This window comes from Columba livia, chromosome 1 (genome assembly GCF_036013475.1).
Source record: "Columba livia isolate bColLiv1 breed racing homer chromosome 1, bColLiv1.pat.W.v2, whole genome shotgun sequence".
NCBI lineage: Eukaryota > Metazoa > Chordata > Aves > Columbiformes > Columbidae > Columba > Columba livia.
This window is the reverse complement of record NC_088602.1, coordinates 121,933,500-122,055,395: the sequence shown is the minus strand read 5'-3', so window position 1 is coordinate 122,055,395 and position 121,896 is coordinate 121,933,500. Positions and strand designations below refer to the sequence as shown.

Here is a 121,896-nt window from a genome sequence, read left to right as displayed (position 1 = left end):
CTTGCAGGCTCCTAAATAGAATTTATTTTCTACTGGCAATTGAAGGCTCCAGATTTAGATACAGCATAAAATCAACTCAAGTAAGATCACAAAACAGGACTAGGAAAAGCTGCACTGACAGACTTGTTGGTGCAGATGAAAATGCCTAACACATCTCTGCTTGGTTTGATATTGTTTGAATAATTATTACTAAGATTCACAATTTATTTTTTGTGCATTTTCATCCAGTATCATTCAGCTAAAGGTATGGAGCTAATTACCAAAAACAATGCCATACTTTTCAGTAGAGTGTTATCATGCTGAGATTCGGCCACTCTCCAGCTTTTGCATTTTACTAGCTGTCATCACCTTAAGAGTTTAGCATAACTTCTACATATCTTTTTAGCACTTCATTAGAACATAACTGTCCTTAACCAAATTCACAACAACTGGCCAGATCATTCATGTCTTCCTACACCAAGCAGGTTCTTCTAAGTTTCCCCAGTATTCCAGAGCTCTACACCACCAGCAGCATGAAATCCAGTAGCATAGCTTTGGAACAACACTAAAAATGCAGGCTAGCTTAATGTCAAACTTAATTATTTTGATGACATTGGTAAGACATGTTATATGTGTAAGCAGCAACAAAGCATTAGCTTTGCTATTGGAAAGCAACATGTTTCTAAAGGCCAAACCCAGTCTTCCAGTTCTCTAGACAAAAGCCCCCAGGGCCACCTTCACACCAGGCAACTGAGCAGTTAAGAACAACCAAGGCCTTTTTTTCTCTTTTTTCCTGGAGCTTTAGCTCTCCCAGTTAGTAATCTCTGATGTGACTTAAGTTGCCAAAACAATTTTGTCTGCTCTGTTACTACAGTAATCACATGCAGAGCCTTCAAACAACAGGGTGGTTCAGAGTAACTTCAGATCTGTGGCACCAAAGTAGTAACTATAGTGTATTTTAAGCACCTGTCTACACAACAATACAGCATTCTGCAGCCAAATTTGTGTCACTCAGAGAAGGAAACAGCAGTAACACTGCCAGAAAGCAGGAAACATTAAGAACTCTGAAGGTGAAAACCTCCTCCTACTCTTCATGAACTCAATACATTTGATCATTTTGTGACCAAACAACAGTAGTCCTTTAATAATCTCATTAAATGTTTCCCTTCTTTTAATTAGTACATTTTCCTAGTCTCCCTTTGTATTACATCCACAAATATTTTGTATGTATGCCAAATAGTACATCTTATTTTTCCTATAATTAGACTGGCTTGTAGAATTGAAATATTCTTGAGCAGAGGACAATTTACATTTATCAAAGCTAGAGACGTGAATTAATACTCTTCCCCTCCATTCCTACCTCCCTCAACGATGATTTTGTTTGTTCACTTAGGTGCTGGATTTTCACAAAGTACCATATGCCCCCTGTTAAATTCAACAAGTTTTGAAAAGGTATTTCCTTTCAGCATCCAACACCACAGGTATTCAAAAGTGGTGCTGTTAGGAAAAAAACCCACATTCTCCACATGTACGAACAGAGAGTAAGAAACAAATCGTCAAGAAAGTGAATGCATTTTCTATACCTTACGCAATCTTAAATCTAAACATATGAAAAGTTTCTATTTTAATGTTTTTATTCAAATCAAAATACAAATACAAACACTTGAAAATGTACAAAAATAAAAAAGGACATTTTCTACATCTTAAAAAAGCAGATCAAACTTACTTCTGTATGTGCAATCCTTTCTGTGGGAAATCCTGATCAGCAGATATTTTTCTGTTCTCTTCAGAGCGTTCTATGCCAAATTCCCTCCCCCCAAAGTCCAGCCACACTTAAGACTACAAAAAACATTTAAGAAAAATCTAACACACTAAATGTCCCTGAACAGATCACAAAGAAACCATTTCTAACAGGTACGCATGATAATATATTTCCCTAATGACTTTAGGGCAAACTTTGTGCTGATGGGTAGTGTGCAATTCCAGCTTTCTGTAGTTTGTTGCCATATAACTTGAGCAACGGAATTGAATGACTTCTTTTTTTAAGCTATTTTTACAAATTTAAAACAGCAATTATAGCTTTGTTGATACCATTCTTCCTTCCTCCCTTTTTCCCTCCAAAGTTTCAACTCTCCTAATAATAATAATGTATCTGCAAATAATAAAGCAGTAGAAGAGGTCTGAAACCAAAATAATTGTTTTTTGACACAATCTGCCAACACAATAAGAACCAAAATGATCACCTGCTGAATATCACATCATACTAATGCATGTAGTGGAAGCATTATCACAATAACACAGTTTTGAAACACCCTATAATATATATCCAAATATTTTTTGTATGAAGTTTTGCTTAGTCATATTGATCAAATGATCTCAAGCAGTACAGTTCCTTTCAATATTCTGTCATTCTATTTGGCCAAGACACTTTTCATGTTCTGACAGCAGATGTTTTTGGAGCTGTAGTAGTGTGAGGACAGGTGAGGCAGCATTTGTGGAAAGAGGTAACTGCTTAAACTGATATTATTGGAAAATATATTTTTGGGGCACACAAGCCCTTCTTTAGGTCTCAAATACAGCAGGAGGCTTTCAAGTTGAAAACAGTTGCTCAGTTTACATGAATGTGCTCAGTCCCTTAGAAAAAGCAAGTTGACACGGGTTCAAAGAAAGCTCCTGAGAAACAGGTTCTCTCCAGATTTTTCTTTGCCATTGCTTCAGCTGTCAACTTTATCCACATAACACAAACATGCTCAGCAAGAGAACAGTTAACATCTACTTGCAGAGTGTCCAGAACACGGGCACCTAAGCCATAATCTTCTAGCTGGTACCTGTAACAAACTGAAAATATTGACCTAGCCCTATTGTGGATGGTGATCTCATTAACTTTTACTATGACGAAGATGAATGCAGGTTTTATAATGGCATCCTGCCTGCAGCACACTTGACTACACCAGCTTCCAATTCTATTGCTTCTACGACTATGGCTCTTCCCTCTGAAAAATCCAACCATCGGCAGAGGAAACGCTAGTATCACAGAAGTTTAATTTTCTCACAATAGCTAGTTCAGTATGACACAGCCATTCTTCTCAACATTCTGTCTTCAGATCATCTGACTGAAAATTATTGTTGTGTATTATGTATAGAATACATCCAAGTCTTTTAAGTTTCTCCAGCAAATTTTAGTCAGTGTCTTATTTCCTGCCACCTTAAAATATTTTAAGATTGTCCTGTGAGTTCATTTCAGCACTAATACATTATACACTCCTTTTTTTTTTTTTACTTGCTAAATATTTATTTTTTAATCCAAAGGAAAACTCATTTTTCTAAAAAGATCCTGAGAGCATTTTTCAACCATTACCACATACTCCTTAAATTTCACGTGGGATGCTGTTAGCACTGACAACGCATCAGGACATTCTCCAGTTACTTCACATGACTGGTTACGATTAACAGGACAGGGCTGAAAACTACTTGAAGTCTACTGAGGCTTTCCTTTTCTTGCTAAGACACGAGGACACATTGTAGACAGTTTTATTGCAAACTGAGAAGAAATCAAAGAATGTGAAACATATTTATTACCAAGCAAGACACACTCTGCAACACTTAACATGGGAAATTGGCAAATTACTAAATTGCAATTTGTAGGTAAGACATAGCTATACATTAAGACACTTCCAGGAAGTTTTGTCTGTCTAGTCATCTACTTCCTATAACTAAGTTTCATACAGACCTTCTGTGAAACTACAACCAGCAAGAATATCAACTAACATCCAGGATCAATACGAAACAAAAAGTTTCTGATGTAAGGGAATTGTTTCACTTTTAACAAGGTGAGAAGACACAACATACGTTATGAAACAGCAAGTCAATATTTGAGAGGTAGCCTAGTTGCTCGTTTGACTGGGAGAGGTAGAGCTGGTTGAGAAATCAATAGCTAAGGCCAGTCAAAATGATAATTATCCCAAGTTTTCTAAGATGCAAAAAAATGACTCTCAGCTTGAGACTGCTTATGTCACCAGGGATTCAGTTGCCTTGCTCACATTTATTCACTTTTATGTAGGCGAGTTTATTGTAAAATATCCATTCAGGGACAAAATGCTCCCAGAAATAACCAGGGAAACAGTTTAACTACATTTTGCCATGTGTCAACCAATTCATCTAATTCATACATCTTATGACTATGAAGGTTAATAAAGCTAAATGGCTCTGCTCTTTTGGCAGGTTGGTATAACTACAAAAACGAGTGCATACCAAAGGCTAGAAAGCAAGTTAAGTCTTGAATTACATAGGGTTTACCTATATAAAATTCTCCATGCAATTTCTTCCCACAGGAAAAAAGACCAATTGTTTTAGAGATAAAAGCCAATGAGACATATTGGTTATACAGTCAACAGGTATTAAACCCCATATATCTTGAAGGTGAGACATCTGGGTATAGATTCATACATAATGCTCCCTTGGATTGATGTAGACTCTTCCAGGTCCTGAGTTTTGTGGGTATCTGCTGCTCCAGTTTTTGTAGTATGTTTGCTGATAAGCAGGATACATATGCTGAAGACCCTCTTGTTCCTGTGGCTCTTCAACATCACAAATAAGTTGTCTTCCATTCATAGCTTTCTAAACACACACAAGAAGTAATCAGTTCCATAGTTCATGTACAGAACCACTAATTCCTATTCTTGTTAAATCTTTAAGCAAAGTAAAAGGTGCATGATCTCTCAAACAGTCAGATGTATTGAGAAACATGAACTTAAAAGTTCCAATTACTAGCAAACAAACGACAGAAGTGCTAGTAACTACTCAGAGTTAATCTCGAACTTTTGTTTCAAAGGAAGTTAGATTTTAAGGCCGAACAAATCTAAAAAGCAAAATACAAACTATGAAGAAGTCCGTTAGCACTCCTGTGTTTTGTTATTTTATTCAACTAGAACTTCAAAGCTCTAGTGTTTATGTATTTAAATTAGTCAGCAAAACTAACTAGGAAATACAGCATATTAAAATGAGACTGACTCTTTCCACTTCACAGACAGCAAACCCGCATACTCATCAATTATTAACTAGGATGGACAAATACTTTCCTCTTAAGGAAAAACATCCTTCTAAGCTCATTTAAAGGAACAAGATGAAATCAAAGCTTCAAACAGGAATTCAAGATATCTTATTATTTACCATGTGCTGCAAGTTTCCAGCATCTTTCTCTCTGTACTGGTTTTGCAAAGCAAAATGTTCTTTCTGAAAGAATAAAAGTTACAGTGGACACAAGTCAAAATTCAACACTGCAGAACATGTTTGGTTTATACAAAAATGCCAGTCACCACAAAATACACTCTACCTTGTGAAGTGTCTTAAGTGACTACCATTTAGAACACTTCTCACAAGCTAGTCTCTGGCAGAAAGAATATGCTGTTGTCAATTTAGTAAGTGTTGTTTACATATATTTAATTTGTACTTTATTTAAGCACAGGCATGTTTGAGAACAACTAAAAAGCTTTTTTTTAATTTTAAGATAACATTGATTTTTAGATAAGCCACGGGTTAAAACAAACGCAAAATCCAAAATCAGTTCAAAAGTTTTCACGACTATCATATGGATAAATGCTGAGTCTGATACTGCGCAAAAGTATGTAACCAAAAAGGAATTTAATTGTAGACTACTGAGAGTAAAAGGGAGTACATTTCTGTTGTTTAATTCTATCAAACTAAGAAAAGTACTTCCTAGTGAAAAATCAAAAACTTCTAATGAGACTACACAAAACAAAGGCAACACTTTTCAGCAAAATTAAACTCATTTACAACTTGTCTCAAAGTTCGTTTTGCTAACTAATTTTCCAACTAAGAGTCCACACTGCCTAGACATTTTACTACCACCTTTTTCTGTGAAGCCTAAAAACTTGTTTCTGAAAGCATATCTCTCCAAAATATTACTTCAGAGGTCTAGCAAGGCCTAATAGCTAGTTGTACATCAGAAACTAATTATCATTCTATTCATAGGTCAAGACAATAGCTGATAGCAAGTAACATCCCCCCAAATGTGCATCTCATGAACACCCTATATCTGAACGGCAACTGTAGGTCTGCTCCTACTGTTCAGCACAGCTTGCTAATAAAAACATAGCCATGTACAGCAGTAAATTCTTCTGCAATTCAGATAAGAGTCCATTGCTCAATTCATTAATCCCGTGAGCTGTTTGAAACCTTGGCTGTGCTAAAACAGGGAGAAAAAAAAGACAATTGGATGGGTCCTGCTCCCCGACTCCCCCTCCTACTTACACAAGTAGCCCTGGAGTAGCTTTGTTCTGCAGTTATTTGTCCTTCTGTGGTTCCTAAAGAACAGTCTCACCACCAAAATCAATGTACAGTGTGTTTCAAAAAGATGGAAACAATTTCAAAGCACTACATTTCACAATGGCAACGTGTCACAATTACATAAAAATTTACAGTTTAATGGGTTATCAAGTGGTAATCATTTGAAACTCTATGCCCCGCCCTTGCAAGTGGTAAGAGTTTCATTCATAGGCTAACAAAAAAACTAACTTATTTACAAAACCATTAATTAAAATGCAACTTGTCATTTTGTATAGGTTTATATACTTACCTCTAATGTGATTATATCTGGGAGACAAATTTCTACCCATTTCAGGAAGAAATGCTTCCTTGTCCTTTTTCTGGGCTCCATCTAATGAATACACTGCACATGCTACAGACAGCACACTTGAACGCCTACTTTCAAAGCCCAAGGAACTCAGTTCTTTGTTAGGCATTTACAGTTTTAAACTCTATCAGAAGTTGCACTTTCTTCTTTTCAACCTTAGTTCTACAAAAGAAACACTGTACTGTAACTATGCATCTCTCCAGATGAAGGTATTTTTTCCAGGGAAGATTTAGCACAACTAAAAACACTTCCTCATGAGCAGAAAACCTTTCTACAATTAAGTCAGCTCGCTCTCAGAGGGGTCAGTTTTGATCTGAACCACTTCCCGCCTTTGTGGCAAGTAACACTTCACTAAAAGGCACGTAAACTCAATATTTTTACAGTTACACTAGTGCCTAATGGCACTATAGGGAGAAAACAGAAGAACAACTATAAATTATTTGTCCCATTCTAGGCATTCAGAAAACTGAGACATTACAGATTAGGAATTCTCCCTCCCTCCTGTTCTGTAACAAAGAAGTTTGAATAAGTAGGAGTTTAAAACCTCATTCAAGACAAACATAGTTTTCCTGAATATTAAATGCAATGTCTGAAAACACCTACTGGTTAAATCTGAAACATAAACAGAGGTCTGCATATATTATTACTGCAGTAGATTGATACATTTATGAAATTATCAAGAACCAGTATCTTTCTCACAAACATTTCAGAAATAACACTGTGATTTCTGTTTGCTTTGAGTTTAATAAGGTGATTCTTATCCATTTGCCCAGTTCCACCAGTCAGCTCACTTATCCCTTTCACACCTCAAATGGCTTTCAGAACCATACCAGAAATACATCCATGTTCTGTTTCAAATATATTGGCAAAATCTTTGGGGAATAATTATGTTTCTAAAAATCAGTTTAGCTTTCAACAATACACCTACATGAGCACTAGCTTTCTTTTTAAAAATTAATATTACACCACAAGTTTTACATTAGAGCTAAGCAATATATTGATTATGATGTCAGTTACTCTACAAAAGATTCAAAACCATCCCTTCCTTTCCAAAGTTTTTTGTCACCATTATGATGGATTAACTTTGTTACTGAAACAATTAAACATGCAGTTAATCACCACCTGAGCTAATGGATGGCAAACTCTAATCATAACAAGCAATGCTATCTGAGAATTATGACTTAGGGTAACAGCTTACACTATGGTATCATCACTCCTAATTAAGTTCTTCCCTCTATGCCACACTTAGCTACTAGTTTAGGGGCATGATAGGGTACAGCAATTGCTTTTGCACAATTGCACATTTGTTTCATAATCACTGCTTTTCCCAACAGCTCCACAGTGGCAGCAACACCACCAATCTCAAGTAATGTTTCATTCTTTTTTCTTCCTTCCCCTTCACATTTTACTTTTCCACATTCATTTCTACCAACAGCAGACACAGATAGGATTTAAATAAACACTGGAAACCAGAATGGGAAATTCCAGTGGGTGTATTTATTCAATTAAAACTAGAGACAAGGGAAATAATCTCGCATGGCATGAAAGCACAACAGCCTTGCTAGAAACGGGAGCTGGACCTTTTCCTGCCACGAAGCAAGTGATAGAACCAAATCGTCAGGTTCTGTCAAAGAAAGCTGGTGCTGAGTTACGGTGTTCCTATGCAGTATATCTGGGGTGTTGTGCTTTGATACTTACAAGAGTTTGCATTGTCTTACCTTTACATTTTATAGAATCATAGAATTGTTTAGGCTGGAAATGAGTCGACATGACACTAGGTTTAGAAGTACTGTCAGTGATCCAGAATTATAATAATCTAGTAAACGGTGTTATATGATTTTAACTGTGCTAATACAATTTCACCATCTTCTTTCTCATGTTCAATATGAATACAAATATTACCTTTAAAGAGCTTTAGTGTTTGATAGGGTTGCTTGGCTAAATATGTGAGGTGTTCTTAAAAGTTGCAAGTCTAAAGTCAGTCTTCTCATGGCTAGAATTACCTACAGGGATGCAATTTCCCTTCTCTACTTTTATTTCTGTTGCTACAAAAAAGCCTTATTAATTTCTGAATGTTTTAAGAACTCTGAACATTCATGCATTGCATTATACCAAGCAACATTTTTTCCTCTTTCCTTCAGAAGCACCTGTCAACCACCCACAACTTGAGTTATTTCACAGTGTCAAAGACTCCATTTCAGTTGTGTTTCTAGGCAAGTAAATAAGTTCTACTTCTTAGTGACATTTTATTTGAAACATAGTGAAATTAACTGTAATGATTCAAAGGATTGCTTGAACTTGCGCACTTCTTTCCCACTGCTTTTATAAATATTATGCAACAGACAAATTCCTCTTCAAGCCACTGGAATTCTTCCATTGTTCCACTTCCTCTTGATCCTCCTGAAAACTCAGTTGCCAAGTAGAAATCCCTCTCTCACCAAGGACATGGCCTTCAGGCTGCTCGCTGCTCTTTCACATTGCATGCAAGAAATAGTTCTGAGTAACAGAATGGTATTTCCATTACAAAAGCAGTAACTCTGCTAAAAAAGCTGATAAAGATTAACCTAGAGCAAATAAAATCTTGACACTACCATTTTTTCTTTGTTCCACTTCATATTCCTACATTTGGACTTCTGTCTCACTCTTTTAGGGCCATAAGTGAACTGGTTCTTATCAATTCTCAAGTGATTCATATGAATACATAAATAGCTATCTGCAAATACCAGTACAGAGAAATTAAGTATTCAGTTACACAGTGCTTTTACATACACGTAGCTTATTATTAATGTTAGCACATTAAGGCTTCCAAGTCTGAAGGAGTAACTACGAAAGACTTTGTCTGGGCAGTATTATCAAATCTCTACAACGACCCTCTTCATTTTAATACCAACACCCATCTACTCAGATATGGGTAAAATCTAGTTAACTCTTGACTGCTGGGACACAAACAGCAGAATTTCAGCTTATTCACTTGCATGTCAATACTTCACAAGATTCAAAAAAAGCTACTGCACATGATTTCAACAATAACTCTACAGATGACTGAAAAAATTGCACATTACATAAAACAGCTTGCCAGAATCAGTTCAAACTGAATCAATCCACTTTCAATCCTCAGTTTTTGTGAGTACGCAGAAGACACCATTTAATTCACTCTCTTTTAACTTTACTTTGCACCTTCATGCAACCCTATCATTTCCACTCAGGTTAAATCTGATCATCTATTGCTGCTGACAGTGCAGTGACACTTCATCTGCAGTTCTTTTCAGTGTAACCAGAAGCTTGCATCCGAACTATCTAGAGGTTCACCAGCGTGCTTCTCATTTGTGACTAGACAATGCAGTTCAAACAGCATTTGGAACATAAACTATGCGGCTAGAACAGACTTTCAGTCAGACGTGACTAAACATCGTGACGGGCTACTAACTTGCCTCTTTTACCTCTTTACGGCGATTCAAGTATTGGTTTATTACACCCAAACAATGTAACCAATGACTTCTTGGCTAAAGCTGACACTTATTTCTATTAGATAAAGCAGAAGTTCTTGCCTCAGGCATAACAGAGTACCTGTTGATTATAAGTAGTATCAGCTAGGAAGACTCAGCCTCCAGCTCTTCTCAGTTTTGGAGTTCCACAGAAAAGAAAAAGAAAAGGCACCCTAACAATGTTATGCCAATATCTATTACTTTAAAACAAAGCATAGTTAACATCTAGCCTCAAAAAGAACTAGATTTCTCTCCTCCCTTTCCAAAAACAACTTAAAACTGTACTTATCCAGCTTGAGGGAAATGTATTCAATTCAGTCTGTTTAGGGCCCTTTCTCTATTTACAAAATATATTTAGGCAAAGCATTTTACTATATGATCAAAGACTACAGTCAGCTTCAGCTTTTCTTAGTTTTTAAGTATTCACTAACAGAAGGCACAGTAATCAAAACCAAGAAAGAATTCAAAGACAGCAGACAGTTCAGAAGAAGAAAAGAATAAGTTATACTTCATGAGTAGGTCTGTAAAGGATAGATAATTGCATTTCCTTTTGTTGTCATTTTGCCACGTAGCAGCACTACAGATGAACATATAACACAATAGTCCATATCTTCTGATTCTGTAAGATAATCCTTTATGATAATACTTAAAGCATATGAATGTATTAGCGGAAGTATGATTCATCAATACTGCACTTGTTGAGTATTGTAGTGACAGAAGAAAGAGCTACTACACAGCACAAGATGCCCAACATGAGCACAGAAAAACATCGACTTTTTTTGTCATCTTAGGCATTCTACCACCTTCAAGATCAGAAGACAAAAAACTATTATGTTTTTTACCAAATAAATGTTTTATGCCTTCATAATGATATAATCATCAGGTTGCTACTAAAAGCAGCAATGGATCTCAGAAAAGTTTATTGCTTTATTCAGCAACAACACTAGCAAATATTACTCAACATAATATTTGTGATATACAATATTTTTTTCCATGTATTACTTTCACGAGAAAGAGGAAAGCTTTTATTGGTAACTCATATTTGGTGAGCTTTAATAACCAGCAATCACATGAAGAAAATCTATAGCAATATTTTTCAGTGTTACTAAGAACTTAATGAAAATCCATCTTAAAGGTGTGCGATTTTTTTTTTCCTAAGGCATCCCTCTATTAGAAAAAAGGCTTCTATAGGTCCTTAAAACTGCAAAGGTACCCCAGACTACTGGAAAAACAGTATTTGTTATAAACAAGTGACTACCTGAATTATCTCAGTCTTATAATTCAGCACATCAATGGTTAGAATAACATTATTTATACAAAGTAATGAAGACGGAACAAAAATTCCATTAAGAATAATTACAATATAATTCTTGTTAACACTAGCAAGCGATTAAAGTTTTCTTCAGTGTAAGCAGAAATCTAAAAATCAGACTGATTTAATATAGATCAAAAAAGTATCACACTTCATGGGCTACAGTCAGGATCTACAGTTTTCATGAACAGACTGGTTTATTATATGAAGTGCAATAATCAACACTGTTAACTGAAGCAGTCTCACATGAACAGGTCCCTCTGTGTTGCCCGGTGAAGCCTCCTGAATTGACCTGGAGTTTCACAAGCAGCCCAATCCAGTGCAGAGACATGTGGCACCTAAGAAGGGCAGTTCCTTATCCTTTCTTGCTCCCTGCTTATTTTAACTGTCTCATTTGCTAGAATTAGCTTTCCAGTTTATCGTCTCTATGATCCTGTTATATCAGACTACACCCAGAAAAACACTAAATACTGGTGAAGAACTCTACTGCCTATTGCTGTTTCTTTTGGACAGCTTTACTTCAGATCACATGAAGCTATCCCTGAGAGCAGATGAAAAATACAAGTAATTGTCACAGAATTAGTACAGTGTCTTTTGTTGCTGATAAATTCAAGGAAGAATATGAAATTAGAAGTTGCATAATTGTAAGCATTTAAGAGTGATCTAGTGATCTTCACTGGGAATCATAAACATACTGTGGTAAATTAGCCACACCAAAGCCCGAAATCCGATGTATCCCCAACACTCAAACCTTAAACAGCTTAAAAGAATGGCAGTTTTTACTAATAAGAATGAAGGTGATGATGCTGATGTAACTTGTTAAGTTACCAAGTATATTTGTTCACCCATATGAAGATTGTTTTATAAAGCTATGTGTATTCTCATAATCACCACAGAATTTCAACTACAGCTTTTTCTACTTCAAAAGGATCAGAGTCTGCCAAACACTATTAGAGATACAAAAAGGATCTATCTACCAGTATCCTGACCTTTAGCATGAGTTTAACAATAAGGATATAAAATTCAGATGGTTGTGAACCAACAATCAAAAGACTCCATACATTACCAGGAAAGCAAAATCAGATTAAATTAACATGATAATGGAAGTTAACACTTTTCCTACCTAAGATACGTATATAACCACTTACTCACCTGAAGCATAACTTCTTTCTGTGGTACAGAGCATGCTCTTTCATCACATGAGGATGGTTTCTGAGTGGGTGGAAGATCAATCCTATAGTAAAGAATGAAATATGACATGCCATATTTGTGAAGTCCAATTGAATGGTCAGTTAGATACTATTTACTTTAGCTGCCAAATCATCTGACACTCAACATTCAGGGACACAAACCTGTCAGCAAACAATGACAAATAATACAGAACATTGTAATGTTAACAGATCCACTACTGGCAATAATTCAGCCACACACTTTTTGTAGAAAAGCACCATCTATAATTCGTTATTCATTCTGTAAGGTGTTAAGCAGACTGAACTCCCATGCCACACACACTCCAGTTAAGCAGAATTAGGCACTACTGGTATCTATTATCATTTCTAGGTTATGAGATAAAGCTTGAGCAACATTTTCTACTACAGCCTTTCTCTGAAAAGCCTTTGAGAAAGCCTTACAATCAGCTACTACATGTAAGACTTCTCTACTGTCACCTTCTCAGTGAAAGCAAAAGGCTATAAAAATAATTAAAATGTTTAACACTATCCATATAGATTTGCTCCAGCTAAAGAATGTAACAGAAACAAGAAAGCAGTATTTCTAACCATGTTAGAAAGTACTCAGCTGCTAGCTCAAGAGATCTAAATGCTGAAACTTACTTTATGCTAGATGCTGGAAGTTATTTTGTTCTAGTCCTCATTAAGTATATACAGACATGACAGACATTTTCATTTCTCATTCAGTTTAAGTGCAAACTGTATACAGCATGTGCAGAAAGACTTCTATTTACAGATATTCAAAGCCATTGTCACTTTTAATGCACATTCCAAACAGGGTCTAGACATCGTCCACTTTAACTGACAGAATCTTTTCAAACTTAGTTTTTGTTTGCTTGTTTTCATTTGACCATACTGGATGCTTACCGCGTGTCTGCACCAGAGATGTGAAGAAACAACCAGTGTTCCAGAAAGCACATTAAGTCGGTCATTTCTAAGCACACATCTGTTGGTGCTTGCTTCATTTTACACAAATCAGGATACATTTTTGTGGACTTTCACTTCTGCAAAGCACGGTCAATTTGCTCTGATGTTATACCTACAACTATGATAAACTTGCAGTCTGTGTATCAGGCAAGATGGACCTCTCCCCTGCCTTCCAGTTTGATCAATGAGCAATTCTCTTTAAACAAAGAAACAAACAACTTTTGAAGTGATAAAAAATTGTATTAGTTTTCAAGTCATTCTTTCTTAGTTTCCTTTTTTTTTTTTTTTTTTTTGAAGAAATGCATGTGATTTTACATTTTTCTATCCTGAAAATACAGCCCTGAAATTATACCAGCTGAACAGCTGCTAAGGAAACTCATTTAAATTCCTGCATAGAACAAACATTTTCTGCACATTACTTTTGATTAAAAAAAATTCAACGCATACTCACACTTTATCAAGATAGGATGGCCTTTTTTTCCTTGGGGTCAGCAGCACTGTCACAAAGATGGTAATGATAAAAAGAGCAAGGACTGCTCCAATCACAGCCCCTGCTACAGCAACAGAAGATGTCTGCTTAAATGGCACATCTGCAATGTGATAGCACAGATTACATCTTTAAGAAGTTCGCATACTTTCAGTACTCAGATACACTATTTTAGCGTTGCTCTGAGAAATGTGCCTTCTTCCCATGACCAAACAAAGCTTTGTCCTTTGCCAGCACTCTTGCAGTCTTGGCTTCAGTCAACCAGTTAAAAAACTGGTTGAATTAAGAAAGCTCACAAACCATTAATATGATTTCAAAAATTTCCTCGACTACTCTTAGTAAATACCAGCTGCATGTTTTTATTTTTGTTTTCAAGGCAAGATGAAGTCACAGAACACATGCTTTGCACTTACATGAGCCACTGAGATGTTAATTCAAAAAGCTAGACAACTATGGCTTTATTGGCAATTTTTCTTTAAAGCCACTGAAGTCTGCAGAAAGGAAAAAGGGAAACATAAAATCAGGGGAAAAAAATATACCACTAGGAGTAATGAACGTGCAAACACACTAATATTTTGCTCACACTTACAAAAGCAACCCCTAAGACCATCTAGCTCTAGACTTCATGCTTCAACCTATGAGAAAGTTATTTTTATAACTAAAATTTTAATAGGGGTGGAGAATCTTAAAAGCATTTTTCTTTTGACCTTAGCACTCTCAAATCCAAAGTTTAATTATTCTCACACTGAATTAACACCCTTGTCAGTCTTTAAAGTTCACCTACTTCACTATGCTAGAAATTCAGTAAGTTTTACATCTCATAAAACTGTGATACCTGCTGTCATATTGTAAGTCAACATCATCAACCTCAGTGTTTTAAACTTGCAACAACAGGCTTCTCAAAAAGTTGCACAGTTGGAATAATTCACATGAACTTCACTAAAACTTTTACCTGTAAAATATAGGTATCACAAAGATACGACGCTCTGATCTACACTAATTGCTGGATCAGTGACATAACAGCAGATCAGTTTAAAATTAACACAGATCTATAGCCATACCACATTCCTAATGCAGTTTACTTCAGCTATTTTCCTCCAGAAATAATCATATACGGTGTTTCTCCAAATACCACACAGCTATCCTCTATTTAAACTCTTACCAGAGGGTATTTTAGGAGCCTTTTCAGCTACGTATTCTATTCACTAGTCAAAAAAACCCCAAACAATTATCCAACCTGTTTTATCAATTACTCATAGTTTTAATGCTGTTCTGCTCATATGCCGCTTAACTGGACAAAGACAATTTTTTCATCATTTGTAATTTTAAAACAATCAATTTCCAATAAGATAAAGGTTTTCTGTCCTCTCACTGCATATGAAAGACCTGACAGCAACACTCCCTTAGGACCAATCATGCAGTTGTGTTTGAGTAACAGGAAAAATACATACTGAACAAAACTGAAATAAATGTTTTTGTTGTGTTAAAGCTGAGGAATAAAGTCACAGGTTAACAAAACTTGCAGGAAGCTAACCCACTCCAGAAGGTAAATGTAACAATACCACCTTCACAATCATTGTTCCATTTTACAAAACAGCTTTCCCGACATAACTTCCATTTGTCTGTCCGATACCAGTCTTTATACCTAAGAAGCATAATTCCCATTTCTCCTGAAGAATGGGCACATGAATCAGTGGAAGGCTCACTTAACCACTGCATTTTAATTGACTTAGGTTTAGTTTACACCAGGTGCCCCCTTGTTTCAGTGAGAAAGTTAGAGGTAACTAATATACACTACTAGACCCAGAATTCACGAAGACACTTTAGTCTGGTGATTATGACTTTGACCAGAAGAGTTTCTTGACAGTTTCACACTGTACTAATTTTACAGTGCCTTTTTTTTTTTTCCTCCTGGTAAATTCTGTTATAATGTTAAAACATCAAAGTACTATATTTTCAATGAAAAGTTCAGCCACTGAATCCCACTTGGGATTGGATGACAATAGCCACTCATTTACTTCCAAACACCAGGGAAAAAAAAGCAATATCGCACAAAATGTAGCAACATACAGGAAACTGAACTGTGTGCAGTTACCACAGGGCTCACTTAATTTGCTTTTTTTGAGTTGCTTTGGGGAACAAGTAGGCACAGAAACTATTAGTCTAAGAAGATGAATGACCAGAAACTCAAACTACCATGCCAAACTCAAAAGCCAGAGAATGCTTAAGATGCAGGGTGCCAGCTACACAGCATTTTGGTCAGAAAGATGGAAATTGATTCACGCCGAGAAATATGGTTAAAGCAGAGCTACAGCAACTGAAAATAAAAAATGTTGGGTTTTTTGTTTGTTTGTTGTTGTTGTTTTGTGTGTGTGTTTTGTTTTGTTTGTTTTTTGTTTTTTGTTTTTTTTTTTGATAAATGTGAATCCTAGAGAGGGTATCAGCTGTACTTAAAGCGAAACTGTTTGGACAGCAACTATCCATATTTAACATTCTCAAGGTTCATACTTCTAAAAATAGTTTCTAAAGGCACTAATTTTATAAGCTTAAGGTCTCCAAGGGGAAATGCTAAAAAGCCCATCTTGAACAGCTTAAAGTATTAAACCTCTTCCACCCAGCCTCTTTTTCATCTGCAATTTTAAGAATATATATCAAACATTTTAGAACACTACCTGTGTTCCAGAACGTAACAAAAAGTTTATTCACACAACAGCCATTTGTACTTACAATCAATTCTTTATACAGCAGACATAACGTACAAAACATTGCAACACACGTAAGTCCTATCCCTATTATCAACTTCAACTCCAAAGCATTTCAACTTCTTAACCCATAGGAATTAAATATATATATATTTAAAAAAAAATCAAAACAAAAAATCCACAGAGACAAAAGCAAAATATCCCATGTGGAAAACAGGTTTATGGTTCATGTTTATTTCCAAGTAACACCATCTTTTAAAGATGATATATAAAGTAGTTTTTATTTGAAGAGAGGTATGATGTCTTTATTCCAGAAATAATTTGGACAAGAACCTTCTGCTAGAAATGTAACTCCTTCCCTTGTGTTTGCACTCAAACTACAGATATACACAATATCATTTGCTATTGTTATTGAGACTTTGGTCAACCATGTACCACTACTCCATCGATCCAAATGTGAACTTAAGTTGTTTAGGGATGTTTTGCCATCTGAACTTCAAATAAAGCTGTTGTCTTAATCTTTTTTTAAAGACATGCAGTCATATGCAATCACAGTGTATTGTCTACAATGTTCAATGCAACTATTTTTGTGAAGCTCTAAATGTTGTAAGCTACTAAAGACCATGAAGATGGAAAAGACCTCCCAGCATGAACACTCATGAAACAGCTGTAATTGTGCAGCCCATTTAATTTCAAAATTAGCAGAGATTTTTCCCTTTTCAGGTTTCAAATACTAATAGCCTTATCAGCTTCATTTTCTCCAGCTAAACACTTAAAAATGGCACTTCAAAAGATCTACTATTCTAATCATGAATTTATCATTGCTCTGTATTTCATCTAAAGTTATTTCATTCCTTCCTACATAACCAGCAGAACTAGTCTGGTGAACCTGCCCAAGACAAAGTAGAACTACTCCAGATGTCAAATGAGATGTCCCACATACAATGTCATTATAAATAACATCTTAAATCTTTTATTTGCAGGGAAAACAAATCCACTGCAGTACAGAGACTCCACCATTTACCTAAACTCCTATTTCATAGATTCTGTAGTTGCACCATTGGAGAGTGTGTTTTCACTATACGAAGTAGCAATGCAAGTGTTCACTTCCCTGTTAATAATCTGAAATTCTAGTTACCCTCTTCAAAGCAAGCATTGTAACTTATTCAGAAGCAGCGTAAAACCGCTGTTTTAACTTCTGGTCATAAAAACTCTGGCAGATGCTTTGACACCTCTTAATGTGCTTCATGTTTATTGGCACCTGGGAAAACAAGCAAATTCGCACTGGCCTCCAGCTTAGAAATCTGTTGGAATCTTCCTAGTTGTGTCCAATTCTCCAGCTTTCAAATTCAATGGTAAGATTCTCACAAAGCCTCAGAAACAGGTCTCTAAAATTGTACCTTGTGTACTTGCAAAAAGTCTCGTATTCATTAATAAGTTTTGACATCTTGCCAATTACAGGCCTAACAAAATATCTTACTGTATGCATATATATATATATACACACACACTAGCATAAGCTTTAGAAATCGACGACTATAAAAAATAATTTTTCATCTCAAAGACAAGCCTTTGGCCTGTTTAAACAGTTACTCCTCAAAATCTTGTTCATAAGTTACTTTCAGTGCAATGACTTCTTTTAAGTACATAGTTACAAGAAGGCTCATTAAAATGCTAAGAGGTATTCATTTTTGTGCAGAAAACCCTTAAAATAAAGCTTTGATTCTGCTGTAACTCATTTTACTTGGTAAAGTATTTGCTATACAGAAGCATTAAGTTTACCATGGATGGTATCAAGATCGGAGTAATTAAGTTAATCTGCAAAGTAAATGCCCCCAAAGATTATATTTGATCATTGTCTTAGGTAAACTCCATTTTAAATCAGAGAGCCGAGACAGCCACTATTTGTTCTTCAACAATGTAGAATGGCAACTTTAATTTAGTCTTTTTTACCTCTGACATAGACCAATATAAGCACTCTGCAGTAAAACTCAAATCTTAAACAGTAGTACAGCATTGGGAAAGAAAGCAGCTCAAATACATTTTCCCCAGACTCAATAGTTCCATTTGTCAGGTCACAATATAAAAACCTTCAAAAAAAATCAGTTTCAAAAAGTTTATTCCTCCTCTTGTGTAAGTATAAACAATCCGAAAGTGATCAGCCAATGAAATGAACTGTAGGTACATGTTTAGTTTTCAGTGGTTACTACACATACCACTCCCTCCGAGATATTACCGAGCCATCTATGTGAGAAACAAAGTCTTCTTCATTGTCATCATAACATTCACCACCCATATACTTCATTCCCAATGTTCCACTGTCATAGTAATCCATCGGTCTTTCGTAACGCTCCTGGTACCTGTTAATATTGTCTATATTGTTCCACTCTGGTTTTTCAGGGTCTTCTAAATAATCTTTAGATATTAAGCTGTTCATTGGATGCTTTATTTCTTTTTTTATACTGTCAGGGTAAGAATCCATATCATCTGACTGAAGAACATCTACTTGAGACTCTTTTTGCATATCTGACGGTGGAATGTAGTTCTTAGCAAAGTAGTCACCACGGAACGTCCGTCTTCTCCTATAGCAGATAATTCCAACCAGAACACTGACAAGTATGAGGAAGAGTGCCCCACCCACCGCACTACCGATGACGGTACCCCAAGTGTCTTCCTGCATTGCTGGCAAGGTTGATGTTGGGAAATCTATTATTCTAGGTTCTGTTGCTAAACCTGTGATGCCATCAGTCGAAGGATGCCAGGGAACCGTGGGCAGTCGAGTGGTAGTAGTAGGAGGATCTAATGGAAAGAGCAAAGAAGTAGACAAGACACAGAAAAGGCACAGAATGTCAATGCAAGCTAAATCAGTTAAGGGTTTATAAGAAAGCAAAGTTGATGGGTATGTTCTACAAGAATAGTTTTTCATTCTCAAGTTCATTGTGCTACAGAAAGTCGTCTTGCACTTTCCACAGGCTTTGAACTAGCTTCATCACATGTGGTTCTGAGCTATGCTGCAGCAGGATAGGAAGTATGAGGAGAAAATTAAAATATAACAATCTTTAAGTAGACATCTTGCTTGACCTCCTTAAAGTAAGGAGATGCAGCTTTCCTGCTCAGGTCTTCACAGTTCATTTCTTACTTCCCCTATGGAAGAATGCTGTCTATTAGGAAAAACCCAAGCAGTCCACTATATCTTACCAGCTAGCAGTTAGGAATATTGGATCAAATTAACTGGTTATGCCACAGAGTCAATTATTCCACACGAAATTCCCAGTTTGGAAATTATTCTGGACACTGAGTATAAGAATGAAAAACTATAAGTTGTGTGCTCAGTCAGCAACACGTGAACTACTGCTTTTTAAGCTATTCTCTGGAAAAAACATTTGTTGCATTAATACAACTTACTCAGCTTCACCTTGGGATTAGTAAAAGAAGCATAGTTAAAACTAATTTGTATTAATCTCAAAATAACACTTGACCAAGGAGCTTTCAGAATTTTAAAATTGAAAAAAAAACCCTGTAACATTTGAAGTACAAATTACTTCTATGACTTCCTCCTAAAAGCAATTTGATCCCTCATGCACAAATAAATTTCCATATTTATTCCTCAATATAAAATATCAACTTTTTAAATTTAAATTCTAAATTTAATGTTAGGTTATGCAAGTAAAAAAGAAAGATTGTCAGACACCAAGCTTCTCCAGCACTCAGCTTTTTCATTTGTTCTTTAGGTCTACTGGAGATATATGCATCTGTATTGAAGACACGGTTGCAAGTGACAGGCTGATGACACTGAGAAAGCTTCCTGAGATTATGCCCGTCAATGGCAATGTCACATGCAACTCTAGCTTCTACTTCTGGGCCACACTGAATAAAACCGGCTTTTTGCCTTGGCCAATGCAAGGTAATCTTAAAATCACTAAAGTAACAAACACTGAACATGTTGTTATAGCTTGAATCTTTTAGAGAGAATATTATATTGATGGTCAAGTAGATTATGTTATTATTTAGTTAAATTCCCATCAGCAAGATTCATGGAACTACTACCACCACCATACTATGGAGGCATCCCACATTTACCACCACAAAAAGTAAAAGATAGAACTGCAGACTTGTCAAGCTACCAGTTATTTGACAAATCATAACTTTAAAGACCCATAAATGTGATTCTTAATCTTACTACTCAGATGGCCATACAATTATCTCATACTAGATAAAATTGCCATATTTGTCATGATCACTAAAATATGGAAATATGTACTTCAGACTGCACCTTGCTGCTGAATGCAACATTTTAAGCTTGACATAATAAGTAAAGTTTTATACAGATTTACAAAACACATGATTATATTACTTGGCTATGTAAAAGTGGTGATTTGTTAGGGAGCTATACATAAATGAAATTAATTTGACAGAAGACAGGAAACTGAACAAGGAAGATGCACTACCAAAATGAACAGGAGATATTTGGATTATGATTTTAGTAAAAACTGATTTTAAATGAGTTTAATAATTTAACAAAGAAATAGAGATTAAAGAATTCAAGATTACCAGTGTTCCCATGTCCCACAAATCCATAGGTCAAGAAGTTAAACTCAAACCCCTCTTCCTTTAAAATGTATTTGCAATATTTGCTAGCTTAAAATACAATTTCAGACAGTACCAGCACTATCTTCTTCCAGGCTATATATATATGTGTATATATATATATATATGTGTGTATATATATGTGTGTATATATATATATGTATTTTTTTTTAAACCGCTTTTGTAATTGTTCATCTATTAAACTTTGATATTGAGGTCTTAATTCTAATCCTCCATACCCACAATATAGAATACACATTAATGAGTACATAGTATTTGCATTCTGGCAAGTTTAACCATCACACGTGTGAAATTAAGTTGCAAATACACTATTATTAATATATTAAAATACCAGTGTTTTATGAAAAGCTTTTCCTTCAAAACCTGTTTCATCCACCAGCTGTCAGCTTGTCCAGCTGCATTATCTACAAGCACTACTTAACATATTAATCTTAAATTCATTACAAATGTAGAATGTATTCAGCATTTGCTTATATGTATTCCTAGAACACATAACCGTGAACACTTGTACTGTCTATTTGCGTCAGTACCTTTTATTGTTGAAGAATGACAAAATTAAAATCATCCTTCCTGTTTATAAGGTCAATTACAACTAAGACCGTGTGAAGTTAACTTTTGGTCAACCAAAGCTTTCTGAATGTAAAATTAGATTTTTAACTTCCTGAACGAAGGAAGTTTCCCAAATAGAAAACAATATTAAGATCAGGAATGCCAGAGTTCCTTACCTCTACTCCATAACATTTAGCATTTGAGATGTGATTTGCAAGCAATCTCCAAGTTCAAAAGATGCCACTCCTCTGTTGCTTTGAAAGACTATATTCTTTCATACTAACAAACTGTTTACTTATAGCATTTCATGTCATCACCAATATGTTTCTTCGAGTTCTTAATACTTTCCACAAAACATTAAGCTCAATTTGATTTTAAGTTAATTGTTTCAAGTAACACTTAACTTAAAAGCATCAATTTCCTACTAATTATTTTCTTTTAACATTTTACTTATGACCCAATGTTTAAGATCTCCCTTTCACTGACGGTGGCTTGTGTTGTTGCACAAACCACAACAACATACCAAAGTATCCATCCAGGCCAGGGAGCTTAAAGTGGCCAAAATTCTGAAAAAAATTTGGTTTTAGGTTAAATAACTCTTGATATCTGGTTTTGTCCCTTACTATGTTCAGGGTCTGTTCAAATCCTAATTACATATACCCTGTACTAATTATTAGGACAAGGAAACCTCTCCCCCCCAATTTCTTTTACTATTACATAGCTACCACCCTCATTAGAACAGGATAGGAGACAACTGAAGAAAGCAAAAACCTATTTTCTGGTATGAAATAAACTCATCAGCTGCCTCCATACATAAAAAGATGTCAAGTTCTCCTGTTTTGTTTCAAAGCCTTTGACAGTTTTCTAACAAGACAAGCAAGATCTGCTCTTTATTTCAAATGAACCTCTAATAATACCCTCTCAAACAAAGTACCACGGTCCTCGTACCATATTCTTATTTTCCCCTCTATTACTTATTTTCCATATATTTCCCATGAAAGTCAGTACCAACTTTCAGCAGCTTCAGTCTGATATTTTTACTTTTCTCATAAATTACAATTCTTGACACAGTTTACCCAGCTCTTGCAATACAAACAACTTATTGTGGTCCCGTGAGTTTCTACAATTGAGTAGAAACATGCAACTACATGATATGACTCATTTCCCCAAACACTACATCCCACCCCTCAATCCCCCTGCAGTACATTCTCGTTCAAATGTCCAGACCCCACCTTTGCTTCCACAGGAATTTAAAGCTAACAAGAAGTCCAGTGTCAAAGATGAATGGGCAAACAGATGGATGGATCACCCTTAGAACAAGACCATTAGCTTCAAAATCTTAGGTTAAGTCCTAACTTGGTATGAACAAACACACCATTTTAAAAATCAACTGGAGAGTACAATATTTTCAAACTACATACCATTTTGAATTTAGCCTATTATGAAATATTTCAGGGGTAAGGTGATGAGGTCTGTAATAAGGACGAAGCAAATTCAATAGAGGCACAAATCTCCTTTGGCTAAAATTTGTCAAGCATTACAGAAACCAAGTTTTGGCAAGGAAGATGCCTTGGCTAGTTTTGTATTAATACAGACAGTCAAAGTCTGTCTAATTCAAAACACATGAAGTCTAGTTCTCCCCATTTAAAAAACAAAATACAAACCTCACATTAGTCAAGATCCAGACTTCAACTCCCACATTGCTTTCTCTGCCTTCTACAAGACAGGAACCTGCTACCCCTTATCATCCAAACATGAGTTGGCTTGGCCCAAATTACAATCTCTCTGTCTTTGCAGTTCTCATCTCATAGAGTAGAAAGTGTCTGCCTGTATATGTATTATATGTATGTTTGCACAGACATATTTACCTCTATTTCTTAACATGCTGTTATTTCTAAATTTCCCTTACATGGTAAATACCTAAAAATTAAAGTACTTGATAACTCTACATAGTTTGGTATTATAAAAACAGCCCACCCTTTCAACTGGTGAAAAGCTTATGTTGCAGCTCCCTTATAACAGCAGGGAAAGTGGCCTTTCCATGAAAAAAGTCTTTCTGAATTTCTGAGATTAAACGATTTTGAAATTTAACATTGTTTCACCAACCATTTCTACTCTAAAGGTCAAGTAGTGGCTAAAGACACTGTGTAATCCTCTCCCTACAAAGCATCCTGTGTGCACAGGTTCCACATTGGAGTTAAGCATTTTATTTAGGATTATCTTCAGTTTGTTCCCATTTTGGCAGCATGATAGATAAGAAGATTGGTTTCAGCCTGAAGCAACCAATAATTTCTTTGATCGGAATCAATGATTCATCTTCAAAGTTCAGTGTACTTTCGTGGTTTCTAGCTGGGATTTGTGTGCACAAGTAGAACATTTCAGCATTTATTTGGGACATGAGAAAAACTTATCATTAACACAACCTCAAGCTTGCAAGGAATATTCGGGAACAATGTTGAAAGTTCAAAGCCCACTATATCAGCATGCAAGCTAGCAGTTAGGATATCCTGGGACCCTCCTTTCTATACAGCTGAAAAAAAAAGTAATTTATCAAAATATCTTCTAATATATACTTTGGAAAATACAAGAGTACTTGTATTCACAATTCTCTCTCAGAAGAGAGGCCTATACGTATATATATGACGAACCAAAACAAAACTCCTCATCAGCCTCTGTTTTGTTACCCCTGACAATAGCAACTCTACGAGAAGGTGATTCTGCACTTACAAGTCACATCTTCTAGAACTGCTACGATTGCTGGCTAAAAAAAGGCTGGCTTTACTTTTAACAAAAAACAGAGTCTTCCAAAGGCAATCATTTGAAAAGATGACAGAAGAAGCAAGAATGTTCCTATCTGAATGCAAGTCTCTCACACCACCTTTCTTTCTTGCAAATGGAGAAATGGGAAGCCTCAGCAAACAGTATAAAGGCAAGGGAACACAGAGCCAAGAAAATAAAGCCCAATCTCCTGTGTAAAAAAAGAGTAAATCTATACTAAAGATTAAGTGCTCTACATATCAAGCTGACAGCTTGTTTTGGAAAATCTGCTGCTCTTAGAGTAAGCCAGGAACTTCAACAACACTTGATCACCACCCAAGTCCATAAGGAGCAGGACTTGCTTTTGCTGGACAACACAAGCCGAGTTTAACTTTACATCACTGAAAAGTAGGAAGCAGTGAAGATATCTGTACCATAACCCCAATATTTTAAGAAGTCTCTATATAAAGCTATATCATTTCCTAAAAAATGACTCTGCCTTTTATTCCCTGTCAACTACTTCCATTTCCCAACCCCAGCTGAGGAGTATTAACATAAAGGTTAGGAAGACAATAGAATTTATTAAAAATACAGTTTTATTTTTAACAATGCATGTTAGGACTAACAGCATTTTTTTGCTCATCTTACATCCCAGTGCTACACATTTCTACTTAATAGTTATTCTTTTCTAGCAGTTAAAAAGCTTGACAACTACCAGCATCATGACTGTTCAGAAACATTAACTTCATAAATCCTCTTTGACAGCTTCATAATTAAAATTTGAAAGATGGCGTGATCATACAGCTTTGTTAGCTTCAAAGTTTCCATTTATATTTTTGCCAAGTTTTATACAATGGAAAACAGCTAAGATAGAAAAATAAGCTAATTAAGTGACTGGTCTATAGTACAGCAGTGCCATGTCCACCATTACTAGAAAATATTTACTCAGTTAAGTCAAATATTAAGGTGGTAAGCAGTTTGACTTGAAGTTTACTACTTCAGTCTTATTTTCTGTACTCCTGACATCAGTCTTTATGTTCCCTCTGTAGAGTAACCTGAATTACTATTATTTACAATCAACAGTTTTCCTGTTTCATAGTCACTTATCCATCCTGCATCCTTTTAAGTTTATTTCAGCTATTTAAAGAACCAGTCACACTGAAAACTTATTCTTAGTTACAACAAAATAATACCAATTTCTGAAATTTCTTAATACCAATTTCTGAAAAAAAATACGGGTGCTATGCTTTATGAATGTCTCACCTCTCTCATACTAATCAAGTCTCCTATATACTAAAAGTTAATATACAGTGCTTTTAATCAGTTTGGCATAATCTTCTCTAAGGCATGTAGAGCAGAGTGCTGAATGCTTGGTCTTGCATCACTGTTAAAGTTACATGTATGACTTGCCTGAGCATTAGTTGTAGTGATACAGCTTCAGACTTCTTTTAAGTTGTTTAAAAAAGACCTGTGTTTTCTTAGATGTTGATCATACTACACATGCACAGATTAACAAGAAGTTTTTAAAAACTGAATTTAAATGTCAGCTAAAGTATTTGTTTTGAATGGTATGCATAACTTGTAAAACCATGACCCTCTATGATCTCTAACTAGCTGAGGTTCAGTTTTGACGCTCCCTAAAAACAGTCAATTTCAACCATTTGCAATAAAATTACCAAAGCAAAACAAAGCTGCTGAACAACGCTGAAAACCAGCACACACCTCAACAGTATCCATCAGTCCACACCAAAGATCAACTACTGCAAGCTTAACCATCTCTGCAGTAAGCTAGTTTATGTTGCATTTCCCATAGACTAGAATATAAGCCATCACTACAGCTTGCCTAGCACATATTTCTATTATGCTTTTTTAAAAAATTGATTCATCTTAAGAAACATCATTATGATTTCATAGTTGGCCCCTTTTTAGTCTGTTAGTCACAAACATAATTTAAATGATAGTCTTATATTTCCATACATGACAGTCATGGTAGAAAGCGTAAAGTTCTACTTACAGCAGATCATATTCACAGATCTGACAACTCGAACACTGGGGGACTTGAAAAAACTTCCCTTCTCTTTACAGTTAGAATAGGACTGAGAACAGAGCTAAAAACTGTACTGTTATTTTCTGAGCAAGTATATTTGAATATTACATTACAGGAGGCTATTTCATCCAATCTAATGATTTTTTTTAATATTTTTTTTTACTTGATACTTCTTACAATGTAACAGTCCTAGTAACTGTTTTGAGACACAGCCATGAGTTCTTCTCCATAAAGGAAGCATTAGAACCAAGCATCTAAAAGGAACTTCTTACAGAAGTGACTTTCATACTAATTTGCAGCACTTCAGTTTTTCAATAGATATGATTTTATATAAGTTGTTTACAAATAATTCCACTGTCTCAAACTATTTAGAAGTTTCCAGTTAACTAGCTCATTAACTAGTCAGTAATTAGAACTTACTAGTCTTCCAGAATAGCCTGCAGTGTAGTTATGTCAGTCTGACTGAAACACTATTCTTTCTTCTGGAGATGTGGGTAACTATAAAATATGAATTTTGATATATGTGGCTTCAAACATCCTGTAACTTCAGTTTTAGTCTTAAGTTTACATTCTTATCTCAACCCTTAAGTGTTCATATTTAGTTTTAAGTTCTTATGAAGAAGGCATCTATGTTTGTATCCTGTGACTGGGTAACATGTACTCCAACACTTAATTCACATTGTGGAATAACTCATGTCAAGAAATTACTGAAGAGCAGTAACACCATAGAACAGAATGAAGATTTAATTTTCATGTCTGTATTTTAAGAAATTATAATATATTAGCACTTACTGATCAAGCAAGGCATTAGATACTTTAGTTAATGCATTATGAAAATCTGGAGCACTTTTTCATACTTGTACACCACTACTCACATTGACCATAGGTCATGTTGTTCTTTCACAAAGAATGTGCCACAGTAAAACATTAACTACATTGTATTAATAGATACTAGAATGTTTTCCAATAGCACTGGTGCTAAAAACACACACAAATTTGCCATATTATATAGAGTAGATCAGCAAAAGTTCTGTGTGAGATAACTTCATGATTACTGGGTATCTGCATCCAGAAAAAAGGAGACCACGCTTAACTGAAATACAATGCACAGACTTGGAACATAATGATAACTTAAAGCAGAGAATCTTTTACTTTTTTAAATGTAGTTGTTTCCCTCACAGTAACATCTGTTTTTTCAACATATTACAGATAAAGCACTGCTTATTGCAGACATTATGTCTTGCCAAATGCAGATTAACACTGTAAAACAGCAAAGTTCACCTACCAAGACAAATAGTCTCAGAAACACCATAGGAACTAACTTAGCCTTAAGAATTTCCACTGTATGTTGCCATTATTAAGTATCAGCTTAATGCCAAGTCTTACTGTACCTCTCAAGTCCATGCTTCAAATAGCTTTTCACGCAATTAAAAGGCGTAAGTATTTTATGCATCAACTGACTATTCAGTTTGCCATTTCAACGACTGAAAGAAAATCCAAGTTAATACACTGTCTTTGCTGAGAAGACTTACCCAATATGTAGATGGTCTTCTGATCACTTTTCTGACCAAGGGCATTAGTCACCTTACAGATGTAAGTCCCAGTGTAGTTGTAAGTCAATGGGTTACTGAACTGTAGGGTGTTGTTGACAGATAGCAATCCTTCAGGCCACTGTCCATCCAACCTAAAAGAAAAATCATATTTCAACCGTGAATCTTTGACTAAAGTCTAAATATAACCAGTTTAAAATCATATCTGTAATAGTCTAGGGAGTGACCTTTTCACTGTGCCCTGACATTGTCAGTGGGCTTTTACTGGATATCCTCAGTGTCCACCTGAACATTTAGTTTCTGTGCCAACTCCTTTACATGTCACATCTGCTGGCACTAAGAAGTTGTCTACAAATGCACATCAACACAACTAAGAAAACATTATCTCCAAAGAACCTGGAGGAACAATCCAACTCAAGCTCTGAAAACTAACAGTCAAACTAAGAAGCACTTAGACTGTTGTCATGATTATCTGCCTGTTCTCTTGCATCCAGCTGAGCTGTCACAATAAGTATTTCTGCCAGTACACAATTTATAGGAGAATTTGACTGGGATTTCTGAGCAAAAATTCAAGCAGTTTCTTCCCTCTCAACTTGTCCCTTCTCATCCCCACCACTTCTCCATCTAAAGCACCGAAAACAAATTTGGTGCTTGGTGATACATTCAGGGAAACAACTGGTTAAATAAATGGTTTCCAACTAACTGTTTTTTCCAAATTTATCACTTCCCTGCAGCACTTCGCATGTGACTGCAGTATCAACTGTGTAAGCACCGAGCAAGGGCCCTGGAACTACTTTAACAGAGCTGCCCATTAAACAGCTGTGTAATTTCATGCCATTGCATCCCATTTTGCTTTTATCTAATAATCTAGTAACAACTAAGCAAGACTAAGTCAACATTCAAACATGTGATGACAAGGTCTCAGTACCTTGGAAGTATTTTGCAAGTATGATTTTAAAAGTAGTATCAAACATAAAGCCACCCCTGACACTTTAAAATAGGCACTCCAATGAAAAAAAACCTCCAATTTAACACTAAATGTGACCTACAACAAGTGTAGGTTCAAGACAACATCACTTTGCTGACAATGATTATTGCCCAGAATTGCTTCAGCATATAAAGTTTAAAAGCGATTAAGCATGCATTTCATAATTCATAGTACCAAAAGTATTACAAAAACACATAAAATACTTGATTTGTTTGAAAGCTCTATTTCAAAAGTCCTCATACACAAAACATTTTAAAATATTATTGACCATTGAAATATTACTATTCTAGCAAATACAATGTTACCTTTGCTTCCAAGAGGTGAAGTTTTTGGTATAGTAGTTCTAGAAGCTTTTTAATTTGAAACCAGTAAGAAAGCACACAATTTCAATATAGCTCGTTTTCACTTCATTAAACTGTCCTCCTTTTGCGCAGAACTTTTTTCCCCTTGAAGTTCTTAATTCATTAATATTACAGCTTCTTGTTGCTCAAACAAAAAGTACACTACTTTAATTCCAGAAAGTTAAGCTTTTCTAGTAAAAGTTGGTTCAGCTTTAACCTTAGGAAGTTTAAGTGACCTCTGAAGATGGAAGTTCTTTAAATGTATTTAAATATGTATATTTCTTCTGGAATTGGAAAGAAGTTGTATTGATTAGTTCTTACATACATCTCAAATTCAAATGAGAGAACTGAGAACTCAGTTCATCTGAAGAAACAAGCGATGCTCTTGTTGAAAGCCCAGCATGCTTTTATCTAAACACAGGAATTGTGCATTGAAATTTCTCATCACACCAATTTTGAGCTAAGCATTGGATGGAAGCCTACTGTAGCACATATGGAAAGCACACATTTACTGAACCTACTTGAGAGTAGCCATGCCATCCTGACTAGAGTTAGTCACAATACTGACTTAAGGTCTCAATGGCTGCTTTTAGGATTGAGACAGGTACTCAGGAACTGACCAGGAAAGGTGCCTTCCTGGATTTGATTCTCACTAACAGAGAGGGTCTCATGGGAGAAGTGGCAACTGGTGGCTCCCTTGGCCACAGTGACCATGAAGTAGCGAGGTTCAAAATCTTTCCTAATAGGAGGAAAACTGCCAGCAAGACCTTAACACTAGATATGAGGAGAGCAGACTTCAGTCTGCTCAGAGAGCTACTTAGTAAGATTCCCTGGGAAAAAGCTTTTGAAGGTGTTAGGGTCCATCTGCTGTTGGTTGTTAAGTGCCACCTACTAAAAACACAGGACCAGGCAACTCCGAAATGTTGAAAATCTAGCAGACGAGGCAAAAAGCCAGCTCAGTTGAGCAGGGATCTTCTTGAAATACAGGGGAAAACAGAAATTACATGGTCATCTGAAGCAAGGTTGGGCAACATGGGAAGACTACAGAGATGCTGCTTGCCATTGTAAGGAGGAAACTTGTGCTGCCAAAGCTCAAGTAGACTCAAGTAGAATTGAAGCTGGCCAGTACTGTGAAGGACAATAGAAAAGGCTTTTTCAAGCATATTAATGGCAAAAGGCAAACTAGAAATAACATTGGCGCTTTACTAAATGAGCACAACCACCTTATTAACAGGGATACAGACAAAGCTGAGATGTTTAATGCTTTCTTTGCCTCAGTCTTCAACACCAAAGATGGACTTGGGGGCCCTCATAGCCCTGGGTAAGGAAAACATGGCTGCATGAACAATAAACTTCCAATAAATCCAGATCTTGTACAGAATTTGCTGCTCAAGCTAGATCCCTACAAGTCGGTGGAGCCTGATGGGATTCATCCAAGGGTACTTAGAGCTGGCCGATGTCATAGCAAGACCTCTCTCTGTGATTTTTCAACACTCCCAGGAACCTGCAGAGTTTCCAGATGACTAGAAGCTGGCAAACGTTGTCTCAATCCACAAGAAGGGCAACAGGGATGACCCTAGCAACTACAGGCCTATCAGCCTCACTTCAATGCCTGGCAAAATCATGGAGAAGATTGTCCTGGGAGTTATTGAAGAACATCTGAATGACAATGCAGTCACTGATCCCAGCCAGCATGGGTTCATGAGGGGAAAGTCGTGCTTAACAACCTTAATTACTTTCTATGACCGGGTTACCCACCTAGTTGACCAAGAGAAGCGAGATGATGCAATCTTCTTGGATTTCAGTAAAGCCTTTAATACTGGCTCTCACAGTATCCCCAAGATGTCTAGCATACAGCTGGATAAACACATAATGCAGTGGGTGAGCAATTGGCTGATGGACTGGGCTCAAAAGGTTCTAGTAAATGGGGTTATGTCAGGCTGGCGACCAGTCACTAGCAGGTTCTGCAGGGACCCGCCTTAGGGCCAGCGGTCCTCATTGTCTCTATAAATGACTTAGACTCAGGCCTTCAGGGAATATTAAGTAAGTTTACCAATGACTCAAAATTGGCAGGAGCTGCTGACACTCTCCCATGGGTAGAAAGGCCTTGCAGAGGGATCTGGACAAATTAGAGAACTGGGCAATCACCATTCACTTGAAGTTCCACACGACCAAGTAGAGATTTTGCACCTGGGACACAGTAACTCTGGCTGTACATACAGACTACAGAACAAGAGGCTGAAGAGCAGCCCCACAGAGAGGGATCTGGGGGTTCTGGTCGACGGCAAGTTGCACATGAGCCAACAGTGTGCCCTGGCAGCCAAGAGGGCCACCCGTGTCCTGGGTGTACCAAGCACAGCATTGCCAGCCAGGTGGGGGAGGTGATTGTCCCGCTCTGCTCTGCACTGGTGCAGCCTCACCTGGAGCACTGTGTGCAGTTCTGGACAACACAGGATAAAAAGAGTATAAAGCTACTGGAGAGTGTCCAGAAGAGGCTATGAAATTGGTGAAGTGTTTGGAGGAGAAGGCATATGAGGAACAGCTGAAGTCACTTGGTTTGTTCAGCCTGGAGAAAAGGAGACTGAGGGGAGACCTCATGGGGCTACAGCTTCCTCACAAGGGGAGGAGGGGCAGGCCGCCAATTTCTTCTCTGTGGTGACCAATGACAGAACCTGAAAGACTGGCAGGAAGGTGTGCCAGGGGGGGTTTAGGTTGGACATGAGGAAAAGGTTCTTCATCCAAAAGGGTGGTGGAGCACTGGAACAGGCTCCCCAGGGAGGTGTCACAGCCCCAAGCCTGACAGTGTTCAAGAAGAGACTGGACAGCACTCTCAGACACATGGTGTGAACTGTGGGGCTGTCCTGTGCGGGGACAGCAGCTAGACTCAATGATCCTTGTGGGTCCCTTTCAATTCAGGACATTCTATGATTCTATGAGTTATAGTAATGTTTTATTTTTCTGTCAAACTGCTATTGAACAATTCCAAATCAATAGCACATTTTCAAACCACATTATGACTACTGTTACTATACACTAAATTATATCTACCATTGAGAAGGTAAGAAAATGGATTACAGCTTCACATCAGTATATATTCCTGTCATTTTATCAACAGAAGCACTATAATATAGCTATGTATAAATTTACACTGTCCTTAGGGAAGTTATTTCCTTTGTTTCTACAGGCAACAAATAAATTTAAAATACCTAGGTTTATTTTTTTTTCCCCTCTTCACAGGACAGATTTTGATCTATGTTTGTTTTTATTGTCTTCCTCTGTCTCTTGCCCAAAGTACACACAGGGCTCCAAAAAGCAAAGAAGAAAATTTCAGAGCAGGGTCCACCCAATCCATACATTCATGAAATACAGCTGTTATGTAAGGATTTTTATTTATATATATATGTGTATATATATATTTTTTTTTTCTTTCACAAGACACTTATGTTCAAGACCTAGTTTCTATCACTACGCAAAACACCACATTTATGTGTCCTGGTAACTGCTTGAGCACTTTTGAAAAAGATGACAAATCTCATAACTCAATAAGCAGTTTTTGCCATCTCAACTCTAATTTCCAGATTTTAAGATGTACATACACAAAAGCCTGTTCAAGTGTTTACATTCTACTTCAAGTAAAAATAGGACTAATGAAATAATAGTTGGATCCATACTAGATTTATTGGGCTCTGCTCTATATGCTTAATAAAGTAGACTATACTGTATTTATTGTAGTAACTACAAAACATTTTATTCTGAGAGCAATGATACCCTGTTCAGGCCTGTAAATTTATAAGATATCCACTTACCCATATTCATACACACACCTCTTGTATCCTCCTTTTATCAGCCTTTAAAAGGCTAAATAATACCATTACAAACCAATACAAGTTATACTTCTTGTTTTCAAAACAGGCTTTTACTGGAAACTTAGAGATTATACCACTTCACTCATGCAGCAAGCCCCTTTTTATGAATATTTACCTGGTCCACATAAATTCCATAGGTAATGGATTTGCATCAGCATTACATCTGAGCTGAACGTTCTCTCTTCCAATGAACCAGTTTCCATCATAGCCAGTTATGGAAACTTCTGGGGCATCTGACAAAAAAAGATTTAACCTTTTAAAAATAACAATATTTTCTCTAAACATGAATTGTGTGTAATGGTCAGCTCACTGGAGCAGAGGGTGGATTTTGGTTTTCTGTTTCACATAAAAACCACTACTAACAAAATACATACAAAACGCCAATATAGTTCCAAGCTACAACATAATATGCAGCAGTAAATCAGATCGGGAACAGTAAGTTGTTTTAATTGGTGCAACTACCCCCTGTGTGTTTTCAGCAAACATAAAGCACTTTGGGGAAGTGAGAGGACTTCTGAAAAAACATGATTAGTTTCTTCTGAACTGAGGAATGGTAACTTAGAGCTACTTTTCACTAACAACATACAGCAAAGGATCAGAAGCAGCATTTTGAGAAGCCAGGTAACAAGGAAATCAGCAAAAAGTTCTCAGATGCCAGTTAAAAAGGTTAAAAGTTATCCACCGGCTTCATAATGTGGAATTATGCTGTTGTGCCTCTACAAAGCAAGGAAGCCACTTCAGATAAGCCAGAGAGTCCCAGCTGAAACATTCAGAAAACAGAGAACAGAAGAACCAGTATGACTGGTATAAGCTCCTGCAGCAGAGATGAAGGAATAGTTACAAAAGCTGTATGCATAACGGAAGACTAAAAGTAGACTAGACAACACAGACATAAAATCTCTGCTTCTCACTTGCTGCTGTGTTGCTTACAATTTTGTCATAAGTTCTGAAAAATACCTTAGCACTAATTTCAGCCAAAAGTAAGTTTAAGATGAGCTTGCCCCCTCATTTCACTTTAAATATGGAACTTCATTCTCTTATTCACTGTTTGATACACTAATGGGAACAAATAATTTTTACTTCTGTTTCTGTTATCAATGGCACTGCAATCTACAACTTCATTTCAACATTAAAAAATATACAAGTACTAATCATTATTTTATGCCCAAATGAGTGATTCTTTACCAAACAGAACAAAAACAAACCCAGAAGACTTTTTGGTCAAACCAAAATAGCAAAGTTTCCTTTTTCCAGCCATTAAATTTCTTCTATGACTTAGGAACTTTAAAGCAGAACACAACTGAAACAGGACACCAAAAAAAACCTTGAAAATAGCTTGTTTTGGTCCCATATGTGTTGTCTAACAAAAAATGGATCATGTGTCCAAAAGTATTTGTCTTCACTGGTTTTAGCTAAGCAGCGTTGTTAAGCCATATCACTTGGTATTCACGTGTTTTAAAGCAATAAACTTATTCAACAAGCCTGGTACTGGTCTGAATTAGATGAACAACCTGAAGTTGAACAACAATATTAGGAACTTATATATCATGTTCTTGTTTCCTTATGCAAATCATAGTGAAAAAAGCTTAGTGAGCAATCTGAAAATAACTTACTGACCTCCTTATCACTTACTTTCAACTTGTCATCTCAAACATGAACCTTCATTAAAATTTTAATATTGCTGAAATTGTAAAGCAATATAAACAGTTTACAGATCAACTGACTCTGCTCTTTTATCTGTAATCCTTTCAACATTAAACATGAATAATAATGTTTACCCATGAGTCAATATCCAAAACAAACAGTAGAAACATCATGGTATCCCAGCTTTGTGACTAGTTTTGTTTTAATTTGGTTTTTTTTGTTTGTTTTGTTGTTGTTGTTTTGTTTTTTTTTTTTTCATACAGTTACTCTAGGTTTCTATTCCTGCCTGATATACCTCTTACTACATGCTTTTCTATACAGCTTTAATCTTCCTTTTTTTCCTGAAGCATTAAGTGCTCATATCCTTCCTGTGAAAGGTATACACCAATAAAGAGGGTGGTCATAAGATATGTGCCAAGTAGTAACTACCTTACAGAATACTCACACTGTATGTCCAATACATGAGTGTATCTCATCTCCTTTTCCAAAGCAGGGTGCCTCACAATACAAGTTATACGTCTTCCTCTTGCAAAGCGTGTAGGGACAATCATATACTGACTGACAACTGTCACTGTTTCATTTGGAAACAAAGTAGAGCTGGATTCCATTTCACCAAGACCTCCTTCCCATTCAATCTCTGCAGCAGGTTTTCCAGTGGCTGCTGTACAAGTCGCTGCTACTGTCCTATTTGCACCGTCTATTAGAGGGCCTGGTCCTTTCGTTAAGCTCACAATAGGTTCAACTAGGAAAGGAAAAAAAAAAAAACATTAAAACAAGAAATACTCTATGTCTCTTGTACAAAGCAACAGCTTTAAAGACAAGATCTAATCCATTTGCAAAATGCCATGCTAATCAGATATCCTAGAAATAAGACCATGTCATATGTCAAAGATGATAGCTCTGCAAAGCTCCAGCCTGCTGATACTACTTTGTCCACTCTTTAAAGTTAAATGTTGCTCATGCACTACATTTAATGCATTAACAGGGAATTCCAATGTGTTAGGTTCAAAATGCCAACTACAGCGCTCTAATCGCAGTGTCTGACAGACAGCATAAGATATTAAGTTAAAAATGTACCGTGATTTTCAAAAAAAAGTTAAGATTCTGCTGCACTTCTAAGCATTAGACTTTAAAGTACTAATCTGTATTGTTAGTTTGTGCCACTCCAAAGCTATTTAATTCAGTGTTGATAAGTATAATATAAATTGATTCCATGCTGAAAAGGACAGTTAACCTCTAAAAAACTATTTTTATTACACATACACATACTTTATATTAAAAAAAAAAATCTAACATGCACACAAATACAGTCATATAAAATTTGTGTATGCTTGATATACAAATATTTTTTTCTCTAGATAAATAAAATTCTGTCTACATAGATTCTTGTGAGTAAATCTCAATAGAAGTAAAAAGTTTGAACTCAGTACTATGTCCAGAACTCAAGAAATCTGCAAGTGGAAGGATCTGACCTCCTGCTCATGTCTGAAGAGGGTGGTTTGTTATTTGCTCAATTACACTAAAAGGAAAGGTAACTATACTAAACAGATAACCTGATAGAAATGCACTTTCTCTTCTACGCTTACAAGTGCTTAAAGAATATACCGCGTTACCAAACTGAGGGTTGGTTGTTTGGACAGATACTGAGAGTGAATTATTTTCTACTTAGTTTCTCTGATCACCTACCCTCTGTGATTTGTTAGTGACCCTACTGTAAATAAACCTCTTCTAGATCTCTAACATAGCTTCTTTCAAAATTTTATTCCCTGCTCTCCAACTCTAGCAACAACTAGAGCTTTCTGCAATGAGTTTGGATATTTGAACTGATGTACCTATGAAGCATTCCATCATCTGAAAAAAAAAAGCCTTTAAACCTAGTAAAGAGAACTTGACATTATATAGCTTTGTTATTTGACCCACAATTTGGTTTCCCTGATTTAACTAACATTACTGCCTTGTTCCACCCAAATCACTAGTAGTAACCTTTTCAATAGCTTCTGTAGTATGACTGAAATGCAGAAGTAAACACCCAACTTGACATTTAGTGTCTTACAAGCATAAAGATACTAATTTGTGCTGTATCCCCTTCCAGATTTCCACCATAGTGAAATCAGTTAAATTAGAAGCTATCACTAGGTTTTCATGCCAGAATTTACAGACTCAAATTGTTTCAGCTGTAAATAGTTTCATATATTCTACTCCTTTGAATCTTCCTCAAAAAAAAAGTACACAACCCCAGAATTTTTCCTCTACCCTTTTGTGACAGGATACATAAGTCAACAAGAAGTCTTAACTAAGGTAGCACAGATCTCTGTACCCAAAGCAGCCTACTGAGTACGCTGCTTTACTTTCTTTTTTTAAAAAGAAAAAAATGGCTTCCAGTATTAAGTGACAGTAGCCAGAGCACAGAATATAGATTCCAAAAAGCCTAGCTTCTCTTAAGATTATCATTATTATGAAAAAGCATACTTCGCTTTCTAAAGTGATATCTGAAATTTGCGAGACTGGCTGGTTTCAGAGCCTTGCGTACTTCTTAGTTTTACAGTTGTCAGAAAAACACAAAGCTGAATTATTCAAAACTACTTGACTTCATAAAATATACTTAGAATAAATCCAATGTGTTTTGGTGCTTTTTTTTTTTTATACTTCACTAATGGTTAGGCTTCTGCTGTCACATCTTCCTATAAATCATGATTCCTGGACTACACACCAACTATAACAAATAGCTGCATGCTGAAAAGTAGAAAGCAACTGCTGGTGAGATACTCAGCTCCATAGTCTATCCTTCAGAATTACTTTGTCCCAGCAACTGCAGCAAAACCAGCAGAATTCCAGTTACTCTTTCTACAGCCTTTCTATTAACAGCTGTTTCACTCATGGATTGAGATAGATACCTTGAGAATGAATCCCTAATTACAAGGGGCCACTGGCATCTTATCTCTCACATTGGGCAACAGTTCCTGTTTTCAACTTGGCAAAAAGATTACACTAAGTGTGGGTTAGTAGGGCTTTTCGTGGGTTTTTGGCTGGCTTTTTTAAGTATAACTTCTATATACACTGACTCACAGAAGCCCTCTTTTGTCCCAGGACCACTCAGTGTACCACATGAACCATACTGAAGTGTTAGAGAAGCTGCTCTACCCGTTCAGTAGAAACATTATGCTCTATTCAGGTCAAATGGAAAAGAAGGTGGCAATAATGCTTAGTTTGGGAAAGGAAGCCACCAAACCCACAAAGATCCAAAAGCAGAAAGAACCTGCTTCCATAGTGTAAGAGTTCAAGGGCAGTGGCAGTTTTCCCCATCCCCTTTAAATAATCAGAGTAGGTAACCTCTGTCTATTCAGTCCATGTATCCAAAGGTCAGTTCACATGGATTATCTCATACATATATTTTAGGAGAAGAATAATTACACGAACTCAAAGCAATATTACAGCATGAATTATATTTGAGTCATAAGAAATGGTGGATGAAGTATGGAAGCTGGACATGCAGCTGTTTAGGAAGTCTCAACTAGCTTGCACATGTGTGCTATCCCTTTTACTGACTGACGATCATTAACTAATCTAACCCTGTGTAAGCTAGCTTCCCCTTACATTCACGTGGACAACCAGAGATGTTTTATTGTGCAAGTCCTTACACTTCTTTACAGAAAAAAAACCCAAAGCATCCAGAAAAGAGCAAGTCTTAAATCCTACTGCATTAATTTTCCAGGGCTCAAAGTTTCTTCTTGGATTTAAGTACTTCATAAGCCTTTTTCAACTGCTTCTGTTAGTTTTAAAACTAATTTTCTTCTGTCACTGTGCACAGGAGGTCTGGATGAAATTGGCATGATTACAACAAAAACAGTATTATTTCCTCTTAACATTAAATTCACTAATTCCTTGGCAACAGCACAACCCTAGGAATTGTCAGGCCGTCTTCCATCACAACTGACATTCACTGGAATAACTTCTTTCCAAAACAGTATTTCTACTTCTTATTTTCTCTCCCCACAAAACCAGACACCTTATACTTCTGTGTAACTTATCATGCTCACTAATTAATTATTTGACTTCGGGTGGTGTTTTTTGTTTAAGACCAGTAAGTTTACTGATTTTTCTCTCTACTTGATACTTTTTCTTGGCCTAGAGTATTGTGTGGTAAATGTCATCAACTAGCACCTTGCAAACACCATTCATTACTTTACCAGAACTGAGAGGATCCATTTGCCATACTGTCTGACATAGATCTTCCCTTAAATGCTTATTGTAAGAATTTATTCATTAGTGTGTCTGGGATCTATTCATGGTGACAGACCTACATCTACCTTTGAAATTCTCTGAGACTGGAACGGATCAGCTCAGGCCAGTAAAGCTGAAAGTTATTCAGTTACATGCATATTCTGAAAACCATTACTTGCCCAGTATTTTCACTGTTTAAGTCTAGATGTCAGTGTAGCAACAAGTTTTCAAGAGGACAGAAAACACTCTGCTGGAGCCAAAGAACACAAAAGTCCAGAGGGTTGGCTACCCAGCTGTACGTGCAAGCTAAGCAGCTTGCAAATAGTAGCTGAGTTTTGAATTCTGAGGTTTGATACCAAGTCACTGAGAGGCTTAAACTGTCAGCAACCATTTACACCATCAACTATGAAAAAACTATGATCAGGGCCACTGTTGGCCTGACAAATACTACTTTACCTATTCCAACTGTAATTTTTGATTTTATATATATATATATATATATATATCTCTTATCAAGCAAGTTGCTGTCCTTCTACATTTTCAAACGTAGAATAATAAACTCACAGGCCATCCATTTGCTTTTCAAGTTGTTCCTCATGTTCTCCATAAACCTAAAATCTAAAGGGCAAAATGGACATAACTACTAAAATGATCTGAAAAAAAATCTTAGAAACAGGGACTGACGAGAAAGCATGAGGGGAAAAAAAATAAGAACCTTCCACTGTATGTTGACAAAGCACAATAGCTGAAACTTAAAGTCAAAAGATTACTACACAGCCACAGACATAATCACTTGTAGTACAGCCAGAATACAAGGTAAAAAGAGAGAGCCATAAGGCCATATGCTTTGTTTATCACACAGAATTTCTTCTGGCCACGTGAATTGTTTTGAATTGGATTAAGCCACTTGCTCTGATGGATTTATTTTACCCCATCTTGTAGTGAAAACCAGTTTACATACTGTGCACTACAGCCATCTGATTAATCTCATATAGCATCCTACTATCGTGAAAAGCAGAGATGAAAGAAATGAAAAAGAAAATCCTAAAAAGCTTTTTCTTTTTCCTTACAAAAATAGTCATTGAGGACCACCTCAACTGCAGAAAATATCACTTGACTACTTGCCATGGATAAAGAAGTTAACTTATAGTATTAAACCTTCTTATAATGTAAGGAGAGGGAAGTCAATAGGATTTCAAGTTTCATGATAGAATCACCATTTTACCCCATACTGTACTACCACCTAAGTCTACCTCTGCTTCAATACTAGTCCTTTATGACAGCAATACTGAAACCTAAACAAGATATACAAAATTAGTTTATGTGACAAAACTGAGTTCATATAAGCTTCGCATTATAGCTATCCACAACCAGTCAAGGGCTTAAATTGACTTTTCGCATAATTCCCAGTAGTAGTCTAGGTCATTTTGCTTTACATTTACACTGTACAGAGGACAGTTTACATTGCCAGCCCTAAGCAGTTACATTAACTTATCATATTAACGGCAAATTTATGAGGGGATTTAGGCAAGGTAGCAGCTAAAACTGTGTTTGGCAGCTTCTCAGCACACACATAGACAGAAGTCCCTAGTAACAGCATTGCCAGTTTTAAGTTCTAAAGCACTTTCCAGATGTTTTCATTAGCACCATGCCTAAATACAAACTGCTTATTTACTTTTAATATCTGGACAAACAAAGAGCAAGTTCTCAAGAAGCAAGACCCAAAAGTAGTCTCCTCAATCAAACTAGTAATACCACCAAGACACCTGTTAAAGACTTGCAAATACATTTTTTTTGTATTTTCATTGCATTAGAAAGTAAAATAAAATGTATTAATAAGTTTACAGAATTTCACTAACAAGTTTGATATTAATTTGACCTCCTTTCATTAAGGAGTTGACTTACCCAGTACTGTTACAGTTGTTGATGACTGTGTATTTCCAAGCGGGAATGTAACTGCCTTGCAAATATATTCTCCTGCATCAGAAAAGCTTACATTTCTTAAGACGATTGTTGCATCAGTAAGTGAATAGTTTTTAAATGACACCCTTCCTTGGTATTCTCCTTGAACAGATATTCCATATTCAGGATGATGAACAGCAATAGTCTGTGAACTTTTACCATGTATCTTCTCCCAAGAAACTTGTGTTATTGTTTCATTTACATCAATTATGCATTTCAGAGCAACCTTCTTCCCCCAAACTGCTGTCACATGTGGATCAACAACTGGTCCAGCTAAGGCACCTAAAAACAAAGCAATCATTAGTTGGTACACAAGGAGGTTATGCCTCGAAGTCGTCACATTAAACCTTCTCCAGTAATTAGCTTGCCTTTTTCAAAGAGAATTCCCTGTACTTTCTTGTGAATAACCATATTCTAGCTGATTCACAGCAGTGTGGCAGCATTACAAAAGCATGCTTTAAGCAGAAACATCAAAGCTAAGTTTAGATCAAACATTCTTCAGAGAATACTACCACTAACACACAACTTTATACAAAAATGACCTAATAATTGCGTAACTGGTGTATCAATTTTCTATGAATTTAATGAGATATGAGCATTGCATGTATTCAGATTTACTGAAAAAAAAACAGTAATTGAACACGGCACTTCAGCAATCATTACAGATCCAGAGCATCAGGTAAAAAGTTAAATTATTGCACTTATTTCGACTTTCAGAAGTATAATACTCACAAGTAAGATAATTTAAGGGGAAATGCATAAGTGAAATGTCTACCACTTACCATGCTAGTAACTACTTAAAAAGAAAAGGAACAATTAACAAAAAAACCCCAAACAAAATTCCCACAACCGCAAAGCCCACCACAAACCACTCCATCTTCACAGTTACAGCCAATGTCAGAAAACAATTTCAGCTTCCTTATCCTAGTTTCCAATAAAGGATATGTAATACCGTACATAAGAAATCTTTCTGCTACACTGTAGTGCAGTGTCTTCACACTAGATCTTCCCTCTGCATTAGAGTATATATGCAAGAGTAGGTATTCACTTCAGAGTAGGTGTTCACTTCAAATTCAGTGTATTTCTATTTAACACTTAAAGTAACTTCAACAGTACCAACTGCATTCTGAGCTTAGCATTTTATATGACCCTCCTTTCAAGAAAGGAAAGGAAATCCACCAGGACAAAGTAGTTCATTAATCTGCAGGTTGACAATTTCTTTGGCCAAACAGATGCTCCAGCAACTTCAATCATTCCTTCTCTTGGAATAAACTAACACAATGAAAAAGAATCAAAGCCTTATTCTACACTGTATTTCTTAATACTGTGCCTTAGTTTTAACAGTCATTTAAACTGCTCTGATTTTCTCTTCAGTTATCAAATCAGTATTCAAGCTGTTACTGAGAAAGTTCACCCATGAAACAAGATTCAAGCCTAAATTTTAGTAGTCCCATTTTCATAAGCATGAAAATGTCATTCAGCTTGAGACATTAGCTGCCTTTTCAGCCAACAAGTTCCCACAAAAGAGAAACCATGTGTTCAGGAAAAAAATTCTCTTTATGCCTTTATGTATTAATCCATTGCTGAAAGCTTTCCACTTCCCATCAACTGATTTGTCAGTGTTCAAACCATAACTAAGTCAATGAAGTCACCTAAACAAGTGATTTAAAGATTAAGCTATGGATTTCTTCAGTATAAAACTACTGACTAAAGCCAATAATATGAAACCATTAAGTTGTACAAATAAATCTAACTAAGCCAGAATGTTACACCAAGATCGTTGATATGCCAGTCACTAAGAGAGACTTGTGAAGGGGTAACAAAACAGCCAGAAAACTCAAAAATGGATTAAGTTTCACATAGAGACTATCTACCATGACTAACCCACAAGCAGTGAAAGAACATTTCACCTAGTCGTCTTATGCCTCTTAAATTAATACATAATGTTGAGACAGACATTAGAAAAAAAGCAACTATTTGAACAGAATTCTCCTCCAAATTTTGTCTCCACTTGCCATTGCTATACTTAAGCATAAGGTGGAACGTTCCTTAGAAAGTATTGAACTATTTATTGCCTTCTACCTTCTATCTAAATAAGGCTCACAAGTTATATTTCTGCAATGTATTTCAGAATGTAAAGAACATACATAACCTGTAACATCACTTAAGTAAAAAAGAAACTTTTGTTCAGAAATGAGCAATCTGCAATATTTAAATCTACCGAATCTTAACCTGTACTGAACCTTAACATAAAGATCATCTGTATATAACTCCAACAAATTTAGTACAGGAAAGCCCTACAAGTGAAGATCTTGGACCTCCGGAAAGGTAAAGACATGATTCTAGATAGAGGAACACACAAGCTGGTTTTTGCTTTTTTTTTTTTTTTTGACAACTATACTTCAAATAATTAGAGAAGGACCGTTGAACTGTAACGAATCCTACATTTACACAGTCCTAAAATTACATTTGGCCCTTTGAAGGCAATGTCGAGGCTGGTGAAAATGAGTTTGACACCCCTGGAGTAGAAACTTTAGCTACATCTAAAAAGTCAATACTGCAGTTGAGGGAGGTGATTGTCCCACTCTGCTCTGCACTGGTGCGGCCTCACCTGGAGCACTGTGTGCAGTTCTGGGCCACACAGAATAAAAAGGACAGAAAGCTACTGGAGAGTGTCCAGAAGAGGGACATGAAGTTGGTGAAGGGTTTGGAGGGGAAGCCATATGAGAAACAGCTGAAGTCACTTGGTTTGTTTAGCCTGGAGAAGAGGAGACTGAGGGGAGACCTCATGGGGCTACAGCTTCCTCACAAGGGGAGGAGGGGCAGGCGCCAATTTCTTCTCTCTAGTGACCAGTGACAGAACCTGAGAGAATGGCAGAAAGATGTGCCAGGGGGGGTTTAGGTTGGACATGAGGAAAAGGTTCTTCCCCCAGAGGGTGGTGGAGCACTGGAACAGGCTCCCCAGGGAGGTGTCACGGCCCCAAGCCTGACAGTGTTCAAGAAGAGACTGGACAACGCCCTCAGACACATGGTGTGACCTGTGGGGTTGTCCTGTGCAGGGACAGGAGTTGGACTCAATGATCCTTGTGGGTCCCTTCTAATTCAGGACATTCTACGATTCTACTCAACTAACAGTTATCCTTTTTTGAAGATGTGAAAACAAAACATTCTTCCCCGCCAAAGAACACTTCAAACAGCTCATTTGTGCCGTGAGAATATCATGTTCTCACATGAAGTCCATTAATATTTCAGAAGTCAAACTTCTTTAGTGCTGCTACTTTCAGGATCCACAGACTGAACTGAGCAGGCCTCATATATACTTATACGCACACACTCGCAGCTATAGAACATTCAGTTACATCTTATTGTTGACCACCTCCAATAAAGGAAGTAGAGCCGGTAGATCATTACACCAAATTTTAGGCATTTCTCATCTTCCAATACACATTCAGACTCCCAAAAAAAAAAAAATTCATCTAAGCTAATTATTTAACTTGAACTATATAGTTTACGTAACAGTATACATACTCCAGCATGTTTAGAGTTCTTAAAACAGTTTAAAGCCCAAGTGAGAGCAACCACATCTTTAATTTGCATAGCATCTTTGGATTTAATCTTCAGCCAGTTATTATTTTACTAACTTCTTTTAGTTGCTGAGAAATCAAATTAACAGGAAAGTGAATTACTATGCTGATAGGCAGGGCTTTCCACGACTCGGGACTCTAAGACAGGTATTTCCTTTGACATAGATACTTACACTCAAGAGTCAAAGATTGTACTTAATGAGTGCTTAATGAGCATAATGACTAGCAGCTACATGTGTACTCCAAACCAAAGTTTTAGAGGTTTACAATGCACAAGATTCTGAAGAACAAGACATTTGAAGGCCACATTATTTATCTCCTTGACCGATCAAAGGTACTGATGCATAAGACACATTTACTGTTTTAATAAAGCCTAGCTCTCCTCCTCTTGAAATCCGACCATCTTCACTTGCACAACACTGAAGTCCTTGCTTATCATCATTCTCAGTACCCCTTAAGGAAACAATCTGTATTCACTTACTAATCAAGTTCTTATTTTATAACTTCAAGGCAAAAAACAGCATCATGAAGTTTTCTTATATTTTTCTTTAGATTTGATACAGCTTTTGTGGATCTTTTCCCCCTTTTGTTTTTGTTTACTTGTAAGACACAAAAAAATAGCTTATGTCTTCTCTCTTATTTCCTCAATCATGTGTGACCTGACAGGTCATATGTTCCAGCATGTCTGAAACATGGAATGAGGTACTTGTATAACCCACTTACTGAAGGCAATAACAGATGAGTTTTACTGGTGGGTTACAATAATCACTTGAATATCATACTGCAGTATGGAAACCAGTCCCATTAATTTCAAAGCTTTGACCCAACTGTCTAATTCAGCCTGTAGAAAATGTTTCAGTAGTCTTAGTCTACCACTCAGCCACACTTCCTCCTTTAACGAAACACTTCATACTACTGTTAAGATCACACATGCAACAGACAGGGGATTTACCTTGTTTTGATCAGCAAGAGGTTGTCCAAGTACTGTTTCATATGCAGCAAGGTACTGCCATCTCCAATACCTTTAGATGTTTCAGTTTTAGCAAAGTCCCTATGCACTAACTGATTTTTTGATCAGTGATCCAATCCATGCTCTTAATACTTCACATCTGAGACTATCACAAAACTACCTTGTGTCTAAAGCTAACAGGAGTAGGTGGATACTACTGCTAGTTGATCTACTTGACACACCTATTTTCTAATCTATTTCCATACATGCTAATAAGACTCTCAAATGATTTCACAGATAACCCTGTTAACTGCATGCAGACACTGACAGTCCAAATCTCCGCTTCTCAAACTGTGACATCTCCTCTCTGTCTCTAATTTTAACAACTTGAGAGGACTTATGAAAAAACAGTAATTTACTATTCATGGCTCCACACATACCAGGAGATTGCCCTGCCTCAACTTAAAATCTTATGATGAAATAATTTCAAAGCTGAGCAATGGATTTTCTCATTTGAGAGTGCAGAGAGGGAAAGTATAAGCTTCTTGTTCTACTATTTCTAGTAAAACACCTTCCAGAGGAACTTGGTTTTGGCCCTTTGAATTCGGACAGTTGTGACACCCCCAGCTTCCTCCCCCAAATGAGCTGCAGTATCTCTTCATTTTCCCACTCATCCTTCTCATCACCACAGACCAGATTTCAAGGCCCAGTACTACAAATGTATCTCAGTCTGAATTGTGCAAGCTGTTGTTTTATTTCAGATCGACACTAGATTTGATCTTTTTTCCAAAAACTAAGTTTTTATGAGGTTTACATTGGAGAGCTGGTGAACACAGTTTCAGACCATTGCAAGAATCTTACTCAGAACAGGAAGACACTTACCATTCTCACTTAACTTGCCAAAAACAGGTTGAAGAAGAAAAACAAAATCCCTAAAACTCACTTCTAGTATCAAAAAACCACAGAACTAGGAGCTATCAAATACTGACCATGTTCACAGAACCTGTTCACTTGTAAACCATAAGTGAGCTTCTCTAACTGAAAAAAGATACCAAGGAAATACAGGATCTTGAAAATATAATGACCTTATTAATATAACAAAATACTCATGCTATGAAATAAGAGTAGTCTCCACACTTCCAGCCTTTTTACTTGTTGTAATAAACAGTAGATTTAGATATTTTCTATATGGAACAGCCATGTATGAGTCTCATCACAAAAGCAATCTATTTTGTTACCTGATATAGAACTGTGGCCTGCTTAACAGCATACCACTGGCAACACAGAGAGACCACAGTGACAATTTCTAGCCACTTATTTTGCCCTAGCTGTCAACTGTTTCCACAAGACAATAAACCCAAACTGCAGAAGAGCAGAAAACGTGAAGTTTTTCCCTACGTCAGCAAGTTATTCAGCTCATGGGTATATCTGGCCTTAGCACACACTAGCACAGGGAACTAAGAAGAGTTCCAATCAAGAGTGGAGCAGAACAACAAGAACATCCCATTGTGGTGACAGCAATTTGCTATGTCAGCACAACTTCCCAAGAAACAGTCTTAAGGTCAGGCTAAGCATTATTGTTAGGTCAGTTTAATTTTAGCCAACATCAGAAAGCTTAGACTCATTCTTCCAGCACTCCCTCTCCTGCATCAGCACCCAGTACCTAAAAGTGCCCTGTCCACAAAAACTCACTTGTTTTCTTCTTGATTTAGCCTTCTATATTGGTGCATTCCCTGCCCAGTCAATCACAAGTGGCAATGCAGAGACAACAAGAGCAAAACCACACAATCTAGTGGCATTTTAAGATTTGTTTAGCTAAGGAATCAAATCACTTAAGGACACTGCAGAAAGCAAGCCTGAAACCTCAACTTGAGGCTTTATAAAAATATATGCTTAAATTACTGGGAAGAAGTCAGTGGGTGTCTTTTGAGTACCAGAGCATGATCAAATTACTGTGTCAAAAAAAAGATCAGAACCAAGGAGTGGAAGAAATTCAGGATTAAGTAGTACAAAATGCTTCAACACTAGCTTTCAGTTAGAATTATTAAGTAAGCACTTAGGAAAAAAAAAAGCACATACATCAAACAAACAGTATTACAACCTAGCAATGATCTTACCTAAGAAGGATCTGCTTTATCACAGTCTTCACTTGAAGTGGAGTGCTAGTTTACCAATAAAGTTGAGGGGGGAAGTTGCGCTGGTAACAGAAACAGGCAGGTTGGCTTCTGTAAACATTACATTTACTAGACTCGGCTCAAGTGCCCTTTTTTATATGACAATCATGGGCATTTTTGTGCTTGGTTTGTTTTGTTGTTTTTGTTTGTTTGATTTAGTTTTTTTGGGGGGGTGGTTTTGTCTTCTTTTTAAGCAAACCAGCGGTATATTATTTCTATCTTAGAAGAACAGTTCTTAAAACCTTGTAGGATTTTATTACAACAGTATAACAGGCATACAAAAGCCTACCAGAAGGCAAAAACATTTTGGTAAAATGAGGTGTAGCAATTGAATGGTTTGAAGCCAAGACTACTGAAATCCTCTTGGCCTTTCTCTGCAATTCACAGCTGTCTCAGGCTGCTTTTTCATGTTATTAATGTTCAAGGGAACCAATCTTTTGACTCCAGAGGTCAATTTTGCCTGATACTAAAAGGAAAATAGCAACATTATGACAACTGTTTAAATAGTGACATATTCCTATGTTTCCCCCATTATACTGATGTATCAGTACTGTCATGCACATTCACCACTTGGAAATGTACCTATTAACTTCTGAATGTTCTATACCTAGAAACAGACCAAAACTAGGCTAAAAACTTAACTTGATCTAACATGAAAACCGATCTCATTTAGGTGACTGTGGTCTACACGCTTGCAAAAGCTATAGTAAGGGAAGCATCATTTCTAGTTGAATACTGTAAAAGAAAAAAATAAATTCAAGAAACTTAGTAGTTAAAGATACTGGCCACAGGAACTAGTTGAGTTTGCAAATACATGAAAAAAATATCTTGATTTCCGTACTGTCTCAATCAAGATTAAAGTGTTGCTGAAGGGTTTTGGGTTTTACTCAAAACATCATGCTCAAGATAGATAAACTTTCAAAGTTGTATCATAGGATGTTCTGCAGAATGTACTTTGAACCTCCACCTGCTGTTTATACATATCATACCATTTCTACCAAGAGGCTGTTCAAAGGCCAGGTAACACAATACTGGACGAAATACTCTCATCCTAATACAAATGGGCCAAGGTGATAAAGTATGCAAACCTCTACGGCGCCACAACAAACACTACCAGCAAGATTGACATTTTCATTACAGAAATCAAGGAAACAGATTAGAAAGGGGTACTTTACTCCAGTGTAGTACAAAGCCTAAGAAAAAAAGGTAGTTAAACTCAGAGTTTAACATTCACATAGCTTGAGCCCAACTCATACAGTCATGAGTTGGAGCTTCAAAAAAGCTCCACACCTCTGCACTTAAGTCTGTCATGGTTGTGACCCACTATTCTTACAATGCTGTTCTCTTCACATTAACTGGTGCTTCTGCTCTAGTTTCACTACATCCACATAGGGTACACACTTTGCCCCTGCACAGTCCGTTTCCTACCACACTGCACACAGACCTTCAGTATTATAAGCAGCAGGAAACCAACTACGATCCAAGACACTAAAGGAAAGTTTAAAAAAGGTTAGGCGCATAATTCAAATTGACTTCTGAAGGACACTCTTAGAAATCCAATTTTATAAGGTTAAAGCTTTAAATCTAACTAGCCACAAAGAATGCTTACAAAGTCCCATGAACTTTAAAGTTTTATCTGGAATTTCAACCTAAACCATACTAGCATCAGTGTCTGTTTTACATGCTCTTATATTATAATCTTCTATGTTTGTTAACACACTGCAAATTAAGACATTTGTGTTTATCCTGAAACTAAGCATTCAGATGTTTACAAGACATGTTGAACTAATAAGTGAGGCAAGCTACAAGGCAGCTGCAAGTTCTTCCATAATGAAAATTCCAACCTCTGTTTAACCAGACAAACCTCTAAATCGCTCTCCCTTGAAAAGGAAACAAACAAAACTACGAGGTGCTCTTTTTCCAAACAATAGGTCAGCCTCAAAATCAGGACTAGAGGAAAACATCTTTTTCTTAGTCCCACTCCCTCAAAAAACTAGTAGTAAGAGTAAACAAGTGGTTCAAGACAGATTCATAGAAATATACAGCACTCCCTCTCCCTCAACACCATAAAATGCTTCACTTTCCCATTTAAATAAAATTAATTCCCCAAGTACCAGAGCAATAGGTATAAATATACTAATGGAAAAATCAAAAGAGATCAAAAAAGCAGTTATTCATCTAACTCAAACATTTGATTGATAAGTTTGTTAAAGAGTCCAACTATCTTCACAATTTTTTGAAACACAAAAGATAAGTCAATATTTCTGACAAACTGATCTAGATGAAAAGGTTAAAGTTCTCCTATGTGGCATCCAGTTTAAACACATAACCAAAATATGTAACAGATATAGTGGGAGGTCAAAACGGGCATTGCACTTCTGCTCTATTTCTCAATGGGGCTGCCAACTAACAGTGTTAGATACAGAAAAACAAGTGAAGTTCCACATAACAAATCTTTCCCAGTCTGAAAAAAAAGCTTCAAATTCTAATGGGTGCAAGTTACAGTAGTAGTCAGCAGGAACAAGTACCAGATACAGAATGTTACTTAACTGGTTAGAGAGCAAAGACTATCCAGAAAGTTACAGCAAGTATAAAGTGATTATGTCCTGAAAACTGAAAGTGTCATTCTAGAACACGCTACTACAGAGGCAAACACCCTGCTCTAGCCAACATCAGTGAAGCTCCATCTGGAGTTGTTCAGCTTGAACATAATATTTCAGATATTAGCCACCTAGAGTCTGAAAGCAAAGAAATGGTGCTCAAAGGCCTTGAAAACATGACCTACAAAGAAGAAATCATTGTTCTCAAAGAAGGCAACCCAATAAAGATCCTGAAGTACTCATACTGCAAAAAGAGAATGCCTGCACTGCTGAGTATGCCTGTGCAGATTAAGAAGGAGAAACTGAAGCAACAAAAAGAACATCACAAAACCAAGCAACAACAAAACTTGCTGAAGAAAATATTTAATGCTACAGAAACTGAATTCCTCAAATGAACATGCTAGCCAAAAGAGTAAACCTCCACAACCTGTAGAAAGGTTTGATGTTTAGTTATATAAAAAAAGACACAGCCAAACTAACCTCAACTGATCCTGCACTAGGGTAGAGGCATGATTAGTCTGAGGATTTTGATGGTCTAATTACTATAAGATTATTAACAGGCATTTTTAGTAAAGTAATAATCTGGTCTTTCTTCATATTCTTGTTACCTGATATGACAACTGCTGATGGACTCAATTACAAGCTCTCAGGAGCTTATTTGCAACTATCCATTCCATACACTTATACCACTTGCTCTCTCAGGACCATTTGATTCACCCAGACCTCACTACTCTGAGAAGATTTCAGATTACATTGCTTTTAAAAGTCTTCTCATTCCAGTCCTCTTAACTAGCAACCTGTTGATTCACATTTTTTCTACCTGTATTTCAAGACTACCCTCACTTCCTTTGCAAATCAAAGAACTAACAGTTATACATTAAGAAATTACCAAAAACCAAAAGAAGAATTTAATTCATAAAACATCTAGAATGACAAATTCATTTTATTTTTAATGCTCAGCTAGTAGCACCTAAAATTTTTGAAACCAAAAGTTCTGTGCTCAAGAGCAGCAGTGCTTTTAGCTAGCACATATGTACTTACTAAGATAGAGTGATTTCAACTACTTTTTTCATCCTCAGGTCTACTGCTTTTGATTTTAACTTGAATGTTATATTCAACCTCATAATTAAATAGCTGATTTCTCAAATGTTTTTCATCACTTGCTGCTTCTACTTGTGTCCTATCCAGTTACTCTTTTGAGTAAAGGTTTTCTTCAGAGGGGCAGCAGCTAACCAGTCTTCTCTATTACTTATTTCTTGAACTCTGATCCACAAGCAGATATTTCGCTTCTGTTGTGTATTTTAGAAGCTTTTAACTCTTCAAAGCTGCATATATGAATCCATATAAAACCTCTGTTAGCACCGGTTTGTCCTCAACTGGGTCACTGTGACATTCTCAAATCACTTCAAAACTAGTTATCTATCTTAATGACAAAACTGGGAAAAATAAGAGACAGCCTTCAGCTTTGAGAAAAGTAACTAATTTTAAGTATGTTCATTAATAAGTTACGTTATAGCCTGAGGTTAAGACTTAAGTTCAGCATTGCTTGCTTAAAAATTATTTTTAAAGCTCCATTTCTTCACTTATTTGTAGGGCTGTGAATTCAAGGTGATGATAGAAATTCTACTCAGGAGATCCAGAGTAACACCTAATCACTCAGTTTTAGTCAGCTTCAGCTTTTCTGCTTTCTGTAAATCAAGTACATAGAACTTCATTTGCACTTAAGTCAGTCCCACCACCTACTACCAATTGCCTTTAATGATATCAAGAGGCAATTAGACACATGACACAAAAATTGCCACTTTCTGGACATCGGTTCATTCTTAAAAGGTTTTCATTCTAGTATGCTCTTCAGAGTCAAGTCCAGAAGCTTCAAAACTAGCATTACTACACTTCAAGTTCAACACAGATGCCAACATAATATGACAGAGAACATGTTTCAAAACAATATACTACCTAGTTCATACTTTGTGTGTGCAGCTGCCTTCGTGCAAGACCTCTGGCAAAGACAGCCTCTCTTTCCTCTTAAGAGTGCAAAACTGAGAGGATAACACAGCTTCCAGTCCACAGCCCAAACTTTTAGAGATAAACTTGAGATATTCAAACTGCTATAAGTCACCATTATTCTACAACATTCAGAACTAGATGCGAGATGCTCAGCTGTGCCACTGAAGGAGGTAAGGCTTACTGTAAGATAGTTCCTTCAGGTGGGAACAGCATTTAAGTCAAAGACACACCTGACTTGAGCAGGATTGCTCATACAATTCACTGTATAGATGAAAAGAAGGCATAGAAAGATTGATATTTGAATGCAAAATAAATGTGTGCCCTGAACCATTTACATAAGTTACTGCAGACTGGGGCAGGGGGAGTTTAATCACTAATACCACCTCTGTAGCCTTATCTCTCAATATCTCCTTGATAAAATGCTTCAAAGAGGGAAGACACTGATCACGATGGCAGCTCTAGATTGAGATTCCTTCCCTGCACTCCACATATAGTTCCCCATCACCTGGAAACCTAACAGCATAGCTTGTCACACTAAGGCTCTCACCAAGAAAAAAAAATTACTAAGAGCAGTCATTTTTTAGATTTGTTTGTTTGCTTTTAAGATCAAGGGACTAAAACTGAACAGACTATTTGAAGAACAGGTAAGCAACCAACTTACGTGTTGGCACAGCATGTTCTGTTTTGTTCCCTTACTTCAACACATTATTTGCCTACCACACCATTTTAAAGATAACTAACACAGGAAATAATCAGTCATGGAACTCCTTCCAAGTATAGAAATCATCAGCTCAGAGGTGATTATAGAGGTATATACATATAGTTTACTCCACCCTCCACAAAGGAAGGCTCATGGGTATCACTGAACATCTATCTATGCTTTAGCTTGTTTCATTATGAAATCACTCAGTTTCATAAGGTCTTCCATAATTTTGTGTAAATCATCTTTATTCCAACTTGTTATGAACAGCAAGAAGTTATGTTCAATCAGGGTAATTCAAACTCCAGGAAGCACAAGAGACAAGATTCTGCTATCCTGCAGCACCACCCAAAAACATAGCTTACATGATATGAATTCTCCCCAGAAAAAGATACTAGCAAGACCACAGTGACTGCTAACTGAAGGTTTGGGCAGATAAATGCTCTGCCATACTTCCTTCCAGACTCCAAACCTCACCACTCTTTATCTGGAAAATCAATTTAGCACTATTTAATGCTACCACAATACCTGTCAGCATTTTTTTTTTTTTTTTGAGTGTAAGAGAAAAATCAGGGGTGGCGTTTGGACACTAAATATCACAGAAGTCTGAAGAGTTACTGCCTATCACTCCTGTTTCATTTCAAAATCTAGTAGTTAGCAGTGACATTGCAGCATAGCCTATATCACCCAGCCACAAACTTGCAAAAACATGGGTTGATATTCCAGGAGACACACACCAAGTACAACAAACAACTTGCATTCCAAGTTGTTTCAGCACTATCATATAATAAACTTGCAGTTACATAGACTAACAGAAATACAAGGCAACTGCAATCAAAATCCAAAAATGCAATATGAAGTGATCAGTATAGGATTTTTGTCATTGCTGTTTGCTGTCTTTTATTAGAAGGTAGAAAGCCCGTACTCTGCCACACAGCAATAGATACATACACAGCCATACTAATCACAGGTGTAAATGCAATGTGTATCTTGGTAGTTTACCTAGAAAGCTCATGTCTGTCCCAGAGTATAAGTTATTAGCAGCAAGACATTCTTCACTTAATCATTCTGACTTCTTCTGTCAGACCCAGGCAACACTATTTATTAGTGCTAGCTCTTAGAGAAAATGCATTCACAGAAAGCCTGTGATGTCTCCAAAGTGTTCAACAGGTCACCTCTGACACAGGTATAAGCGGTATTCATAATTTCTAACCAAGACACCTACCAATTACCGCAAACAAGTGAACTCCTAAGCATAGATTTCTTCATAATGCATTTCTCATGGAAAAACAAGCTCTAATACTGATTTAGAGAATGAGTTAAGAGGCATGGGATCTATAGAAGCCGCTCAATCCTACTCAAAGTAGGTCCAATTGTATCAGGCTGCTTGGAGACTGACCCAGTCAAGTTTTCAATATCATCACAGAATAAGATTCATTCCTCTACCACTTCGGGCACCTGCTCCAGTGTATGATCTCCCTCAGAAAAGTACTTTTTCCTTAAATTTATTCTGAATTTCCCACACTTCAGCTTGTTCCCATTCCTGCTTGTGCTGCATCTCTGAAGATGGACTTGCTTCACCTTCTTGACATGCTCCTATGAGGCAGCAGTAAAGGCTCCATCCCCTCTGCAGGCTGATCAACCCAGGCTCTTGCAGCCTCTCCTCATACACCCTGTGCTCCAGCCCCTAATCAACATGGTAGGTCACCACTAGGCTCACCCTGGTATCTGTGTGTCCCTCCAGTACTGGGGAGTCCCAAACTGGACACAATGTTCCAGTGCCAAAAAGAGGTGAAGGATCCCTTCCCTCTACCTGCTGTCATGCTTAACGCAGCCTGGGATTTGAGGCTCGGTGAGGATTCCCTGTTCTTCCATGCTGACCTTCTGCCAGACCCACTGGACTTCCTGCACATTGCAGGGGACATTTATTGTAGTTTGACAAGGTTTCTCTTGAAGATTAGTCAGCTGTCCTCAGCATATTTGCCCATCAGAACAGCTTCCCCATGAGAACATTACAAGCAGATTCCCGAGTAAGATAAAATCTTTCTCCTACAGTCCAGGGTTATGATTCTAGTATCAGTCTTGACCACTTTTCTCAGTATTTCAAACTCCAGTCTCAAAGTTACTTCAGCCAACAAGGCCACTACCTGTTGTATCATCAGGCTGTTCTTCGTTTATGCATAACAGACCAAGTAAAGAATTTTTTCTAGTCAGTCCATGATCAACTGCATCAGCAAGTTATCTTTAACATACCCCAGATACCTCCTGGATGGTTTGTGTCCAGCCCTACTGCTCTCCCAGCTGATGCCAGAGTGGCTGAAATCTCCCATGAACACCACAGCCTGCAATCATGAGGCTTCTTCCAGATGCCTAAAGAAGGCTTTAAAGAAGGCATCTACTTTTTAATCAGGCCACCAGTAGCAGCTGCTTAATGGTGTCAACTGTTTTGGTCTGTCCTCTTAGAATTACCCATAAGCTTAACTGGCTTGTCACCTGCTCAGTGGCAAAGCTCCATACATTCTATACACTCTTCTATCAAGCACTACCTTTCTCAACTTCCTGAATGGCATGGATCCAACTAATTGCACTACTCCAGTCATGCAAGATATCCAACCACACTGCCAGCATCCCAGTGAGGTGATAAGTCTGCAGTTGTGCACAGTCCTCATTTGTACTGCCTTCACAAAGGGAGGGGGGAAAAAAACCTCTCCCATCATGTTACCCTCAGGCACTTCTTTATTGCTCTTCATGTCTTCTTTTCAGAAGAGAGAAAATATGAGGACAGCTCAACATACCTACTTTATAGCCTTCCTACTGGAAAGAAAACTCCCATCTTGCTTTGTCAGATAGATTCTGACTCTCAGTAGATCTTGTTCCTCAAAGACAGCTCAGTGCTCAGTGAAGTCAAAAGTCCTACCTCCAACAACGGCAAGATGTATTCACTCCTACCCAAGTCTTTCACACCCGCTGGAATATGCACCCAGGTTGAGAACTTGCAGTCATGTCCTTTGCCTTTGCTCTCAGAGTTCTTCAGTCACTCTTGATAATACTCAGGGTTACCCTTGGCAGAATCATGGGTGACCACATGGATATATGCAAAACATAGCAGTCGAAAGACCAGACTTAGTCTCTCCATAACATCCTGGATCCAATGGCCCCAAAAGGGGGTGGGGGGGCAGAATCTAAGGACACCAAATCAATCAGGAGACAGGTGTCTCCAAACCTCACAAGAAAGTCCCTCTAAAAACTATCACACTCCTTTTCTTTCTAACAACACTACGTCTTCCACACAAAACAAGACACTATTAAGATGCACAGAACTAGGCACAAACATGAAGAAACGACTAAGCAATATTTATGTCCTCTGATAACTAAAAGTGCTAAGACTACAATTTTAGGTACTCCCCTAGCAGTACAAATAGGAACTAGTAGCCAATAAGTTAAAAAGCTTTCTTAAATAGAAATAATTTTTTAAAAACATTTTCACAACATCTCCCTGTTGATACCTTTTTGAAAGACAGTAAAGGTACCACTGTGCTGATATGCGTTGCAGATACTGCTGAATGCATGACCTATAGAATTAGCAAACCAAAATGTGACCCTGCATGTTACCAAAAGCAATAGCTGACTGAGGTTATCTTCATAAGCAAGTCTTTCTGCCATTCGGTCGATTAGGTTATTACATAAAGGTCCAGAAATTAAAAATAATTTTTTTTTTCCTCAGTTTCATTTAAAGTAGCAAGTATTTCAGTGCCTGGCAAAGCTATAAACCTACACTGCAACTAAGGTAATCTTACAGCAGAGAACTTCAAGCCAATAATATTGTATTGAAGTATTAATAGCTGGCTGATCTGTAACTGCAAGTCTTGGTAATTGCAAATTAATACCTGATCCTTCAGGCACTTCCCAGTATTGACATAAGCAAACTGCAAAAGTTTGCCAGAATCTACATATTAACTGTTAGACTGCATGGCACACTTGTTGGAATGACAGTCAACTCAGTTGGCTATGAGAAGCAATAAAGATCTAAATCAAGAATTGGCGTATTTCCATGCCTATATTTATAAGCATGTAAGTACTACATCAGTACTTAACAGTTTTGTGTACTTTCTGTTCTTCCTGTACTACACTGCACTTCTCAGAGACCATTTCTCCATGTACTACTAACAATAGCTTAAGTTTGCCTTTGTCTATGGACTCTAAACAACCACCAATTTCTGGATTTCACAATTTGGTTAACTTTATGTTCAAACAGAAGGTCTAATAAAAAGTGATCATGCTTAAGTTTTCTAGAACTAAGCCATATTTTACCTACTCAAAAGTAGAGGTAGGAGGAAGAAAGACGACTTGAACTGTTCAGTCAATAACGACAGAGTACACAGATTGCTCTCCTTTGTCTTAGGCAAGTTCGTTCATTCAGTATAAACACAAGATAGTTTAGCCAATCAACAAAAAAAAAACCCCAAACTACTTTTAACACAGAGTACCAGCAATGCTGGCTGGTATTGACAAGCTGAAATGATGGCCATTTAAAGCTGTGTCATATAGAGAAGGAGTGTCTAGGAAATTCTTATTAAACTTAAGAAAGAAGTTTGAAGCACAAATAACATCTCCTGAGGGTAACAAAAACGAAACAAACAACCAACGAACCACAACACACTACACAGGACATTTCAGCCATTTTGGGAGAACAAAAGCAATGGAAAAAACTTGTACATTAACATGTTTAATTGTCTTTAATGGGATATTACTTTTACAGAGAAGGATTAAAGCAAAAAAAAAAATAAAAAAGAAGCCAAGCAGAAATGGACATTGCCCCAGCTTTAAATGGAGAAAGGAACATGGCACATTCAGACAAACTGCCTGCGGCATTTAGTGTTTTCAGTGTGCACAGTCCTTACAGGAAGTTTGAGGATAAAAAAAAATTCTCTACAAGTAAAAATTCTGAATTTCTTAAAATAAGCACCCAGATAACAGAATATTTTCTTCTTTTTTTTCCTCATAGTTTTTTGTGTGTGTGTGTGGTTTTTTTGTTTGGGTTTGTGTTTTTTTTTTTTGTTTTGTTTTTTTTTTTTTTTTTTTTTTTTTTTTTTTTCCAGGCAGGGTGTGTGAAATTTATTTCAAGGAAGGACCTAAACTTCTGTTAAGCATACAGCAACAGTTGTATTCAGCATTCCCTGCCCCCACAATTGTACCTCCTGCACTGAAATTAGAAAACCACTAAAAACTGGTCAGGAACACTGACACATGATGTCCTAGATGAAGGAAGAAGACTATCAATCCCTAGGAAAGTCCCTATTCCCTTAAGTAATTCACTGCTCTAGTGTTGTCTTCCTACGTATCACCTACTCTAGAAAGAACAGAGGTCTTTAGGAGGAGAGGGGAGGTTGTACTTTGCACTACATAAAGTTGCAAAGTTTCCTAAATTCAGGAAGACAGCTAAACACTGGCTTCACATTTTCAATTATTTGTAAAGTTCTAATGTTATCTGGAGATTCTAAAAATTTCATGCCCAAATCTCAGCTGCCCATGACACGATCTAATGTGTTACCAGCTACATTACAAAGTCATGTGGATGTCTGCTGCCCCCTGCATTGCTGACACTGCTGCCTTTTTTTTTTTTTTTAGCTCTTAAGGCCATGCTCAACTTAGACCATCAACCCTTACCTTCCTCATGTTGCCTGAACGTCTGATACTGCAGCTAGCCGGCAAGTGAATGTTACACACAGCTCATTGTGAAAAGCTTTCCAATTACATTAGTGTTGGCCTTTGTAAATTCTTATTTTCATCGCAGATATTTCCTAGGTATCATTTTTCCCACTGAGGAAAAAAACCATCAACCCTTAAAACTGTCACTGTACTCTAATATCCCATTTTAAAAAAACCCAACATGATATTGTAGGCAGTCAGGACAAATTATTATACTTAGGATCTTGGAAAATATTTTGGCAAACTTTACACTAGAAAAATTTTATGGCCAAAGTATCTTGATTTCACAACAGAATCCAAAAGATCTTGAAATCACTGAACAGCAGCTGTAGTCTTGTTTTCTTTGCACAGGAAACAACTGTAATACCAGGAAGTCCTTTTTTAACATAGACAGGTACAGACTATTGGAATTTATTCACTGATGTTGAATTGATGGTACCAGAATGACCATCTAATAACAGAAGCATCTGTTATTAAGTGCAAAATTATTGTAATTTGTGGGAGCTACCATCATATAGCAATACAACATCTAGGTCAGGGTTGTCAAACTCATTTTCACTGGAAGCACATCAGCCTCACAGTTGCCTTCAAAGGGCCAAATGTAATTTTTGGACTGTATAAACGTAACTATGCAACCGAGAGAGGCGGATGTGGCCCCGGGTGAAAATAAGTTTGACTACCAGCTATTCCAGCAAGTTAACCCTTTTTGTCCAGGAACTGCATTAGGACAGTAAGCCTTGGTAGCCAATAGCCAAGCATGTTAATGCTGTATAACAGCTGTTCTATTTACTGCCAAACTACATTTTCAGTTTTTGTCACACTGCCACTCAGCTCTGTGCTATAAGGGACTGGTTTTATCAGCTACTTATTGAAGTAACAGAAGACATGGAATCACATCTTTAAGAGATTCTCTAGAAGTTATTACACTAGGAGTTAACAATGGGATCTAATTTTAAAGTAAGCTTTAGCAGTCTGCTTCCTTCAGAGAAAAATCTTGTTTCAGACTTTTAAAATTTTAATCTTAATAGAAAAAGACTTCCAACCACTTCTTTTCTTCCAGGGATCACAGCTATAGTATACTAGCTCCTGTCTACCCATGCACAAAATGAGGTTCATTTAGACTGAAAGGGACTTCTGGAGGTTGTCCGATCTGATCCCCAACTGAAAACAGAGCCAACTTTGAAGTCAGATCAGGTTGCTGAGGGTCATACCATAGCCAGGTTCTGAATATTTTCAAGGACAGAGATTCTACCACCTATTTCAGTGCTTCATTCTCCATGTAGGAAAACATACTGCCAAGACATTGTTAGAATTTCTCTTGTAGCTTGCGTCTGTTGCCTCTTACCCTTTCCCTGTGCATATCTAAGGAGAACCTGTCTTCATTTTCTCACCTCCTATTAAACAGTCATAGCCAGCAATTAGGATCCCCCATTTTAGACTTTTCCCAAAGCTGAACAAATTAACTTCTTAGCCCCTGACTCCCTATCTTACTGGCCTTCCGCAGACACCTCAGTATCTGCCTTGTACTCGGGAGCACAAAACTGGGCACAGTACTCCAGATGTAGTCTCACAGGCTCCAAATAGAAGAGAATAATTGCTTCCTTCAACTGTCTGACCATTGCCAGTATGCTCCTTTTACACTACAAAGGCACATACTAAACCCACAAGGGCCCCTATGTTCCCTCCTGTAAAGCTGCTTTTCACCAGTTAGGACCACAACTGCACTGCTGCATGGGGTCACTCTGTCCCAGAAAGACTTGGCATCTGCTTTTGTTTTTTCATGAGGTTTGTGCCAGTTACTTCTCCAGCCTGCAGATGTCCCACTCAATTAGCCCTAGTCTCCAGCATATCAATTGCCCCTCACAATCTGGTAGCATCCACAAACTTGCTGGAAGTGGAAGAAGGGACAGAATGCAGACATACCGGCCCTGGACCGATCCTTAAAGGCATGCCACCAGGAACAAGTGTCCAGGTGGACTTCATACAGCTGCTCAGAAACTTCAGAGTCCAGTAGTACACAGAAGTTTCCACCTACTTAATAATCCACTAATCTAAACCATATCTCACCAATTTGGCTACAAGGACATTTTAGGAAACCTTGCTAAAAGACTCTCAAGGTTCATAGCACTCTTCTTCTGTCCACAGTCTTGTCCTATGTACTTACAGCATTCAATTCAGGACCTCTTTTCAGAGCAGTCTCAAATTGTGTAGACAACTCCTTTTCTTCACTTCAGTTTTCACCTTATTTGCAGCCACATCAATTTATCACACGTAAGTCACGCCCTCTTGAATCCTGTCAAACACAACTGTAGAGTAGCTCTCTCAAACTATACCACCAAGGGAGCTTTCACTGACAGTTCCCTAGAATCCCATAGTCCTCAGCAAGGCAGAACACTCCCAGCAGAATTTTTAAAAGACCTTACATGAAGCTTACACAAAAGTATTCATCAAAAACAGATTTATATTCTGATTTGTCAGCAGGTAACATCAGTTATTAAATGTTCACGTAAAAAGCCTTACTATTTTACAGCCATTAAACTTAACAGTTGTCTCATACACATAGAATCACAGAATGGTTTAGGTTGAAAGGGACCTTGAAGATTGTCTAGTTCCAATCCCGTGCCATATAAGCTACATGCAAAAGCTTGAACTATGGCAGCACAAACTGCTGAAACACAACTACACAGAACTCTGCATACTTCTTCCTATACAGGATATTCCAGATAAATGCATATATTGCACTTGCCAGTTACCAGAGGAAGACGACTTTGTTCTACCTCAGTCACCAATAACACACTGAAACTTTCAACAAGATGCATTTAAACTTCCAAAGTAGTGATTAATGGTGCGGTCACAACCATCACATTCTCATGGTTGATTTCTTTAGATCTACAGTGCCTCTTTAAATGTTAAAGTACCTTAAAGAAGTCATAACATTCTGTTTCAAGAAAGTTTACCTTTTGAAGTCAAGAGTGCATCGAAGTGTTTAAAGCACAGAAGCAGCATCACTGGAGAAGGGCCAATCAGTGAGTTTTATAATGCAAATACTATCAATCTTTATAAATACATTCAAAAATGCAATTAAGCTTAACAGCTCTTCATTTTTGGTTCTCTGACCTCTAGTAATCATCTTCAGCAGAGTTGACCAAATACATTTTTATTGTGGCAAGGGCAAACAGGTGATGTAGGAGAAATTAAAGAAGGAATTTTGGGAAAACATACTGCAAGTTAATACAAGTCAAAAGTTTCGTCCCCTCAAACCTCTGTTATTATGAACAATTTCCTTGCATTTGATGTAATTTAACTTATGCTTGACTAAAATGGCCATTGTTCTACCAGATTATGTACACTGAAAAAAAGGCAAGTAAAGCTAGTTATGCAACTTGAACATAATCTCAACTTTTTCACATTCTGTCTCCAGCATCTCTTCATCCAATAGGCTGCTCTTAAGTGCACTTGTCCGAGCAATAATTAGTTTTCAGCTTAACCATATGTAGCATGGGTGGTATTGCAGGTAAAAAAGAAGCAACAGAAGTAGGCAAAGAACGCTCACACGAAACAGGATTAAGAAAAAGTCAAATGCTAATTTGTAATCTTCTAACTCAAAGGCTAGTGAAAATAACAGATGCAAAAGTAACTAATACAGTAATCAAGTTATCTTAGTTTATTTCTTCCCCTGATCTGCAGGCACATCAACTATGGAGACCTGTTTGAATAACCTTTATTCATCTCTCAGTGAGTATGTTTTTTTTGGCAGGAGATTGCCATTTCAATTATTTCAAATTCTGCATGTGCCACTGCATTACAGTGATAGCACTAGCACCTTCTAAGTATTTATAACAACAGTCACTTAAGGAAAACATTCTCTTGTGTTCAAACTAATCCCAAGAAGATATTCTACTAAAGGCAAGTTGAAAAACTGTCATGTTATAGCAGCTTTGACTAATAGGAGAAAATAATGATCCCTATAGACATATAAAGGTATCTTAAATGACAGATAATGAAAATCTGATATAGGAGGGGGGACAGAGAGGGGAAATCGGCAAGAGCCATCTACTGCTGCAGGTAATCGTAGTATACCAGATCAACTCAAGACAAGACACACTTGACTAGCATTCAAGTTGACAATACGAACTCATGCTTTTTTAAAGTATTATAACATTAAAACTGTTTTTACTTCTGCACACTAATTGAAAAAACAACTTAAAAGAAGCAAAAATACTGAACAGAAGAAGGCAGTAGTGATAAAATAAGATAGTCTGGAAGCTCACTACTTTCCACTACCTGAACAGTGACTTTCTTGACAACATGCTGATGTTAAACTTTACCTACTAATTTCCCCACACTTTGGAAAACACAGGTAAAAGGACAGAGATTAAGTTTCAAGACTTTGAAAGGTTTTTATTATTGCTGCTGATTTTATTCTATTGTTAACTCATGGACAGAAAAAACAATTTGAGTTCACATTTGAAAGAGTACCAAGTCTAAAAGTTAATTACCTTAAAAGAATTAAGATAAAAATAATGCTTGCAGTATTCATCTAGTGGGTAACTAAAACCAGTTTGGTTGGTTGGTGTTTTTACTACGTTGTTCTGTGCCTTGAAGCTCTTCCCCATGAGCCTGTATACTAAGTTGTGCAGTAAGCAACCACCAGTCTAGCTTTTCTAGAACCACAGCAAGTATTGGCTGTGAGCCCCCTCAAGAGTTGCATTCAAACATAACTAGACCTCATTTTAACCCACTACTTTACAACTTCACTGTCTTTTCACATTCAGGGGAGTAAGACAAGTTCTCATATAACAGCTTTTTCATCTCTCCTCATTTTATGGATGGAAAAACAAAACTAATTTTCCCTGACATCATCTTTACTGCACATTTTGCCATTTAATTGCTTCTCATCTATTTCCTTGTATTTTATCCACATTCAGTCATTCCCATCTTTTCTTCCTTGGTCATTCTTGGGATTTCTTCCCATACTTCCATGACACACTTTTCTATGCGATCCATCTGCTTTCTAACCAGGAATTGCGAACACTGTTAATGACCTCTTTACCTCTAACAAAAAAGCTTGATTAACCTATCTCATGCCTACTCCAATCATTCATCATCTTCTCCATCCTCTCAATATAAATATATGACTGCATTTCAAATAGCTATGACACGTGAGGCACTGAATGTAACCATCCTACAAACAGGTACTTTTCAAAAATCTTGGTTTAAACAGCCTAATCCTAAAAACCAACCAAACACCACACACAAAACTGCACGTACAAACATAAAACATTTCAGGATAGAACATACCTTTAAAGATCATAAAACAAACAACAAACACCAACAACACATGGCATAACAAATATTAATTAATTGCACCTATAGCTATTCATCACTAAGAAAATCTGGCCATTCAGTTAGTATTCAGTTGTCAGGTCCCTAAGAAAATACCTCACAGGAATGCCTGCACCAGTGTCTGTATACCAGTCAATATAGCAGTCATCAGGATAAAAAAAAAGTTCAAATAATCCTGATTCAATACAACATATTCATTTGAAGTTGGAAACAAGAAGCCCAAGTACAAACACAAACAGTGCGAGAGCAAATAAATCTGTCACCACACAGCTCACCTTGAAGAGGCAACGTACCAGGACTCCAGAGCAAGCAGACAACACAAGCCATCTCAGCACTCTCACTTCTTTGCAGACTTACCTAATCAATCTGCAGCCACACAGAGATAAAGAGCTCTGGACAAAGTTGCATTCAACCACAGGACTGCAGGTCAATCTGCCTCCACAGGAACAACTGGTGCAACACAGGTGGGAAAGTAACACTCTTCAAGTTTATTGCTTTTCAACAGACAACTGAATCAACACTAAGAAAGGGACATTTACTAACAGCACTGCAAGTAGCTGGCACTTTGCAAAATTACCTTCTACTAGTTTGTATCCCAGGATTTGTATTTCTCTTACCCAACTTCCATTGCCTACTTACTTTCTAAAAACTGAGATTTAGACTGTTAATTCTAGAGCTTCTAACTCAATTTTTCTTTGAGCTCCACAAATGCTACTTATTAGCCCCACACACTGCTTACTGAAGCAACACATAGCAAATTTCTTTTCCCGTTTCACAGCAGATGCATTTACATCTGTGCTTTTGCATACCTTAAAAGCTCTAACACCAGCACCTGAAGGGTTATCAGCTGGCACAGCTGCTCTTTAAAGGCACATATTTTGCTGCTCTTTCTACAGAGCAGTCGTTCATTTCTCAATATCCTCCTGGGAGCAATACTACATAAAGGTGATAGGAGAGAGAACAACCTAGATTTGACCATGATTCCAAACAAGATACTCAACTCCGTAATGTTAAAAGAAATATAAATCCTGCTAGAGCCTCATTTTGTTCAATATCAAGCAATCTTCATATTCCATGACATAAAATTAAGGAGGCAAGAGAGAAACACATTGTTTAAATCAATAAGCTCTTAAACCTTTATGTAGCACGAGTGGCTAAACAACCATCACAATTCTTCTATAATACTCAAAACATTCAGATCTTAACTCAAATAACATTACACTTCCATATAGATGGGAGTCCTTGCACAGTAGAAGCCAAAAATGTTAGTTGGCATCCTCACTTTTCATTCATCCTAAAAATTATAATTACTGTAACCTGCTTTCACCCTGTCCATACAAGTTTTATAACTATCTCTTTCAGAGCAATGCCAGCTTGCACTATTTCCATGTAGTGCTACAGATAAATTGAAACTATCTTGTATAATTTAAACAGCAGTCAAGGATTATAAACCTATACTATATATATTCTTAAAACATTAGCATCTACATTTTGTTGTTTTCTCTTTATTTTTCACAGTTTAACAGTGATCTTGAACACGACCAGACACAGCACAATGAAGAAGAGCTAAGAGAAGTTCCAAACCAGCACACCACATATTGAGTTATCCTGAAGTACAGGCTTGCTGGACTTCTGGGTGCTTGCGTTGGTTGGTTTGTTTTGTTTTGAGTTTTTTTGGTACTGTTTTGTGGGTTTGTTTTTGTTTATTTGCAACCTCATTTTTGTTTATATGGTACTCTGTATACTTGTGTTATCCAAACCTTTATTATCCAACCCATCTAGTTCCACCAGAGTCTGGAGTTGCTGTTATTTCAGATTCCACATGCATTTGTTCTTTTTCTTCCCCCCCCCCCCCCTTTTTTTTTGTGTTAGAGTGTTGGAGGTTTTTTGGAAATATTTGTCTGAGGAATTACAGATCAAATAACTCATCATTTCCAGCTGCCAGTCAAAATGACTGCATAAAAACTGATCTGATTTTACAGTGAAGTTATTCTACATTTTTTTTTGTAGTGCTGTTTTCAATTCTTCCTTCTGCTAGATTTATCAGAAATGACCAACCAGTCGGAAGAATGGTCACCAACAATAGTCAGAAATTTTGAGATCCATCAACATCTAATCATGCTCGAAATATATTTATGAGCACTCTTAACAACCACCATAATTTTTCCCCTCACACTCATGAGTGACAGAGATAATTAAAACAATTGTAGGAAATTTCAGGGGTGAATAGTGTACTGTAAAAACTAAGATATTGACAAAAAAAAATCATCTTCCCCTGCTCTTTATCTCACAGTATGAAAGTCATCAGTAGTTTTTTTAAGTTCCCCCTTCTATCCATAGATTATACTTGAAAATTTTGTGCTTGAAAAAGAACATTATTTCAATACAACATTCCCACTTTTGGCAAATGTTCTGAAGTGCTATCAGTGAAGTTCACATATGCCAAAAGGAATCTAGGAAGACTGACATCTGAACTACACTCACCAAGTCTAAAATAGTACGCCAGCTCATGACACAGCACATCCATGCTCTTAACTTCATTGTTACTATTATCTTCATACTTACATGTAAAAATAGCTTGGCAGGGTTAGGCCAAGTCTTCAACTTCACATTTTTAATCAGAAAAGAGTAGGGAGACGAAAAACATTGCTAGTGCAATAAGTTTGCCAACACTATGAAAACCAAGACTTCAAGCCTTAAGGTTTTGAAATGCGGCACCTTCTTAATACTGAAGAAGTCAATTTACCACAAAAAAAGACCAATGCTGTCTAATAAGTGTGTGTTTGTCATCAACTAAGAACTCCAAAGTTTCATGTGTGAGAAATTAAACTGTTGGATGTATTTTAAAGAGGAAGAAAAACACTTTTAAAAACAGTCAGCCAAGCAGATCTAGAGAACATAAAATAAGGCAACAGATCTTGTTTCAGTTTTTCAACAGAAACTTTGTTTAATAGCTGATGATCTATTAAAAAAATAAGAAAGATGGCAATTTAGAGACTTGATCCTGTAGTCTCTATGCAACACAGAAAAATTTCTGCACAAGCAACTCAACTTTTAGACCACTTCACAAACATATTTCATCTTCTCTAAAGAAGCACCCTCGTAATCTCTGGCTAACAAGAGAATCACCTAGTCTCGCAGAACTCTTATGCTGTAACAAGTACTGCAGTCGTTATTCAGCTTGATTAGGACCACATCTGTCCTCTCAATTAAATTTATGTGAACACATTAGCTCTCAGCAAATTAAAACAGTAACAGATTCACCATCAGAACAAATAATAACTGTGAACTACTCTTCCTTCTCCAAAATACACCCTTCTGTCTTTCCTATAGTTGCTTTTTTTGGGGACAGATATACACAATTTCACAGGGTGCTCTTAGAAGAAATGCCTGTCTTTAAGCTTAAATTAGTAATAATCATCTTTTCTGAAAGCTACATCATTGCCAGAGGGGGGAGACTATTACATGCAAGAGCACAATCTTACAGCAGCAGTGCCTCAACTCCCTCCCTGAAAAAGCACTTCTCAGATACTATACAATGGCTTTATGATGGCATAGCTTGCAAGTTCCTCAGTATTTTTATCACACGAACCTCCAGAGACTACCTCCTCTAACGTGTTCCTCTTTCCTTCAAGGGAAAGGACACGGTGTAGCCTATAATAAAACACCCTTGCCAACTACTCATTACTGCACTGGGAATACAACAGCAGGATGATGGTTTTCGATGTGCTCTTGCCCAAGTCCACTTTTTTTTTTTCTCCCCCTCATCTTTCACTGCCGTGAAGATGACACTATACACGCTACACTGCATGCAGTAAAGAAGAACAAAAATATCCTGCTCTGATTTCGTTTCCAACTGCTACGTTGCTTTCTTGTTTTCCACAGAAAAAAGCAGGGGGGGTGGGGGCAGCATTTTCCTACGAGCGGTCACATCAAACCACACGGGGGGCGCACACCGCAGTGCCCCAGCAGCAGCTGCCCGAGATGAGGGTAATGCAGAATACACACATACATTTTCACAACAAGAAACAAGCGATCTAAAACCATAAGCAAACAGTAACTAGTACCGATTTCACCCTAATTAAGAGCAAACAACGAAAGAAGCCAGCAACACCAGAAGCAAAGAGCGAATTTTTCCTCCGCCGAAGTACACCCGGAAAAGATGAAGACCCACCGCTCTGTCCTTCCCACAGGCTGGAGGGAAGAGCAGCCGTAAAACTCCGCGAACAAGAGAAATTCTGCCGTTCAGGACGGGAATTACGGCGGAAAAACTGCCGCCCGCCAGGGCGGGGGAGAGAGGGGGGATGTACCAGCCCCACCACCGGATCAGCAGCGGACAAACTTGCCCCGGCGCCCCGCCCCGGGCTGCGGCCGCCCCAGCCAGCCGACCGCCGAAAAAACTTCGCGGAGAGGCGCTAGGCGGGGCGGCTCCCGTCCCGGGGACCTGCATTCGTAACGGTCCCCGCCGCGGCAAGTGAAGCTAACGGGCCGGCCAGCACAACGGCCCTGCGGGCACCCGCTTCGACCGGCCGCGGCCTCGAAGCGAGTGCGAATCCCGGCGGCGGCTCTAGCAGCGGGGGGGGGCGGTTCTCGGGGAGAAGGCGGAGGAAAGAGCCCGAGGGTCTCCCGGGGTCTGTGGAGGCTCCGGCTCCGAGCCCTCCTCGCCTCCCTCTTCCATAGTCGCTCTCGGGGGAAGCTCCCGTGAACCCGGCCACGTCCCCCCGGCCATGCCCATGCGAAAGGCGGCCGGCAGGCAACCGCCGCCCTGCCGGGCGCGCACACAAAGTTTCCCCCAACTCGGCCGAATCCCCCGGCGCTGCCGGGGCTCGGGTTTCTCTCCTCCCTCCACCCGCCCCCTCGCCCTGCCCCGGCCGCCAACAGGAAAAAGTTTCACTTACTGCAGCAGAAACGAGAGAAAACCAGCCCCAGCAGCCCCAGCCCTGGCCCGAGAGACACCGCCGAGCGGAGCCGCCGCTGCCGCCGCCGCCGCTGCTGCCACCACCACCGGGGGGAAGCACGGCCGCCGGCCGCTGGAAAAAGTTCTCGGCAGGCGGGAGGAGGCGGCGAAGGGGAGAAACCAGCAGCAGCCTCCGCAGCGGCTTCGGCCTCTGCCATGCTCCGGGCTCAGCTCCCAGTCGCCGCCGCTACGACACCCGCCCGCTCACTCTCTTCCCAACCAGCCGCCGCCTCCCCGCAACGGGTGCGTGTGTCACTGAGCAAGCAGGCGCTGCGCGCCGCTCCCCGCCCTCCTCAGAGCGGGCCACACCACCCCGCCGCGGGGAGGGGGGGGCGGGGATGAAGGTGTGTGCCGCGCGCGTCTATCTCGACCCCTATCCCCCCACTTTTCCACCCGCCTGGGGACAAGTCGCCTCGACCCCGCCTTTCCCGGCCCGCTCTGTGGACTCGCAGACGTGCCCGCGCACCGGGGGGTTCCCCTTGGTAACGCAGGCGGCGCGGGCAGCTGTTGGGAGGGGGGTACCAGAGTATCCTCCCCCGGGGGGCTGTTGGTACGTCCCGCCCCGCCCCCTCGGCCGCCCCGCCCGCCACCGCCCCGAGCGTGGTCGGGGGCACCGCGCGCCCCGGTTGACTCACCGCCCGGCCTCAGCTCCCGCCCTCTCTCGCCCGCCTCTCCCGCCGCCCCCGGCAGCCACCCGGTCTCCTCCGCCCCTCCCGGCCCGTTTCGCCCCTGCGGAGAAGGGAAGCTCCGACACGAGTCCACCCAGCCGCTGTCCGGCACACGCGGGCCCGGCTGAGGCAGCGGGAAGCCAGCGAGAGAGGGGAGCTATGCGGCCGAGGGATCCCGCGCTGCCGGGCCGAGCGGCGGCTGCTCCGCGGCCTGGGGACCGGTCAGCAGCGCATGTCCCGGGCGGGGTCCCCCGGAGGACGGCGGGGGACTGGTCGCAGCCAGCTCCGCCGGGCGTGGTGACGGACGTTCCCGTTCGCCCGGCCGCCGGGGGTCCGGTCAGGGCGGTTCTGGGCTCCCTTGGAGAAGGCGGCCGGCGCAGCTCTCTCCTCTGTACGACCGACCGTTCCTCCTCCACGGAGGCGCCTGCCCGCTGCGGGATCGGGGCGCCGCGGATCCCGGGTGGGGCAGCGGGCGCTCGGCTTTATCCCCGTGGGTTTGCCAACACTAAACTTTCCCGCCGCCGTCCCCTCGCCCGTTACTCTGCCGTTGGCAACCCCCTCGTGAGAGGCACGTAATACGCTACCTGGTCACCCCCCGGGGTGCCGGGCAGGGGCACCCGTGCCCACAGCACCTCCCTGCACGGCTGGCGTCGGCACCTCGGCAGCTCAGAGGGAGCATCGAGTGCACGGGTGCGAAAAGATGCGGACCCCATCCTGAACCCATAAGAGACGGCTGTACCCGAAGTCAAGACTGTGGCAGAACGAGGTGGGGGGGCTGAAGGCATCAGGGAGCAGTGTGAGCCCTCCGGAGAAATCGCCAAATATGGCCCTGTGCAGCCCTCGCAGAGGGGTCTGGGGGGGGCCGGGGGCAGCAGGGAGGGTTTCTGTCATGCTAGCGCCTGCAGGGATTCTTGGCTGTGGCACAGCACATACCTTTGCTCTGGGTAAGGCTGTCATGGATGAGGGCAGAGCTGCTCCGGAGGGAGCCATGGTGCCCCAGCCACAGGCAGAGACCAGTGCTGTAAGTGAGGTGACAGGGCAAAGCGCCCACTCTGGAGGTGAGTAGGGGATTCGTGCCTTTGCCCATGGTCCCAGGAGTCCAGCTAAGGGCTGTCTTGGAAATAAAGCAGACTGTAATCAGGTCACAAAATTAAAGGCAACTCTTCTAGGAAATACAGTTTCTTAGCTGGATCTTGGCACTGATCTGAACGTTGGTGACGGGGGCATAATGCCAATGGATGTATCCCCAAATCAGATTTTCGACAGCAAAATACAGAAGCCCGAAAGAATTGGGTTGAGAATCTTGCTTCATTACAATCTAGGTGTGCTTTTTCATTTCAAATGCACTATCCTTGCAAAACTTCAAGGAAAACATTGGATAGCTGCATATGCCATACCTACTGCTGAGACATCTACTGGTAGCAGGTTCCATATAAGCCCTACATTTTCCCCAGTACAGTGTAATATGTGATAATTAATGGTGGACATGAACAGCAGTTTCTTTCAAAGCTATGCATGGTTAGGTTTATCAGATGCTCACAATAGTATGTTCATCCAGTCTTCAGCTACACTGAATGTTTGCCAATTAACTGGCCTCATTAATTTGTAACTGCGAAACAAAACAGAATTCAGGCAAAGAGATACTAGAGGCAAACTGCTAGCTGTGATGAATGTTAGACATTCATCAACATTTTGCTATGCAAACCAATGTAATGGAGAGGACTTTCAAGTTTTGTGAAATCAATGTAAATCCGTAAATCTAATCTTCAGCCAGTGCAAAACTGTTCTCATGCCAATTTGCTCTGGGATTAGGACTCAGGGTTGCTCAGGTGGTACACAGGGTCTTGTCTGAAAGTGCGTAAACAGATTTGTGTGACAGTTTGTTTAAAGAGAAAAAAAGAGGTTTTCCCACTCTGCTGATACTTTTGAAGCTTGGCCCTTTGTTGTTAGACTCTTTGCTGTTTTGATTCTGTGGAAACCAGTATATTTCACCATGCCAACAATCCTAGGTAAATGTAATACTGAATTAATCATTAGAGTCCAATTTTTATTTATGCTAAGAGCCTTTTTACATGGGAAAATTGATAAGCGTAATTGTAGCAGAATAATTTATACTGGTATGGCTTTGCTGATGTTACATTCCAGGTAGATGTTGTAATTGGGTGTAATTATTGCATTTCCCTGTATAGATGAGTCCTGTATAGATAAATCCCCTTTTATGGTTAATAGTCAAAGCAAATTACATCTCATAATTACATTTACACCAAGTTTAAAGCACTCTTAGGATGCACAAGAAATATAATGGGGCCATAGTGTAATTGAAAGTGCAACCCTTAAAATCCTATTTGTAACAACTATAATCAAATTGTCATCTGCTATAATATTTTCATTTCTTCTCATTCCAAAACAACAAAAGGCATTAAGTCTGTTTAAAATAAAATATTTTGAAGGTCTAGCACCAAAATGTGTGCATCGATTCATGCAGGCTAAGGAAGCAAATGCAGTTTGTCACATTTAAACAGAACTGTGCCCAGTCTGTAGGTAACATCTTCCAGTGCCAGATTCAGCACTGTTGTAATCAGGCATCCTGGGGAATTTGTGATACAAAAGGAAATTTGACTTCATGATATCAAGGCTAAATTTGGCTCCCCAATGCTTAGAACACTCCTGAAGGCATGATGCTCCAAACAATTAGTCTTGCATAATATTGTATAAATGCATATAGGACACACTGGCTCAGTTCTTGTCAATCCTTTGCTATTTTTTTCCATAAAAATATGGTTTTCCACAGTTGGCAGCAGTCCTGTTCAAAAGCATTTTTGAGCTGTGGAAAGACAAAAGACTGTACTTCATTTCCAGTCCATATTTCCCTCTCTTTCTGGCCATTGTCCACCTACCTGCCCTTCCCCCCGTCATGAAAAAGAAAGCCCTTACCCTTAATTTAGACTGGGGTGTTTGGCAAGCATTTATTTCTCCCCTCTTAACCCTTTTCATCATTTGAAAACAAAGTCCTGAAGCAGTGTGAAATTAACTTATATGCATAACATTTGAAGTGACGGCGCAAATTCCTGCTGGAATGAAGGGCTATTCACTTCAGTGGGAATCGGCAAATAGATTTGTGGCAGAACAATGTGCTTTTCTGAAAACTCTCGCTTCCATTCGAATGGATGGGACGGGGCCTCCCTGGCAATGCTTGCGCACCACCACCCGTTATGACCCTTTAAAATAAAACCACACCGAAACAACCCCAAACAGAACTTGCCTTTTTTTTTTCATGTGCTTCCAGCTGGATGAGATATTTGGCTTGTTATTACACAGAGTTTCTGCGATTCATTAACAGGTGGTTGTGTTTCTTCATCAATCCTTCAGCCAAAGTCAGAACAGTTGTGTCTGTGGTTATGCCTCAACAAAACAACCGCCAGAGTTGCTATTTTCTGTGCTGTGCGAAGAAAGGTGCCTGTCCAATTCTTTTTATAGAAGTCCACGCAAAAGCATCCCTGTAGGCCGTGCAGCATGCGAGACTGACAGTGGTTCCAGCAGGCCTGGGGACTCTGGGCTGCATATTTATGTGCCTGTGTCTCCTGACCCAGTGGTGGCCTCAGTGCTCTGGTTGTCCTTGAATGGGTTTGGGAAGGGCTCAGGCAACAGCCCAAAATGCACAGAGTTTGGCTTATTGTGGGTAAATTTTGTTTGCAGTAGTGCTGGATACACTTAGAAATTTTGGGGGGAAGGATGCTCTATAACTGTGACTTTTATTAAGAATTTACTAAGATTAAGAATATGTTGTAAAGTTGGATTAGTCATCTCATAGAAAAATCTATCATAATATTTTGATTGAAATCATAAGCAAGCTTAGCCAAGAATAACATACATGCAGTCACATGGTATATGATATTTTTAAAACCCATTTGCCCAGTACTTTGCTTATTAAAGATGACATACTTAAATCTTGTTTCAGTCAAAGACTATCCCTTTAAGGAGAAGTCTGAGTGACTGACTCCCTCTTCATTGCAAAGTACAATTGGAAAACGGATTCTCTTGTACTCAGAGTGGCCCTGCTCTCACACATTTGTGCAAGAACTTTAATGTATCTCAGAAAAGTCCCAAAGCTTGTGCTTTTTTCACGAAGGAGTAATGCAGTTATTGCCAATAATCGCCCTAAACACATTTCATACCCATGGTTACAAGTCCATATCATCCAGTCTATTACACAATGCACCCATGATTCCTGTTGTCTCAGCCAAGAGGTTTAAGACTCACAGCCAGCTGAGTAAATTCCTCATATGCGTTTCTGACAGACAAAAAATAATAGATGAGGAAATGGCATGGTTTCCAATTAGGTCTCTCTGCTTGCCACTTACCTTATTGAAAAGAAGGACAAAAAATGTAAGGATTCCTCTCGGAAGAATATCTGCAAGTTGGACAATGCTTCCTCTGTTTTCTTTCTGCTCTGCTTCCCTTTACTGTATTGCTCTCCTTCCATAAGCCCATTTTCTTGCCTTTCTCTCTTCTGTAACTATTAATGTATACTTATATTGAATTGTGATATATTATACCAATAAATACAAAACACCCTTGATTCATATGTGTCTGTATGGACAAATGCACAGTTTGTTTGTTTTGTTCTAAAACTACCACATTTCTTTCTAGACACAAGCATCAGTATAGTTAAGATGAGCAAAAAGCACAGTAATGTGAGAGAGAGAAAAGTGAAGGGAATGGCAGGAGAGAGAGGAGAAGAGGGAAAGAGGAGAGGAGAGGAGAGGAGAGGAGAGGAGAGGAGGGGAGGGGAGGGGAGGGGAGGGGAGGGGAGGGGAGGGGAGGGGAGGGGAGGGGAGGGGAGGGGAGGGGAGGGGAGGGGAGAGGAGCGGAGAGGAGAGGAGCGGAGAGGAGAGGAGAGGAGAGGAGAGGGGAGGGGAGGGGAGGGGAGGGGAGGGGAGGGGAGGGGAGGGGAGGGGCTGTTACCTTGACGTTTCAGAAGCAGTAGCATTGTGGTACAGTTAGAATGAGAGAATGAAACCCAAAGAACCATACCCTGATCTGTAGCTGGTGTAGGTAGCAGAGGGAGGATGCTAAACCTCACTTTTCATCTCCTTTCCCCCGGGGCTGCTTTCTAGTCAAAACTATTAGCCAGAAGCCGACGGTGCTGCCAATCTGCTTGGGTGCCAATTGGACATCCCTATACTGCAGTTCTGCTTCCCTGCCCATGACAGTGGTCTCTCTAGTGGCCAAAATGACACCCCCAGGCACACCTCCATGGTCTGGCTGATTTCCCTGCACAAGGGAGAGCCGCTGACCTGCCTCTTCATCCAGCCCCCACATGGAACAGTGGTGGAGGAGGGATAATTACCCAAGATAGTCCTGGTTCAGCTCTGTAAGAGGATTCTTGCTATCCCAGTAGATGTTTCTCTCATGACTAAAAAAAACTGAAATGAATCTGCTTTTCTACAGGATCAAAAAGAAGAAAGATGACTTCTGGGAAAAAAAAAATAATATATATATGTATATATATCCCAATAAGGTCACAATTTTATAGTGTATACCTACATTTCACAATGATATTTTCATTGTCCTGATTCACTGACATGGTCCCAGCCCCAGCATGAGGTTAGTTCTTGATTCAAGGAAAAATGAGTTTTAACATTCATTTTAATGGGAACCTTTGTTCATTTTTAGTATCAGCTCTGTTACACTAGCTTCACTTAGTTATGGGAGAAGAAGCAGGTTTAGAATTCCCTGGAGAAACTTGCTGTTTTTAATTCTCAGACTTATTCTCTTCATCTTCTTAAGTGTTCCTCCCTTAGCCCTTTCATTTTCCTTGAAAGCGCTTATTCTTGTCCTTAGAGATGAGCACATCTTGGTGAGATTTTAACTACTATAAATGGTGTAATCTTGTTACGTTGCTTTTCTTCTTTCCCACTTCCTTTTCCTCTGTGGCTTGATTGTTAAAAGCAGAAGGTTTTCCATGGTGTGATGAGTGGAGTACACAATCCCAAAGGTTGTGCCTGCCTGTGTCCTAGGGATACAGCTTGGATTTGCAATATATGAAAGATGCATCAAAGTAAAATCACAAGGTAACTGCAGTAACATGCTGTATTTCTGCTGCTTGCATCCATGTTTTGTACTTGAAACCATGTTAACTTCTGGCAATTAAAAAACCAGCGTAAGATTGAAACATGCCATGGTGAACCATGGAATGGAGAAGGAAAATCGCCTTATTATACCTGGAGGTTTCCGCTGTATGAAGCCTGCATACATTGCAGTTTATATTATGTGATTTTTTAATATCTATAAAAATTAGTATCGACATGAAACTAAATGAAGGTTTCAGTCTCTGAATGATTTTTTGAGCACATACAGATAATTTTAAAACTTTGTGTGGCAAAGAGGAATGCACATTCATTTTAGACAGCTATTTTTACACTTTTACATGTATAATTGAATTCAGAATTTGATTTTCTACTTTCAGCCTAAAAATGGTAGTCCAGAATGCACCTACACACTTTTGATACTTCGAAAAAAAAAAAAACGTAAACTGAAGAATTCTTATTAAATTTTAAAAACAAACACAAAGAGTGCTTCATTTCCATACAGCTTTATAATAGATACCATTAGAAGCATACAGAAAATCTTTAAAGCTCAGCTTTCACCTGAGCATTCATTGGTCTGTCCTAGGGAGTGTCATTGCACGAAGGGAAGTACACCGGTGCACATGGAAAGCGATATTGAGGTTGAAGTCCTCATCTACATAAATACCTTGCATCACTTCAGCTATTCCCATATACAAGAGAAAGCTGCATTTATAAAGAAATTAATACCCTTTTATCTGTGAAGAAAAGGAGCACTTTCATTGATAGTGACTACATTTAAATTGCAATTATGTAACTCCTTTACCTAGAAATCACCTCATGATCAAAATTGTTACATAACAAGGGAAAAATCTGTGTAGATTAAGGGCACATGAATAGTGGATTTTTTTTTCTTTGGTCATCCAGCCAATATATGGGAAAAATGTCATTTCATTTGTGCCAACAATAAAAGAGTTTGATTTTTGGCTTTTATAAACCTTACTGACCCCTTCAAGTTAGGTCAGTTTCTAAACAAAGGCATCATTTAAATGTGAAGTACGAACATTTCATTTTGGAAATATTTACTGTTTCATTGTTTTGGCCTTCCAGAAGGAGATATTCTGCCATTTGCTGGAAACTGTCCCAAATTCACAAATGTTTCCAGATTCTGCAAAAATGATGTTTGGAATAATATTGTTTTTGTCAGGGGAGGGGTCAGGGGCAAGGGTATACTTACACCTTATTTAAAAGTTCACAAGGCCTGAGAATTTTTTTTCCCCTTAATTTACAGTAATCCACTCAGAAAGGATTAAGTAATCCAAAACAGGCCACCCTGACACAGAAATACAAAAGTCCTTTTTTCAGTCTACACAAAATGAATCAGCTTGAAGGAATATCTTAAGTGAGGTGTACAATACTGAAACACCGGACGTTCTTCTAATGTCATCCTTTAGCAGACACAATCAAGGAAGCATATGGGCTTAGCTGGTATCTTTAAGTATGAGAAGAACCTAATTAAAAGGAAGAAAACTTGCTCTAAGTTACATGTACGTGTGAATACCCTGAGAAACAAAGGCTGTAAAACGTATTTCACCTGACCAAAAACTCACACCTGCTAATGCCTTGTAAAATTAGTCGCATCCTTAATGCTATCCTTCAACAGCATTTTCCAAGGCCTAATTATTTATTTAATTATCTAATTTTTGTCAGCTCATTTACATCCAAGTACATTCAACAGCATGTCATGTGGGATCAATTCTTCAACAGCGATTTTATTATAGTTTCTATATAATGTTACTTTCGTATACCCACCCTGTTCCCACCCCTGAGCATATGGTGTCTCTTTTTTTAATACATCTGAAGTAAAGTACCAGCATTAAATATGAATCTCTTGGCTTTTGACGGTTGCCAATCCTAGAGTTGTTTACAAATGGTTTTGATATCAATTTAATTACCACAAGTGCTTTGTTAACATCTGCCCTGCAGCAAATCATCATTTTTATTTACTGATTTATTCATGAATCTATATTTTGCTGTGAAAACACAGTTGTAACTCTTGGGCTTTAATCCATGGAAGGAATAGAGGCAGTATGAAACACAGTCAGTCATGCTTTGCACTTGAAAAGAACAACACCATTATTTCTTTGTTTTCTGCAGTAATCCTAGGTATAATAGGTAGAATGGCAAAAATAAATTGAGGTCTTTTTTGCAATTCTCCCTCCCTCAGCCAAAGAGCCATGCTTTCTCTCACGTACTTCGTCTATCAAATGTTGTTTAAGGATCTTTTTTGCACCAGCTGCTATCCTGTTTCACTTTTTGCTTCAGCTAAGCTCTCTAAACAACTTGATGGGCATGAAGAACGATGCCAACCTGACAAATCCTATTTTTCGGATTTTTCTCCCAGAGTTACCCTGTCATGAAGCACCATGGTGGTGGCTGTATTCACTTTTGGGCAGTGAGAGCCCTCAGCCCCATTATCTCATAGTTCTGCAGATTAAGAGCCAAGTTTGTGGAACTGCATTTTTTTCTGTTAGTCTCTTTGTTTGTTACCTGTTTATAATTATATGAACATGAAAATGTATTAGTATTTACAATTTGGCTGTGTAAAGTGCTTCACGTGGTTTCAGGAGAGATAGCATCCAGTTCATACGCTGCATTTTCAGAGAAGAGTCCACCTTCCCACTGTGGACTTCTGCCGCTAGCCTTGAGTGGTCTGGATATTTAATTTAATCATTTCAAGCTGAAGCCATTTTACATTAGTTTTAGAGCTTCTTTAGTTTTATCAGTTATGTTCTTCCTCTGCTTGCAATCAATTGAATGAAGCAATAAATAAAGTAGGAAAATAAAGAGAAGTAACAGATAGCCTCAATCATCCTTAAGCCCTACCACCCCTAGTCTGGCTCTTTTAAGCATTTCAGAAACTGATGGTTTTCTATGAGCTGAATAATGGTGCAATGCTTTAGAAAGGTTTTACTAGCATGAGGTTTAAATCAACTGCATAAATAGTTGTGATTATTTGAGAAGCACAGTGATTCTAACAGATCTTGTTGGGGAGAGGGAGCATTCAAGAATAAATGGCAACATAGAAATTAACCCACAAAAACATGTAGGTTTTCAATGAGAAATGAAGTGCATTTTCACCAGGACAGAAGATCTTCACACTTTGATAGCACAAAATGTATAACCAATTGTAATAAGATTTTCCATAGATCCTTGGCTGAGACTTATCTAAAATACTCAGTCCAAGCCCCGACAGCCATTTTTAGCTGCATCATTTGTTGATTGTATCACCTCAGTTTCCCATGAGAAGCCTTCATCAAGGTCACAAGCTCTCAGAAAGACAGTTGAATAAAAAAAGCTCCTTCAAAATCAGAATGACCTGTATTCTTATTGCTTCTATTCTTATTAATAATCTTAGAAATAAGGGAGGAAACCAACTTACATGAGACAATAATAAACCTTTTCATTCGTAAGGATATGAACCATGCGTAAGAACTGGAGTGTTGGCATTCTGGCAGGTTGTATGAGAAGAAAAGTTGATTTTGGTGCTGTCTCTGCCTGTTCAGTCAATAAACAGAAGACATTGCATTCACTCTCATGTATGTGGAAAATAGTATAAATTGTGTACTGTTCAACTCCTTTCTAGGAGGAAAAACGCTATAGTCTTTGATTTCAGTGTATTATGGACAGAGGTTTATGCCATTAAATATTTATATATCTCTGACCAGTAATACATAATACATAATACATCTTTTAAGAATTAGGAGCACAGAGGTAAAAGACAGACAGTAATTTATGATTTTCTAGTTACATGTTACTAGAGGAACATTTCTTGGGTTCTAAGCAAAACAAAATTGTGTTTGCAACCCAGTCATCATTCTAACATGTAGCATTTATCCACTTATGCTTGTATACATTTATCTAAATAGGTACGTTAGATGCAAATTGACTTAGGAGTGACCTTATCCTGGAAAAACTTCTGCATACACTTTATTTTATGTGGTTGGTGGCAGGTGTGACAAAACAATATCACTGACACATGTAGAGTTCAGTCTGTGTGTTAATCTTAGCAACACAAAAGCCCTGATCTGACTTGGTTATAGTGAGTTGGGAAATTTCACCAAAACCATTTTTTTTTAACCAGACAATGTAGATGAATTTAAATCAGACTTTTCACAAGAGTGTATATGCCATTTTCAAAAAGGCTGAAAATTCCGGTGCGAATGAGAATCTCTAAGACTAAAAGTTAGCTGAAACATGTAAAACCCTATTTACTGAATTATGTTTAGTACATTAGACCTCTTCAGTAAAGACAGAAAAGGGCATGAGCACTGATAAATTAAGAAGTTGCTGAAGTACTGATGTGGGGATATGCTATTGGAGACTCAAATACAGAATCTAACACAGGCAAGAGAGGAACCTTGACCTGGAAGAGGAAGGAATGTTTTATGTGAGGTGCTAGAGGACTTGCTTTCAGGTACAGCTATAGACCACTCACAACTACTAAATGTAGACAGCTTGGAAAATGCCTACTGAGCTACCTTCCTGGAACAGAAATACTGTTTCTTATTCAGCTGTTATGACTGTGTCTATTGTTCCTGCTCCATTTTACAGTGAATATTTTTACATCCTTTATTGTTATAACAACAAGGATAGATTTTTTTTTTTTCAATTACTGGAAAAGTCACTGGAAGTATGGTTCTAAAGTGACTGAAATTGTTCACACCAATAAGTGTAATTTGGCAAATAATTACGACTAGAAAATATGGAAGCAGTATAAAAAGACCTAAAATGTTTCATTTTAGAAACACCAACTGCTTATTTTGACATTTTTTTAATGAATCGTTTTGGCTTTTCCTTTCAAGCAACATTTTTCCTTGGTGAGTGGTCTGTACTTTTTAAAGACGAAATAGTTAGAAGTACATAATCTGAGAACAAAATGCAACATTTAAATGAAAAAAACACAGAAAAAGTCCATTTTGATTTCTACGTAGCAGAAGAGTTTTCCCTTTATTTTTTATTGTAATTATTTAACTAAAAAGGATCATAATTTACTCTGCTGCATTAGTAATGACTGTAGGTGTCAATAACCCAGTGTATGCGGATCCATTTAGATCCAGTTACATTTTGGGAGGAAGAAAACCCCACAACTCTGTGACAATGTAATTGGTATATTTTCTTCAATGTTCATAGGTAACACAGCAAGTAAAGGTGGACACATGTGTGAATGCATGACTAGCATAACTCGGTCCTGAGAAATGAAGAATATTAGAGCAGAAGTGAAGCCCGAGCTCTGAAGAGGCCTGGCTCAATTCACTCCATCCTTTGAAAGATGTACGGGGTGTGATGCTGTCGAGGGTTAAGATTGCGGGGTGACAACAAAAACCCTGGCAGATGTATTGTTAACCTCCTGTCCCCCACACTTCCCCCTTTGGCCCCTCTCTCTCCCCCCTTCCCACTCAGGACAGGCGATTGGGAGGGAAAGAAGGACAGAGAGAAGAGAGTTGGAAAAATTAACAATGTTTTACTAATGCTACTAATAAGAATAGAGAAAATAATACAAAATGTACAAAACCAATCTGGAAAGTCTCAGCAACTGCAGAGCCGGCAACCAAAGTCCTGGATTAGACTCTGCAGCAAACCGGAGCTGGATTCAGTCTGTCACTAGGCCTCAGTTCGCAGGGACGACTAGCAAGGTCCTCTCCTAATGTCGGCCATAAGCAGAAGGAAAAAGGGAAAGAAGGGATGAGATCCTCGTGATCTCCCACTTTTATATGAAGTGTTCACATGAATGGAGTGTTATACACGGTCAGTTTCTTGGTCACCAGTTTCTCGTTGCCCCTCTCGCGAGATGTCCATCCATGCTTATCAGTAAGTTTGCATTCCATTGCTAGGTTTACCAAAACGTGTGTCTGGTTCTCCAGGAAAATGCAGCTAATATGAAGGCTTTAGCTGACAGGCAAATCAACTAAAAGAGAAACTTGTTTTCAACAAAACCAGGACAGATGCAACAGCTTTGCAGGAGAAAACTGTCATGGTAAGGACCTCATCAGGAGCCCACAGAGTTCATGGAAAGAGTGGCATAAGGCCACCCTGTATAGGTAGATACAAGGGAGGACGTGGGCTTGTTTTACTTCCTCAGGACTTGAAGATCTGCTGAAGAAGCAGAATGGGACAGCTACAGGAGCAGAAAGCTGGTTGCACTCAGAAGTGGGTATCTGCAGGATATGTTTGAAACACACGAGAGCCCCACGTCAGAGCTTTGGCATGGAAGTGCAACACGCATAACTAATAAATTGGACAAAGAAGAGTTAAGATGCATGGCATGATTCCAGGGTGTACAAGTGTTAAGTATTAAAGAAGCTGTGCTGATGCAAAAGAAAAAAAAAAAAAAAAAAAAGGATTTGGACCATGTTCTTTCACTTACTTTTTTTCTGAAGTAATGTAAAGCTGATTCAGTGAAACTCCACCAAGCATCTGTTGGCTCCTGGTTGTTCCACAGAAATCCTCAGTACAAAATTCTCCCTGTGGAATGATGGAGTTCAGGGACATTATGTCAGGCCTTTGGCCTGTGCTTCACCAGTCAGTTAAAAGCCTCTGCACTGCAAAATTTAAACAATTTCTCCTATATTGCAGAAAAAATATAATTATTTTGTAACTGCTTATGAAGCACCTCTGTAAGTTGAAATGGTTCTATATCCCCTTGGGTTAGTAGTGAATTAAAGTTTGCGTGTGCCAACTTTTTCACATTTGTGTGACAGGAAAACAGAGGGGAAAACTGAGGGGATTAGTCTTAATACCTTAGAGCTAAATAAATATTTACCAAGTTTGATTCTGCCATCATTTCATGGCCAATGCTAAGTACAAGGTGACTGCAGGACTGCTGAAAATATACAAACAACATTAATCTGCTATTTTTTTTTCCCAATTTGGAAATGTATCATAGAATCCAATTTCATGGCAGGCTTTGATTTTATATGTATCCCTTCCCAGGTGAAATAGCCATTTTTTGTCACTTGTGACACTTTCATTTTTCGTATGTGTTGCTAAAATATAACGCTCGGTTTCCCCATTTAGACATGCCTTTATGCAAAAATGGCAGCGATTTACTGCTGCAGCAGCTACTTTTTGACTCTATCAGGCAGCCAGCTATTTTCTACAAAATCTTTCCTGTTACAGGATTTCAGATTACCCATAGATCACACTAAACAAGAATTTGAACACTCAGAAACAGCTCTCCTGCTAGCAAAAGAAACTTTGTTGCTCTCCATGTAAAATTCAGCTGGTAGTTAGTCAGATTCACTCAGAGCAGATAACTCACGATATTAAAATATCCATGTAGGTGCAAATGCATAGCTTTGATATTTTATATGAATAAAATTCACTGGACTAATTAAAAAAAACAAAAAACACCATAGAACAATGATTTTTGCACTGTTCATCTCCATGTAGAATCAATATAATTCACAGAATTTGCAGCTGTAGGTGAGGATAACAACTTCATGTGCTCTAAAGTGTAGCACCTTCTACTAACTGGCTTCAGACTTCTACGACTGAAAGATGTTCATGCCTCTTTCCTTCCTTTGGCTCCAGACCGTTTCCAAAGTCACCTGAAGGCCTTACACAAAATCCTCAAGGTAATTAGTAGATGGAACCTCAGCCACACAACAGATCCAGTTTCAGCCTTTGAGTGGCTGAGACAGCTTCTTTCTCCTGGGGCAAAGCAGAGCACAGAGCTAAAGAAACTAGACTTGCCCACCAAACAGCTGCATCCCTATGGCATGTCCATTTGCCTCTGGGAAACATTGCAAAGGTACTTGGCAATGCAGGTGCAGCTTATGGCTAGCATCCTTCCATAGAATCATAGAATCATGTCCTGAGTTGGAAGAGACCCACAAGGATCACTGAGTCCAACTCCTGTTCCTGAATATTACAACCCCAAAATTCACACCATGTGTCTGACAGTGTTGTCCAATTGTTTCTTGAACACTGTCAGGCTTGGAGCTGTGACTACTTCCCTGGGGAGCCTGTTCCAGTGCTCCACCACCCTCTGGGGGAAGAACCTTTTCCTCATGTCCAACCTAAACCTCCCCGGCACATCTTCCTGCCATTCCCTCGGGTTCTGTCACTGGTCACCAAAGAGAAGAGATCAGTGGCTGCTCCTCTTCCTCCCCTTGTGAGGACGTTGTAGTCTCATGAGGTCTCCTCTCAGTCTCCTCCAGGCTGAACAAACGAAGTGACTTCAGCTGCTCCTCATATGACTTCCTCTCCAAAATTTTCACCAACTTCGTAGCCCTCCTCTGGACACTCTTCAGTAGCTTTATATCCTTTTTATCCTGTGTTGCCCAGAACTGCACACAGTGCTCCAGGTGAGGCTGCACCAGTGCAGAGCAGAGCGGAACAATCACCTCCCTGCCCGGCTGGCAGTGCTGTGCTGGATGCACCCAGGACACGGGTGGCCCTCTTGGCTGCCGGGACACTGTTGGCTCATGTTCAACTTGCCATCGACCAGAACCCCCAGATCCCTCTCTGCAGAGCTGCTCTCCAGCATCTCATCCTCCAGTTTGTATGTACAGCCAAGGTTGCCTTTTGGAAGGTTATGACAACCTCTCTTGGAAGTATATTATTTGGCTTCATGGAAGTCATGTAACAGGTGATAACTTCTTTAGAAGTTTAGTACTTCAACAAGCAGTCACCTCCCCAGTGTAAGACTACAGGAAAAAAAAAATCAGAAGAGGGTAAGAAAAACCCAACTAAGGCCACTAAATTGTCACATGCATTGTATGTAAGGATTCCAAGGCTCAGGATGACACCATGAACACCTAGAGGAAGTGTCTTGTAAAAGGCATTCTTGGACTTAAACAGCATAGGGAGATTAATCTGGTAAAATGCAAATTCATTATCAACAGTCTGGATTTCCTTAATAGACAACAGAGAGGAAGAAGCATTTCTGTGATGCAATTCATCTCATCCTAGAGCGGACAGCTAAAATAGAGTAGATGAACATATGTCTAAAACTGTCTGCTTCTCACTTTGAACAACTGTAAAGCCTAAGCTAACTAGCTCAGATATAGGCATTTGCATTGTAGGCATATAAGTTAGGGAAAGTCCAGGCCTTGAATATATTTTGGACTAGGACTCATCATAATTTATGCAAGTCATATGAAATTTACATCTTTTTCTAAAGAACAAATTGTTCATCTGAGCAGACTTTATGTGACTGGAGACAAGCTTAGTGCCCTCTGCACAGGTGTGAAAAGGAGATTGAAAAGTGTTCAAGCATACTTTAACCGAAAATTAGTGCAGTAGCATACAAGGCAGAGAGATACTGCATACTCTCTGAACAACGTTACAACCCTCTTTGGTCGCTACTAGGTACGTGCGTTGCTGACTGTGCTATAATGCCAGCTGTAGGTGCTGTGCATGTAACCAGCCCAGACTCAGAACAGCTGCAGAAGGGAAAGTGCAGGATTTTCTTCCATCTGATTCCCAGTGCTGAATCTTTGAGCAGCTCTGTAGTGCAGTACCAACTCTGCTAATTGCCAGATGTGACTCCTGTTTTCTCAGATGCACAAGCAATGCAATAGCTTTACCTCTTGGAAGCTCTGAATTTGCTTAGTTATTTACACTTTACTCAAGTTAGATTCCTGTCAGTTTTATTTCTTGTTTTGCTATCCCTTCAAAGCATAAACACCATTAGCAATAAGGGACCAACAGTGGAGACCAACAATTTAATGGACTACAAAAGGAATGACAAGCAGCCTGGTGTTGAAACTTTGGAGGCTCTAATAAACATCAGAGTTCTTGCCCTCCTGAGGTTTTCTCCAACACAAATGCAAACACAACTATGTATATGCAGCTTTTGTATGTGCATCTTTTAAAATGACACACCTTCAGGGGTGTCAGGTTCCAAAGCACAAACAGGCTTGTTTGGATGTCAGTATAATGGTGTGTGCTGGTACTATTCTCTCCACGTGTATGAGGACATAACCATACATGTGCATATGAGTTCATGTCTAAAATAGCTGTTTCTGAGATTTGCCCTTAACTAATTATAGAAATGATGCTACAAACCCATTTCCCACTCTAAGACTTCTCCCTTTGGAGGCATTCATCTCAAATGTGAACTTGTTTTTTGGCACCCCACTAGGGGAGTAATTTACAAAACATATCCCTACATTTTTAATCCACATGACAAACCCTTTAGTTCCACTGGAGGATGAAGTTTATGAGAGATTAACATTTTGGAGACCTATATGCACATTGACATACAATCACAGTTAATTTTTATTGGCTTCCACCTGATTTCTTTTCCGGCTTAGTGCCATACACAAAAACTTCTGCCATGACACTGAGTTGTAGTTCCTGAAATTGAGCCATGTAACACTTGTCAGGTTATTATGAAAATTTCATACCCATATCAAACAGTAGTGATTCAGTATCAACTGACTTCACTGACTGTTTTAAAGTCTTTTCTGGATTTGTCAAAAGGGAACATTTTCCCCATTTTACCACAATTAAGATTTATGTTGAGATTAACAGTATGTCTTGATGTTCTGATAGAGTGCAGATACTTTCTGCTGAAGAAAAAAAAAACTAAGTAGCAAAGAAAATAACGGAAAGCAAAATAATAATTAAAAAACTTGCCAAACTACAATGAAATATGGTGACGTTTCACAGGTGTTGAGGTCCTCAGCAGTCCTCTTTTAAGTTATGAGATCAACTTAGCAGAGCTAAGACTAGGGTGTTTGGAAGGGGTGGCATGGTTGAAGTGTTTTTAAAAAGGTAATGAAAAATAAAACCAAACAAAAACTTGGGAGGACTTAAGGGAATCATATTTTTCTAAAGTAGCGTTTGACCAGAAAATTGAAATCTATGCTTGTAATTAATTCATTAGTTACTTTAATGGTCACTGATGACCAGAAGCTTGAGTTGTTTGGGCAAGTTTGTCTGGAAAGCATAGCAACTTAAGCAGAAAAGATATCTAGTTGCCATGCTAAAGAATTAATTGAATATTGGCTCAGAAAGATGTTACAGCTATTTAAGTATGCTCTAAAAACTTTTATCCCGTTAATATTTATGGTCACTGCTTACTCAGGAACCTAAAAAGTAGACTTAGAAAAAAAATAGAGAATACTGATGTTTCAAGAGATGCATATTCCCCACCAAATTCATATTAAAACAGTATCTTGACAAATCACATTAAAATCATTCTGTTCTGTGCATCCCCCCAGATGCTTATTTTTGTTATTGCAATTTGGGTCATTACTTCTCATGCATAGCAGCTAAAATCTTTATTATTTAAGTGATATTCATTTAAAAATGCATTTTTAAGATGTTTTCTTACTGTTCAGAGTACTGACTGTACAGAATTGCAAACTTCCACACAGTGATAGTAAGTGAAAAAAAAGAAAGTGTTTTAGTCATAAAGATTATGGTGAATACCTGTGTAAAATCTGTGAGTCTAATTTATGTTCATCATGATGAAATAGTATGTGGCCAAATGACAGTTTGAAAATGGAATTCAGTGTCTAGTGTGGCTTAATACCCATATGTATATGAGAATGAACTTCAAGAACTCAGTTTACGTTCCTTTTGCAATCTTTGTGATAAAAAGCCAGACCTAAAAAGCTATTGCAGGCATCAGAGTTTCAGAGTTAGTGTTAGTCTTGATATTTATCATACCTCTGAAACCATAGTGATATAATTTTGAAGCCACATCACAATAAACATAATCTGTATCTTAGATATTTTAAGTTCTATCCAGACTGTAATTTACATTGTCGTCATCGTCAATTATATCACAGTTGTGTCCAGGACTTCAGAATAAAAGTAGGAAATATAAGTGCACTCTATAGAAAAACACTTCATTATCTTGCCATTCACTGAGACCCAGGAGATGTACAAAGCAGCTAACACGGTGTGCAGCAGCAGCAATATTTCCAATATTTCCTGCAGCATGGAAGTGTGGGAGTTGGTGGCAGCTCACCTCACCCCCTGGTGCTTGTGGGGAGAAGGGGATGCCCAACACCCAAGGGCCAGAACAGAGACTAAGCGTAAGAGTCCATCCTTTGACACTCTCCTAGGAGCCTTAAAGTTGAGAACGAAGTGGAGAGCTCTAGGATCTCAGCCCTAAAATGGGCAATATTTTTGAAGCACTCCTACAACTTAATATAGTCACAGAAAAGACAGTGCCCTCCCCCTCACCTACGGATTATCATTTGAATGATAGTTGTTGCAGAACTGGTGCTTACAGAAAGTAAACTTCTTAGGTAAATTCTTTACTAGATGAAAATGACTTCTGTTCACCATTCTGTTTAATGTGACTGGATTTTCTTGATGGAACCTCCTTTTCCACCTTACTGCGGGAATCTGGGGGATGGGAACCACAAAGTGATCCAGCATAAGAAGAAGTATAAGTAAAAGAGTATAAGAAAAAATAAATTATGCTTAAGCTTTTCTGTGCTAGAAGACGGGGGAGGGAGGCTGCACATATTGCACATGCACACAAACTCACATTTATTTATGCAGATTATGTGGACACAATTTGAGAGTTCTCTTTCACTTGTATATAATGCTCACATTTTCAGCATCCATGTCATTGTAATACCATGCTAATTCGTGCTTGGTCTCTGAATTATGAGTCACTTCATCACATCTTACTGAAAAACAAGACTGACCCATGTTTGCATTCCCATGACTGAAATAGCTTTGGAATCTGAATGCAGGCTTCTCATTGTCTTTGTTTGCTTTTGTCTTCACAAACTCCTAGTAAAAGAGATTTTTATAAACTGCTCATTGTTTCCTCTCTGACTGTACAACATTCTATCAATATTACTCAAGAATTACAAACAACTTTAGTGAATGCGTATGTACAGACCACTAGGAATTTCTGATCTTTGTCTTCTGTTGCAATTTGAGCCTGTACAAGTTTGTCTGACATGTAGACTGTGCAAAATCTTTTCTGAGCTTTATTTAAGCTCTGGTTTTGTCCATGGGAATGTACGGCATTTTATTACTTCAAATGTGAAGATGTTTGTTATAACAAGGATGAAAAAGCAGAAACCAAAAGCCTGGTGAAAGAATTTCAGTTAAGACAATCGGCTAGCTAGGACTCTGATCTCCTTCACTTATACTGATTATGAGTATAAAACATACAATAAGGAAACTGGTTTATTCATATAATATAAACATTAAAATAATAAAAGCATTTTTTCAGATATGCATTAAGGTCTACTTTGTTTTACTGATACTGTGTTTGTTAATTCCAGCAAACTCATCTAGTTACCTGAAGTGATTTAAGAAATAGCTGAATACAATTTCTTCACAGCTGTGCAAACACAGATATGCTTAAAAAGTGAGATATATAATTTTACCTGATTTCTTCTTGTATGATTACATTGCCAAATATTAAGTTGAGATAAGAATCACTTCCAATAGGTTTGTATTTTGAGTGCATGGATCCCATCACACAGTGTTGGCAATAAGTAAAACCAAGAAGCTAATGACATGTGCTGTGAAATCACATGTAACACTGTACACCAACTGGTGTACTGTTCAGAAGGTAATTGCTAAAGGAAGAAGGAATTAAGTGGAGTTATTCCCCAAGAACTGTATCAGGAATCATTTCATCTAGACAAGTGACATGCGAATCACTGAAGTATGTATCCCTAGACAATTATTCTTGCTTTTATTTTGCATTCAGTAATTTATTTTAATATTTTACTAGCTAACCACAGAGTTAAATATCCCTGATCTTACAGGAAAGCTATTGGATGCTCTGAGGAACATTCATGCTAAAAGACAAAGCTGCCTGAATACATGTGGTTAAGACTTTGTAGGTAGACTTTTTCTGTTGCTTTGATACAAATCAATCATGTAATTTGGAAACGGAGTGTAATTTGGTTACATGTGCATTACTTGAGCCACTTCAACATTAAAACAAGGTATTTGATTCTGTAAACTGTAGATAATTTCTACTGAGGAATTGAGTATTGGAAGTTCCTGTGTCAAACAGTTAAAAATGATGGAGATCAAGACTTTGCAGAGTCCAGATCCAAGGGAAAAGGTTCGTATTATTTTCTCGCTCACTACATCTTTCATTTTAGAAGGTAACTGTCTCAAAGAACATTTACTGGAATATCTACAGGTGGATTTATAGCATTGCTGATAGCGTTCAGTGAACACTGCTGTTGTACAGTAGAAATCCTGTAAAGCTAGGATGAAAGCTTTGAAGATAAGAAAGATTACCATGGGAATGTCGTTATTTGGAGAGGAAGAAGTAAATGTACTACTGTAAAAACCTTTAATGATTGTTTTACATAAATGCATATAAAAAGATAAAGTGCCAGGATCATTGGGTGCTCAGCTTTTTTGTTTTTTAGGTGAGTCAGAAGCTTATGTACTGATTTAGTCACGTCAGTTTAGATCCTCATTCCGTGTAAAACAGTAGTTTTGCTGAAATAAGTGCTACTACATCAAAATAGATAGAAAATTCCTTTTCCCTTCCCTACTTTTTCTTCCCTTTCCCCCCCACACTCTCCTCCTGTCCTCAGACCATTTTTTAGTTGTCTCTTTTTAGAAATGTCCTCATTATGAAATATGAGTACCAAGAGTAATAGACTTTATAGGTTACTGTAATTCTCAAATATGAAGCTAACTTCATATTAATAAATTGTATCTCCAGTAGAAAAATTATCAGACCGAATTTGAGTTTTCTTTCAGCTTTGTTGAGAATTGAAAAACTCAATATGTTTTTAATTAAGGCAACCTAATGGAAGTCTAGATCATGCTCTCAATTCTTTTCTCAAAGTAGAGGAAATAACAGGTATTCTAGAACTGTTATCTTCCCTTCAAAATACAGAAATCAGAAACCATATTCCAGCTTGCAGCTCAGACTTCAGTTACCCACCTCCACCTAGAAGGAGGGAAGACAAACATCTGAGTGATCACCCTCGGCTTTGGCTGAAAAAAAATATTTGCAAAAGGGATTCTAATTCAGAAGAGGATTTATCACCAAGAGCAGGAAAACTCTTCCACATCTTCTCCATCCTACATCCAAGAGACTAGGTGTGGCAAGAGCTATGAGGCTTAAGTTGGGAGTTATAAACAGGAAAATCAAGCTTGTTCTTGAGTTATATTTGCAGTGTAGCTGGGTAGGAGGGCTATGCCTGTAGGCACACCAAGTCCTTTCAAATCATCAGTCCCTTGGGTTGTTCAGGAATATCCAACCATCTCATCATAGATGAGATATTGGACTGGTTCGAGACGATGGACCAGCTAGAAACTAGTTGATTGGCTGGACCTTTGTAATACAGTAGTTGACTGATTGTTACTGTAGTCCATCTGGTGGGAATTTTGAACAGTTCTAGAAATTATCCCCAAGGAAACTCCTACTAGTGTCTAGTCTAATTTGTATGCCTAAATGTGTTTATTAACACCCTGGATGTCCCGAAGTGTCCCTGCTGCAGAAGTGATTGGATTGTATGTAGATAAAACATTTGTAAATAGACAATAGAAACCATTCCTCCAGAAATGGTCATGTGGTACAGTCTTATGTCTGTAGATAGGATATTTAAGAGATGTTTTTAATGTAGTTGAGATGTATGAGTAGCAATGACATATGCATGTGCTGAGCTGGTTATGTAGCACCATGGCTTGCTGGTTTATAAAAACTGAGCTAAACAGTGTTTTGAGGGGTGGTGTCTCCTGATCCAGCTGAAGATGTTGCTGCAAGGACCCTTGCAACAGACACCCCCATTGCCAATGAGCAGCGACCAATTGTCCTGTTTGGAATATTTGATTCCCCATGCAAACCCAACTCTATGCCAACATCCCAGTACATAACTTTTCCTTTTAATGAGCATGCTGTGCAATGCTCTATCTGTGCATTAGTGAGGGTCTGACTAAAGAAAAAAAGAGCTGATTTCCCGAAGTCTTTTGGCTAATGAGGGCTACCAAAATGGACATAAGCATGGCTTCCAGCCATGCAGAAAGAAAAATGAGCAATCTTAGATGAGAGCTCTTCTACCACTGCCCTACTAGCTCAGCTGGTTGCCTTCTCCCTCCCTTCCCATCACTGCTTGCTGTTTCCAGAGGTGGTGGAGTTTCAGTAAACCCATCCTGCAGGTCCTCCAACCCGCCTACCAGTGTGACTTTGGAACCAATTGTAAGAGACCTGCCTTGATTATGCAGGATCCACTGGCTTGTAAATCTAGGACTTTGGCCACTAAACAACTTCCCTAACTTAACATTTTCTTAGCCACTTTGATCTTTGTAGCCTTAGGATCCCTTTAATTAAGGAGCTAAGTTATCCAGAACATATGCCTATTTGCAACAAGATCCATTTTCAGTCTTCAAACTGAAAACACAAACATGGTATATAATGCAACACAAGGCAGAATTATTTTTTATTTAAAGGTAAAAGCAGAAAAAGAAGAGAGGCTTATGCAGTGAATGCGAAAGTGGTCAGAGGGCATAGGCTCTGTTAAACACATGCATTTTTGGGCAGTGGACATTTACAGGCCGGAGCTCCAGTGCCTGTGGCTCGTATTTCCTCTGTCAGGAACCTTGCCTCTGCGATTGCAGGCATTCGCAAAGAAACGCGGTGCGTGATTTTTCACAGCTGAGGGCAGAGTAGGCCCCCTCTAGATAGTGATTACAGGTTATGCATAACTGCATTTGTCAAGCACTTGAGGCCATTCTGAAGTGCTTTAAACTTCTATTTCAGGGTCATACTTTCCTGTCAGAGCAATCTCTAAAACACAAAAATATCAAATAGCCATAATCAATAAGAGGAATTGTTTTCTTCCAGAAACTGCAGCTTCACAGATATTAGCTCAGTTTGGCCTCTTTTTTTTTTTTTTTTTTAATGTGGATCATAATACTGCGGTATATTACACTGCTGACAAGGCAGCTGAAATTGAGAAGATTAATATGGTAGCAACTAGGCTGAACCCTAAGAAATATTGAGCGCCTAAATGTCTCAATTTCTCCCTCTAGAACAGCAAATATCTGTAACCCATGTGAGGTGTCCCAGCATATCAGGTCACTATTGGGGAGACGAGTCAAGGGAAAGCTAGAAAGTTTGCTTTCTGCTCTGCTGGGAACTATGGGCATGTTAGTCGTGAAGACATAGGAGTTTTGGCACTTAATTTAGGAGGAAATAAAGCAATAATGAAGAACTATGTACCTAAATCACAGGAGGGATTCAGAGGGGTCACCAGAAAGACATGAAGTCAAAGCAGTCGTGCTTGCCCTCCACCAGCTTTAGGCACCAACACCATCTGTATTGGGGGCATAATAAAGCAATTGCTGTGATTTTCCAGAAATGATTTAAATAAAAAGGAATCAAAGAATAAACCAGAAACCAAGTTAAAAACAAATCAGCTAGAGGAAAAAACACAGAGGACCTTTTTTTTGCAGTCATGTGCATATTCCACTTCTTAAGAGCATAAAAGGTTCTCAGAATAAATGGAGTTTCAGCGTGAACAGTGCACACATCTCAGCTCGCATGTATTATTTGAGAGCTGATCTTAGGCTCTGCTCTGGCCAATTTAATAAATAGTGAAGTGAAGAATACTTGGCATAAAAAGTAGCACCATCTGTTCTCAAAGCATGGATCCTTGTCTCGGGGAAGGGAGCTGCTGTTTTTCCTGAGAAGGTAGCTAGTTGCTGCACTGGAGGTGAGGCTAACCTGGAGTTCTCAGAGTATCAAGTACAGTAACAGTTTTATTATTCTGCACACTGTTCCTTGTGTGATAAGCCCCAGAAGTTATTTACAGTTCAAATCACTCCAAGGTCGCTGGCTATTACAGTAAGAGAAGACATTGTGAGGCAATGCAGATTGCACGGTGTAGCAGCAAGTTGCTACAAGTAAACAGAAATTTCTCCAGGTTACTATCCTGAGAGAGTCAAATTCATTAAAGCAAAGGCTGGACCAAAATTCCTATGGGACATGGGGACCTGAGATGAGTTCAGTGGTGATATAAATAAAGTAGCTGGCTTTCTTGGAGGGCATCTGCACTTATTCTGCCTCATCCCTGGTGAAAAAAATCCTTTCCTGCCACTACTCAAGTACTTATTCCCTTGTGGGTAGCAATTTAATCACATTTTGTATAAGCATTGCTTGACTGCATTCACTCCCAACCAATTCCTTGTTCGCCTGTTTGATCTCAGTTAATTCCTCCTCTAACATCTCTTCACAGAGAAATTTTGGCTCGCAAAGATCACTGAAGCCACAGAGACCTGTACATATCCCCTTGGCCACGTGGGCGGATACGAGCCTGGCTACACAGGCTATTGTCAGAACTTGCAAGATTCCTCCTCTCCCCTCATTCACACCAGGCCTGACTCCAGTACTTTCTATTCCTCACTTCATCAGGGTCATGGTGCTGGAACACACTTCATCTGAACCACTGGTATAAAATAGGCCACTTAATTTTTAGCTCTGTTCCCTATGGAAACAGGGTAATATGCATTTTTACCTCCATTGAGTGGATTTAAACTGGTTGGCCAATTTCAATAATCTTTGATAGAGAGATACAGGTTTAAAAGATAATTCAATTCCTACAAATTTTAAGAAAATAAGTGGTCACAGAGGTGAACAAGACCGTTGCTGTGCCTTTTTGTCGTAAATGCTGCTGTTTAAGCTCCTACCTTATTACGAACATGAGAATGCACACATCAGAGGGTGTGATAAATGTCCATCCATGGCAGAAATTTCACCTTGAGCTCAGAATGAAACAGACAAAGACAGTCAGCCATGAGACAACACTTCACAAAAAATGAAGCTTCATGAGTCTGGTGCTTGTGGAACCTCCCACATGATGGATTTCTCACTGGACACCCTCTTCTACCACTGTGAATTTCATTTGATTTACCCATGCCATGGGTAAATAACCATGAATAAATGGAAAGATTGTGAGACAGTCAGCCATATGTAAATTCTGATAACAGAATAATAACTAGTGCTAAAATTTGTCAGTTCTCAAGCATTTTTTGAACGATAAGCCAAGTTAACAAGCCTCAGTGCTGCAGTCAGTATATATACAGTATAAATGAGTGGCACTCATTTTGCCACCTAGAGTATGAGAGGGGCTGTGCGTAGTATTTTTTAGTGTTCAGAAATGTACCAATTACTGTGGTGTCAATTGCACTAGAAGATTATCAAGAGCCTTCTATCCTGAAGTTTTTAGCAAATGAATTAAAAGATATGAACCCTCATGAGTCCAAAAATTCTTTATTGTTTAATACAATAATCTTCTTGTTATGAATAAGGGGTCCAGTCATACAAAATAATCCAAAGCCTTTTGCAATGCATAATCCAGTAAAAAGACTTGGGTTTTGGTTCAAAGTTGGCTAAGCTATTTGTAGCAGGTAGGGACAATAGCAGGATTTTAAAGCAGTCAGCTGTTTGAAAGATCCTCTGATAGAAATTTTTGAAGGAAAGCAGTAGTTCACTGTCTAGAGAGGACTTTGTGAAGAGAAAGTTGTTCAGATGTGTGCATTTAACAAGAAGAATCTCTGGAATGAGGGCTTTATAAGCCACGTGTCAGGAACTGCAGCACTCTGTCCAATTTGCGCTTCCATTTACATAATTTTAAACACAAACAAAATCCCAAATCATCATATAATAACAGCAGCAGCTGAGGATGAAGCACAGATAAGCCAAGGAAGGGCAGACAACTGTCATTAATATTAATTTATCTGTGTTGTCAAACTTTTAAAATAAGGGTGGAAAGTCAAACAGAGATGTTTAATTGGGCAAATAACTTCACTGATTTGTTATGCTGCTGAAAGGAAATGCAAAGGATTTCCAGACATTAATCTTTTAATTAATCCAAAGGAAATCCTTGGATGATGAGAAACAGTTACAACACAGACCTCAGGGATTGCCTCGTGTAAACTGCAAGACTAATCCAGGGATTCGAACATGGATATCACGTCCTTGGCTAACCATCTATTCAACTGGTACTTCAATTCATCCTGCAGCTGGTTAGACTGAAGGATATTCAGCATGGCTTTTAGCACACTTGTGTGGACAGTGTCTATCAAAAGCCTCTATCAGCTATTAACAGGACAATTAAATATGCTCTTTGGACTTCTTTGTTCCCTTTTTCTGGTGCTCTTCATTTTTTCTAGCCCCCTACATGAAGAGGTGTTCAAACGCTGATATGTAAAATCAATACGTTAATCTGGACCTTTCAAGGATCATGGAAGACTTGATTGATTAATATTAAAAAGTGTTGAACTGGAGATCTTTTTCAGATAAACCACAGTAATACCTATTAAAAAAGCTTCATAATTATTTTTTTTTTTTCAGCTGAGGGTTTGTGCCAACAATGTGAAAAAGCCATGAGTCAACAAGGAGTGATAACCTCATTTTTCTCACAAATAGATGCATCCTAGGTTTTAAACAAGTCAAAGTTTAATGGTGTAGAATAAATTAATGGCAGTTGTCTCAGAAGAACTAAATGGTGCTTCCTCTACTATTCTGCTTGTTGTTGTTGTTCTGTTTGGTTTTGGTTTTGGTTTGTGGTTTGTTTTGGTGTGTTGTTGTTGGGTTTGGTGGGTTTTTTTTGTTTTGTTTGTTGTAATATATAATTTTGCCTTATTTGTCAGTGTTTCAATATTGTAAAAAGCTTTTGCCATCTCATTAGAAGGGAAGCCTACAGGAACTTTTATCCTCCAGAGAGCGGTGCAAATAAAATGAAATTCAGAAAAGAAAATAACAATTTAATTTACTACCTGAAGCCATTTGTACCTTCCCTATGTATAGACAAACAAAGTAATAATTAAGAGAATGCATAAAAAATAAACAATGTAGGCCATCTTAGGATTTGTCATGCATTGTGTTCCCAGGAGCACAAACTTCAAACTGGTGAAAACTCTACAGATCCTTTTGCTTCACCCCACTCCCTTCTCCTGCCCCCACAACACATCTGTCTGTGCTGGACATCACACAGAGCAAGGGCAGGGAATAAATCAGTCATTTTGACCATGCCTCAGGAGAGAAAGCACATCACATTTTATGGGTGAGTTCATCTCCTTCCTGCTGACACACTTCTAGGGGCTTTACATGAGGGAAATGAGAGCCGTGTGAGAAGCAGGCAGGGGGGTTGAGGTTGGAGCTCTGTACTGGGAACGCTGGTCCAACACTTGCCTTCTCCACCCAGCATAGCTCACTGACCTGCATTGCCCTCACTGCCCTGAGACTGGCTGGTGGGGTTGGACCACAGCATGATAGTGACTAATTTTTCTCACCAAGAGATGCATGCTAAATTTTTAACAAGCCAAAGTTTTAATTTGACTTAGCGGAGGATGAGAGAAAACCCAACTGTTCAGAGGAGCTGTGAGCGATCAGAGTTTTACTGCACACCCACATACTGATGCAGTGGTGTAATACACACATAAAATAACCATCTAAATCAGCCCAGTTAACTCAAAAACAAACAAAAAGTTTTTGTATTATGTTTTTCTCCACAGCTTTGCTTTGAACTCTTAAGGCATGCACCCACACTTCAGCAGCATGCTTTGTGGCCGGACTTTTTGTACTTGGATGACTACAGCTGGGCTCCTAAATCTCTATTTTGGCAGCTAACTGGGAACTGACAGAGCCACAACAAACCTCGCTGAAGTCATCACCTTTGAAAAACAGGTGTCCTCCATTTCAGTGCTGAAAATGGACATAAAAGCCTTCATTTAAGCAACTAAGATTAAAAATACTGTCCAAAAGTTTTACATTAACCATAGATCAAACAGACTGTCAGCCAGCAACAAAATAAAGTAATTCCCTGCCTTGACCAATGTCGCTTTTTCTCACATGAAAAAGCTCTGACTCATTGTTTTGCATGTGCTCCCTGAGCAGTCTGTGTGTGTGTTTTCAGACCCCAGGTTTGTTTTCCTCCTGCACCTTTCAGAGCTGTGTTGAAGCTGTGCTGTCAAGGGATCAGGTAGGGCTCATGCACTCAGTGGCAAAAGCAGGCAAGTAGAATACAACATATATATATATATATATAAATATATATGTATTTTTTTTTTAATCCTCCTGCTTTGTCATCAATGTACCAGCTTTTTCACGTCCTCAATTGTCTGCATTCCTTTGGAAATCATACCTCAATCAGAAACTACTTTCTTTGTTTCTTCATCTCAGTTCAAACAAACTCAGCCTAGCTGTTTATTTTCTCTCTCTTCAACCAATATTAACTTTAATGTGCATTGCAGCCTCCCCAAATCTTAGTTTCACTTATCATTTCCTTTGTGCTATACCCCAGAAATGTGAACTTCTAATCTACATCTTGCTTTAATTCTATTACACTTAGTTCTTAATACATGTGATCCTAATTCAGTGCCCTTCTTTTTGAACTTTCTAACTTTCCCATGCAACTCATTTAGATGTCATTCATAATTTTCTGACTCATTTTTATTTCCCTCCTTTTATCCTCCTTTCCCTGTTCAGAGGAAAACACAAGGGAAAAAAAGGGCAATTTCAATTTAAAAAAAAGGCAGTCATTTATTTTCTACTAGGTACAGCATTCATGCAAGTGAAGTGGCCTGTTTGCCTTTCAGTTATCTGATTTTAACCTTTTTTTCAGGCTAGGGGGGCAAACAAAAAGCTGTATGTGAAAATGAGAATAAAAAGCACCTTTTCCTTTAAAGTCTTGTACTGGAATAAATGTTAAACGCCAGTTCCCGTCTCCTGAAAGCAAGCTTCTAGCAGGCAGACAGCCATTTCGGAGAGCTGCGCACTTTGTAGAAGCAGCAGCAGCAAAACTAGGAAAGTTCCCTGAAGCTCAAAGCAAAATAACAAAACCCGTATTTGTACAGGTTTATGTTAAAGTGATGTTGTTGAGAACAGCCTGCACCACCTTTAGCTTGCAGGGTAACATGCCTTCTCCACTCACTGCAGAAAACAATACAAAGAATGAAGCAGCAATTCCAGACTGCAAACAAACAGACTCAGCAAAGCATGAGGAAGTGACTGACTGAAATTTGCAAAAGTGCCCAAGGACCTTTTCGTCAGAGAAACACACACTGTGTGTGGTGACATGTGAAAAAAATGACTAAAGATGAAGACAGTATTTGTCGTCTCTCTTTTCTCTTGGGACGTGCAAGGAGCAAACATCACTTCCGTGGCAGAAATACTTACCCTAAGGGTGGCAATAAATTAGGCCTCTAGTGCAGTGGCTGCTACAGGACACCCCCAAGGCAAAGAATGGCTACAAAGTGGTCTCTCCATGGACATTTCCCTTACTGCTAATGAGTAATTACCACTGTCCCACTCACCACTCCAGCCCAGTGTCACAGCCCCCTTGTCATGCTCCGGTGCTGTGAGAGCTGCGGAGCCAACTTGGCATGGGCGTTCTGGCAGCGGGGAGATGGGGCAAGCAGCCTCTTGGAAAAAGCTGCCTAGGAAATGATCTCCAAAGCCAGCGGCACAACGAAACAGACCCACGCTTCCCCTCTCACATTTATCTTTTTCCAGTCCTGCGGGTTCGTCAGCTTCTTGTTGGAAAGCCTCTTGGTACTCACTGGAGGTGGTAGTGTGCTGATGTGCCTCCACGCCAAATATGCTGAGAGGATTCCTGCTGTGAAAAAAATGAGCTAAGGAGAGCACGAAGGAGCACACATATGTATTCCTAATAAAAATATAAACCCTACAAGTCTGTGGGCTGGTATGTTTGAATCATATTGATTTGACAAGTTCCCGCTGCCAGTAACAATGAAAGAGAAGTCGGTAAAGTGGCATGTGCTTACAAACCACTTTTTAACCCTGTCGGATAGCCTCGGGCTTCTCTTCTAAGGATGACTATTTTTTTGCCCAAAATATGACCAAAAGATATGGCAGAGGGGACCACCTTAATAGCTTCACAACTTGCAACTGTGCTTAATAACTGTCACTTTATTCAGCAATTTCAGCCATGGACAGGAGTCAGACTTCTTGTTTGATGAGTCACTTGGTGTGTGAAGACTTACAGCTCCTGCTCTGGGACAGAGCTGTTTCTAGGAATCATGTTTTCCCCTGCTGAATTGAAACTTGTTAACTCAGTTTCTTAAAAAAATTAGCCTTGTTCCAAAGCTCAGCTTTGGATCATTACCGAACCATTTACCTGACTCATGCAATACAATTATCTCACTTCACAGCTACTGAAGACTAAATTTTGAAAAATGCTATAACTGCATGATCAGTATAAGCTGCCATAAGTGAGCACTGCAGTTGATAGATGTAATCCCACTTTACTCCCAACCCTGGTGGTATTTCTGGCATATGGATTCAGCATTCAAAGCTCTGCTGTTCTGGGACAAGGAGTTTGAGTCTGAAGCCTGTTCAGGACATAGTCTTGGGTTCAGTGATGCTGAGACCTACTTATTGACTTCATAAGATTTCAAACATGAGAGCAGATGCGGGGAAGGACAAGATGAAGCCTTCTGTCAGATTTGGATTCAGTTCAGAATCCACTTCAAATGGCAGCTGATACAGAACTTCATTTATAACTCCAGATTTGGATCTTCATGCAACTAAGGTACATGGCAATATTCTTTTGTATGTTTATCTTAATTTGTCCTTTTGAAGGATTTGTTTACATTCCCCACTGATGTAATCCATGTTCAGAATCCTTTGTGATAATGCACATCATTACAGACACAGCCAAACAATTTTACCCGACCTGTATTCAAAGCTCAAGTATAAATCCCTCCTCCAGTCTCAGTAGTGAGAGGTATAGTCATGCAAAATTCTGAAAATCTGGTCATGGATGGTTTTGTTAATTTTCGTCTAAGCATCTCAAGGAAGCCATCAGCCATGAGCATATAAATACTTTGCAAGTCTAAGGAAGGAAAAGTGAGGAGTGCTGTCTTTCTGAAGGCTTTGCAAAAGCCTCACCAGTGGATCCAAAGGAGGATACGTCAATACCACTGGTTTAACAGGCACTGAACATTTGCAGGTGTTTGGCCTTTTTAGGTTGGATTTTAGATCTCTCTTGAGCTTGGTATGAAAGAACTAACAAGTCCAAGAACTTGCACAGCAAGTGTTAAGCAGCTAAGAATTATTTGCTTCAACAAACACACTTTCTATAGGGAAGTCTTTGGTAATGTACACACTTGCTAGAACTCATGGAACAGGACATGCTTTTGAGTGCCTAAAGCAAGTCCCTGGAAATGACACGTTGGCATTAATTACTCTTGTTAGTATGCTGAGCACATCTACCTTTTGCAACATAAACAACAGAAGAATGAGAAATTAAGTAACACTAGGTGAAACCTAACAATACATTACATTTATACGACATTTTTTTCTGAAACACTTTTTGCATTAGAGATTCGCAGGTCAGATGCAGATCGCTTTACAACCTTCTACTAATGACTCCCCTGTGTGGTGTGTCTGTCTCCTCAGCGCATATCCCTCCACTGCTGGATTTCCAGGTGATCCAGAGCTACCAGTCTGCTTCCAGATTTTTTTTCTGTGCCCAGTGGGCACATCTTAAGTTAGTAGGAAGTCACCAGTGAAGGCAGATTCACTCCTTGCAGCTCTAAGTGGCTGATGTTGGCAGCTTGGAGGCTATTCTGATGCACTAGAGTCGAGATCAGCACATGGATGGGCCAGGTCACAAAGTACGCTCGAAACTCAGGTTGAGACTATTTTATCTGTCCTGTTGTTCTGTCTTTAGAACTTTGTAACTGATGTGGAGGAACTGTCTGCTCAAATTTTCAATCTCTTGTCCCCATTCTATAGTAGTAAGTACAGCTCTTTTTTACTTTTGGCAATATCTCTATCCATCACATTAGAGGATGTTAAATAGTAAATCAAAATATGTACATGCAGGCAATGTGCGACTACTTGGAATGCACAGTCCATAAATGTTTCTGGACTGGCTCTGCAGATAATCCTACTTCAGACAGCTGGAAACAGCTGCCCTGAAAATAGAACAGTGGTTGCTAACTGGTGAGTCAGTTAGTGGATGGTGTTACATCAAAGTGGATTAGGGAGGAGCAAATCTAAGGTTTGCCAATAGGGATGGAGGTGAGAGAGAGTAATAAAAACAGAACAGACCAAGAGAGACCGGTTACCAACCTCTGAAACCCTGACCAACAGGCTGGCCAGGCAAGGCACACTGTGTAGGAGTTAGCAGACTGGCTAGTCTTACAGCCAAGAGGTGTAGAAACCCTGTATATGTTTTCCAAGGGGATTAAGATAAAATAAAGTAGTTGAGGTAAGTCCTCATAGTGTTTGGTGTTTCTCTAAAAGAAAATAAGTATGTGATGTTGCTTTGCAGCTAATGAGGGTTATGAGCCCTACGAGTATCCCTGATAAAACACCACCACAGAAAATGAAGTTTGCCCATGTGACTGGGTTCCTGGTATTACTTTATTATCGGGTAAACGGCACTTCCAAAAGCACACTGCTTCCTAATGATAAATAAAGGTCTTAATTCAACACTGACTCAGGGAGATGTGACACCTGCTGAGGCAAAAAAACTATATAACATGCATTCATAAGATCTCCCATCCAAGTTTGAATAATGCCCTAGGCTGCCAGGCTTTGAGATCATAGCAAATCTCACTATGGTACGCGGACAAAGGTATTGCAAAGCTTAATGTTGCTGCACACAGTGAATGAATCACATATTCTGGACATTTGAATGGGCTCAACAAGGCTTGTTACATCAAAATACAGATCTCATTCTTCTGAACAACGCAAAACATTTAATGAAAAATGGACATTTTGTTAGTATAAATGAGCAAGCACAATAATTTGCACTTATATAACTCCTTTCGTTTCCTCTAGAGTTCAGAGCTTCTTAACAGTGAAAGGTGATTTTTTCTTTATTTAGATTTTAGAGGAAAAAATGAAGCATTTGTAAATGACTTGCACAGAGCTGAGTCAGAACTCAGGTCAGTCTCCGGCTGTCGTTGTCATACATTGCTGCATCCTCCTCACTGCCAGTTTAATAGTTTCTTGTTTGGTTTTTGTTGTTCGCACACAGAGCATAAGTTTATGGCAGTTGCAGAATGATTTGTTACTTCATTATATAGATTTATCCTGCAAGCTTTGGAGTGTAAAAATAATTCTGTACTATTCAGTGTAGTTAATTTATAAATACTTAGGACCACCTTCATCATAACTAGTACAGGATGAACCAAGAACATGGTAGCTTATCTTTTTCTTTTGGCATCAGCACTGGCTTACTTAGCTCCCACTTCTTTCTCGTATAATTTTTTCATGGCATTCCATTTTTAAACTTGGTTCACTGCACAAACAGTTGTTAAAACACAATGGAGAGAGTGGGGTATTGTGGGGGAGCGGCAATAGGCAATGAGAACTGCCATGGCCAGCTTTGCTACTGAAAAAAAATCCTTGAATAAATCACCAAATTTGCTGTGTCTGAGACACACTGAATATAAAATAAGTGTATAATTTAAATGCTGAACCCAGATATCTCAAAGGTTCTATAAAAGTATATAAAGTTTTTATGTCACTGGTTCAAATCACAGGTAGAAGATCTGAGGTCCGTTTCTTAGCAGAAGAGTGTTAATAGCACTGATTTTCACTCTTCTTGGTGCTCTTATTAAAGAGGGAACAGCAGAGGGAATGCATTATCTGCTCTGCCCTAGGGGCAGGTCAAGGTTGAGCGCATTGGCAGGCCTGTGTGTGGGATGCTGTTGCTCGCCTTTTCCCTGTTGAATAACTAGGAAATTAATCCCTTGGGTGGTGAATGTGACACCTTCTGACACCACAAATTCACACAGGCAGATGGAGGCAAAGAATGTGAAGTGTCTATGGATTCTCACTGCGTAAATCAAAAGCCACTCAGAAGTGATATGTATTGGGCAAGCACAAAACTAAGGCAATCCAGAGTCATGCCAGCTCCTAACTGATCGATAAGAATATTCAGTAAAGCCACTGCAAATGTCCAGCTTTTAATTGGCACATAAAGTTTTATGAAACTGGATCATCACATAAACAGTAACAGCATGTAAAACTGCAACCAACACACCATTAATAGCTTAATAGTACTTCTGACAGGACATATTTCATAAGAACCTGTTTACCACTGATATTCTTCATGAACTTATATTGGAAATAAAGGGTATTAAATTGCATTCGACCCATGAAATTATTACTACAAACATTCATTATTTTATGAAGCAGCCTATTGACATTCCTTAGCCTGCAGAAAGAATTATGAACTCTTATTACACTCATATACCATAGCTTGGCTTTAGATTATAAATTCATCACTGTGTTCATAAGCTCTCGCCAGTGTTTCATTACTTACGTGTAAAATGTGTACACATTTACCAGTCTTGCTAGCATCACAATTAGATAGAAATGATTATGTTAAAATGCCAGGGCTTGGCATTCGTTCATGTGCAAAAATGAAGCTGTAATTCTGCTGAAGATGAATTATAAGACTGCATAAAACAAGGCATACTTTTTCCACTGTGTTAATAAATAAAGTGAAACTTAGTGCACGAATACACCGTATGATGCTAGTAAGTCAATCTATAGTCTTATGGTTTTTATTCCTGGGTCAGCATTACTACATGTGAGCTCAGCTACCCTGAAGGTCTGACTGCTGAAGTCTTCTCTACAGATGCTTATGTAACTCTGCTAACAAAGCCTCTCATATAGACCCAGATCCAGCAGATAGGAAGATGTTTACTGTTGGCCCAATCTCTCTGGCAACTCCCTGAATTATGTAGAGATCTTTTCTTTTGGAACAACTGCCCACAGTAATGGTTTTGCTGGCATCATGACATCTACTAGAAGACGTCTAGTTTCCACCTCGACTTGAAGGTATCAGCAGAACTTTCTGAATGTAGACATAGCCTGATCTAAAGTACTGTGGGAGATACGCATGTAGGGTATGAAACAAGTCATGGAATGGATTTAATTCACTCATTGGCTTTTTTGTGTGTTTTTCTAGTCAATGGAGTTTCCGTTATTTCCCTTGACTGTTTCACAACTACACCTGGCTGAAGGACCGGAAGTTGTTCCTGTTTTTTTAGCTTAATTTGTACTCTCTACTCTTTGAAGTTTTTCTTTCCATCCTTCAGCAGTTCTTTGGTCTCCTTGAAGTTTCAGCTTGTGCATACTTGAAGGGGTCTCAAGCCAATGATGTTGGGCTTTTCAGAGTTTTCACAATCATCAGTACATAAAGTGGCTCATAAGTGGAAAGACAGAAGAAGTCCAAGAGATTGTAGAGATTCACACTGGCTCTGGAGATAACCTCAAGGAGATCTGAAGAAGGAAGCAAACAGTAGTTGAGGTTCAGCCAGCACAGACATTTTCTTTTCATGTTCCCCCAGAAAAAAAACCTCTTCCACAAGTTAGTAAGTAATCCCACAAGTATTTATCATCTTTATCTCTTTTAGAGAAAAGTATCATTCTCTGCCATACACCTAATCACTGAGTGGCAGGAGATGGTGCTGACCACTGCCTTAGACATTTTTCTGTTCTACAAGTTGTTTGGTTTTTTGCTTTTCAGTAAACAAAATTTCAAATGAAGTCTATTTAGAAGAATCAGTTTCATTGAATAATCTCTTTGCTGCACTCTTGCTGCAGATGGATCATCAGTGATGTACAGTGCTAAAACACTTTCCTTGAATTTTGTGAGATACCATATGTGCTCATCCAGATAATAAAAGACAACACATCATTCCAAGAGTATTGGAGACTTCTCTCATGTGAACTGATAAATCAGTCCTGATAAGAGCAAAAAGCTCCAGTCCAAACAGAGATATTCAATTACGAGATTTTCCCTTGTCAATGCATTCTGACAAAGCCGTTTAATATGTCACTGTCTTTTCAAAATGGAATTGAAAATTGCTGACAGCATAAATGACACTAAAACATTTTTCTGTTTTGTGTTGCTTACTTGGTCTGTGTAAGTCTTGTGAATTTGGGGAACTCTACTTCTGATAATTTAGGAAGGATATTTGTATAACATTTGTTTTTTACATTGTTAATACAGGACATTAAAACATGGCTATTAATATGCCTGAGAGATTTCTACATGGCATATATTCAGACAAGGAGCATGATATATTCTGTGCATATATGAAAAATTGCAGTCGTTCATTCTGGAGTTGGATAATATTCCTTCCCATTCAGACTAATTAAAAAAAATTCTGAAAAGAGGGGTCTGTAAACTCTCGTTGCTCACACCTGTCCCCTGCACAGTATGAGGAAGTTGTAAATGTGAATTTCTTCAGTGTGACAGGGGAAAACAGACCAGCAACACTGGTGGTGGCAGCTGCCAAAGTGAACCACACTGAAGCCTGTTATTTCCAGTGATTCTCAGTTCCTGCTCCAGCCTGTGGCAAGATGCCAAGTTGGCTAAAGCTTTGATAGGAATCTCCTTCATCCTTCTCCTCCTAGCACCATGGGAGAGCCAGGACAGCTTGTGAACTCAGACAAGAACATGAATGAGGAAACTGGATTTCATTTAAAAAGGAGAGAAAACACCTAATAGGCAAGACAGTATGGAAAGAAAAGAAACAGACAGATTTTCTGTGCCCACCATGTTACTGAGGAGCAGGCTGATGGCTCTCCCCAGGGCATAGTGACTCCTCACATTCACCTTTCCCCAGCTGGGGGTGCAGGAGTGGTGAGACCCTCAGTCAACAGACAGGGTCCTCAGCCAGGGAGGTGCCAAGACCCAGAGAAACTTCTGGACCGTGCTCACAATGACCACTGCCAGATCCAGCCTGGTTATAAAGTGGGACCCCCACCAAAGGCCCCCTTGGAGTATTCTTGGAGCATCAGGACTATGACCAGAGTCCTCCTCTTAGATCAGGGACACTGTCTAAGGAGAATTCCCAGGACTGAGAGCCCTCACCTCCTCCTTGCTGAATGATCATTTCTCCTGGATATAAACTTGAGTGAGTTCTTGTCCACCCCAGACAAGTGATTGTTTCTTCTGGGTACCCTGGAGCGACAGAGGCTTCTGTTGGAGTCAGTGTGTACATGCTCTGGATCATAACTCTTTTGTACTTGTACAGTAATAATACCTCCAACTGGTATACTGAACCTGCAGTTCATTAAATGTTGTTGGAGTGCTTACTGATATTGGATTAACTCCCCCGCTTGCATTGGTTTCTGTCGTTTTGTTTCAGTTCCAAATTAAAGTTAGTTTAAGCTTATTATTTGCTTGGAGTAATTTTGGGGTGCCTCTGTGCAACCAGGCATGAGCCTCTCCTAATCTCTCCAGCAGTTTGAGCTCAGCCCTGCTGAAAGGCGCCATTAGACTGGATCCAGTAGCTCAACATGGCTGCAGGACTTGCTCCATCTCACTACATGAGAAAACAAACTTGCATGTGCTTTGTATGAAGGCAGGGCAAAGTCCTTTTTGCCAGCAAAATACAACATTGCTAGGCTCCCAGGTATTAAAAGGGGTGTCAGAAGACTTTTTCTTGCTTAAGAAAAATGTCCCACATACAAGGTCAATTTTTAGATAATAGGGTTTTGCTTACTGTTTCAGATTTAGTTTCAAACTACTGCTTCATCTCATTCTCCGAGGAAGTTGTATTTTTTGTTTGAATGAGGTAACCTCTTCCCATTCTGATTTACTTTATGATGGAATATTCCTTTTTCAGTTTCTTAGTTTTTGTATTTTTCTTTCAGTCCTATCAATGAATATAGTGTGTGCACTATTTGAAAGGATCTGTGTTTCACCTCTATTGAAACAAATATTGCCTATTATACTTGTGCTCAGATTACGTTCTCCTTTACTTGCACATGTAAGTGTAGCAAAATTAAAGGGACTACACATTTGATGGGTATTTTGCTATTGAACATTTGATATACTTGACATACTAAGCTTTTGAGGGATAACTGTGTATCACCCCTTCTTCCACAGCTGAAGATCACTGTCATAGTGCTACTGACTTACTATGTGAAACACAGAACCCCATGTTGGATTTGATGTATGATTTTCCCACATGTAACTGGGGATAAAGAAGTGTGTCTTCTCCTGGGAATCACCTTGAGCTACTTGTACAAAAAATGCTGTGTGTTAGCTGTGTGTTAGCAAAACACAATTATGACGTTGACTTATAAAAATTTTAAATAAACGTCAATTTTCTTTATAAAAAATGCCTTTGTAGCGTATTTCACTTAAAATTTGAGTCGTAATTTCGTTTTTATAAGCAAACAGAAAATTCAGCATACCTGAAATGTAAGGTAGTTTCTTGCATATCATCGAGACCCCTGGAGTTTGGGGACAAGGTAGCCAGCTAACAGTGTGGCAGAGGTGACAACCACACATTGCCTTTGCTGGGGCAGGTGCCCGCCACCCACACCAGCACCCCGCGCTGGGACGCTGCTGAGGTGCTGCAGCACAGCAACCTGTGTGGGGTTACCCAGCCAGGGTGAGCACATGCAAATGACTGACACATCTGAGGTGTCTGATCGAGACAGCAGATGTGAAATCACTGTTTTCCCTAGAAAACCGGTCAGCTAAAATGTAAATGACTGACAGAGAAATGCTGTGATGCTGTATTTGCAGAAGTATTTTCAATTGCTTCATTAGTAAGGAATGCAACTCAGTTTTCAGACTTCACTTCTTAGTTACACAGACATATAATATAAACTGGAGGTGAATTAGTTGGCTCCATAGTTTGGCTTCCAAGATGTAAATATTTTGAAATTTTGTGGTGAGAACCTATGTTCACAGTCTGAGTTTGTTTGGAAGGTATGTGCTGGTTTGGGAAATAAATCCTCCAAACAGACAGTAACATTACCAGAATCAGAAACACATGTAGATTTTCGCCCCAAGCTAAGCATGTGTTTGGGGGTGTGTATGTATATATCAAAGACTGACACAAAGACATTATAATTTATTTCCTCTAATATGTTTAATACTTATGCTCTGTAAACTTTCCTATAAGAACAACAAAGCTTCTGGTGATATAGCTGTTTGCTTAAATATAGAAGTGGGTTTTGTGTTGTTTTTTATTGTTTGTTTGTTTTGTTTTTTGTTTTGTTGTTTGTTTTTGTTTGTTTTGTTTTTTGTTTTGTTTTGTTTGTTTGTTTTTAAACATTATCCTCCAATGAAATCAGAAAACAAAAGTATATCTGCATACTTCATCTAAAAATATTGCACTGTCATCATTGAAAGTCAACTGGCATTAGTGTTACAAAGTAGATCCAAAGATCCACTCTGGAAAGCTGTACTTGTATTACTAAAAATCAGACACAAAAGGAACACCTCTTTTTCAGTAAGGACAGGTGCAGAAAGTTTGTTTTGATATAGCAGGACAGAAATACACTGATGACTTATTTTACTTAAATTTAATATAAAAACTTGTTTCTTTGATTTCCCTTGTCTAGAAATTTCAAAACCATCAGTGTTGAAAGGAAAGCTGTGGTCAAGAGATTTGGGATATAGAATTATTTTATTTCTGGCAAAGTTTGTATCTTCTTTTTTTTTTTTCTGTTGTAAAACACATCTTTGTATATTATACTTCAATGGCTGGCATTATATCCCACCACATCATTAAAAGGCCAGATCTTGTTTTGACCACTAAAGAGAGGTTAATTGTCAATGGGTGGAAGAAAGATCTTGCTAAATTGTTAGCTTGCCAATCACTGTAATATGACACAAACAGCAGAATAAGTACATTTTATAACAATTTTGGAGACCACTAGAAGAGAATTTTCACTATTAATAACAGCCCTTTCAAAAAAAGCTCCTTAAAGTCCTTATTTCTTCTTTTGAAGCAGGTGAGAAGCTTGTTTGCCAATAGTGGGAGCTGAACTATCATTACTCGCATTCTTTTCACAAGACGGTGACATGCTGCAAGCATAGCTATCAACTGGCACAGTGACATTTGGTGCAAAGATAATTACACTTATATGGATGTCTTTAATGGTCACTTTCAGCTCACATTGTTGATCTGGGGCACACATAAGGTTGATAGCTAGGTTTGATGAAAGCATTGTTGGCAGAAACAGCTGGATGTTAGTCAAGAGTAGTAAAGACGAAGCCAAGCTGAACAGAACAACCAAACTGAACCTGTAGGACCGTTCATAGTGACACTATTTTTATGAAAAAAAATAAGCCTTAATAAAAGACAGGCACTGTTGCCTGCAAATTTAAGGAAACTTGAACTTCAACTGGTAAATGTACCTCTGTAAAGACAAATAGAGTTATAACATCAAAAAAAGCTTTATAATTTAATTTACTGGAGGTAGGGAAAAGGAAGCATACGCTATAGACTAAACCAGTTAAGATTACACTTTGATTACACTCAGTTAGCACTGGAATTATGAAGAGGACTCCTGTGGTCTCACTGGTGCTGACTCACTCCCACTGAGACTGACTAATAGATATGCAGTTTTACCCAAGTCAGTTTTTCCTTACTCTATGGGCAGATGTTTTGATCCCATAAGGCAAAACTGGATATTAATTTTCCTAGCGGTTGATCAAGATAAAATATATACTTAATCTGTTTAGCTTCTTGCAGTTGAATTGCCAAGACAAATTTTCTGGAGACCTGGCTGTGTCAGAGCTAAATGGAGGTCAGCATTGTAATGTCTATGCACAAGAAAATATAATCTCACACCACTATGAGCTACAGAGTATATTGCACTTATCTCTATGCATCCTAGGAGTGTGATCAGTAAGCAACACACATGAACTTTTGTTAGTAAGCTTGTAATATGCCTTAATATTCTCCCTAAAATAATTCTGTCTCATAATCAGTAGTCAGGCATCATTCCCACCAATGATGCCTTTAAAAAAAAGAACAAAACCAAAACCAAAAAAGTTTGCACAGACCTACAATGGACTGTGGAAAAATAATAATAAAAAAATTACCTTTTCAGGTTTGTCATAGAAGATATATGTAATTATTTTTAAATGTAGTTGACCATTGACATGACTTTCTGAAATTCAAGAGCAACTTTTAAGACATAGCTTAGTTCAAGGTTGGTTTATTAATGTCTACACAAATATAACATCATAAAACTATTTTGGGATAATTTACTAGTGACCTGAAAGAGAAGATCTCATTATTCTCTACCAAAAGCTTAATAATTCTCCAAATATGAAGTTTAGGAAGACTTTTTTTATTCTAAGATTATACCCACTCAGAGCAAATCCTCAGTTAAGTTAATGCTTGTATTTATACCTTCTCGAAGAAAACCCCTAATGATCTGTCTAAACAGCAGAAAGAGGGACTGTGGGCATACACATACCTGGCTATGCCAGTTCTACAGTGATTTCACTGTGAAATGCAGAAAGAGCCTGTTCGCAGAGCAGGTTGCCAGGATGCTCAGTGAGTTATAAGCCTGACACAAGACATCTACTGATGCTGCATAAAATGTGCCTAACTCTCCTGCAATCAGATTTGGCTTGATTTTGCTGTGTAGACCTAAATTCCATTTGGTAGGAAAGCCTGTGGCAGGAAACAAAATGACTCTTTCTTCCACCCTGAATGGGGACTTTTTTTTCTCCCCACAGTTGAGAACTGTGGCTCATTTGTTTGAAAGACATTAAAATCAATTGCTTTCTTATCATGCTTCTCGAATGTGAGAGTAAGTTGTGATGAGGTAAAATGTAAAATATATACAACTTCAAGTAAGTTTTGTGATTTTTTTTCTGATTTTGTTTTTGTTCATTATTAATAGCATACATCTGGAAAACAGTGATCTGCCTGACAGTGGCCAAAGTGCTTTAGAAGACAGTACTTATCTTTGTGCAGAAAGGGTACCCTGAAGCTACTGGTGGAGACGAGCCATGAGACAAGTGATTATCAAATATAAGGGAGGGATTGTTGGCTCAGGTTGGGCTGTGGCTTAGGAGTGCGATGTACCTGTTACAAGCTGGCCATGGCTAACAGCTTAATAACCTGACACTGCCTGTTCTAGGACGAGCAGGATAATGCAAACTTCACTTGCTTTTTAAATTTTATTCTTGCTAGAATATCAGCTGCAGGATAGATTAATTTTATTAATAGAGGAATGTGATTCTTTGCCAAAAGGCTAGCTTCAGAAAAAAAAAAAAATGCTACAAATTTAAATTAGCTTCAAAAGAAGACAAAAGCACAGTAATACGATGATACATTCCAAGTATGAACACAAGAAAATATTCTGTACAGATGAAGTTTTAATATAGGTAGTAAAGAAAGAAACTTCACGGTGTGGTCTTGGTACTTCTGCAAGCATTAAAACATAGTACTAGATAGAAGTTCGCGCTCATTTCGTTTTATCTAAGGCTTTCTATGGCCAGAGGAGGCCACTGTGATTAAGAAGAAATGGGATGATGGATAAACTATATGGAAACGGTGTAAAATTTGTTATCACTTACAACCCTGTTCAAGCATATTTCAGTTTCACCTACAGTTCAACACTCACAGTGGTGGCTTAGGTGTAGAGAGACAAGCTTAAACTTGCTCATTTCAGGTCTGAATACAGGGAGACAAAAAAACATACAGTGCTTTCCAGTAGTATAGCTATGCTGGAGCTCCTACCACTGCAACTCAGTGAGGAAAAAGGAGAGGGTTCATCATAAATGAAGTCACAGATGATTCAAGTATTCGAGCTATAGTATAAATAAGGCAATCTTTTAAAGACAGCACAGCTATTAAATAGTAATGAAGAACTGAAAAGCAACTCTGCATAATCACCATTCGGCTAAATGATGATTTCACAGATGGAAGAACAGATGAAATTTAGCCAAATGATTTTAGGGGCAAATGAATAGGCAATAATGTACTTAGGAAGCATTAGCCTCTCTTCATTCCCAGAGACAGTGACCCATTGTTCACAATTAATAAACCCTGAGGCACAAAGGGGACAAAGATAGTGGCTGCCTAAGATCTATTCAAATCCACATAATAAAACAAGCATAGAAACCCATACGTTACACTGCATCTTAACATGAAACAGAACCTCGAATTACTTTCATATATTCAGATTAAAATGCAAGCCCTGCTAAATTATGACAAGTTACAATTCTCCTCCTGGATGTGATGAAAGTCACTTTTGCTATAAGTTAAAGGATCATTGGTTAGGTAGCGGTTCAGCTTTCCTTTGCTCACAGGCCTTTCTAGGTCTGGCACAAAGAAGCATGCAAAGGAGTCACCAGCCCTTAAATGCCATCTTGTCCTTGAGAGCTGAAACTCAGAAATAGCACACTATTATCTGTTAGCACTAAAGCAAATTAAAAATGAGGAATACATTGTGTGGCAAGTACCTGAGCCAGGAAAAACCTGAACCGGTGGCTTCAAGAGGTGAGTGACTCGTTTCATTTTGATAACTACCATATCAGCAACTTTAAAAAAGGAAAAATGGCTGACTGTAAATACATAATACCACTGCAAGGAAAAGCAAATGCTAATAAGTCCAGTAGTTCACCTAGTTCACCTTCATAAAGGAGTATAGAGACAATTGTTACAACTTTAAAACTCTTATTCTTTGGGAAGCGCAAAAGAACTTTTTTTTCTTTTTGTTACCTAGCAGTGTAATTATTACTTTTGTCTTGGAAAAATATGTAATTACATGCTTTTTTTTTTTTTTTTGGAAATTTTACCCTCTAATATGTGTCAAAAAGCTAGTTTTCACACTAAGGCTATCAGGTTGGTGATCTAAAGCCTGTAATACAGGAAAATGATTAATAAATCTTTGCAGTAGCTGTTCTGTGGGAAAATTAGTTTTTCTAAGTGACTATAATTCAAAATATTTTACATTTCTGTGTTAAATTTGATGCTGCAGGACATATCAATATAACTTTAGAATCACTATGATATTTTAACCCATCTAGCCTTGACAAGCAGTTCTCCAACAGTTGTCTCTGTCCTATCTCTGTGGAAGTTCAGATCTGTAAAATTACAGATATCATGAACAAAAATAATAGGGAACTGATGCTTGTTTGTTTGTTGAATACCAGAACTACAGGCTGCCTAGTTAAATCATCAGGCACTGTGTTTAAAAAGCAATCTGAAGGAAGTACTTTGTGGCACGACACAACTCATTTATGTAAGTCGTTTGCATGGGATACTGTAAGCAAAACAATGCATCTAAGTGAGCTCAGAAGGATTGCCACAGTCATGGAGAATAACTCCGCTGGACAGAAGGTCAGGCCTTGAGATGAACAACTTGCACAACTGGGCACTGGGGGACCACTGCTGATTGTAGTTTTCTTGTTAGGGACTGAATCAAGGAGCCTACAACCAGAGGGAGAGTTGCACTGTACTTGGCCTTTTGTTACATTCTTTCCTTTGATGATTTCTGCTTGTCAGTGTCAGGTGGTACACTACATGATGTGTTCTTCTTGGGTTTTCAATCCCATTTTAGGAGAGCTTGCCCGTAGCTTTGGGGCATGTCATCTTGCTGGTGACTTTGTGCAGTTATTGTATTCATGACACAGCATGTGATATTTGTTTTCTGCAAGGAATTGGTCCCACCCTCCTCTCTTTAGAGGCAAGGAGGAGGCCAACCTCTGCAGTCACATCGCACTGTAAGTTTGAAAAACATACACCAGAAAAATTTGTCCCCACTATCCTAGATACCTAAGAAATATTCTTAAGGCACAAGCAGGGACAAAAATTAGTGGTCTACACTAGCCCTTAAATAGCATGTGACATCCAGTCACTTTCCAGACACAAAAAGTCTCTACAGGTAAGAGAAGCAGCTTATGGGATGGGAATAGTGACAAAGCAGTGAGGGAAGATGACTCCTGAATTGCCAATATAGGAGTAAAAAAGTAACAAAATTAATATGTCATTGCAGCCATTGAGCCTAACTTTCCCCTAACAAAACTAAGAAGTAGAAATAGTCTCTAAATTGCTAAGACCTAAAATGTGATCTGGAGTTACAGAAGGCTCATGGAAATATTCTACCTTATTGAATAAATATGGTAAGTGGCAAGCTGGTGACTAGGAAAGCTTCAGTGTGCCTGTTGTAGTGTTTTAAATGGAACATGGTAGAACCATTACTTGAAATCCAGAAGGTTTCTGGAAGTCATGAAGGACTGCAAGAATTTTGCTAGAAAAGTGAGGAAGGCCTTGGGGAAAACTAGTGGATCACTATGTGGGTACCAAGGATGGAGCAATACTGAATGCCAGGATATGTAATGTATGTTTCACTGGTTTTGAATGATTTTAATCTTTAAAAAAATGGAAAAGCAATGTTGTCTAGGGGGCAGAAAGGTACCAATCTTTTTGGCTTATAGAAAAAGAGGTGTCATTTTTGTAGGACTTAGAAATAGTAAGTAAGTAGCAGCAGCATGGGCATACAGATAAAGAAAAAAAAATATTTTCAGAGATAAAGCCTGCAAAATGGACATGACATATTTTAGGCATATTGTGGTCTAGTTAGCACAGCACTGTATCAAAGATTAACCAAATGTGTCAGTATATTTTCAAACTTTATTAAAAATTCTGGTGCTGTAATGAATGATCAGTATGCAAATAATAGACATTTTATAGAGAAAGCTTTCTGTTCCTGTTTTGGTAATGCTAGCATACCTCATATTTTCTTTGTTAGTTTCTCCAATCAGAGCATGCCTGATTAAGCTAAAACTTAAAATTATTGTGTTAATTATGATTATTTTGAATTGAAGATTTCTACAACTTAGTATTTCCAGTATATTTTGAGAGAATATTCCAATTAAAAATCACAATTTCACCACAAACTAAATATCAGAAAAAATTAGTGCTTCCCTCCCCAAATGGAATGAAAAGCTAGAATTTTTTTCTCTATATTTTCATCTCTACAAGTAATAGAATAATAATATGGTTTGACTTTTCTATTACTTAATAAGAGCTAAAGAAATGACTGCTGCCACTGCAGTGAAAGGAAAAAAAATATGTGCTTTAATGCCCAAAGAAATGTCACAAAAAACGTGTGGTAATGTTGTAAAAGAGGTTAAACCGGAAGATTAACATACGTTGCCCTCCTATCCCGTGGAGCTCAGAAACTTAAATGTGACTTTTGTGTAGTCAGATTCGGAGGAAGGTTAAAAATACAGCTTCATGCATATAGCTAACACTAAAGTGAAGCAAATTGACCATATTTAAAAGACCGGGATAGAGCAGGAAAAGGCAAACATTTTAGACTTCAGGTGACTAAAGAAGAATTTTTGGTAAAGTTAAATTGTCAAATTTTAACATTTGAAAATTACATACCTGAAGCAATGCTTAAAAGCTGCTAACTCTAACAACTCTAAAAGCTCTACAGGGGAAAAAACCACATGTTTCTAGCTTTTATGCCATTAAGCAAAACTAAAACTAAATCCTTCAGTAAAAACTTTGTTGCATATGAATTGCAACTTCTTTAACATGGCTCAGAGGGTGATGAGAATCTATAAGAAAAATTGATGAGGGTTGACTACTGATGGGGATAGGTAGCTGACAGTCTTTGGGAATGTCGCTGTCTAGAAGCATTGGAATGGAAGAGATGAGGGAGTTTAAAATTTGGGTCCCCCTGTGTAAGTGCTAGACCAGGCTTCTGGGAAGAGATGACTGCCAGGATCCAGAGGCAAAGGAGCACAGAGAACTCACCACATCACTCATCTTCATGCTTTGAGCATAATGGGAGCACCTTTGTGCAGTGCCAGCATCCTTGGTTCAGCTGCACTCTTCCATGTCACTTGTCAGCTGCTTGGGCAGAACCCCTCTGCTATGGCATGGATCCAAGCTCATCCCAGCCCGTCCCCTCTGGCTTGGATAGCAATGCAGCCTGGCTAGAAACCTTCTCAGAAAAAAACCAAAAAGCTAAGGAGTCAGGCTGGCTGTGGAATGATCCTGTATCATTCAGGTTGCCAGAATGTGCCAATTATTGTCATTTGATGCCTGGCATGAAAACTGTGGGCTGTGTCAAAAGAGAAAATTAGACGATTACCAAGACAATACATTAAGATGTCCACTAAAAACTATAGATCCCTGTTCTCTAAGAAGATATAGCCATTCCAATCTGAATACTAAATTTATTGTTCTAGAAAGTCATACATGATTGTGGGGAACTTGATGCAAAAAAAAGTAGTGGTCAGCTGTCAGGGCACCAAACAATGCTTATTCTACCATTATTCTCCAGTTTATTCATGTGTAATCAATCATTTTGCAAAGTTTAGTGAGCAAGACAGAATAGAGCTACCAGAAAGTATTCTTGATCCTGGCTTAGCAACAGAAAAGTTAATCAACTGAAGAAACTAAAAACTAGCTGAACAGGTTTTCCAGGGCACATTGTAAACCAAGAAAATTGAGAATGAATAGAAGGGTCATCCTGGGAGTGGGAAGGACAAAAGAACTGGAAATGCAAACTTTCAGTGTTTAATCGCACACAGAGACTGTGTGAAATGCAGTAAGATATTTAACCCATAAACTATAATATTTGTACACAAAGTACGCAGATGAATATGGCATACCAGGCAGTGGGGAGGAACCTGGCAGAGGGCACCAGTGGTGTTTTCCTAGTGTGGTAGCTGGGGTTACAAGAAGGGAGCCCCACCTACAAACTGTGCCAGGAAGAATGAGAAAGTGCATCCTTTACTGCTGAGTGGTCATAGATGGCACAAGGAACCTGGTGTCAAGAGCACCAGTTCTGGTGGTCTGCAAGACTGAAGAAGAGTCTGTGTATCCTGCAGGGTCCTGAGCCTGCTCTCGACCTCAGATGGAGGAGTTGAACCTTACAGATGAAGGCCAGTCAGTTCTGTCATACAGTGTTTGGAAATACAGTAAAAGTTGAAAAGGTGCTACTAATAGGAGGAAAACTGCTTGTTTTATTTCTTGCTTTCTGTTGGAAACGTGTGGGTCTACATTCATCCTAGAAAATGCTGAATATATAATCCCAATAGATTTATGGAAAATCAACTTCTATTGAGTTTATTGAGTTTGAATGTAGATGCGGTATGTTTCCCCTCAAGAACAAGGAACTTGTTGCTCAAAGGCAGGCTATTTTCCATTAACCTTGGAGACCACAAAGGAACAGGTAGAGAAAGTTTGAAAAGAAGGTTATATACCACATCATGAGCTTCTAAAATGGTATCTGAATTTGTGGAGTCCTGTTAAACTTTTATGGGAATCTTTTCTTTTTTTCCCTTTATTTAAGGAAAATGTGACAATTCTCATCCAACCGTAATTAACCATTTGATTGCTGTGTGACACTTTGATAGTTAACTTCTTCAGAAACTGTTTTGCTTAACAAATGTCAATGTCATGGGTGCGGTCTATTTGTATGAGGGATACCTAGAACTGATGTTATGAATAAACACCAGTTGTACACAAAACATCACCTCATTTAGTGGAAACAGGCAAAGTAACTCATGCTGCAGGTTGAGATTAAAGAGAAAATTCAAATAAGGAAAAAATGATTGATAATAGCCAACAGTTTGATACCAGAAAAGTAACTGGTATCATTTTTTAAAGAACATGCAGAATCCAAAACTATACACTAGCATATACACTTACATACTTTGACTGAGTAAGGATCACTTGCTTTTGACAAGGTGTAAAGTGTAATGGATTGATGGAACAAACCATTCTTCAAACAGCAGCAGCTTCACTGTTTAAACCGGTTTTGTAGCTTAAAATAATGGTTTGTATCTTAGCCCTTAACTAAAGATATGAAGAAGGTGGCAAATGGAAGAATAGCCTGTCAGTAACCTTCACATAGCCTTGGACTACAGGAAGCATTAAAGTGTCAGGCAAAAGGCCATGCAATGACACCACACAGGAATACAAAATAAGCTTTTCCTCTAGACACTTTTCTTTAAAGACTGAAACAGTGATGCACATCAGAAGTTTTAAACTGACCTATCGAGTTCCTATTAACTCTCTAAACAGGACTCAAAACAGTTTCTTGGTCTGTTTGAAGAGGAACCACTGGATGTTCATTATTTCTCTTGGGAAACATCTTAATAGCTCACTTAGAGGAGCTGATGTTGCTGAGTTGCATAGAGGTTTTCCTTCACAGGCATCAAAGACCATTAATTAAGCACTTTTTGGTGAAGTATTTTATGAAGGGAATATAACACACATATCTGTTTGTTTGTTTGTTGGTTGGTTTGTATTTTTTTGTTTTTGTTTTTTTTGTTTTGTTTTGTTTTGTGTTTTTTTTTGTTTTGTTTTTTGTTTTTTTGTTTTTTTGTTTAGAAAGTACTTCTACCATAAATTTGAATGCTGTTATCAAGAGAAAGGTCTGCAATTCATTGTAAAGAATCAGTAAAGGTTAAAAACCCCAAATCTTACCAAATAACCCAAACCCTTTCCAAGATGGATAAAAAAATCAGGTGATGAAGCTGGACACTTGACAGGAAATGTTTTTCCAGCCATTTTTGTGGTGCCCTATCAAAGGAGTAAAAATGGGTTATTGGAGGACAGGGCAGTTGTCAGTGTGTAAGAAGAAAACATGGGTTATTGGAGGACAGGGCAGTTGTCAGTGTGTAAGAAGGCAGACCAATGCAATCATAAAGGTTCAGGGCAGGCAAAGATAGAAATTAGTGGAAGAAATATAAAACAGGTAAACCATACTGAAGAGAAAAATATGGAGTGTTAGAAATGTCAGAGGGAGTTAACTAATTAAGTTCTGCAAAAATCAGTCATGGGGCCTTCAGTCAATATGTATATTGAATAAATTTGGCAAAATGACTAGAAGCATGGTGATGAAATGCACCAAGACAAAGCTTGGAGGCATCTTTAATAGAAAACCAAAGTGGGATATTTTGTGCTAAATTGATATAGCAAAAATGGAATAAAATTCACAGTACAAAAGGCCAGGCCTTGTACTTGCATGATAGGCAATATTGTAAACTAGTAGTCTCAGTCTATTATGGCATAGAAGGAGAAAAGCCTGACTGCAACAAAGGTTATTATAGACAATTCTAGAATTTGCCAAAGGTGTTCTTGTACAGAATGAAGCGATAATGACACTGTATATTGCAGTTAGGAGACTTCTTCAAGCTCATTTAAAGAAACTTATGTACTGTTGCTTCAAAAGCTTGCTCATTTACACAAGAATAGGGATGACCAGCATAATACTCAGGAGTTTTATTTCATATACTAATGAAACCTTTCAGAAATAATAGGATTACATATGTCTAATGTGCAGGTACATTTAAAAATGTGCCACAAGAGAAAATAGAGATGAGAAGAGAGAATAGGAACATTTTCTGTCCTCTGTATATGATAGCATAAGGTGAATTTGATGCCTGCTGCTGGTGGTTTTTATTTTTTTCTTTTTTTTTTTTTTGTTATGATGAACATGCGGTAGAACATATTTTTTTCTCATGGTTTACAAGAAGCAGGTTGAATATAATGGGAACACAGAAAACTTATCAGTAGTGATAGATCATGTAGGAACCTGGGTGCCACTTTGATCAGTAAGTACGTATTGGTATTGCCTATTCTTTATTTAGTAGCAAACGAAAAAGCAAACATACAAACAAAAAACAACCCATGGTCAGTATTAAAATGGTGGTTTTAGCACTGGAAATTGAGAAGACTTTTACCCTTTAGCAAAGTCATGTTTCTGCACCATTTCCAGGGCAGGGGGACAGATCAAGCTAACTGAAGCCTTCAGCTCCTTTCAGCAGTCAACTTTGGCTTGTTTAGTTGCAAGTGGCTTGTTTAGATGCACTTTCAAGGTATGGACATACTGTTCAATAGCAACAAAACAAAATTCTGTAGATTTAAATTTGGTTTCAGTTAGGATCTGAATGGGGCTGAAATATACAGAATAAGTTGAAGCAGGGTCCCATTTTTCAGACAGCTGTTTGTTCTTCAGAATCCACACTGCATACTTCAAATGATACGAGTTGATTGACTGAAATGTTCATTTTATAAAATACAATAGAAAATGAAATTACAGGCATCAGAAGGCATTTAGGTACCTTTTATCATTAAGTAAGAATTAATGCAAGCCTATAAGATAAAAATAGGAGAACCACTAACACAACAAGAGTAAATGGTATTTGTTGAGAGGAAATAATAACTAGAATGGAGTAGCCAGAGTAGGCATGTATTGAGGTGTTCCATTAGTTAGGATGGAAGTACAGAATAACAAGCAGGAAAGCAATTGCTTTTAAGGAGGGTTGTTCTTCAGTAGATACTTGTAGCTGACTGTTGAATGTTGAGTGTCCTGCTGAATTGACACCTCTCTACTGAGGATTGCCAAAGTGGTAATGAAGCAGAGTGAATTTAGAAAAAAGGAAGATAAGTTCCTGGAGGGAAAGTGACAATTAAAAAGGTTAAAATACTCCTTAAGTCTGTTACACTGATGTAGCTCTATGATATAAGGTTCGGTTGTTCTGATTACCATGTTCTTGCAGACCCCTATGGTGGAAGGAGCTATGTGAATGCAGGATCTTAATGAACAGGCAGAGGAAGGAGATAAATATCAGGGCAAGCGCTGCTGGTGTGCTGAGAAACTAATTACATCTGGGAGGGGTGTAATCCAGAATGATAAAACTCTAAACCAGAGAATGCCACATCATAGTCATAAAAGATGTACTTCATACTGGGGTACATAGGAAGGGAACCCAAACCATCCAGGTCTGGGAGAGGTGTATAGCCATATCTATCTGAGATGTGAAAACTGCGGATCACAGTTGTCAGAAACTGAAGTATACAATGTTTAAGAAACAGTTGAAGATACAAAAGAGGAAGGTACTTGAAATACAGCCCATTAAAAGTTAAAGACTTCATGGTTAGTTAAATTACTCTAAATTACTGAAAGATTAAGAACCATGTTTAAGCTGAGTATTTGTCTTTTGCACAAATGCATTAACTATAGCCAATTAAATTTGCCTAATCAAGCTTAACAATGCTACATGCTGTTTCTCATTAGAAAGTCACTATTTTTAAAAAAATTGACTACTGGAAATG

The 121,896-nt window shown here is 38.5% G+C and overlaps 1 protein-coding gene across 4 annotated transcripts; it reads right to left on the bottom strand.

Moving 5' to 3' along the window:
* Positions 1-1,595: 1,595 nt before the first annotated feature.
* Positions 1,596-69,718, bottom strand: NECTIN3 (nectin cell adhesion molecule 3). 4 transcript variants are annotated; one of them, XM_065076108.1, is made up of 9 exons: positions 69,274-69,718; positions 41,250-41,588; positions 35,569-35,865; positions 33,595-33,712; positions 28,267-28,418; positions 14,036-14,174; positions 12,581-12,662; positions 5,149-5,211; positions 1,596-4,592 (listed from the first exon to the last, which is right to left on the bottom strand). In XM_065076108.1, exons 1-9 carry the CDS (start codon positions 69,488-69,490, stop codon positions 4,587-4,589), a joined length of 1,413 nt encoding a protein of 470 aa, XP_064932180.1. In that variant the 5' UTR covers positions 69,491-69,718; the 3' UTR covers positions 1,596-4,586. The 4 variants fall into 4 exon arrangements, 3 of the variants coding, with proteins under 3 accessions (XP_064932180.1, XP_064932171.1, XP_064932162.1); XM_065076099.1 differs by having other exon boundaries at positions 1,596-4,596; positions 69,274-69,716; XR_010475249.1 differs by having other exon boundaries at positions 4,421-4,596; positions 5,149-9,127; positions 69,274-69,716.
* Positions 69,719-121,896: the final 52,178 nt, after the last annotated feature.

Excerpts from the sequence above, each read along its gene's own strand:
- NECTIN3 (XM_065076090.1), bottom strand. The coding sequence starts at position 69,490 with ATGGCAGAGGCCGAAGCCGCTGCGGAGGCTGCTGCTGGTTTCTCCCCT. Across the intron at positions 28,419-33,594 it reads ATGGAATTTATGTGGACCAG|GTTGGATGGACAGTGGCCTG; the intron begins GTAAATATTCAT and ends TTTTTCTTTTAG. Across the intron at positions 19,573-28,266 it reads GAAGACCATCTACATATTGG|ATCCTCCTACTACTACCACT; the intron begins GTAAGTCTTCTC and ends TCTTTCCATTAG.